Source organism: Lathamus discolor, chromosome 2 (genome assembly GCF_037157495.1).
Source record: "Lathamus discolor isolate bLatDis1 chromosome 2, bLatDis1.hap1, whole genome shotgun sequence".
Taxonomy (NCBI): Eukaryota; Metazoa; Chordata; class Aves; order Psittaciformes; family Psittacidae; genus Lathamus; species Lathamus discolor.
This window is the reverse complement of record NC_088885.1, coordinates 139,412,761-139,555,616: the sequence shown is the minus strand read 5'-3', so window position 1 is coordinate 139,555,616 and position 142,856 is coordinate 139,412,761. Positions and strand designations below refer to the sequence as shown.

The following is a 142,856-nucleotide window of genomic DNA, read 5'->3' as shown; positions in this document are numbered from 1 at the left end:
ATAGCAGAACTTACCTTTTTGCAAGGAGAACAGGGCAGTGGGCAGGCGGCATTGGTTCTCTGCCTGCTGCTGCCTCTGCTGGGCACTGGGTGCTGTTCCTGCTGCTCGGCTCCTGCCTGCGGGGATCCCAAGTTTTGCAATCGCTGTCTGCTGACTCCAGCCCTTCCCACAGGGTGTTTGGGACAGGGGCATTCCTTACCTTGCCCTGCAGTGCCCTGTGGAGGGAAAACTTGAGTCACTGCCCTTTCTCCTTGTCCCAGGTAATACACCACTGCAGCCTGTGCGAGAGAGACACTTCCCCAGGAGTGAGAATCCTGCTGTGCCATCTTGCTTCAAGGGATTTTGTATTTCACAGGCACATGATGAAGTAGTGAACAGCTCTGGGTCTGAAGCTCTTCCACATCCACAACTAGCCAATGGCTAAGGATCCAGGTCCCCTCACCAGCCCTGCCTGGCACACTGAGCCTTGAATCAGGCTCTCCTGCAGTGCATGCAGGGGCTTTGAACCTTTCCACCTCAGCAGGGAGCTGAGCTTCAATCTACTCAGGCGCACACCCTTATGCTGCCGTACAAGAAAAGGGGAATAAAAGGGTGTTCCCATGGTGTTTCTGTCCTGCTGCCCACGTTTCCTGAAGGAGCAGCAGCTGCCAGTGCTGATGGTGTAGGACCCATGTGCTCAGACCCTGTCCTGCCAGCACCTGCCAGGGCACTCGGGGGAAGCTGTGGGGGAAGCCTTGCTGTTGGCCTTGCTGTGAGCCAGGTAAAAGAGGGGCTCACTCCAAGTACAGGGTTTAGCAGTAAGAAGTGTGCTTCCCACTAGTTCCAGCCCAAGGTGGAGCTGTAATTGTGAATTTATTTCACATGCCATTTTTTAAAGCTTAACCATGGAGCCGACTGGAAATGAAACCATCTAGTTGGGGGCGTTAACCCAAGTCTACTCTGCAAAAGGTAGCTGGAAGGGCATTGTTAGACACCTTTTCAATGCTGACCTATCATGCAGGCAAATTTGGTTCCATAGCAGGAAACTTTACAGATTTTCCAGAGATTTCTGTTAGCAATTAGGATTTCCTTACTCCTGTAGGCAAACCACACACACACCTCCTGCTTGGGTTTAGTCATGAAGCAGAAATGCAAACCAAAACGCCCTCAGCAAACCCCCATGATCGGTACTTTAATGCCAACATTGGTGGTGCTGGCTGTGGTCAGCCTGTTGTTGCTGTGCAGATACCCAGCTCTGGGAAGCTGATCCAAAGGGTTCCAAAAGATCAGCATATATTCTTGGAAGCAGATTTTGGAAGGATCTATAAACCATCTTGCTGCTTAGCCTTTATCTCCAAGGCCATGTGTGCACACAAAACTTGATGCTGCAGTGGTGACACGCATTGCATGAGTTGGGGTGAGAGACGTTCCCCATCCCAGTCTCACAAGTTGTCCTGAGAAAGGGGAGATGTGTCCAAAGCAAAGCAACGTGTATGCCCCACAGTTGGTGCTTTCCTTGCTGATGGGTGCTGGGGGAGATGGGATCCTTTTGGGGGGGCAAAAAGTGCCTGCCTGCCCGAGGGGCTTGGGGTCTGCATATCCCACCCCCTGCCCAAACCAGGATGGACCAGTGATGGGGACCTCTGATGCCGGGGTACCCTGCATGTGCCCTGAGCGTGCCTTTGCCAGTGCTCAGGGATTTGGATCTCTTCAGAGAAAAGGCTGGAAAAATCAAGCATTTTCCCTTGTGGTTTGGAGAAGAATTATTTCCATTACAGCAGGAGTATCTGTGGGAGGCTTGAATGCTCTGTGAGTGAACTAATATGTATTTTAAAAGAAGAGGGGTCCTGCACAGGGGCAGCTTGTCCAGAGCCACAGGCGCAGCTCAGACACGATCCAGGGCAGCCTGTCCACCCAACCCGCCTGGAGAGCCTGGCTTTCTGAGGTTTTTCCTCCTGAGCTTTAGCACGCAGCAGTGCTTTTTCAAGCTACCCTCAACCAACTGGTCCTGTGATCCTGACAGGGGACCTGTACAGCCTTGGTGTTGGGGTGGGTGCCACAACACCCCCCAGTGCCAGGGTGGTGAGCACAGGTCGCCCAGAGAAGCTGTGGCTGCCCCATCCCTGGCAGTGTTCAGGGAAAGGTTGGACGGGGCTTTGAGCAACCTGGCCTGGTGGAAGGTGTCCCTGCCCGTAACAGGGGGGTGGAACTTTATGATCTTTAAGGTCCCTTCCAACCTAAACCGTTCTGTGATGCTATGAGCACAGATGCTGCGCATGCCTAAAGGGCCAGGAGGAAGGGCTTTATTGTCGGTTGGCCCCAGGCTTGTGCATAGTATGCAGAGGCATCAGGTATTCCCCTGGCAACTCCCCACTTTTACTGTAAATAGATGATTCATTTGTCTGCTTTGGCAACAAACTTGGGTCACCAAGGAAACACTTGCAGGCTGCCGGAAAAGTTAGAGCACAAAATCAGGTCAAGAGGAGTGATGAATGAATGAGTACGTGCACTGCAGCCTCAGGCTCCCTGTTCTGTACCACCGGTTTTCTGCAGAAACCTTTGCTGCTCCTGGAGCATGTGGTCAGGGGGTGATATTCAGCTAGAACAAATGCTTCTGGAATTTGTCTTATGACGTAATTGAGCGTGTCACATGGAGATTCCATGTCTTTTCTAGGAAAATGGGGATCTTGAACACTTTCTGTTGTCACCAAAAGAAAATACAATACTTTAGCAGTAAGAGAACAAGAGCAAAACACATCTTTAGTCATCTCATTATGCTTGTGAGCAGACAGGGGCTACACTTGCCAATGCCCTTCCTGTGCTGGGATATGAATCAGGTAATAATCATATGAAATACATTAAATGATGCAGAAGCTTTGTTAGGAGAGCACAGTTAGGATGAAACTTTGTACTTGCTTGTGTGTTCTGCTCTGGAAGTCAAGGTAGTTGTCTGCTGGACAGATGCCTGCTGTGACCACTACTTCAACTGCTTGGAAGGTTTCGGTAGGTGTCAAGGTACCCACGTGGCAACAACTGCCCTCGTAACCGGACGCAGCCAAGCCAGGGCTGCCTGTGCACTCACTGCTGCGGTGTGGCACGAGCACACCCTGCTTGGCTAAACATTCCCCAGGGACCCGGCAAGACCCAAGTCGTTTGAACAGTTCTTCTGTTTGCTGACCGCCTCCAGCACACACAGGAGGAACTGACATTCGTCAAGTCTATTTCATTTTAAACCTTCACAAACTTCTTGTTTCATTAATGCCATCTGGGCTGAACTCCATGCCGTTGTCATCGTGTAATTGTGAGGGCTGGGATCTCCGCAGCAATAGCTGGAGGACTGGCGCAGGGCGCTTAGTGTGAGCAGTAACCTCAGGCAGTTTCAATACTTCTTGGGAAACAGCTTTTAATGTGTAATTGCCTAGTGGGTGGCTGGAAAGTACAACTCGCACCTCCCCAGGATGAAAACAGAAAGAGAGTATCACATGCAGCCTGAGTGGAACTAAAGAAAATCTAGGGTACAGAGAGTACATCAACGGCCTAAAATGCAGGGTGGTTGAAACATTAATGAAATCCTCATCAGGCAAAGAATAAGACAGGTTCTCCTGACCACCCACCAGCCACAACACAGTGCCACCAGTCATTGCATACCAGAGGAGCAAAAAGCCATTTAGAAGCCACAGCACACAGCGTGGCAAGAGGACAGAGCAGCCATCTGCAAACAAGCGAGACAACCAGCTTAATGAAGACATAGCTCTTAATAGATGTAGTCAGTATTCCGAAGGTCGGGGAGGAGTATTCCTAAGGAGGGAGTGCAAAGGCAGCACCAAGGGACAGGTCAGCCAAAGGGGTTCTGTTTGCAGGGGCAGCACAGAGCATGGACCCAGGAGTGGGGCAGGGATGGCCAGGAAAGCTCCTCCTGCCCCTGGTGCTCTGCAGCCTGTGAGCAGGGATGGCCAGAACTCCTTCTGCCCCTGGGTCTCTACAGCCTGCAAGAATGTGTATGGTGTGGTGCTGCTGCTGGGGTCTGATTGCTATGCAGGTTTAGGGAGCCATTACCTTTGATGCTCTTGGTTGAGCATAATTATTTCCTTTTCTTCTCCTTTTCAGGGTGCCATGCGGGTGCTCTGGGGCTCTTTTTGGGCTGTCCAGAGCTGGCAGGCTCCATGCCCCCCTGGGGATGAGAGCACCCATCCCTGCCTGCCAGCAACTGCATGCTGTCCTCGGGAGATGGGCTGTCCCCATGTCCCTGGCCTGTAGGGCAGGCTATGGGCAACTCCTACCACTGGGAATTAGGCCATGTGCTTCCCACCAGCACTACAGTCCTTCCACCTGGCAGGTGATGGTCACCCCAGCACCCCACTGCTCCTGATCTGCACTGGCTTCTGCAGCCCAGAGCAGAGTGTGGGACGTGGAAAACCAGCAGAAGCCCTGCTGGGGGCACTGGAGCAGCTTGAACCCCGTGTTGGAGCCATGGCACTGCCCAGCCATGTCCCTCACTGGCCACAGCCCATGGGCCCTACTTCCCCACCAGCACTGGCACTCACCAGGCCCCCGGCCCTGCTCAGCACACCATGGCCGAAGCAGCCTGTGGGCTTCCCACACTGCCAGGAAAGCTGGTGGGGGTTGAGGAGGGCAGTGTGATCACCTGCATCTCCTCTCGCTAGCAAACCACACTGGCAGAAGAGTCTTGCCACTGTCTGAAATAGAGAGGAAACTGTGACATCCCTGTGGAATTCCCAGCGCAGGACGCGGGTCAGAAGCACCCGTCACTGAATTAGAAGGAGAAAGAAATTGTTACCATCTGGAAGTACTCAGAGGGAAGCAGAGCGGGTGGAAAGGACAAGTACTCACAGACTAACTGGCCTACATAGCATCACTTGTGTCTCGCACCCGCTCAGTCATGGGACAGCAGGAATTGCTCCAGGTCTGTCCATAGGAGGACATCCCAAGTGGTTAACTGCTAATCTGCAGCTGCGGGGGGGATCTTTTTATTGGATTTTTTCCACTTGTATAAGAGACTTTTCAATTCCCTATTCAAACGAAGCAATGGGTCTGATGAGTCAATGCTGAGTCACCAGGCCAGGGAAAAAGCTGCAGGAAGGCTGGGCTATTTATCAGATACAAAAGAAAGAAAGGAAATATATTCTAGATGCAGATAGGTCTGGAAGGTGACTCCAGCTTTTGTGGGATCGTGTATTCCCAGGCGCCAGGCAGCAAACCTCCCAGGAGGGAGGGGGGAGCGCAGTGGGATGTATATGCTCTTTTGGGAAGGATCTATTGGCGCTGCACGGAGCAGCATACACCACAGAGACTGCTGCAGGAGAGCTCTGCGGGTCTCCTCGGAGGGCAACGGCTATGCAGCCAGGCTCCCCCCATTTACCACCTCTGCACTGGGAGGGAGGTAAGCCAGCCGAGCTTCCACTGCTGCGGCTCCAGTGCTGGCTGGTGTGCCAAGGCACAGGAAGTTCAGGCACTGCACTGTGAGTCACTGCTGGTGCTGGAGGCAGCTGCAGGGGCTCCCTCCACCTCGCTTTCTGCTGGTTCCTTTGCTATGAGCAGCAAACCTCTCCATGCTCCCTGCTCATCCAGCTCACACCACCCTACTGCCAGGTGGGATGTGGAGGTGCCACTGGGAAATGAACAAGCAAACGATCTGTCTGGCACTAATTGTGAAGCCTTGGCATGGCTGGCAAGGGCATTAGGGAGTGTGCAAGATGGGCTAGGTGGTCCCACTGTCTGGAGATACCACTGCATGACTCGGGCAGCAGAAAGCAGCGAAAGCTTCACCTCCACCAAGTGCTGCCAGAGCTGCCTCCAAGAGCACATGCAAGCGACGTGGTGTGGCCTCCCCGCACAGCAGATGTTCACACATCTCCCTGCTGTTTGGCAGTTAAATTCCAGATAACTGTAGCTGCTCTGGGATGTGGCTGGTCAGGAGCAGAGGGAAGCACCTAATGCCAAGAAGGCAAAGAGCGCCTGAGGTCCTGAGAGACCCACCTGCAAAACACAGTCGGTGTCTGTTGGATGGGGTTAGACTGCACCAGCACCAGGTGCTTTCAGTGCAGAGGGGTCTGCAGCCTGAGTCATTTGGGTGGCTGATGCAGCTTTGCTCTCGCACCCCTGGCCTGTGCTCACATAGTCTCTGCTTCCAACATTGGGTCAAAATCCAAACGCCTGTCACAAACCTGTGTCACAGCATGGTTAAACAGATGCTTAAACAGAGCGCGTGGGCTGGAAGGTGATGAGCTTGCTGTATCACTTTAGACATGGATTATGTGCTGGTGGCTTGATTCAGCGCTCACAGTTCTCATCCAAGACATGGTTTGGTGCTGATGGTAAGCACACATCCCAGTTTGTGGGATACCTGCACACCTAGTGAGATTTAATATGTTTAGGAGTTTATTTAGATGCTGGTTTCATAAAGCACTGGGTCTGGGGTAGGAGGGGGATGGATCTTTAGTGTTTAAGTGATAATTTCTCTTGTCTAAGTGTACACAAGGTGCAAAATAGTACTATTTGCACACCATTTCAGGCTTTTCAGTGAGATGGGTGACGGCTTCTCAATTAGTGCATCTTTAAAGAAACCAGCCAAATCAGCATGTTTCTGAGGGGAAATCAAAGTGATGCCCCATTTGGGGAAAGTTCTGTTTGCTAAAGGTAAGAGAGTTGGCTGCCTTGGTTACCCACAGCCTTGAAGAAAAAAAAGCATCACCCAAATTGCATGAGCTTAAAGTATTGTTGGTGTTTGTAGGTAACAAGAAAAAGAAATGTGTTCTGCGAGGGTATTTCAATGGCTTTTACCAGCACCATCAGTGAAATCTTTGCAATGAAGTATGGATGAATCTAGTTTTGCAACACTGCTGCTGGGGAGGAGGAGAACTCCTCAGCAGCATGACACAGTGCTGTCTTTGCTGCCTTGGCTTCATCACATCCTGCCCAAGAAATACAGACTCTGCCTCCTGAAAGCACTTAAGCTGATGCTGAAAGCCATTCCTACACTAAAGGAAACTTTTAATTGCCCTGAAAGGTGTTGTTTGCCTGAATCACTTACTTAAAAATAATCCCTGCAATAAGGAATCTATCTGCTTCATTTCCCTCTGTGCTAATGTCGTTGGTTGGCTTAACCAGGCTATAAAATAAACCTTTTCTTTTAGTTGCGTAGTGCCACTGCAGTACACCGTCCGTGGCGGCTGGGAGCTCTTGGGGAGGTGCTGCCTCATTCCACATAGACTTAGCAGGGTTTGCTGGATCCGGCATCTTCACACTGGGTTTCAGAGGTTTTGATACCCACTTTTTGGTGCCAGCAGGACAGCCTGCAGCGGTTGAGTCTGCAGTTTGGAGACGTCCCTCAGTGTCAGTATCTGGCTGGTGATGATTTAGGGTTTCTTTCTCCTGGGACTCTCACCTGCCTGTCTTGAGCTCTGAGCCTGTGCTATATAGTTACTCCATGAAAGCTCTGGTTCTTATCTTACTGACAACTAGGCTTGACTTGGCAGAACTATCTGTGCTGCTTTGGAGGAGAGTCAGGAGGACCAAGCATCACTTGGGTTCAAGGGCACAGGAGGCTTTTCACTTCCTCCCGTTCTCCCTCTCCTGGGTGTTGATCAGCTGGAGAGGAGGGAGCCACGCTTTGTCCTCCCCATGCTGAGCCTCTGCGCTGGTAATACCTCAGAAGCAGGGCTTGGGAAGGAGAAACCAGGCAGAAAGAACTGAGTTATGGGGCCACCTCTGGCCAAGGCACAGCCTTGCCACGAATAAGTGTAATTAATACCCATGTAACAGAAACCCTTTAAATCCTGAGCACTGATTTCAATGTAATTTCAGTACTGGGTTTGAAGCCACAGGACTCTCTTTCAGCGCCACTGAAGTCAAATAAAATGTTGCTATTAATTAACTCCTTTGCCTTTTGGTCTATTTTTTCCCTGGCACCTTTTGCTTGCACGCTGATACCTCTCCTCTCTGGTTTCTCTCATCTGTGCTTATGGAGCAAATTTAATTCCCCATCCTCTCTGCAGTCATTTTGTCAGCTTCCTAACTTGTTCCCAGCTTAGTGGGTGAGCTGCACAAGAGGAAGCGGGATGCTGTAATCCGCTGGTTTGGATTTTAGAGTCTTGACAAACACTGATATTCCCCATGGCAACAACCCCTGTATGGTGCAGCACCCAGCACAAACCTTGCTCTTGCAGAAACAAATGTCGCTCTGCAGCATCGACTGCTTTCTAAGCAGATGTTTATTTGCAGGAATGGGGGCCTGGGCTGGCTGGGGGGAGCGCCAGGGGTACGTTGGATACAGCAAAATTAACCACCCAAAGTTAGTGGATGTGACCTGCAACTCTGCTAAAAGAAGTTTGTGGCTTTTGCTAGGGCAGTAGTTGATGCAATAAAACTACTGGAGAAAATGCTTCTTGCTGTGGTACCCTTCTGGGTATCGGTGGTACCCTTCTGGGTATCGGTGGTACCCTTTTGTATCTCAGTGTTTTAGAGAAAAACCCAGTCATGTCCCTCCACACTTTTGGTTTTGGTTTGTTTGGGTTTTCTTTAAGGAATGTCCAAAATAATTTATTCCCGATATTTTGTTCTAGATAAGCACTTACACAACTGCTTGCTGAGATGTTCCTGCAAGGGTCCCTGGGGAGTGCAAGGGGTGGGGTAGAGAGGGAAGTTTGCAGGCATGCTGGTATCTTGGAGTGGTGGCTGCTCAGGTTTGAAAATGTGGTTCCATAGGACTGTGCAGAGCATAAAAACTGTAGAAATGATGAATTCAGCTGTAATCTATCTCTAATTGTAGCTTTTTTAGTGAACTTTATGCAAAAAATGAGCCCAAATACTGTTTTCTCTTTGCTGTTTTCTTCCTCTTCTCTACTTCAGGGTGTTGGCATTCCCCACACATTCCTCCAGTTGACTCAGACCCTGGGGAGAGAGCCGGAGAGGGATGGGCCAGGGCGAGAGCTGCACTGAGGTCTCAGCTGCTTTGCTGTCCGTGTTCAGCTGAGGCCAAGGCTGTCACCTTGGTGCAGGGCTGCAGTTCAGTGCCATCCCTGCTCCTGCCCATCATGCACCCTGGAAAGTAGCATAGCAAAGAATCGTTGTTCAGAGATTGTTTTTCTTGCAACTGCTCTTCCTTTTTACGCTGTCAGAGTTATGAAATCGGGGGCATGAACTCTTCCAATGGGGATCTAAACCCTTTTGACGGGAACATCTGCACGTCCTCGGCACAGGGAGTGATGGGGAAGAAGGGCTGAAGACACCAGTCAAGAAGGAAACAGAGAATAGCAAAGGCAAGAGAAGCTGCTTCTCTTCTGCTGTTGCTGAGCTGGGAAACTGCTGCCTGGGGCTTCTCTAACATTACCTGCATGCTGCTGCCTCCCAGCTTTGAGGCAGGTCCTGCAGAACCTGCAACTGGGACTTGGATCTTGGCCCTATCTTTGATTTTCTCCTTCCTCCCCTCCTTACCCCTGGTAATCCCAATTCATTTCTCCCCTCCCCAGATAATCCTAAAATTAAGCAAAAGGGGGCTGAGAGGGGCTTTTGTAACACACAGCATCTGAGCCAAGCAGGTAACAGCACTTCCCAAGGCTTCGCTCGCCATCCTTGCTGCAACTGCCTCTGCTTGCCTGTTAGTCCCCATGAGGTGCTGTGGTGAGACAAGGCAGTGTTTGTCATGTACTGCTGAGGAAGGCCCCCCCCAGCACTCAGACCTCCTCCTGCAGCTCTGAGCATGATGCCTGGATGCAGGGCAGCCTCCCTCCTCCCCTTTGCATTGCCTGTGACGGCCCATTTTGCAATTCAAAAGAAAACCAGAAAAAACCTGCTTGTATTAATTCTTACTTTGGCATTAGAAAGGCAAACTGCGATCTGACTGATCTGATTGAATTCTGAGCGGTTCTGTGCTGGTGGCAGTACTTGAGGCGACTCTGCCAAGCTGGAAGGCTTATTTTTCAGTCCCTGTAGCTGCCCTGAGAATTTCTTCTTCTTTATTAACCCCCAAACCCAATGCTTTTCTGACTCTGAATATACTGATTTGAAAATGAAGCCGTAAACTACGAACTCACCCATCCTTAGGCCTTGGTGTCCGGGACACAGCCATGGTATTTTGGAAAGAAGGTCATTCCGTTTCAGAAAGCGGGTTTTCCATTAGTCAAAGCTGACAAAAAGCCTCCAGCCTGATTCTTATCATTCTCCTGGTGTTTCCAAGGGCATTTCGGGAATCATAAATACAAGAGCCTTTAGGAACGTTTGCTACAAAGGAAGTTTTTCAGCTATGGTTGACCCCCAAAGGCATGAAGACCACTGATAATTATATAGATGCCTGAGTTTATGGAGCTAATTCTCTGGTAAAGTCTATGAGAGTGAAAGATGAAAAGGCAAACCTTCACACACCCCAGCGACACGTACTGCCCTGCTACTGCTCTGCTGGAACACATTTAAGCCAGCACATAAGCAGCAGAAGGGCTGTTCAGGGGTGGTGCAGCCTATGGGGGACGTGAGTACCTCCAGGGCAATCCAGAGACTCACAGCCAGGGCTGCACCTCTCTTGCTGTGCATCTCAGGTCACCCCACTTGCTGTTTGCAGCTCCTGTGCTGAGCCTGGGAATGGTGAGGCTCTGGCACAGGGTGGCCAAAGGAACTGTGGCTGCCCCATCCCTGGCAGTGTCCAAGGCCAGGTTGGATGGGGCTTGGATCAACCTGGTCTAGTGGAAGATGTCCCTGCCCGCGGCAGGGGGGCAGAACTGGATCAGCTTTAAGGTCCTTTCCAACCCAGGCTGCTCTATCATTTTGTGATGCTATGATGTCTCTCCGTCAGGAACTGGTGCAGGGACACACTGGCCCCAGCACCAGGCGCCTGGGATTGGAGACGGCCTGGCTGGGTCAGCAGTGAGCTGCATGGGGACAGCTGCAGCCTGCCCAGGGACAGAGCCCGGCACGTCTCCGCACATGCCTGGACCGCAGCCCACGACCGCACTGCCTGGATAAAGGCTGGGGCTGCTGGAGCAGCAGCGGGGAAGACGTGCTTGTTCTCTCCCGTGCACATCGGTCATCGCATACCTAGAGAGGCCAGCTCTGGAGGGTGGAGGGAGCCTGACGTGTCAGCCATGACACACTCCTGATGACAGCTCTGCAGCTGCTGTCAATGGCAAACACAGGAGGGATCCTCACCCCATGGCTGCAGTCAGGAGTTCTCTGTTCCCTGCTGCAGGGCTTCACTTTCCCAGCTCTGCCCTTCCTGCCATGGAGAAGAATTGCTGTAGGCTGGCCCACTGCCAGTTATTGCTGATGGGCTTCCCTGAGAAGCACGGGCTGCAAGGCAGGTCCTCTGGGGCAGAATCTGGCCTAGGTGACACAATCTGCAACCTCCTCCCCGTTTGCTGACCGAGGCGTTGCTGTGGAAAAAGCCCTGCCAGCACCTACAGGAGAACTTTGGAGGGAAGATGGCTCTGGCTCGCTGCGGTCAGGGCATCTCTGGCATCATCAGCTCTGTTCCAGACATCCTCGAATCCGAGAGGAGCTGAGCTTGGAGCAGAGCACCACAAACCACGGTGCTTCCTAGTAAACACCGGAGCTCGTGATGAAGCTCCTGGTGAACTTGATGCTCTCTGACACCCCCTCAGTGTGCTGAGCTAGCGTTTCCCTGCGTCATGGACAGCCGCGTTCAGCCTGCTGCAGCATCTGGCTCTTCCCAATGCAGACACAGGGGTCAGGCGGAGCAGAGGCCCAAGGAAAGGATAAGTATGTTTTCTATTTGGGCCGTAGGCTGAACAGAAAATTACGTGCTGCAGAGATTTTTGTGTGCTCCTTCTCAGCAAATATATCTGTATCCAGGATCTGAGCTGTGGCTTCTGTGCCAAGAGTACTGCACAAACGGCACCTGCTGCCCTTCTGTAGGTGTGAATGCCCTAACATAAATAAGAAAAGATAGGGGAAGAGAAAAAGGAGAAGCTTGATGCGAAGGAATGTCAGCTGACAAAGTAACAAACCCATTTCCTAATGTGACTTTTACAACCCCTGAGAACCTCAGCCAAAAATTAAGCAATTTCCTTGCTTTGCTTTGGCGCCAAGTGACTTCCAATCTGCACCGTCTATATGAGCTCATAGGAGACTCTCCTACTACTGCTTTGTTGATAGAAGAATTTTAAATGCCAGCTATCTTGGTGTTTTAAATTTGAATTACTGTGGCATTTGCCGGTGTAGCACAAGCCTGTGCAGCTTGCTTTCATCCTTTACTTGTCTTTAGATGTTTTAAGATTACTGCTTTGCCCAATCAGTGACACTGGTGATGGTCACCTTTATTTCAGCTGAAACGTGGGTGTCTTAAGCCCTACTGTAGACCCTGCTGACAGGCTGGGCTGCTGCTCCTCTCGTGTCCTCTGTGTGCTGCCTGCGACGCGAGTCAGGTCTTCTCTGGTCACAAGTTACCAGCCTGACGCGGTCGCACGGACGGATTCGTAACCATCCTTTGCTCCTCAGGACTTCATGGAGCTGAACCGTCCCACTGCAGCTGATGTGAAAGCCGGTGAGGCCTGCTGCATCCCACTGGAGACCCTCCCAGCTGGCTTTGGCTCTTTCGTATGGTGCTGGGCACGTATTTGCAAGCATTTATGTTGCTTTGATAAACATCCCTAGGAACAAAAGTACAGGGATGTACTGTAGTAGGGTATGTGCAAAAGGGTACCCAGCGCTTCCTATAAAAATGTTAACAAAGCTCCAGGCCTCTAGGGGGGTGTTCGGTGATGTGCAATAGATTTCTTTGATATGGCTTTGCGAGCAGTTGTGAATTTAACACTGTTTTCAAAGAGCAAGAAGTGTCTCTATAATCACAGTCAAGGAGATGGAATTAAAACCATTCCCACCAGCAAACATAAAAATATCTGGCCTTTACCTTTTGAGTCCTCCTGATAATGCCTGAAATTCAGTTAAACCTCTATACCGAGGACAAAACTAGCACAAATAAGGTCAGAGAGATTGATGTTAATGCTAGGCAAGGGCGAGAGCCTCTGTCTCTTCAAACACATTTAGTAACCCTTCCTTCTGTCATAATCGAAGGCAGATTCTAAGAATGTTAGATTACTGGAGGTAAGCTCATCTCCCTGCTTGTTATTTGTGGTACTCTGTTCCAGAGTAATGAATGTAAGTGATGAGCTGCTGTTTCTGCCAGATCTCATGGGTCTGGCATGAAGCGTTGGCAGCAAACTGCTCTTCATTTGTAAATTGGAGGAGGTCGATGGATACAAAGCTGTTAACAGGTCAGAAGGGATAAGATGAGGTCTAGAAAAGTGGAAAGCCTGAGTCCCCCTGAGGTGGAACACAACAGACGAGAAGGAAAGGTGCTAACGAGTGCTTCTCTTCCAAGCCAGACCCATCCATCCCTTTCATGGTTTTTCTTCCTTAGATGAAACATAGATTCGAGGATGCTCTGTACCATGCCATGCTGGGTCTCAGACAGGTAAGCCTTCTGCCAAAACAATTAGGTACTGAACTTGTGCTCAGGCAGTCTGGGGATGCAGCATATCCCAGCATGAGAACTGCAATGTCCTCAAGCCTGTGTTTGGCTTTTCTGTGGGATTTCTGATCTGAAACTGGGTTGGTCACCTTGTCTTTGTTCTGTCATTAAAGCATTCCCAAAGGGATGGTCAGAAGGACAAGAAGGTCCCAGCACTGTGCTGTGGTTGTGCATAGCCTCGCTGTCACCGGTCCTCATCCCAGGTGACTCCCGCATCCAGCTGCTGGGATGTGGCACAGTGCAAGCCCGGGGTGTTACCTGGTATGGGGCAGGGGCCACCATAATCTGGCTGCAAACAAGGCGCAGCTTTTGTTTCAGGGTCAGCAGTAGCCTCAGGCAGGCTGTGACCGACAGATTCCTTTCACATAGGCTGTTGGAGGGCAAGTTTTGGTTGTGCTGCCTGCAGAGCTGCCCGCTGCTGACACACCGACAGCAGTGCATCCCTCTGCCCCCTGGCTGCGCAGCCCCCCACGAGCTCACTTTTACATCTCTTTTAAGCCGTATTTTACCTCATACGTAAATCTTGGCAGAGTGAGCCTCTGGCCAAAGCCAAGCTCTGCTGCACTGGCTTTCGTGCTCGCTGGCAGCACATGGCACCCGAGGGCACCCGGCCAGGCCTCAGCAGTCCTGGTGAGCTGTGGGTGTGTTTTCTCCCAGACCACCCATGCAACTCAAGGGTTTAGGCACAATGAAGCAAGTGTGACAAAACGTCTGGCTGCATCCCATACGTGGTGCTCTGCGGTTCCCAGAAGCGCAGGCTGGCACTGAGGACTGTGTTGGCTTCTGCCTCAGTCCTCTGTTTGCTGCCAGGGTGATGCAAATCCCTGCACCTCTTCAGGGATTTGCCCGTGGTTTGGAAACCCCCCCAGGCATGGGGAGCATGTTTGCTCCTCCATGTGCCCTAGGTGAGCACGCTGGGATTGAGGTAGTTTATCCCACTTCCATGGCAGGCTGCCGGCATCCTGGGAAAAGAAGGTAAGTGGGCTCCCAGTGTGGTAGCCAACCCTGCAGCCACACAAAGCCAGCTCCCAGGAGGAGGAAACTTGTCCTTCTCATCACTATCATCCCTGGGTGGACCGGCACTGAAGGAGCTTGGCAATGCTGTGGGTGCAAAGCCTGGAAACCACTGGAGGAGCATCCCTGCTCTGTCCCTGCCCGGGAGCCAGGAGGATGAGTGCCAGCTTCCAGGAGCTCCTGCGGAGGCAGGGCTCAATCTGCAGGCAGCAGGACCCCAGCAGCCTGTAGTAAGCTGTTAGGAGCGGGCAGGACACCCAGCCCTGGGGCCCCAGTCTGGCCAGTGTTTACCAGCATGTTCACTGCTTGTTCCTTTGTGTGTGCAGTAATTCCCTGCAATGTCATGGCTTGCTTTACCTGTTTTCTGGGGAAAGTAAGCACTTTCAATACAATACAGTCATTGCTCCTCGTCCTTTAGTAGCTGCTTTGGGGAGTAAACAATGAGTGCTTCTTCAGTTTGTTTTGGTGCTTTAATGTGAAGCATCATTCTTTGTGCACACTTTGCATCCCCCGCCTAGAAGAAACCCCAATATTATCATGAAGTCATCGTGCTAACTGGGCACCTAATCTAGACTGGAAGGTCTGGAGTTTCCATGGGTCAGTCCCTTGGGCTATTTTTAAGTCTGGGGGTGAGATCATTTTATACTAGTGCATTAACATCCATAAATCCTTGTGGGTGACAGCCTGGATTTTGAGGTAAGTGTGGATCTGAGTGTGCTGTGGCCAAAACCCCTGGCCCAGCCTCATAGACACTGATGCTCACAGTGCTGCAGGCATGGGCCTCAATGCATCGTGTGCTTGGCTTTGAGTGGTAACACTCCTGGGTCTATAAATATCACTGTTTCTCCAAGGGGATTAATTTTGCAGGTGTTCACAGCAACAGTGCAGTTCTGCTGGTGCAGTGATTGTCCGGGGACTGTAATGGGAATAGAAAGTGCCCAGGACCTGCTGTGAGCGGACCCCAAGTGCTGTCATTTTTATTTATTCCTCTCTTCTTAATGTCCTGCAGCCTTTGTGTATTCTGCAGTCAGCAAGACCTCAACAAGGCTGTGCGGCTGGTAGGTGCTACATTCTGCTTTTAGTGCCTGCTACATAGCATGCTGTTTTCAGTCATTCTCTTCTGCTGCCTCTCCACCAAAGGACGCTCTGGTTTTAATGATTTATCTCCTTAATCCCAGCCTGTTCTCAAACTTCACATCCGCTGCACCAGTCACCTCTACTGCATCCTGCCATTCTGCTGATATTTAAACATTCTGGCAGGTAACCAAGACAGGGAGAACCCAAGACACAGGCACAGCAGTGGGAGTTGCTGCTCAGTGTGGATGTTGCTGCCGGCCTGCACAGGAGGCAACGGACTCTGCAGCACCCTGGAGATGCTCTGATGGGGATTGTGCTCAGCTCGAGTGTCTTCAGCACACCTGCTTGGCCTCACTCCCTCCTCCATCCCTTTCCTATTCCCGTGCAGGAGGAGGGAGCCTTCGCTGGCTCTGGCAGGGCTCTGTGCAGTGGCAGCCCAAAGCACTGGGTCCCGCATGGCTCTAGCACGCTGCCCCGTGTGACCCTGCACTCACTGGGCTGTAGCATGCTGGCAGGCTCTCTGGTCTCCGCTGCCTCACTGACATAGCTGCTGGCTCAAACACTCCTTGAAAGGCTCACCAGGACACGGCCGGATGCTCTGGTGTTGTTCCCAGCTCTGTGCCTGCAGGCACACAGCTCTGCGCCCCGCAGGCACAGGGCTGGTGACCCCCAGGTGGCAACCCCAGGACAGTGGGGGCATGAGGGATGGGGTGAGCGCTGTCACCACCTGGTTGTGTGCTGTGGCTGCTGCGGCCCCTCTTGGCTCAGCGCGGATCCTGGACCCACCAGGGCTTCGGAGGCCAGCAGGGAGCAGATTCTGTTCTCTCTCTTGGCCTGTTTGAATTGCCACAGCCCCTCGTGAGGCACAGCCCTGGCAGCTCTCCCTTTTGCAGGTTTTCCCATACACACAGGCACAGATGCACAGAGCTATGTCAGAAAACAACAAACAAAAAAGAGGCTGGCAAGTAAAAGTCTGCGCTAGTGAGGTGCAGGGGGTGAGGGTTTTCCGTGTAGTTTGATCAGTGGGTTACAGGGGTTTTAATTATAGCATTGTTTTCACTTGCAGGCCTTTAAAGAGGCAATGCCCCAAGTTACGGACCAGCACAAGGGACCAAAGAGCTGAGAGACCTTCTATTATTTGTAATCAGTGTTGACACTGAGAAAAACAATCACATAGGTATGCATTCACACCACCTACATATAGTAGAGATACCAATAGGATAACATTAGGGACAGCCTGGACTGGGATTTCAGCCCTAGCAAGGGGCTCCATCTTTCAAGGTAAGAAATCCCCTACATTACTTACCAAAAGAAAGGCCTGGCCTACACAACTGAAGTGGAGGGGGACAAATGGGATGGCAGGGGAATTAGACAGAGATGGGAAAATTACTTTTTATTCACAAGACCAGGGAAGGGACCTGCAGGTGAAAGAACAGATTGAAGGGACAATGTCGCATGCTCATGGAGGTGGCAGCTCCTTGACGGTCACACGAATGCAGGGAAGGATCAGCTTACCCCTAAATTCAGTGCAGGATTATTAATAAGGTGACAAGTGTTGTCCGGAATGACAACAAATCCACCCAGTCTTTGGTACAGAGGCAGGCTCGAAGCTGTGGGTCCTGCTCTGTCTTCTAAACATTTAGTGCTTTCTCCAGGAGAGAGGACAGAAAACAGGTTTGGAAAGTTTATCTGTGGGATGGCAGTGCCAAATGTCTTGGCAGGGACAATGGCTAAATTGAACCCTAAGCACAAATCAAGCGGATGGATGAAGTTTCTCACTCCTGTGGAGGGGCAGTGGAGCCCCCCATGGCCAGGGTGATCCCAACAGCTTCAGGACAAGGACCGGAGGTGTGCAGAGCGGGGCGGCCCTTGTGACAGGCAACACCTCGCTCCTTGGCAGGAACAGTCCGGCCGTGCCCAGGCAGTGCCATGCTCGGCAGCAGCAGCTCACGGGGGCACTGGGAGAGGAAAGCTGGGATCACGTCGCCCCTTCCCACTAAGGTACCAGTCTCCCAGTTTTGCGATAGCTGGGAGAGAAGCAACATTACTACACACCCTGAGCCTGCAGAGCACTGCCTGGCTGCAGGAAACCCCTAGAACTGAGACCTGGAGCTACCATCCTCAGAGGACCTCCTGTTACAAATTCCTGGGACTCCAGCTATTTATAAATGTCCCGATAAGGCTAGAGTTCAAGAACACACTAAGGTTTGTAACTGCAGAGCCAAGTCACCCTCCTGGGCATCCTCCTCATGCCAGGGAATTCAGAAAGGGCGTCTGCTGTATGATGATGGTCAAAATTGGCCCCCAAGGTAATTTGTTGCAATATGCTGAAGAATTATCAGCCCCTGGGAGCTCCTATTGGGATAATACCTGTGACAGAGCTGGGCTGCTGGAGCACTTGAAACTTGCCTTATCCAGGAGCTGTACTCCAGGGGGAAGTACTGCTGGACCAGAGGTCAATATATGCAGTGTAGAAACATAATGTGCTGGTGGTCTGTCACGAGGGCTCCTGCGTGCCCAGGGTCACAAATCACAGCTCTGTCTCTGGCCCTCCTCTTTGCTGTTAGCATTGCAAGGCAAATACCAGCTGCGGTGTGTGCTGACCTTATTGCTTTGTAACACCAGTCTCACAGGTTTGCTTTTAAAGAACTAGTTACAGAGGTATATGAATTAATAAAGTAATTAAATAATAAAATCTGCCACCTAGTGGCAAAGGAATTTATTTGGTGGCAGGTACCGGTGTGAGCATGGCTTCTGCTGTCAATGGTGGTTTTCCAAAGGTATTTTCACTTAGCAAATTCACAGCTAAGCAGTATTTGGAGCATACAGGTTTAAAGAATGCTTTGGAGCGTGTCCCGAGGCATTTACAGCATGTAGGTGTTCACCAAACCCAGTCACTACTTGAGTGATTTGCTTCTATGATCTTAATGTCCTTTCCAACCCTAACTATTCCATGATTCTATTACACAAAAGGTCCTAAAGATGCTCCTGCCAGCCCAGCCCAGCATCCCACAGGATATAAAATGAATTAGGAATTTTCTTCAGAATGCCCCTTAAGATGTGTCCCTCATCCTGCAAGTCCTCTTTGGATGTAAACACTGGGAGTCCTGATCAGTAGGGAAAAAAAGGCTATTTGTGGCTCATCTCTGCAAGAAAAATACACATCAAGCAGTTTTTCCTTCAGTAACTGAAGTGTACTTCCCCCCAGATGTTTCCTCGTGTACCCTGGAGTGCCACACCAACCTTCTCCACATCTGCAGCATGAGGAGGTGGGAGAGAGGGAATTACTGCAGCCAGTCCTGGTGGCCACCTTTGCCATAGGCACTGGAAACTTGAAAAGGGGCAAGAATGAGCTAAAAATATTGGAGTTGGACACCAGGTCCTGCAGTGAAAAACTTCAGGATTTCAGGACTGAAAAGTGACTTGCTTACAGTGTAGGAGATGTACATAGCTGCTGCTGAGTTACTACAAAGTGAGCTTCAGAGGGCTTCTGTTACCTGGCAGAGAAAAAAAGGACAGATGATGCCAGATGATTTTGTGTTGGTAACAAGGCCTGGCGTTTAATTGCAAGGAAATTGCCAGCTGGAACAAAATACAAAGAAACGTGCTGGAGTTTGTCTCCTGAAGTCTTCATATAAAGGCTACATACCTTCCTGGAAGTTAGACTGTGGGCAGTTTAATTGCGGTATAGGATAATACAACAGATTAGGGCAGATGATCTGACAGTGCCTTCTGGACTTGAAATCTGGGAATAAAGTCATATCTGTCAATAAAGTCTTGCTGCTTGGGAGTGTAATTTGGTGCTAGGAGCCTAATTTAGGAACAAAGTGTGAAAAGCATGTGTTAAAGGATGAGCAATAAGGATAGGAGCAGCCATAGCCAGCCCTTCGATTGCTGAGGGACTTGATATATTCTGTAAGCCTGAAGTCACAGGTAGATGGGAGGTGTTGAAATCTGCTTCTCTTCTGCACACCTTGACAGCTTCTGTAGAAAGAGTTACTAACTGCAAAGACTTCATCCCTACGGGGCACCAGTTTTATTACTTGATGGGTTGCTTTGTAAGATGGTCTTTGCTGAGGGTTTGTAGCATCCCCAGTCCCTATCCCTGACGCTGCTCTCACAGAAGGCTCCCTTGCAGCCTCCTAGTTGAGGTGTGGCTTATTTCTAAACATCCTCAACCAGCATCAGCAGAACCAGGCTACTTGTGGCATAGGTATATAAAGGAGACTTGTAACAAAGACGGAGAGAGACTTTTTACCAAGGACGAGGGGTTTTAAGCTGCAAGAGGGTAGATTTAGATTGGATGCAATAAAGAACTTTTTTATGATGAGGGTGGTGAGCGCTGGAACTGAGGCCAGGGCAGCAAGTGCAATCCCCTGGCATCACCCCCATCCCACTGGTCCTGTTGCTCCCTGCGCTCAGGGACAGCAGGGGCTGCAGCTATGTGAGGTCCCACTTCGGACCTTGAATTTTTCATTAATCTTACCTTGAAGAAATTACACTGACAATTCTCCAACATAAGAAATGTTTTTATATTAACTTGGAGCTATCGATTCCTACAGCAGGAAATGCTTTAGTCATCTCTTCCTCAGCTGGTAAGTGCCCTACCCTAGTCCTAATCTTTTAAGGAGAAGCTCTCTGTCCTTCACCCACGGCTCTTCCCTCCTGGGCAGCCTCTGCAAGAACCAAACTGAGGGAACAAACAGCACAGCTTGTTTTGGGGGAGGAGGCTCCTCCCCTCGAGGTGTTTATTATTAGTGTTTTCTCCCTAGAAATATCCTACAGCTCAAAAGGAAGTGGTGGGATTGAGAGAAATGTGAGTGAGGGTTAACAGTGCCTTTCAGCCTTTGAAATCCATGAGGTCGTATGCAACAGCAGCACCTGCCCTGAACCACGCTACCTCCAGCCATGCCTTCGGTACCCAGCAAATGACTGCAAAGTATGCCCAAAGGCATCTTTTCATCTTCTTGCTGGCACCCACTTTTTGCCCACCAAACCCCTTCAAGATGAGGCTCACACACACATCTGCTCAGAGTTCTGCCTTTTATTTAGGAAGAGGCCCAGGGAGCTGCTGGTGCATGATTAAGGGAACAGACCTAAAGCTGATGGAGAGATGTGGCAGAGGAATGACTGTGCCTGGGTGCTGCTCCCTGCTGTGGCTCAGGTGCTTGGAAGACAATGGCAGCACCTTACTGCTTCGATCTTCAGAACATTATTGGGGCACAATGAGTAGGTCACCTCGTCCTCACTCACCCCCGATGGCAGGCTGATTTCCTGAGAGATGTTTTTGTAGTTATACTCCTTCCCTCTTGAGGTGGTGAACTCCTCCTCGTGCTCCGCTACCACCTCCACCTTCCCATCTTTCACTGTTACAGAGACTTCCTTAGGGTCAAAACCCTTCATGTCTATCAAAGCTAAAAGTCTGTGATCATGGAAAGAATGTACCATCTTGTTAAGTCTTCTTTGCATGCTGGAATAAAAACAAGAGGACAGCCTTTCAGTCCAACTCACAGAGGAATGTGTGGACCAACTTCAGGACAAGAGAAATAAATAGGAAACTACTGGATCCCTATTCATGCTGATGCACAGCACTTGGGGGGGTGTCTGCACCATCAGAAGGAGCTCCCACCTGCATGCCACAGGAGTCAGGAGTACTGTACTGTCCTCTCTTGGGATGGGGCAATTGAGGAGCTGAAAAGCTCTTTCACCTAATACAGAGAAGCCAGCACTCCTCTTTTACACGTACATACCACCATGAAGTCGTGTGTGTCCATCCTACACCTTGTCCTACATTTTGAACAGTTACAATAGATCACATTTTCTAGTGAGGAGTTTTGTTTAAAGAAATCAGTGGATAGGAGACACACTGGCAAAAAAAAAAACCCAAACCCAAATGACCCTGCAGAGCTGGGCTGGAGGCTCACTGAGCCATTAAAATGGTTTTGAATACTGTCAAACAGTGATTCTGCTCAACCAGAGGGCTGGCTGTTATTGAAACCATTGGAAAGTGGGCAATGGAAGGGTCACCTCAGATACAATAGCTAGATTGGACCCAAGGCAACAAAGTAATGTCACGGTGTTATGGAAGAGGAAATAGGGCGAGCAATGAGGGAACCATGACCACTAAGATGAGAAATCCCTAACAAGTAGTTCATTAGCCAGGTACCCCCATTTCAGCAATCCTACTTAAAGCCTGCAGTGATTCAACCTGGTGTGGTGATTTTGGGATGTGTTTTCTGTGCTCTCTGAGAGCTGGCTCCTCCACCTGTTCCTTTGGTCTTTATATTGCTGGTCAGAGGAGAACAAATGTGCTGAGGAGAACTGGAGCTTCCCAGCATTTTTTGGGAACAGGGATAGCTGAATTCCCCAGCGCGATGGGCTGAAATCCTGCTGTAGTGTGTTTTCAGATAGCAGTGGTATGGATTTGCATTCAAACCAGCAAGGTGTCCCAAGCGTGGCAGGGCTGGGGGGAGCCTGGCACTCAGGGAGAGCACGCCCCAGCATCCCATGGCCCATTCTGAGCCACCCCCAGCTTCCATTCAGACTGACTTTCTATTTCTTTATTGGGATTTTGGTGTGCAATGATTCTGCAAGGGGATGCTTCACCTGCCCAGCTCTGGTACCCAATGTACAGGTGAAAACCTGGACACAGGCACCAGTGCTGTAACACCTGGGTTTTGAAATCTGCCGCTCGACAGAGCAGCATGTGGGCTGCGGCTACCAGCTAAGTTTAAACAGACCCCACAGCAACTTTCAGTTTTGCTGAAGTCAAAGTAAAATTAACCCAGAAGTCAGGCTTTTTCCTCTACCTTCCCTCTAACACATGTGGCAGACTGTGGGATGGTACCTGCTGCACCATGAGTAACAAAAATGTCACACTTTTAATTGCCAAGATGAAGGTCGCATCATCTCCAGGTCCAATGTAAGTGAACTCAAACCGAGGCTTGAGTCTGGGGAGAAAATGCCAATGCATCAAGAGACTCCCACTGCTGAACAATGGATGACCAAGGGACTTCTTAATCCTTGAGGTCTCTCAATGTTTGGCGGTGCCTTCACCCATATGTTTCATCCTTCAACAACTCCCTGTAGGGCTACCTTTGGATTTTATCCCTATTAGAGTCAATCTTGAACTCCATTAACAAAACAAAATCATCACACCAGTGGTCAAAATGGAGATGTAGAAGTCCTGACACTTATTCCTACTGTATGAGATGGGAAAATACGGACATGTCTGTGGTGTGGTGCACCCCACAGGCAGTCACATTTTGGCTAATTATGAAGATAATTACGTTTTACCATATTTAAACTAATTTTATGTTGAAGATGGACTTTGTTCCACAGCTGAACAGCTTTGGATCTTGTGTACCGTACTTCAGGTGCAGTTTGTGACATGGTTGATACCACAGCGCCATGGTCCAAATCCTTTTTGGCACAGGTGCTGCCTGCATGGCTCCTCTCAGGCTGCCTGGCCATGCCTTCCCATTCCCCTTTCAACTAACTTCTCTGAAGGTGGCTATTTCTCTCCTGTCCTGCTTATCTGTTTACACCTCTGCTCCTGGTTCTGATAACAAGCCTCCCTTCATCCCATCTTAAAGGGTGCAGGTGCCTGCCAAAAGCAGGGAAATCACTGTTACCTCTTGAGCTCCCGCTCCATGTCCATCCTTGCTGTGACGGCCCTTCTCTCCCAGGGGCAGGCATCAGGCTGGTGCAGGCAGCAGGGCCGCACGTGGTGCGGGCAGCATGTAGGCAGATCCTCGCGGAGCTGCCGCAGGTACAGGTCCAGCAGCCTCATCTCGCTCTGCATCTCTCTCTCCACCTGCCTCAGATCCTGCCTGGCTTCTTCCAAAAGGCGATTGTGCCACGACATCGTGCTGCAAAGTGCATCGGGGCTGCAGCTGCAGCAGCTTGCACTTGCCAAGGGGAAAAATTGCCTCGAGCTGTGTCGGAGGTGAGCGTATGGGCAGCGCTGGCGGTGCTCCTGCAGCCTTGCACCAGGCTCATTGTGACATCGTGGAAGCACCGACACATCACAGCTCCACAGTTGCCATGGGAAGCGCAGCCCAGCTCCATGCACAACTGCACCTTCCTCCTGCTGCAGCTCCCACCATGGACCAGGGGAGCTTGAGGCACGGCAGGGATGTGTTTGCAATGGCCGGGCAGTGGAGCCATGGGCCATAGGGAGTGTGACTCGGGTGAGGTTTCACACACAGCGCTGCTTCAGCATGGCTGTCCATGCTGTTCCCCTCTCCTGCCCCGGCACACCAGCGCAGACAGAATGCAAGATGCCCATTTCCACTCCAGACAGAAACCACCATGAATACAGCCCAGGTCTCCACTCAGGCTTTTAACCTCGGTCTCCTCTTTAAACTTGTGGGGATTCCCATTCCCAGGTCCCGACCACCACTGCCTTGGGAGAAGGGAAATAAATGCACACTCAGCAGCAGGCTGCTGCCAACCTGCTGAAAAACCGCATCCCCCTGCAGCCTTCCCCTCCTCTCTGCTTTTGCTGCTCTTTACCACAGCCTCAAACAAAAGGTATAAATTAAAGAAAGCTGCAATTGCTCTTTATGGCTTTCCCCTACGTGAAAGTGCTCTGCACAAGGTGTTGGATACGTGAAGCCTATGTGTGTTTTGCTGGCACGCAGCATGGCCTGCCGTGGTGCTAGGCAAAGGCAACCAGAAGCATCGGGATGGTCTGTGGGGTGCTGGCAGCCCCGGGGAGCACCAGCAGCTCCCCCAGTGAGTACCAGGGAAAGGTGAGGTGCTCACAGTGTGGTCCAAGAAGTCTCTTTGTGCCTGGTGTGCAGTAAACCATCCACACGCTGTTTATTCAGGCCTGGGTGCTCGGTTGGACTTTCCACACATCATGGACACCCAGTACTGGCTTTCCCATTGCTTTTGTACACAGAATTACACGGTGGTACACTGCCCATTACAATGATTGGTTGTACTCTACATAGAATTATATTTACTGTCGCATTCCTTCTAATCACTACGCTTGTTCAGAGGAGGGGACTTCAGCCCTGGGGGTCTTTTTGACCTGCGGGTGTGAGTTTTAGTATTATAATGAAGGCACTTTTACTTCAGGACACCTTAGAAAGTTAGTTTCATTGCCAAGTTGGTTAATTGAATGGTCACTTTGCCTGGAGCAGACCACTCCAACCAAGCATTGGGCTAGGTCATCCTGTCAGAGTCCTGGGGTACAGACCACAGGAGCCATTGCAAAGCAAAGGCACCAAACAGCAGGCTGTGTCAAATACAGCTTCTGCAGGAAAAGCAGCAGCTTGAAACCGATTTCAAGTTAAACCTCCCTGGTGCAGGAAATGAGGGGGATTGAGGATTCACCATGCACCCCGCAGGAGAGCAGGGAGGCTGCAGGCAGAGGTGCCTGCGGGGTGCGTCTTTATCTAATGATAAAGTTTGTCACCAACAACCCTTCTGAGCATAAATGTGCGATTTGATGGTGATACCACAACAGCAACAGGTTGCATGGAGCATGTTTTCCCTTACAGATGCCAAGCCAATGGTGTGGGATTCTGTGATGAAAGGAGATACTAGCAAGTCCTTCTGAGGCCAGGCTTGATATCTCCATAGTCTGGGGAGAGGTACATAGGTGACCCCTAAACTGACTTTAGTTTTTGGCTAAATGCTCTAAACCATCCAGAACGTAGGCCTTGCCTCCCTCTACCTTCTCTCTGCCTTACCTCCCAGCCTTCCCTCATGGCCTTGCTTCTCTCTGAAAAGATGGCGGTGCAGCTGGCATCTTCTGCAGCCTCACCAGGAGTAGGTGACTGGTGAGGCAGCTGAGGACATCTTAAACAACTCAGTGCTCTGTCAAATTCCCACAGCCCCAAAAAGCCTGTTGGGCCCATGCATCAGGCTTGCTGTTTAGTGGGCATCAGCTCACAGGGTTTTCCATGAGCCTCCAGGGTGACAATGGGCTATGGGCCACTCCACTCACTGTGGTGTTTGTTTGCTGTGCTAAATACCCAAACAAAAACAGCCTGCATGGTGGCTTGTGAGAGAGATGGTGGCCACAGAGTCCATCGGATGAGGGTGTTTCACCTCTTCCCACAACGCAGGGCTAGAGGCAGGTGAAGGATGAAGGTCCTACTCCCCAGCTTCCTCCAGCCCACCTGGGCTGGGGTGAGCAGCTGTGTCCCACCACCACATACCACCAGCCAAGGACAACACACAAGCTCCCTGTCTGCCAAGGCTGTGAGGTCAGGCTCCTGAAGGCAGGCACTGTGTCTTAAGGCATCACCATAAACAGGTAAGACTTTCTGAGGCCACTGGGTCTCCACCAGAGACATGCATCTGCTCCTGCAGGGCAATGAGGAAGACTCAAGGAATCCCCAGGTTAGGAGAAAAAAGAGTAGTGCAGGTGGAGCCGTTAAGAAGACATCTCTTCAGCAAAGCTGGAATGAGAGATCACCGGCCTTCCCCTTTCACTCCGTTTCTCCAGCTGGTGAGCTGCAGAGGTGGCACAGGAGCCAGCCAAGTAAACGGGAAGTGGGGCCACAGCTGTGTGGAACAGCTTCTCCAAAATGCCTGCTCCTTCTCCAGCCACTTCCGAAGACACACAGCCCTGGAACAAAGGGCTGGGCTCCTGACTCATGAGGAGCCGTCCAATTCACAGAAGCTGCTCACTCCAGAGACAAGTTAATGTGCCATGTGTTAAACAGGCATTTCTTGATGGGCTGCTTCCCTTAGCCAGAGCCACGTCCGCTCTTTCCCTTCCTCCTCAGCTTCCCAGCACTGATGTATCGTCCCGGGCTTGACCAGCCCCAGATGGGAGCAGGCTGATGGCCGAGCCAGGCGTGACAATCATGTTGGGAAGCATCACACACCATGAGTAATGCTGCTGGTGCCTCTGGGATGTATCAGGAAGAGCTTTGTGCTGCAGGAAGGCGAGCTGCTCTGTAATTATTTCCTGTGAGCTGCGGGAGAGCTTGCCTGCCCTTCTGGGCATGGATGAGTAATTACAAGCAGAGTAACCACCCATGTGCAGGTGACTTGGCCAACATCACTGCTGAGCTAGTGACTCCTCAGGCACGGGGAAGTGGCACCCACATTTACGTGGGTCTGCCTAGCTGGCCACACTTGAAAAGGGCACCAAACATGGCTGAGAAGGTATGTGGAAGGATGGGAATTGCTTTGATCACAGGTCAGCTCCACCTTGAAGGTGTGCTGTCATTTCATGAATTAGTTCAGCTCCATTTCCATAGGGAAAGGAGGGACTTCTGCCATGCGGTGTGTTACTCCAGCTGCTGGGGGGGTAGTCCCAGTACTCCCTCTAGCAAAGAGGGTCTTTTAGCGGTTCTCCTTCACTGCAAGTCACCCATTGCTGTAAATGCAGTGAGCACATTGCCGGCAACATGCTGATATGTGGATGCAGCTGCAACATGAAGAATTACGAGGGTAAAAGTGCTCTGGTATGATGCAGGCTTCAGCTTATTCAGGCTCCTGCCCAGTAAAGTCAAGGTGACTTCTGCTAAGATCTGGCAATGAAACATTTGGAGCTGTCAAGGAAATGAGTTCCCTATCAAGCCTAACTTGCACATACTGTTTTGAAATGGTCTTTTCTTATCTGTGGAATAGGACATTCTCCAGCTTTGAGTCTGCTGCACTCCCAGGGAGCCTGCACGGTCACATCAAACCCAGTGTGAGGAGGAGGATGATGAAGGACTGCAGAGACCACAGCATCCATCTCTGATCTGACCCTTGTCAGTCTCACAGATTGTCTTCAACTCACTCCCATGATGATCTTAGAGGCAAAATTATCCCAACACAGCTAAGCCAAACACAGCGGAGGTTCTTTGGCTCATTGTTTCTGAGCCCTTTAGCATCCCTGGCTGTCAAGATCTTCCTGACACCATGAAGCCAAGAACCTTTTATTAAAATGTGAAAGCAGAGTAGAGGGACGGAAACTGGAAGATGTCCTTCAGACCACTGCCAGGTGTGACTGCCTTCCCCTGTCCTCACTGTGGAGCCAGGGACCTCCCCACTCAGGGTCAGGGGCGTCTATGGAGATGGACCTTAGGATTCTCCAAATGACATGAAACTTGCAAAAAAAAAACAAACCAACAAAAAAAAAAAACCAACCCTAAACCCACCGAACCCAAAATATAACCCTAAGGACTGGAAGCACTGCTGCCTTCATTGCCCTGCCAAATATAATGCCTGAAAAAAACGGTTATTTCAAAGCCTCTCTTGGTCTCTTTTAAGCAAGAACAGATCAAGTACAGCAAGTACTGATCAATTCAAACAGAGTTTGCCCAATGCTTTTTCAGACCTAGCAGGTTTCAACAGTGTCTGACATCCTGATTTACAGATATCAGCCAGGATCTCTTAACACCCCAACCACATTCTTAAGCACGCTGTAAGGATATCACTTTAAGCCCAGACTGGACTAACCCTCGTACAGAAAGCCAGCCATAGCTTAACTGTGAATGCATACAGCATACAGAGCCCTGCAACTGAAAACAGGTAACCATGTGCTCAAATGGCTAATAATGATCGTTTTCCCCTCTCCTAATTTCCATATGGAACAGAAGCAGCTAGCCATGTAACTGTGCACCCATGTGTCCAGCCAAGCGCTGCTGAAAGGCTTGGAGAAGACCCAGGGTTTCAGGCTCCAGCTCAGCCTCCTGCTCTTCAGAGTGCCATTGGCTTCTCATACAAACCTGCAGAATTAACTCCTGGGGATGGGATTTCTGGATTCCCAACACACTATTAATGTAAATGATATCCTTTATTTATGTAAAGGATATCCTTTGATATCCTCTTGGTTTTACCAACAGATTTAACACTCTTTAACCTTCATGGGGAAAAAAAAAATCATGTTATATCAGCAACTGCTTATTACATCTTTCCTCAAGGAATTCTTTCTCCACTTGAAACTCATAATGGAGCGATTGAATTCCTTCAATTCAAATTTAAATGATTTGTTGAATATTTTACACTGACTCACTTCTCACTCTGCTGCTGCGACACTGACGTTTAGTCAGCTTTAAAGGAGTTTTCTTTTCCTTTTTTTCCTAGTGCTATCCTGTCCTGGGTTCAGCAGCAGCAGTCATTTTTCTCCTTCTTAGTAGCTAGTGCAGTGCTATGTTTTCATTTTTTGGCCTGGGAAGAGAGCTGATAACGCCGATGTTTTTTGCTGCTGCTCAAATGTTTGGTCTGGCCAAGGACTCATGCTCTGCCAGAGAGGAGGGGAGGCCGGGAGGAAGCAGAGACAGGACACCTGACCCAAACTGACCAAAGAGGTATTCCATACCACAGCATGTCACACCCAGGATGTAACGACAGTTCTTTTTGGCGCCCAACGTGGGGCACGAAGGGTTGAGATTAACAACAGAGATGCTCGGATTAATAGTCGTCACAATGCTGATTTATTGGCTCTCAAAGTTGTTCTTCTTGATCTCACAGTTTCAGAATGCTGTACATTACTTAGAGCCGGTATTTGCTGTGTTAGTCTTTATCAAGTGTGGGGCTTGGGCTAAGGTTCTTGTTTCACTGTACTTTATGGCAAAGACTTGTAATACGAGTGGGCTCCGGCAGCAGGGCGGGATGAACATGGCCATGGACTTGTACCCGGCCGTCCCGCTGCTCTTCACCGCCCTGGCCCTTGTCCTCGCCTCTGTCCTTGTGAGGCTGCGGGGAGCCGAGGGGGAGCGGCCCCGGGAGCCGGCGGCGGCCGAAGCGGCCCGGGAGAGCGGCCCCGGGGACCAGGCGGCGGCGGGAGCGGGGCCCGAGGCCTGGAGGAAGGCGGCTGCTGAGCAGCGGGGGGAGGCGGCCGAGGAGCCGAGCCCCGCGGAGGAGCCGAGCCCCGTGGAGGAGCCGAGCCCCGCGGAGGAGCCGAGCCCCGCGGAGGAGCCGAGCCCAGCCCCGCGGCGGCCGAGAGCGTCCCCCGGCAGCCGCCCGCCGAGCCCCAGGAGGATGCAGGAGCGCAGGCAGCATTTCCCAGCACGGCAGAGGAGGAAGAGCTGCACCCGGGAAAAGAGAAGCTGGTGGTGGGAGAGCCGGCAGGCACAGCAGCTGCACCAGCCCAGGGACAAGCACAGCAGCGTCATTGGAGAGTTCTGAAGGGTTTGAATGGCCTGTGGGTACCCTTGGGACCTGCCTGCTGATTGTGATGGGGATCAGCATGTTGGCACACACACAGAGGGTGTTCTATCTACGACCATTTTGTATGATCTTAAAAGTTAAGCAGAGTCAGGTTTGGGTCTTGTCTAGGGTTAGACAAAGATATAGGAGGACCAGGAGATTTATCCCAAGGCTGGACAGTCATGAGTGGCAGGGTGTGTGGGGACAGTATGGACAAGTATCCAGGCCACTGGGCCGCTCCAGTGCTTTGGAAGCATCGGAGATGGAAGGCAGCTCTATGGAGTGCCCAGCAACAAGCTGCAGAAACTGCTGAAGGGGAGGGTGAATTATTTTGAGCCTGGTGGGCCCATGGCACTTGAGGCCATCGGGGCAGAGATGCAACATAGAGATGGACTCATGATCGAGGGGTGGACTTAGCAATGGACACTATTGCCCAGGTTATTCACGAGTGTGAACACTGCACACAGCCTCTCCTGCTCTGGGAGACTGTTACAAGAGATGGAGCCTGCCATCATGGATCAGATGGACTCAGCAGCTTTATAGGGACTGGTCCATGCACTAAGAGTGTACTGAGATAAGAGTGATGGTATATTGAAAATGTGGGATCTGAGCATGACGTGAATGGTGTGGAATAAGGGGTGGATAACGCAGTAGTGATTTGTGTTATACCTTAGTTACTAAACTGTTCTTATCTCAACCTGTGGGAGTTGCATTCTTTTCGATTCTCCTCTCATCCCTCCAGGAGGAGGGGAAGGGCAAGAAAGGGGGGAAGTGAGCGAACGAGGTTTGTGGTTGGGTTTAAACCATGACATATCCTAAGGTGTCTTCCTTTCAAATAATGCTTCCCACATCATCCCAAGCTCTTTTCCACTTCTGTTCTCCCACTGGCACACAGCAGCAAAGATCTGAGAGCTAGGCCATGCTTTCTTACACCTAAATGAATAAATGTCACAACCAGAGTCATTTCCAGATGCCCACACCACATTTCTGTAGCATGAACAGGAGGACTGCAGTAGCCTTCAGGCCCTAAAGCTGCTCTGAAAATCCCCTCACCTCAGTTTCTGTTTTCAGCCAACATTACTGTATTCCTACTGCTCCCATTTAGTTCAAATAGCTCAGCAAATGGCCAGTCTGGTGCCCAGAAGAGATGTAAACTGTGGGGCAGCTGAAGGCAGTGTGCTATCTGTGTTTTCCAGCTCCCTGGTGAAGGAATGAGTGAGGTTTGCATTACCTGGCAGTGCACAGCTCATCCGGGGGGTGCAAACTCCCACTGAAAACAAGTGCCAAGAGCCATCGGTGCCTGTGCAGTTTAGTATGTAGGGTATTTGCTGGGTCTTGTTCTTCCATTTTAGGTCTTGTCTACCTGAATGTAAATAAGGAACAAAATGTTATTTGCTTTGAAAAACTGCATCTTATGTTGTTAGTCAATAGTTGGACATCTGCTTCTGTTCAGGGCAGCCCTCTACAAATGAAACTCAGCTTTGCTGCCGGAGTAGAAATCAATGTGCTAATGCAATGTAAGAGAGAACTCTTCGTGAGAATTCCCCTCATTTCTCCAACATCCATGTTCACTTCCACAGAAAATAGCCTGTATGTGCCAAGGCCACTTTTTGTTTTCTCCTCTGCAGGGTGAAGGCAATGCCTAGCCCCTTGTCAGAGATGCGCCCAGGTTACTCAAATGCCAGTGCACCTCTGCATATCCAGTATACTTAAGAAAGTACTTCCCCAAAAGATGGTGTTGCTGCCCTGGAAGACAACCCTGAGCATCTGACAAGATGTGAATGAGAATTCCCCGTATGGCAGGCAGCACCTCTGAGCACAGGAGGAGACCTGCCTGTCAGAAGGGATCACTGGGGTCTCTGAGGATTATGCAAGGATGAATAGAGCTGTGTGAGTCTCAGAAGTCACGTTTTCTTGGGAAAGCTGATAATTTCAAATCTCTTTTTATGCCAAATTGTAACATGATAATATCAAAACCAAGCTTATTTAGGTCCTTTGTTTAGAAACTGGTGTTTTGATATTTTATAGGATTCATATCAAGAACAAAATTATTTAAAGTGCTTGATAATTCTGTGTATTTCCACTTGCATCTGTTCTGCTAGGAAAGAAAAAATCTGTCAGTTTTAACAAGAAATGAGCTGCCAAATATATTTGTACCTGTCACCAACATGGGCTGGACACTCCAGACTAGTAACGATGTCTACGATTCCATGTCTTTCTCTGGCACTCCTCACCACCAACCTCCCATCACTTCTGTGACAGCTTCACTCTGCATGGATGGAAAAAGGCATGGGCTCTGGATGACAAGAAAACCTCAGCCCTAACTTTGCCTTGCTTTTCTCAAGCTTTTCTTCCTTGTTTAAGGAAGGATGAGCAGTTCTTGTTTGCAATGAGAATCTCCTTGGCAGTGTGTAGCAACTGCAATGGGCCAGAAGGATGAGCTGTGCAGCTGTACAGGTCCTACCTCCTGACACTGAGCATGGGCCACCTTTTGCAGTGGTGAAACAGCAGCTGGGTTAGCCTTACTTTCTCCAGTGAGTCTATCTCAGGGCCTTAGAGGTTTTATCTACAGCATCCTCAAAGCTGATACAGATAATCAGATGGTTAAAACTGAAAAGCTTCGGGTACTTTGTTTCTGCAGTGCTACAAACAGTGGTGAGCATAAAGAAAGGCTGGTTTAGGGATGGTCCCAGGGATCTGAACCTCTACCTGGAAATACCTGTAGGCATCAGGTACGTCCTGACATGCCACTCTAAGAGAGACGCTTTCACCACTTCAGTATTGTGAAATACGAAGTTCCTCAGTTAATGGATTTTCCTTTCATTCTATTTTCCTTTCATTCTTTTCCATGGCTGGCTTCCAATCTGGGGAACACCTGGATACAAAAACTGAATCAATCCCAACAGAAGCCAGTTGTAGTCTTCTCCAGGCTACATGAAGCCACAGTGTCTCTTTCCAAAAGGGGCTGGAGCTTCAGAGCAGCACTGGTAGCACAGGTAAACATGTCACTGACCTGCAGCTGCACACGGAGTGCAGGATGTCTCTGTGAAGTGCTGTTACCCAAGAGCTGTTTGAACTGGTTTTCGTCCTCTGTGGGTAATTATCAAGTTAAATGGTTTAAGAATGCAAATTGGAAAATATCCTCTTTGAGAGGAAAAAGAAGTTGGAATTGGCGCTTAATGTCCTCTCCCAGGAAACTTGTATCTCTGACGATGTGCGAATAGTAATTTGATTCCATTATAAAACAGACTGGGAAAATGCACATATCGAACTGACTTCCAGTCAGTGGCAATTACAAAACCCCAACTCACTGCATGAGACCCATGAAACCACATCCGGGGGTTGTATTTGTGAAAGGGATCAAAGACCAGACAAAGCCATTCTTCTCATCATCTTCATTTTAGATGAATTCTGAATCCCTCCATATGCCATTGTGCAACATTTCAAGTCTTTCCCTCCTTCTTAGGCTGCACTGTTAGGGTGTGAGACAGGGTCAGACAGCAGCTTCTTGTGTTACTGGGGAGTTTAAAAATAAACCTGTACTTTAATGAACCATAACAATCACACCCTATTTTAGAAACATTGATTCCCGAATGGCCCACATGCATCAGGCAGTGTGACATGCTGAGATGCTCTGCACCTCCTAGGCTCTGTGAGGGCTGCTGCTTTAGAAGAGGTAATTCCCTACGCACATGGATGTTGTGGTGAGGAGCAGGGGTTAGGTTTGCTCTGGCACCTTGCCTCTAACAGTCCTGCTCATGTTGGGTGCTTTGGAGGAGATGGAGATCCTTTCTCATTTCCAAGTGGAGACAGTGCTGCTGCAGCACGTCCTGGTGTGAGGGGTCCAGTGGACACCAGCAGGTTGCATGGGACTGTGCCTGCCACGTGCAGCAGCTGTTGGTGTAATCACCGTCACCTTTTCCTTTGTGTCACGCCTGCCTTTGAACTTGCCTTTCCTGTTTCTCCTCACTACTCGGCAGCTCTGCATCCGAGTGGGACCTGCCCGGGTCCTGCTCTGCTCTGCACTGGCGCCAGGCACGTGGCTGCGGTGAACGTGGGATCCAACAGACAAGTAGTGCCACACTAATGTCTGTGGTTAAGGAGATCCACGGGAGGAGCACATCCTCGCCTCAGGGCAACTGTGCCTACCAAAGGGGCAGGATGAACAGCTGCCAGAAGTAACAGCTACAGCCGTGACACCAAGCAGGACCTGACAGTGGCCCAGCACCCTCGCCTTCAGAGCGGAGACAGGCAGGCAGCTCCCTGGCTGCAGTCACCAGGCATCTTGATGGGGTTCACTCACTTCCAACCCCTACAACAAACACTTCCATTCCCCTCTAAATTTCTTCTGCGAAAGTGAAGAAGAAAGGTGTTCCTAGAGCATGGTTAATCCCACCAGCAGCTCTACAGCTGAGTCTGTCAGGTCCCTATTTCTCCTCACTGGTCGTAAAGAAGGTGCAGGGAACTAGTTCAGGTGTGGGCATCACCACTGTAAGAGCATGTGAGGTGGGTACTGCTTTCTGAGTCCCAAAGTGGGGGAACTGACAGTCTTCAGATACAACCTTGCTTCAGTAACATCACTGGAAAGTATGCACCGCTATGCATGTATGTAATCCTTTCTCAAATGCAGAAAACCTGCTCTGAACCAGGAAAGTCACAGATGTTGCTATAGCTCTCGCAGTTTTCTTGCTCCAAAATGCTTTGGGGCCCTTCCTCCCACAGAATCACACAGGGACACAGCTAACAAACACTGCTACACCACTGAGTACAGAGCTAGTCTAAACCTGTCAGGAATAGCCAGGGCTGATTCCATACGTTAATTGTATGTTGTGTAAAAATGGATTTCCTAAGAGCTTTTTTCTTAAGTTAAAATGAAGATCTGGATCTTTCCTTTTTTATGTGTCAATGACTAGATAAGCCAGAATGGAAAATCCTGTCACAGCCACACTTCATGTAAGAGCATAGCATATCAGCATCATGTCTTCTCCAGAGTGCCTCCTTTGCCATGTAATTAATACCTGTGCTTTAAAACTAATTTTTCTTCAAAGAAGCATCCTCAGGCTTAACATGTGTTCCTGGTTTCCTTAATTTATTGCTGTTTCTGAAGGAGTGGAGATCCCAAGGTCCACCTGCTGAGCGCTGGTGGCTTTTAGCCGGGATGGGTCACCTTCAGAGGTGGGAGGAGTGGGGAATGTGCTGGGCAGGCTTTTTCCACGCAGTGAGGATGGGTGGTGGCAGGCAGGAATTTGCCGGTGCTGCACCCCTGGGGGTTCTCACACATAGGGAATTCCATGGAGACTCTTTAAGCGTGGCTGCCTTGCTCTGTTCATTGTGCTCACAGCAGTCATGTCTGGGAAAAGCTACCGAGAAATCTCCAGACAAGCAATCCTAGCAATACCTGATGTCTTCACCTTTCTTATCCCTGTCACAAGCTACACTGAGAGATGGCTTCATGATGAATAAAAAGTGTGTCCTTGATGATTCTCCAATCTTTCAGCTACCAGTTTCCTCATAGAAACAGGTTTAAATGGACATGTTCAGCTATGGAGTAGCCATGGGAAAGAAATCAAGCATTACAAGGATTAAGATATCTTAAGTACAACTACTTGGTACAAAACAGGGGGCTTTAACGTGTGCACCCTGACATTGTGGACCTGCAGCTCTAACATTCTCAATTGATTCACATCAACTTTCTGGAGTAACCCCATGCATAAAAATCACCTGAGACAGCAGCATGCCTCCATGAACTCTGCTGGCAAAACCCACCCTGAGACTAACTGCAAAAGAGGCTTGGTGGCCCTTCCTCCAGAGGGTTAGTCTGCCCTAAAGTCACTGTACTGAAATCTCAGCTCAGACAAGGGTAGAGCCCACAGAAACAAAGGTCTGTGCTAAGAACCTAGTTAAGATGACTGCAGGCATGTGATAGCAAAGCAACCTGGCCAAACCAAGTCAGGGCTTCAGCGCTGGTGTGGACAGGACCTTAGTGTCAAGTCTTCAGGGGAGGCTCTGGGAATGGCTTCCCCTGAAGCTGCACTGGTTTAAAATGAGCCCTGAGGCATTTCCTTACGCTTCATTTATGGAAATGAGTGTGGACTACAGCCCTGCACTGCAGTTTTGGGGAGATAGCAGGCTGGCAGGCAGTGCCAACTCTCATACAGGTGCCTGTGCTGCACAACTTCTCCAGCACACTGCAGAGGTTTCCTAGCGACTTCCTTCCACAGGCTTTGTGCTCACATTTGTTTTGAGATGTGGGCTGACATAAAACAGTAGTTCTGCCTATTTAAACTAGTTTAGTTCTTTTAAGCTGGCAAGGCAAGCACAGTACAGCAGCAGCGTCTGATTTATATCCTTTCCAGCTGTTCCCTCCAGAACTAACAAAACCCTGAACCAATGTAGGTGGGCTTGTTGCTTGTTTTCTTTCACTAACCAGATCACCAGCCCATCACTCACATTGCTGAGCAACAGGAAAACTCCAAGCCCATGTTGGAAATAAAAATACACAGAGCAATGTTTTCTCTGATCTCTGCATCTATTACATTCTTGCGAGCTCCTCTGGCGTATCTGAAACCAACAGATGCTGGTCATGTGCTTTGGACAACTCTTTCCAAATACATGAGAGACATCACTTTTTTGAGCCAGAAATGCTCTTAAACCCCAGCAAAACCAAAGTAGTCAAACTGTGCTGGATATGCTGGATACATGCTGGATACATGCATGTGTATCCAGTTTAAAATTGGCCATAGGTTTTAAGTCTGTAAATTCCCTGACAGCATCCAGGTTTGAATATGTTGAGGCATTTATTCAGTATTTGGTACTGGCTCAGACAGTCAGCTTGAAATGACACCCTCAGCTAGAAAGGAAGGGAGGGAGCAATTTGGTGAGCAGAGCAAACTTGTGAGAGTTTGGGTGTAGGGGACGCAGGAGATAAACCCAAATTACCTCCATCTCCTACAGCAGCACTGAGATTTGTTAACTGAAGTAATTCACCACACAAATACGTATTTCTTAAAAGACAGTAGAGGGGAAAGTCTTACTCCCCCCTTCCTATTTAGCAACTGGAAAGTGAATGCCAAGTGCCTCGGTGTTTTCCTTGGCACCTGCGCTGCTCTGTGAGCTCTCTCAGAGAGCCACAAGCAACTGAAGTGCGAGAGGAAATGTGGAGTCAAGTCTTCCCATGCTGCAGCCAGATTCCTTTCTGCCCTCAGCAGGATCTGTCCCTGCCTGACACCGAACAAGCCCCATATTCACGGGCATGCCACTGGTCACAGCTGAGGCACAAACCCAGTCCTTCCAAAACTACCCTACGCAAACTCTCCCTTTCTCTTCAGGCTTGGCTGCCACCACGACTATTTTAACCGAACATCTGGCACCTCCATGAGACATTAGCTGCACTTATACCTTTCTGTGTTTTGGGGATTTGCCAGCTGCTGCCATTTGCCATACTTCACTGCTGTAAACCTTTGGATTTCCTGCTCACCACTAGTGTTTGCACTGATGCAGCTAAGTCAGCTGTTGGCGTTGGTCATGAGATCAGGACAAACTTCCAGAGCAGATCTGGCCTTGGATTTCTATCAGAACCCATCTCTTCCTGGCTGAGAGTCATCCCTACCACCTTTACAGCTGGGTGGGATAATGACCTATCAAACCCACAAATTAGCACTACATGGAGCTTTTTTAACATCATTCCTCTCCAGAAAGTCAAGGCTGCAACTACATCTTGTGTACACCAGCCAGCCCAGCGGGTGATGAGGATTTCTAGCTGACAGTGTCAATTGTTTTTAAAGTGTTACTGCACTGCTGACATTTGAAAAGCAATGTAATATTTCTCCCATGACAGTCACTTCAAATACTCTGGAAACAATCTGTATGAAGGAGCGGATGGCAGATGCAGTGCTTGTCTGCTCTGAGATGCCCAGGCTGGATTTGGGTACAGCTTGTGTCAGGCAGGATGGCAAGGTGAACATTGCAGCAAGCACACCTCCTCCATCAAGCCAAACCCAGCTGGCAATGTGTTTGTGTACAGGGTTAGCCTCACACCTCAGGCCCTGCCACAAGAGTGTGGTTATTAAAGAGTGTGAGGGCTGAAGGGAATTGTCACGGAGCTGCTGTGGCTGCGCTCCCTCCGCAGTGAGGAGCGTTAACCAAGGGTTAACGCTGCTCACTGCTCCTGCCTCCACAAATCTGCATAATGCCTGCGTTTGGAAGCTCATTTGCATAATTCTAAATTACTCTTTTGTCTCGAAAATAAAATCTAAACCACAGCTTCAGAACTACGTGGTAGATCCGAACGCTGCACGTACTGAGCAGGCTCGGCTCAGTCTTTGTCTGAACTTGTCAGTTGAGGTTGTAAAAATAATTTTAACAGAGCGCTGTCATTTCTTCACTGTAGGGGCTTGGGTGCTCTTTCCTGGTGCCATTCTGACTACCCTAAATAATGTTTAATGTGCTCACGCACCCCACACAAAGGTCAGACCATCATCGGGGCTCTACAGCTCCAGCCCACCCCTCATTAAACTGGAGAAACAATGCCAGCAGCTGGAGACTGAAGTCTGTCATCAGCACTTCATCCTTATTGGGGATGGGCTTACCTCCAGGCTGTGGATGTGTATGCAGAGGTGTGACACACCGGTATGAGCTGTGTCCCAACTCCCACTGCCACGAGAGGCTCAGCTCACCAGAGGATGGTCAGCTGAATCACACTCCCATTCCACTGACTGCTGTAACTAACACCTAAATTCAGGGACCTGTCTAGATCTGATTCCTACTCGATGTTCAGTTGGCAGCCCGTGTGTCAGTCTTTGCTGGCTGAGTCCCATACCTCTCAGCTCTTCTCTTCCTCATTTTGGGAGATAGATGGGAAGCACAGTGTCTAATAATGCAGGGATGTGTTTCAGTGTAGAAGGGGCTATTAGACTGAACTGACGCTTCAGTGCATTTTAAATCATAGTTTATCAGAGCAGCAGAATAAATCCTAGGAAACAGGAAGCCAAATAGGATAAGATATACATTTAATCATAAAGTCATTTGTTATTATGACTGAAGCCTATCTGAACTCCTACCCCACTGCCTTATATACTATAACTTGTACATTCCTCAGGCAAACCCCTGCAATTTCTGCATTAAAAATTTACAGCATTTCTAAATCAGACATCCCAAACAATGCACTGTGCTCTGGACTTTCCATTCCCAAAAGCTAAGCAACACCAGAAGACACTTCCCACTCGATGCTGGCTCACCCCGGCAGTGTGCCCGTGGGCGCTCTGCCCAGAGGAGCAGCCAAGGGGCAGGAGGGCTCAAGGCCTCCTCCCCTGCCAGCTGGAAGGCACCACGTCTGGGAAAGCTTTAGGCAAATCTAGCTGAGTCTAGGTAGTTAGTACAGGCTGTATGGGGAAAAGGAGAAGGTACGTAACCCTGAGTGAACAGATCTGTCAAACGCTAACAAGTTCCTACCTGGCATGTTTAGTTCAGTTTTTCTTTCACCCAGTGCTCATCACACAAATTCAGGTGAACTCTGAAGTTAGAATCATAGAATAGAATCATAGAATAGTTAGGGTTGGAAAGGACCTCAAGATCATCCAGTTCCAACCCCCCCAACCATGGGCAGGGACACCTCACACTAAACCATCCCACCCAAGGCTTCGTCCAACCTGGCCTTGAACACTGCCAGAAGTAATAATATTGCAGGAAACTGCCCTCCTTCAGACTCCAATGGCATTACAGTTTTCAACAAAATGTTTCAAAGATGATTTAGGGCCTCTTTTTCTACCTTTGCCTTTTGCCATAGCTAAGCCTTTTATTTGACATTCCTGCTAGAAATTAGACAAAGGCAGATATGCAGTATTAAACATTTTAGCCCAAATAATTAAAGCCTGATGAATTTACAAACGTCCCAGTTCACCTTGGCTTATAGCAGCAGGCAACAATCATTGCAAGTGAAACTACCTGTATATTCAGTCAGCAGCAGGTAATTCTGTATTTGCAAATCTGCCTGCAGTTCTATGTTAACTACTACCTATCTCTATAAATACATGCATCAGCACATATGCAGGGATATACAACAGAAAAGTGTTGCAGTTGCTGTTACTCACAATAAAATGTTCATTCATCAGTTACCTGTGTCCCTTTCCTCCTACACTGCAATGGAGAAAAACCTTTCAAACTGCTTGCATTTTCTTTCCTCCCTTAGTTTCACTGAAGCTAATTTTTAACTACTGAAGCAGTTCTCAGCACAGGTCTCCATCTACTGCATCTCCCACTGAACACTGCCCCCACTGCACCCTTCTTTTCTCTTTTATAGCACTTAAGCTCCATCACCATAAAACTCCTAAAACTTTCTATCATGGGAGTCCCGTATGTTAGTGCTCCCTCTCCTTACATGAAGCCAACATCTATTTTTTTTGACATTTAATCACTTCTGAGACTGGCCGTGATGACCCACTGCAATTATGTTCCCAGCTACAGGGACATGCAGGAACAGTTAAAACAGCCATCCTGTTTCATGTCAATGTCCTTAGTGACTTAAGGAGAGAAAAGCAAAGCAGAAGAAAGCTCACAAGACTTTTAGCAGAATGCTGAGATCTTTCCTGAATGCAAAGCCCATCATTTATAGGGAACGGTGTGGTCCAAGAGATGAGAATGTTTTCACCCCTGGAAAGCTGTGCTTGATACCATGTCAGCACAACTGTGATGGGAGCCTGCTGCTGCTGAAAAGTGGAAGAGCTATTTCAGAAGGAATGGTGAATTTGCAGCCCCTGTGTACACTCTGCACTGGGCACATTTCTCCTGAATGCTTTATTACTTTGCAAATGAAACAGCCTCTGGTTTGATTAAAATGCCAGCTGTAAACAGAGGCTGCTTCAGAGCTGTTTCACAAGCAGCTCAGTCTTCTCTCTGTGTACCTGTGGTACTGTTCAAAACAGCTGTTTGGGCTAGAAACTCGTCTCCTGAGTGCTTGGGCACTCAGCAACCACTGACTTCTGCTACATTTGACTCCTCTTGAATTTTTTTTTTTTTAATTCTAATAATTTTTCAAGTGGAATTAAAACCAAATGCAAGAACTACCTACTATTTATTTCTATATTATAAATAGCTGTTCATGACAGGAGGCTATTGAATGGCAGAGGAACAGTGGCTAAAAAGTAAGTTACTCCATAGGAATGTAAATCCTGGTCGCATTGGTGTCCATGGAATAATTCACTTGCTTTTGCCTTGGAAAGTCTCTACTCTTTTCCCTGTCAGAAACAAGTTTATTCTGCAATGATTTCAGAAGGTAGTACATGAATCAAGGCCATACAGAACTATTGCTGTGAATGCAGCTCACCCTCACAATTCATACTGGCAGCATTTTTTTCCCAAACTGCCACTTTGGAAGGTAAATATGGTTAAGACAAGAGTAACTAACCCATCAAATGGAACTAACAGAGAAAGAAAAACCTTTTTCTTGTCCCAGTTAATAATCCAGACTCCCTTGGCAGTCTGCAGGCAGATGAGCCAGAGAAGGCAATTCCACAGGGAAGGAGAAAGCAATTCCACGGGAAGCCCAGACAACCTGCTAGGGCCTCACACCCGCCTTCTAGGATGCTGAAGTTCAAAGAATTATTTCAAACTTTACCAGGAGTTTACAGGAAGCTGTTCTCGTGAAAATGGGCACAACTCTGCTTTTCAGCTGCCTGCACAGGAACACCTGCCCAGGTGACAGAGTGGACTCAAAGCTTCACAGATACGCCCACCACTTACACTCTGCATGCAAGCTCTGCCCACACTGCCTTCAGGGACGGTTGCACAAGGTGGCTGCCCATAGCCTCGGTTTCTAGGACATTCAGTTCCTGCACAGTGCCTAGGAACATCTCCTCGTGCTCAGCTGCATTTGTCAGCAGACAGGTCTGGTCCACACATACGTGAGGCATAACACAAACTTTGTGGTTGGGCCTCGGCAAGAAGAGATGTCCAGGATGCTTAGTCAGAGGAAGAGGTGTTTAGAAGTGTCTCAGCGGGAGCTGGAAGAGAAGGATGCTAGCTAGGGGCTACAACAAGGGTGAGGAGCAATGTTCAGTGAAGCATCAGCCAAAACAAAATCTCAGTCTGCCAGATACCGGTGGATCTACAAACTCCACTGAGTACTTGGCAGAGATCTCACCTCGATCACAAGTATACTGTGCCAACTCCCCTAAACAGAATCAAGTATGTATCCTGTATACTGAAGAAAGCAGAAACAGATGCAGAATCCTAATTTCTAGCCCAGGAGTCCTTCACTGCAAAGCAGGGGAGAGGAAATTTGAGCAGCTCAGACAAGAAAGGGGAAAGGAGATCAGGTACTTGCAGTATTGCCTGAGTTTAAACAGATAGATTTCAGTTCATGTGTAGCAGCAAGCGTTGTATCAGCAGGCTCTGTGTCAAAGTGTCTAGCTCACCATATTAACTTCCAACCATCTGAGTCTATTTTTGGACAAATTTTGACATGAGGTTCTGGTCTCAGGGGTATCTGTTAACTGACCCAAGCATCAGAGAGGGGGCAGGAGAACCGAGCAGTACTGCAGCTAAGGGGAAGACTGCAGCAGAGCTCGACCTCTTCTAGCCACTGGAGAACCACAGGGTAGAGAGAAAATGTGCGCACCATCAGACACCAAAGAACCCACTGTAAGAAAAAATCCATGGGAAACAAGTTTTCATCAGTTCTGAACTTCACTAAGCTACCTGCTTTTTCATGGCCTCAAACAACACATCTTGAAGATCAGCACCATTTTGTACACAAGACAAATGATTTTTCTATTACAACAACCTATTCACTTGACAGCCAGGTACAAGTTAGAAAATAAGAGATAATAAAAACTTCATACCTGGCATCAAGATGAAGTTTCAGCTATCATAAACAGGCAACATATAAAACAAAATCAGGCTATAACAACGTGGGACCTGAGCATGATAAAACATAACTCAGGACAGCAGAAAGCAAATGGAAGGCAGAGCAGTCCTCCTCAGATGGAATTGTCCAATATCTAGTGTTAACTTGCAAACTGTGCAGGTACTTGTGTTGCAAAACACAGGACATGGTTTTAAAGCCCCAAACAATTGAGTCTTATGCCCTACCTAAATAGAGGGAGAGCAAGAGACAGTGAGGAACCTGCTTTGATTCAGTTTGCTGCACAAGGCGCTGGAAACAAAATTTCTCTCTTTGCAGTGCAGTTTGTTGCTTGCTATAGGGAAGTTCCATGGGAATCATAGAGAAGCTGCAGTTTTCTGCACAGCATTCTTGTTGACATTTCCAGGAATGCTGGCCTCATTTATTCCACAACAAAACACAATCTTATGCTGCCAGCCTGATGTCATCTCTGTTGACATCTGGAGTTAACAGCCAGGAAAGCTCTCTTCAGCCGCCCGAAGCCTTTGCCTCTGCTCAGGGCCTCATCCCTGACTTCAGCATACCCCACCAGCCTCAGGCACCGCTGCCTGTGGTGTACCCACCAGCATCTGCTTGGGCTGTTTACAGAGCAAAGTCCCTTGCAGTCCTCCTACCCTAATCCTCACATCTCCAGCACATCTCCTCCCTGTTGGACTAACAGACTTCTGTGCGAAGCACCAGGCCTGCAGCTGTCTGGTGGGTTTAGTGAGTGGTCAGGAGTAGGTCTGCACAGGTGCACATTATTCACAAGCCATTTCTGATGGGAACGTTCCTGATCTGCTTTAACTGGGCATGTGTGGAACACGAAGCTGGATATGACGACCTCCAGAAGTCCCTTCCAACCCATCTGCTTCTACCAGCCTGATAACTTCAGGAAATGCTGACTCTCATCAAAATTCAATCTATCTCAGACAGGACAGCAATGATCCCACAGGAGTTATTTTCTATGGTGTTTTCAAGCTGGCAAAAACTCTCGCACAGTCAAGTATACCAGCAAGGAACTTGTTCTGCTGGTTGGGTGTTGATGTATTTATAGCTGCACCTTCATAAGGAAGCTGCTGCTTTATCAGTAGGCCTGAAAATAGCACCATCTGCACACTGAGGAGTTGTGCAACACAGGGAACTAAAGCTCTTAAGCCAGGACAGAAGTCCTCTCTTAAAGACACATCTTGTAAAGAAAGAAAATTGCATTCTGTTCTTGGTTTTTTTCATGACTTGGCAAATATGAATTTTTAAATACTATTTCAGTGCTGGATGTTGCCACCCAACAGACTCCAACAATCCAGAGCACTTGGGAAAAGTCTTTTATTTGGAAGTTCTTAAAACCCAGAAGTTGCAAGAATGAGCAGTTCTAGTATCAGAAAGGAATTCTATATGGAGCAATTTCAGATAATTAAAGGACCATCACACTGTGTTACCTATGTGATTATCTTCTAAGAAATGCATCAGTGGACAAGAGAGGCATTCAGTGCGTTACCACTTACTGGTGCTGGAAAGTCAGACACAGCCTTGCAGCCTGCTAGTGCAGTGTGGGTGCTCTTGAAAGCTGCTGGAACTACCACCCTGCTACAACCTCCTGTCGGAATAACAACATCGCCAGCTGAACATTTGTGTTGGTGTCCTCTCATCCACGCTTAGGATAAGTTGCCATCTTAAAGAGCAGTAGAAGCTCTCAGTGTGAACAAAAGCTGACATTTGCACTACTCAAGTTTATTCTGGCTCCAAGTTCCAGTGGAGTCAATTTTAATTTTTCTTTCATTTTTGCTTATGACAACTGTTTGTATTGGCACAGCCATAGGCAGTGGCTAAAACTGGGGTTCAGTCACAATGTAACTAAAGCTACAGAAAAGGGTTACTTGGAAATATCATCAGCTGACTGCTGAGCTCTTAACAGAGGTGTGCCCCCTTTGGGCTTTCCTGTCTTTTACCTAGTATGTTTCCATAACCCTTGTGAAAGGTGGAATGAAAAGAGTAATGGAAATCTCTTCCTTGTACCCAGCCCCTAAGATAACACCACTGAACAGGTCATGTTATTTGGAAATGCAAATGCTTTGGGCAAGTACATCTCGATACCAAGAACAAACATAGATGTCTGAAGCTCCTGAACCATATCCAGTATTTTCCAAAGCATTCCCAAGGGTGCAACCAGACCTATGGCAGAAGTTCATGTGGCACATCTTCCCAAGTTCAGTGGAAAAGAGGAACGGCCATCAAACACAAACATTCATTTTTTTTAACCAAATTAAGATGCAAGGTCTTTCAGGTGAGTATCGAAACAAGCAAGTGCTTCTGATAAAATGACTGAAGTCAAGCCAGCTTAGAAGAATCAATCACTGCAAAAACCAACAAAAATGTTTTCAAGAAAAGCATTACGACCGATGCTAAAAAGAAAAAGCAGGACAAAACTTACAAACTTTGGTATAATCGAATGCAGAATTCCGGCCTAACAGGAGAAAAAAGGCACCTCACGGATGTACTTATTTTTCAGAGCACAGCTGCTGCACTGGTTTGTGACTGAACAGAATGAGTCCCATTCCATGCCTTGTGCACTTCCAGAAACCTGTTAGGATCTTCCTTCTAGGAAAAGCTAAATTACTTATTCGTATTTTGAATCCATTTGAATATCACTGACACTTGAGAACAGAACATAGGGGGAACAGTGTCTGAGAACAAGAAACTTGGAACACATCAGCTGAGTATTTTTTCTCTTTACCGTGTTCCCTCATGTTGAAGAGAGTTGTACTGAGAAAAACTTCACAACTCTCCAGATCTTTGTGGGGTAAGCAGCTACATGAGCCGACTCTTGGACTAGCGCCTTTGGGCTGTATTGGAGAAGGAGCTAGGGAAGAAAGGGGAATGGAAGATGGGAAGCTGCAGAATTCCTTAGGTTTGATAGTGAAGGAACAGACAGAAGGTTTCCAGGGTTTGTTACACAGGCTTAGAAATGGATTACAACTTGCTGAACTAAGTTCTAGATTTTTTTTGTACCATTATCATATGACTACCAGCATTCTTCACATGCTATAAAATTCCAAGCTGGTTTTCTACATTTCCGATTACACGAAAGCAGTCTGCAAAAGCTGCAAATTCCAGTAAAAAGCATCTTTAAAACCCAAATCTTGGTACAATCCTAGACGAAGTGTTAGTTTCTATAGAAACAAATGGCTTTTCATTGACTTTGTTACTCAACTTTCAGCAAATTGAGATGTTAATTTGCTAAGAACAGCTCCATTTGTAAAGTATGCTCTTTAAGAATGCCAATTAAACCCTGTCCGAAGGGAGCGTGCACAGCAAGAGCAGCACTGAGTACTTCTTCGGCTTGAGAGGTAACTTTTCATCCTGATACACCACCAGTGTCCCGGGAGAAGGGTGGCTGCTGAGGCAGGACTGCCTGCCTTCCTCGCCAACTAAGAGTTGCAAATCGAGCGGCCGACTCTGGCACGCAGCCGACCAAAGGCAGTGGGTCTGAACCACCTGTGCGGCTGCCCGTACTCCCGGAGGGGGAAGCCCAGCCGCAACCCCGCACCGGAGATTTCCGGGACGGCCTCACGCACCCGCTCCACTTCCACCCCGGAGCCATTCCGACAGGCCGAGGGGCCGGCCACAACAGGAGCCAGCGAGCCGCAGCCGGCGCCGCTCACGGAACGCCGAGACCAGCCCGGGCCCCCGGGCCGGGGCGCGCTGCCCGCGGTGCGCGCACCAGCGCCTCAGCGTCCGCCCCGCCGCGGGTGCGCGTGCGGGAGGAGGGGAAGCCCCGCCCGGCGGCTCGGGGCACCGCCCGCGCGCCGCCCCCCCCCCCGCTGGGGAGCTGTTCTTCAGGGCACGTGGTCATTTTACGCCGCTCGCGCATGACGTCACCGCGCTCCGCCGGGCCTCCCCAGCCAATCCGCGGCGCGCTTAGTGAGGGGGCGCAGCGCGGTGGCGTGCGCGCCAGTCAGCGCGAGGCTTGCACGGTGGCCGCGCGCTGCCGCCCCGCCCTCCCCGTCGCGGCGCACGGAGGGAGGGAGGGGAAGGAGGGAGAAGCGCCCGCTGGAGCCAAGATGGCGGCGCGTGTGTGAGCGGGGTGCGGGCTGAGCCTCCTCCCGGCGCCGTTGCGGCGGGCTCCTTCCTCCTCGCGCTTCGCACGGCGGCGGGTGAGCCCCGGGACTCCGCCAGCGGCCACAAGGGGCCCCAGGGGAGGGACGGAGGCAGAGCGCCCCCTCCCCCGCCACCCCCCCGCCCCCATTGTGTGCCCGGCCCCCGCCCGCCCGCCTCCCTCCGCCGGGGGGGGTGGGCAGCGGCGGCGCGGAACATGACCTCGATCCACTTCGTGGTGCACCCGCTGCCGGGCACCGAGGACCAGCTCAATGACCGGTGAGGGGCAGGCCGTGCGGCGGGGAAAGGAGGGGAGGGGCCGGCCTGGCGGGGCTCGGCCCCCTGTGGGTGAGGGGAGGGGCCGGTGGCGGCCGGCCGGAGCGCGGCGTGGCGGGGGCACCTCGGGGGAGCGGGCAGCGCCGACCGCGGGGGACGCTCCGGCACCTCCCTTCCCCACCGACCTGCTGCCGTCCTACAGCCGCGCCGCAGGGCCCCGGCGCTTTCCTCTCGTAGGAGCGGAGCGGGCCGCGCCGTACGCACCCGGTCTCTCCGGGCGGCCGCCGCCGTAAACTTTGCCCCTGGAGGGCGCGGGGGTGGGAGGCCGTGACCTTCGCCGAGGGCCTGCCGCCCCTTGGCGGCTTCGGCGGTGATCCGGCCTGCTGGGGGATCTCGGAGTCTGCCTGGGGAAGTGGGCTTCAGAGGATGCCTGGCCCAGCACGATGAGGAAGGAGCGAGAGTGGCTGTGTCCATATTAATCAGAGATGGAGCAAGGCAGACAATGCAGATGGGGGGATCGCGGTGTGTGTGAGCGAGTGATGGCAGCGAGGATAAAGGAGACGTACGCTGGGGATGTTACAGGCGCAGGTCCCCCCAGTGTTCTGTGCGTTCCCTCTCACACGTACCTCTTTTAAAATAAGCCCAGTCTCCAGATTACTGGCTGTGTGTGCCTTGACTGAGGTGGGAATGACAGCTAGAACAGAAGCACAGCCTGCTTGGAAACTGTGCAGCTAACTTCTGTGTTGGATTGGGGGACAGAAATTGCAGTCTGGGGAGAAACTTGAATGTTTGGGAGAAAATAAATCCGTGCACCAATTTTCTTTGCTGCTTGATGTGTATTTGACAGCATTCTGTGTGGCTGTCAAATATTTCTTGGGTAGCAGTTACTACTGGTATGTGTTAAAGCTTTTACATTTTTCTTGTATTCTTTTATGTAGAAATCCTTAAGAAGTGTGACTGCTCATCTTTAAATTTTTATAAATTTATGTGAATAAATAGGGATCTTTAATCATCACTGGATAGAAACATACTCTTTTTTGCACTGTAGAAAAATGTTATTTAATTTTTATAAATAGTTTTTAAATATTTATAAACCTTAAAGTATGGGCTCTTGGTTATATTCTTTTGGTTTTGATCTTGCCAGGTTTCATGGTAGGTCAGGGCCCACCTCATTTCACTCTTGTTTGTAGTTAGGTCACTTTTCCTAGACTGGTCTTTGCTGAGATGCCCCTATTAAAACACATCTGAGGTTTGAGGGCTTATGATGAGGAAAATAGGTTATTGTAAAGATAAAATCTCTGCTGAGCTACATCTATCATCCATGTCCTTAAACAGGGAAGAGAAGCTTCTAGTGATAAAATAGGTCCAAACCCTGAAGTGTGTTAGTGTGGAGTGTATTTTTTTTTTCTTAACCTAATAATACGTTTTACAGGATCCTGCTTCCTAGGAGGCCTACCCATTCCTAAGGGGTTGATTGGCTTTCTCCACAGTAATACATTCAAATTTGACATGCATCATCTTCCTTTAGCGTGACAAACTGAGAGGTGATGCTGTACTAGGAATTTTTCCGCCTCTTTGGGCTGTTTTGATTTAGGGCAAGAGCTGGACTTTGAACTTGAAAAGACCCCAGTGGGTTTTCTTTTTTTTCTTTTTTTTTTCTTTCCATTTTTTAAAATCTTGTTTGAACGTTGGTAGGCCTTTAGAAAACATTTAACATGTAATTATCACACTTTACACAGAGTGAGAGAGCTCATCTGTTTTTTCTTTAATGTCACCTGTTTTATTGACTTATTGATGTTAAATATGATGCCCCTTCAGTCTTCATAATGCTTCCTTTTCTTTTTTATTTTTTTTCCTTCTTACCACAGCAGCAGCTCTCACAACTTCTATTTGATACAGGAAGCTTCATAATATGTGGTAATTAATATATGGAGAAAGCTGCAGAAGTGCTATTAAGTAGGGACTGATTTTGAAAAATCAAGTGGCTCCTTGATCTGAGCTGCAAGTCATGAATTTCCACTTCATAATTTCAGTAGAAGTGCGGTAGCTGTGTATCAGAACTTGCAATGCAGTGAAATCAGAATGATTCATTAGTAAGGTTCAGGCACACACGTGTTGGAAATGCCAGTTCAGTTTTATCAGTAGCATTGCTGCTTATTACTGTTCTGTCAATATAGATCAGGATCTAGATAGCTTAATACATTCTCATATATGTGCTCATAGAACTAAGGATCTTGGAACATCTCGTGTCTCCATGATTTTTCTTCTCTCTCATGCTTTATAGACTTTTTTGAGTCTGTGCTGCAGCGACTGGTCAGTAGCCCAAGTGAGGTTTTTTCTGTCTGCATCCTGAATGATAATTGTTTCTCAGAATGTGATTTTGGGACCGTAATTCTGCATTGTATGCTTTCACTTGTGGTGTATATTGAACATGATGAATTGTGTTTTTTCAGTAATGGATTTGTGTTCTACATCTAAGGAATAATCAGATTTTAAACCACAAGGGATTTAACGCTGCAGTGCCTGTGTGTTCAGGATACATGGCAGTTTTGAATTTTTATAATAAAATATTGGAAGCATTATGCTTAATCATCAGCAGAGATGTATGAAGGGGTGAAGTGTGTTTGGAAAGCATCCTTCTCCTGAAGTATTGCTCTGCATTTAGCCTCCAAAATGTGAGGAAGTAGGGTTGGTTTTCTTTTATTTTCTTTTTTTTTTTTTTTTTCAGTTTGGTCTAGTTTGTGTCATTGTGTTTTACAGTTTTTATTATATTTTTCTGTGTAATTTGTTGTCCCTCTTATTCATGCAGCAATGTGGAGAACGGTAAAACACCTGGAAAAAGAAGGGAAAAGTAACTGTAGTACCACAAATAATTAGGAAGACTCCCAAGCATGCCTACTCATCATCTGAAAGTACTTCTAAACTAGTGCTTTTGGAAACAATAGCTAGTATTGTACCTTGATGGTAGGTATTAGACCTCTCTCAAATAAGTTGAAGCAGTGTAGGCTTGTTCGTTGTATTCACTCAGATGTCTGGAAGGTAGTTGCACTGAAGAAACTTTAGTGTGAGGTGTCCCTGACCATGGCAGGGGGGTTGGAACTAGATGATCTTGAGGTCCTTTCCAACCCTAACTATTCTATGATTCTATGGTTCTAAGAAATCTCATAGACAATAGGGTTATATTTAGTTTTGCAGTTCTATTAGGACTCATTTTTTTAAATGGATAGTAGGCTAAACTTCTGTTTAGGATGAACTGAGGTAGTTAAACTTGTTCTGGTAAGTTTATTTAGGAAGATAGGGAACTTGGAATTTCCCCCCAAGCAATTCGTTCTCTGCAAACTGGGTATGAGAAATCTAACTGGGGAAAAATTGCGTAGGACTTGCAGTTTGAGAAACAACTCCATAAAGTATTGGGGTTGTAAATAATTAATGGCTTTAATCTTTGAAAAAGTGATGCATAGTTTCAGTTGCAGTGGGTGTTAGATATATTTTGTGGTTCCATGTATGTTTCAGGGTTGGTGTGCTTTGGGAAAGAAGTTTGCCAGAGTTTCATAGATAAGTCAATCTTGGTAAATTCTTCTTAGTGTATTTCTTAATTTTCTGTTGGGTTAGGAAGTGGGTGTAACTGAGACAGGTACCTTTTCCTGGCTGTTATGAAACCTCACAGGAGCAGTTTAACTTGCTACTTTGCAGAATGAGGAGTCTTTCACTGTACATGAACTAACCTTCAGGGACAGGATTTGTCTCAAGGCTTTGCCTTTGCTTTTGCTTTACACTAAGAAAATTCTAGTCAGCTAAGTCATTTAAGTCCTAGCATAGGGTAAGGTGTTGTTTTTGAAGTGGTCATTGATGCAATGTTAATATGTTTTTTTTTCTCTTCTCTTGAAGATGAGATGTAATGAATTTGGTTAAATAGAGAGTATTCTGAATTGGAGTGTTAAGAAGTGGCAACTAGTAAGTTTTCTTGCGTTAAGTTCTTTGAAACAAATAATGTGATTGAGAAAAGATCATTTGAAGCTACAGTGAGTATTTGTGGACAGTCAGCTTTGCGGGAAGAAGGCATTATCTCACTCTTGTGTGAGTTTGTTTTTTCTTGATAATATATTCAATGCCTTTCTCTATTATTCAGATATTACTTACTTTAGGCCATGCCTGAACTGAAAGTGTACTTTACCTTGCCTGCATTGTTTACACCCTCTGATAATCAATTTCCATGGAAAAAATACCTAGCAAGAACATACCCTTTGAGCCTGTGCCTGTGTATCATGTAGTTTATGTATATGGAAACATCATTTCAAGGTAATAGGGAAGTGATCAGTGGATATGTGTGCTGCTGCTCTGGCAGATTTTCTTAACACCTCCTGCCCTGCTTTGCGTTCACTGATGAGCAAATGTATTAAAAATCCCAAGCAGATGTTGCTGGAAGGAGCTGGTGTAGGGTGTGGTGTGATTCTGTTCAGGGAGCTAGTGGTGATGTGGAACTGATGTCCTGGCCCCACATGTTTGTGGGAGCCATACATGGAGAGGGAGAGATGGCTCCTGATAAGCAAGTGTTTGTTTAGCCCTAAACTCCCCCTTCTGCTGTCATAGGCACACTGGGAGAATACCTGTCCTCTTTGTGGACAGGAAGTTGGGGGAAAGAAGGAATTGACTGAATTGTTCTTAAATAGAAAACCCACAAGTTGTGAGCAGATAATACAGTACTTTTTTTAGCTCCAGTGATTTTATTTTGGTGCACTTTAAACCGTTTCCTAATCTACTTTAGCAAAAGTGAAGTTAGCCTGCCTGGGACAGGAATAGATGATTTAATTACAGGAGAACCATTGCTGATGGAGTACTTTAATTTTGCGGCTTACAGTTGCTTGATGAGACTTCAGTAATGCAGAAATGTTGACTTTGTTTTTATGATTTATTTCTTGAAAGCATAGCAAAATTTAAATTGACTTCTTTTAGAAGAGAGTGAGGGAATGGCATGACTGTCATAGAATCATAGAAAGGGTTGGAAAGGACCTTAAGATCATCTAGTTCCAGCCCCCTGCTATCATGGCATTATTATTATCATCACACTCTTAGTTAGAAACACTTTTTTGAAAGGAAAATGTTTTAGCTGCATCAAAAGGTTTGCACCACCAGTGTGGTTATACCAAGTGTTACAGGATTCGTACACTGAGAATCTGCATTAAGTTTTGGTCTTATTTCAGTATTGCTATTTAAGGATGACAATTTGGGAAGTTAAGCATCAGAACTTCACGTGAGCACCATTTCATATCTGGTTGAATGTGAAAGGTTACACAGGCCAGAAGTCTGGGCCTTTTTGGACTTTGCTCTGCCAGGGTTGTCTTTTGGTTACAATTGTTTGCTAAGCCCTAGACACTGCTTTTAGAGAATGTGTATGTAATTGTCTGTGAATGTTCTTGCTGAAACTTTCCTGAGATGTTGCAATTAAAAGTAATTGCTCTCTTCTGAAGGGGGAAGGTTTCTTTTCCCCACTTCTTACCTTGCACTAACTTTTAAGTGTCTGATCTCACAGTAAACTGACTTAATTTGTTAAAATGATACAAAACTAACCCTGGTAAAATGAAGTAAATAAATATGCTGGGAAGTTGAGCTGGTGTATCTCCTGGCTGGGTGACCATCAGAATAGCTGGATAAAAAAGGGAGGGTTTTGAAAAGTGCTGCAGGAGAAAGAGTTGGGAGTGAAGAACAGAGAAGAGGAAGCAGGTTTGAGTTCCTTCCATTTTGAAAGCAGCAAGTTTATTTTGGCTACTGTAATGTGAAACTGTTCCTGTGAGTGTGATCTGGACTGAGAGTAGTTGTGACTTGTCACAAGGAATTTAGTAAACTGGTAATTGGGGCACAAATGTTGCCTCTTTTTTCCTCCTCAAATTATCTATGAGGCTTGAGCGTATTTCTTGTTAGACCAGTGATAAAGCAAGATTAATGGAGTATCATATTAAGAACAATGCTTTAAGCATGGCAGTGCAAGTCAGAGCTGTCAGAAAACAATGCTTTTAATTCTAAGAACAGTAAGGTTCAGTGACATTTATGTGCTAATTCTTGGTAAAAGTTATAATCTATAATCAATAGCATGCTTCTGAGGTAATTTTGATGTAGCATGTATTTATTAAATATTCTAGTTGCCATGTAGGATACTTCTGTAAAATGATGTGTGTCAAAAATTTGTAATTAAGCTGTAAAATAGGTAAAAAGGACATGGCACTTTTTTCCCCTTAAACTATCCAAAGTTTAAGTAAATAACTGTTCAGTACACAGTTATATTTACGTGAAAAATTACTTAACACTTGAGGGAAAACAACCAAGGATGTACCATGGCAAGCTCTGCAGTGTGTTGTAGCTGCCCTTTTACTGTTAATGGCAGAGTTAATTGTTCCTGGCTTAACTGAAATAGATGGTGGTATGTATTTGAAAATCAGATAAAGGAGCAGGGGTTTCAAGGTAGATTTTACTGCAGTGATTACACTAGGTTCAAGGTAGCTTTTATTGTAGTGGTTATGCTAACAGCAATTAGGTAGTTAAATTTGCAAGATTCTTCCTTTCAGAGCTGCTGTTTTCTCTTTCCCTGCATCAACTCAACAGCCACGTACCGGAAGAAAGCCATATGCAAAAACTACTTAGTCTTTTCAGTTACATAAACATTTTTTAAGCTTGAATTCAGTGAAGTCTGGGGCAGATTTGGCTCTTAGTAGCAACATCACATAGAAGACTGCAATAGTTGGCATCTGTATATGTGCCAGAGAAAGCATGGGGGCAAAGCTTAGTTGTAGTGGCTAGAGGATTTTAAATTGGGAGAAACAAGTGGGAGAAAAAAATACTGAAATAAGCGTGCAAATGTAGTTTTCAAGGTGTATGTGTATTTCGTCCAAGCTATAAGCCTATCAGCTTAAATGAGGATGGTCACAGTACTAGTTAGTCCACTACAGCAACTATTATTCAGGTTTCAGATCTTAATTTTTTCCTCTTTCTTGCATAGAGCTGTTTTGACAATAAACTCTGTGCTCTACTTTTTGGAGTCTTTCTGTGCTTAAAAAACCCTTCAGTCAACCAGTGCTGCTTCCTTTTTTCTTACCCTTCTCCTCCAACCAAGATGAAGTATTTTGTTTCAGTTTAAAGAGCTTTTTGTTACATTTCAGAGAGAAAATACCACCACACTGGCACAAAGGTATGAAATTTGCCTATTCTAAACTTCAAATATACGGTAAAACTGAGTAGAAAGGCATAAGCTGGGTGCACTGGTCATCTGTGTTTATGTAAAACTGCCGGTTTGGTTCCAGTTGAGTGATGTAACTCTTGAATTTGCTATCTTTGAAAAATGTTATCTTCGTCTCACAAGGCTCCTGCCAGCACTTGTCAGGCGGAATTTCTCGTGGTAAATACGCTTCACCCTGTCTTTCAGCAAATCAGTGTGTTTTACAGTGCCAATCCACGTTGGTATAGAAAGGTTCTGAATATTGCCACCTTTTTGTAACACCCCAGCATGATTATTTGTGGCTGTTCTAAAAATGATTTTTAACATAGCATCTTCTGGTTTGCCTCATTGGCTGGTTTTTGCAATCCCAAGCCTGTTGGTGGTGTGCCATAAGATGTCTCTTAGCAATTCCTCAAATTGTTTACATCCACCATGGAGATGAAATGTGTGCTTTCTGCAGTTCTGTTTTGGACAGCTTTTTTTTTGTTAAACTGGTTACTACCTTTTAGCTGAAAGATGCCTCAAAATAGCCTTGCTCCCTTATGTTTCTTAATTAGTGTTATATGATGATGTTTTATTAAAGAATGCAGGATGAAAAAAGTTTCGAAACGTTCACATGACTAGTACTATTTTGAACATGGACTGTGTTGGAACTTCCCACTGTCGTCATTTTATTGCCAGCCGTGAGATAAGCTAATGTAATTTGTGACAACGGTAGTGTAACTTAACAGATGAAAGCATGAAGGCTACTGCAGATTGCCGTGATCTTATGAAATTTGTCTTCAGAAAAAAACCCCAAACCAAAACAACACAAACCCCAAAACATTCTAGAGGGTGTGGTTTTTGTTTGTTTGTGTTTCTTGCTTTTTACTCAAAGTAATCACTATTGTGAACGGTTGGAATATCTTGAGTAATGGAGGATGGTACCCATGCAGCTGTAGTTCGCCTGTTCATTAGAAAATAGTGCAGACAGAAACTGTGTTCTGTACGCAGGGCTTGGCGGTGTTATTTTCTGCCTTCGTCTCTAGTTAGGCAGGATGCTAATTTTTGCCCTTTTTTTTTTTTTTTTTAATGTGTAGAATAGTAGTTGGCTAGCTTAAGCTAAGCCTGTGTTAAAGCAGCATTTAACAAATTTGCTTAGTCTTTCATAATGCTTCATTCGCTGGTCTGCATTAGGTTTCCTCTAACTTACTTTTTTCACCTTTGGGATATACAAAGGTAGGTCAAATAAAAGGAGATGGATCTTGATTCAGGTCTCTCAATTCTCCAAAAAATTGTGATGTCACTATATAGTTTCCAGTGTGGAGTCTGGCATTGACTTAATATGGAAAAATGTTTGTGCTACAGCGTTTTTACAAAAAACCTAACTGGTAAATAAATACCCACGTGAATGCAGTTGGCTGAGAGCTATGGGCCTTACTCTGTTGTCACTTGAAGTCATTGGGTTTGTCTTTTCCTTCAGTAAGTGTGGTATCCTTTTATTTTTTTAATTTCACAAGTTAATTTTCTTAAATGTGGCTGTCAGTGTTTATTCTTTCATTTATGGTATGAAGTTTTGCTGTTCTCTGTCCAGCCTGACAATGATCTGGGCTGCTTTTTTTCTTTCTGGTAAACATCAAGAAGTGCTCTTCTGAGGAGGATTTATGGCTTTCAATCCATTCTGTATTGTTTCTCCTTTTAATATAACTGAGTTACTGTTGTCTGACCTTTACTAAGGATTTCTCTCTTAGGTTGTCGAAACTCCTTTTTTCAGCTCTAACCATACTTTGTACATTAGTAACAGAAGTTTTCCTTCTCCTTTTTCTTTTCTCTTTCCTTTATTTTTCTCTCTTTTTTTTTTTTTTTTGGCATTATTTACACAATTTGCTGAGTTTGGCAGAATATACCTGTCTCTAGAGCAAGGATTTAAAGGTACTTAATAAAACATTCCAGCATCATGTTGTAGGCCAGATCCATTGGGTAGGCAGGATGTAAGCTGGCCAGGCTTGCCATGCTCTTGATGGGAGGGCATGGGGGGTAACAGGCTGTTTGCTGCAAGGGTCAAAGCTTGCTTTCTCTTGTGGTGCAGAATCTGTATTTGGTAAGATTGTTACCTAAAATAGTATGGCCATAGGCAAAAAGTGGAGCAGGAGGTACACAGTGTGCTGCTTCATGAGTTCTTGTAGAGGAACCAAAACACTAGTTATGCTGAGGGGAAGCACCTGGAGTTTTGTCGCTGTGGTACAGACAGATGGAAAAGAGAATCTGTTTTCGGCAGTGCAGAGGAGTATTGTGGTGAGCTGCGCACCTCAAAACCTGGGGTTGCTTTTGAGTTATTTTGCCTGCAGTGTGCATCTGATAAAGTGATTTGGCTGCTTGTTTTTCTGGCATGGTGCTTGCTTTCTGCTCTGCTCCCTGTGCCAGGCCTTGTTCCGTTCCTATCTGAATCAAAGATGCAGTGTCTGAAAGGAAGGTTTTTGAAGTTGTATGGTTAGTAGAAGACAGTGCAGAGTGTGGAAAGGAGCACTTGATATTTAAAAGACATTTGTTAACAAGTTTGAAAAAGTTACATGTAGATAATACTGTGACATTAGAGGTTTTGTTAAAGGCTTTGAGCCCTGGAAATGGAAGAATTGGCAAGTAAAGGACTGGATATGCTAAACAATCTTTCCCTATTGCTAAAAGTGAATAAGCATGCTGGATTTTCTTGCAAAGCAGTTAGAGTTCAGTGTCTTGTTTGTGCTTTGTTTTTAATAAAATCACTTGTATAAAATATACTGTTGCTTTTCTCCAGCCAAGACACAAAGAATTTAATAACATGACAGTTCCTTCTTCTTAAAATATTTTGATAGCCTTTGAATGTTCTAATCAAAGGCCATTTTCAACTTTGCACATAGCGGTAACAGCTTCCAAAAGCTTAGAGCAAGAATAAAGGGGAAAATGATGCCGAGATTATGATTTGGGTTCCCGCAGTAGCCTCAGCTGTGACCAGAAGCTGGCTCTCTTGTCTTCAGGTTGGTGTGCTGGTACGTACAGAGCCTTCCTGGTGGCTCGTAATTAACTTTCGAAGAAGCTTCCACAATGTGTCACAATGGAACACAAAAGGGTTTTAAGGTTTTACAATGACTGGATTTTTATTTTCATAGCTTTATTTTTTTAAATTTTTTATTTTCCTAGTGGAATCACTACAGTAATGCTCTGTCAGTAAAACAGGATTCCCCCTTACCCCCTCTTTTGTCTAAATGTGGTCTTTTAAGTTTCATGTGTTCTGGTCAGACCACTGTACAGCTTCCCAGCTGCATTTTAGTAGTTAGCATTTGTGCTGCTCAACATAGTAATACTGGCTTGTGCTATTTTGTGTGAGTGTTTTTAAAGTATCCTTGAAGACAACCATGGTGTTGTAAATTCCTATTATCTACATCTTACTCTCATGGAGGGATATACTTATTGAAATAATGGATAGCTAAATAGCTTACAATTTCCATTGTTTTAAAATTCAGAACTTCCATCCAGCTGAGTAGGTTGATCCAGTCGTTTAGCTTTTAGTGGTTTCCTGGCTGAAGGAATAGCCTTCTGTTAAATGCTAAACAGAAACTTTTTGCAGCTACAAGAACTTAATGCAGTTGAACAGAATCTGGGAACACAGAATGATGGTTTGATGCATTCTATACCAGGAAACAGATTTCTGTCTTGTATTGCCTGAATCTGCGACTCATATTTTTGGAAGTCCGCTATCAGATAACATCAGATTGAGGCTGACTTATTCTCCTGTGGGGTATTTTTCTTTTTTCCATAGAAGTGCCACTAGGCATTTAGGTGACCTGGAGCTGTAGGATTTACTACCAGATCCTCTGGATATTGTGTTAAATAACATATGTAGGTGTGCTGTAACTGCTATGAACTATGTCAGGATAGTGCCATTTGTGCCATCTGTGATTTCTTTGTTTATATTCAGACTCTTTGTTGCAACTCTTTTTTTCTCAGACACTTGCCTGGCCCCTTGGTGTAACAGTCTCAGCACTCAGGCTTTCCTCATTTGAGAGGTGCTCCAGTCCCTTAATCATCTTTGTGGCCTTTTGCTGGACTCTCCAGAATGTCCTTGTCTCTCTTGAACTGGGGAGCTCAGAACTGGATGCAGAACTGCAGGTGTGGCCTCACCAGTGCTGAGTAAAGGCAAGCATCACCTCCCTCAGCCTGCTGTCAATGCTTTGCCTTAAGGCAAGCCCAGGATACCATTCCCTGTCTTTGCTGCAGGGCATGCTAGCTCATGCTAGTTCAACCTGGTGTCCAGCAGGATTCCCAGGTCCTGTTCTTGAAGAGCTGCTTTCTAGCTGGGCAGCCCACCAGCATGTGTTGTTGCATAGTGTTCCTCCTTATACTCAGAACTTTTTGCTTCTCCTTGGTGGAAGTCAGGAGATTGCTGTGCTGTGGATGGCAGCATGATCCTCTGGCATGCCAGCTGTTCCTCCCAGTTTGGTGGGTGTCTCAGCAGTACCTTGCTGAGGGTACGCTCTGCCCCATCATCCAGATGGTTAATGAAAATACTGAACCACAGGACTGGACCTTGTATTGACCCCTGGGGTACACTGCTAGTCATTGGCCTTCAATTAGACTTCATGCTGCTGATCACCACCATCTGGGCTCAGGTGTTCAGTCAGTTTTCAGTTTATCTCATTGGCTGCACATGCATCCATACTTCAGGAGCTTCTCCGTGAGGATCTTGCAGGAGGTGGTTTCAAAAGCCGTACTAAAGTCCAGGAAGACAGTATCTACTGCTTTTCGCTCATTCTCCTACCCAGGGATATAAAATCTGCCTTGCTTTCTTAAAACTAAAACTGTTGATTATCTTCTCTGTATGGTGAAGAAGATGGGTAAGTCATTTTACCTGCTTCTGCAGTGTGTCTTTAATTCTCAGGATTAGATATTGGTGGGTATCTTATCTTTAACCTTCTGATGTTGCCACTGTCATATCTTTGCCATTTTTTCTTGCCCTGGTTTAACCTTGTTGTGGGCTGTCTTATACCTAACTTTAGATATAGGTCATTATCTATATCAGTGTTGTTATATCATGAAATAATAATGGTCTGCTGTAAGGGAATTTACTTCCTGCTGTTATTGTATTACCTGAAGACTTTTCAGTGGTATTGCAGAAAATTGTTTTCAGGAGATTACTTTGTTTGATGTTTGCCATATTAGCTTTCTGCTATAGCTTACTGATTCAGCACAGTGTGTTAATATTGTTCAAGAGAGAACTATTAAATGGTCAGAACCACATTTATCAAACAAACTGACAGTCTTATGAGATAGAAAATAAAGTTTGGGAGCCATATTCTGTAATCCCATGTGGGTTAATACCGTGCAATGTAAGAGTAGCTGCTACAGTCAGACAAGGGTCTGTCTTGTTTTCCTTCCATTCATGGCAGTGGCCAGAGCTAGATGACAGGAGAAGAGTGTTAGAATAGGGCAAACATACAGTGATGCTTTTCCAGCTTCTAAGAATTTTCAGCTCAGGGATTTCCTGGGCAGTAGGTGTTGGTTTACTGTGTAATAACCCAATAGTTCTATTTTATATTTCTTGGAATGAGGAGAGGATGTGGTGAAGCCATGGTACATTTGATTACTGAGTGGAGCAGTGACTTTCTTTGTCCTCTTGTTTCAGTCATCTGTGTATTACAGTCTAAGCACATCATCCCAACCTGCTGCTGGGTAGCACTGTTTTCCTCAGAGGCTGTCGGTTTATACCTGTGTGTGGGATTTTTTGTTTGTTTGTTTGTTTTTGGTTTAATGTGCATTACTTTATATTTTCTTCAGGAAATCTTATCATCTGCTTTTATGTGGTGCTTAAGCATTGTTTTACATGGATGCCCCCCCCCTTACTACCCAGAATGACTTAAAGCACACTCTAATCTTCTCCTCTTCCCCCCCACCCCCTGCATTTTCCTCCTACTCACTGTGGGTAAAGAGGTTTATTTCTTCATTTATTCAATTAGGAGAAAGGTGCCTGGTACAGGACCTGTGGAATTCTGCTTCTTTGGAAACTGCTTTCTGATGTTTGACATGGCAGTTGGGGTTGGGGTCCTTTTTTATGCTGTATTATGGCATGGAAAATAGCTGGATGTGACTATGTATTGGTGACAGCGTCCAGTGTCCAAGATATCCTGGGACTGGGAAACAAAGATATTTTCTTAAGCTTCTCATTGGAGTCCATTCTCTGCATTTCTGAGATTCTGTTTACATACACCAGTAGACAGGCACAGGCATTCATTTCCATGTGAAACATTCAAGATAGGCAGGTGTGGTAGGGCTTTGAGCTGGAGGCTGTGCAGCACTGCTGGGCTGAACTTATTCATGGCCACAAAGCTGCCTTCTTGGTCTGGCTCCCTATGCTTGTAGCACTTCAGTGGCTCATCTGAGGGGTGGAGATGAAGGTTATATCAGTTCTTGTACTTCTTTCTGCTCTGTAGTGAAAGTCTCTTAAGTTTGTTGACTTACAGACTTCATTGATGTATTAAGTTCACTTAGAAAAATGTACCAGGGTGAAATTAGTTTTAATTTCCCTACTCAGTTGTTCATCATACCAAGCTGGTCGTTTTTTAAATGCACTTTCCCTTTTCCTTTTCCTCTTGTGCAACTCTTACCATCACCATGTAGTGACAAGGTGAGGAAAGCTCCTGTGGTGGGGCCCCTGCCCAATAGTTTAAAGCATACAAATAACTCTTTAAGGTTATAAAGGAGCAACTTGAGGAAAAATCCAAGAGACTTCTGAATATTGTGTCAGGGACTCTAGTGTTCCTGGCTGTGTACAGAAAAGCTTCCTTCCTTCTGGAGACTTGCAGCATGCAAACACTCAATTTTACATCTCTGCAGTTAAATCCTTTGTTTGGATTGCTTAACTTCAGTGATTTTTTTACTGTGTGCTCTTCAAAGACCTAGCTGACATTTAGAAATATAGTCTGAAGTTGCAGAGAAAAATGAAAAATAGCTTCCTTTATATTGTTACAGAAATTAATCTCTGAGATGGCAGAAATTGTTTTAGTACCTGTGAATAAATGTGCAAGATGTACTGTCATTTGACCAAAGCTGCAAAATGTCAGATTAGATATTAGCACCTGTAAATACTGCTTCTATTCAACAGCGAATAGGTTGTTGGTAGGAAAATTATGTAAATCTTGCTGCATGAGATTTCTATTTACAGTTCACTCTGCTTTTCATGTTAGTTGCCTGCTTGAAAAGGTCTTTCTGGTGTTCACTGCCTGGAGATGATGTGGGTATGGGTTTTTTTCTTATTTTTTTTAACTTGGTTTCCTAGTACAGGAGAAGGATGCACATACATTTGCTGAACTATTCTAAAACCTTATAGCAGTAAGAGTTCTGCTTATGTCTTATGTCTTGATTGTTGGTGTGTGAGTGGTTGCTGGCATGATGGAAGTACTTGAGAAGGATGAATATTCTTGCAGGATGACTGGCAAGGTAGGACTGCTGCTGCTGGACCGCCACAGGGAACTGAGCATAGGGAAGGTGCTATAGAAGTCTGTAACGTCTTAAATCTCACGACAGCCTGCCAACTTCAAAGCAGATTTTTATTCTCACAAATTGGGTAAAAGCACAAATTGTAAACTAGAATTTTGCTTACAGGGGTTTAGGCACTTGTTAAAATAGAGGAAATTTACTTGAAAATGTACTGAAGTCCAGTTTTTTAATAAATACATGGTATTTTGAAATGAAGTTTCTTTGTAGCTCTCTTGCACTTCTGATCCTAACTTGGTTTTATAAAGCAAGATGTGGTAGAATGATGGGTCCTCAGATAAACTTCTCTGGAAATAGAAATGTTCTTTGAGACAGTATCTTGCGATGAATAAAAGTGTCACTTGTAAAGTTGAGCTCTTGCAGTCCTGAACTGGAGCCTTTTCAGCTGCTTAGTGTGAGCAATTCCCTTCTAGCCTAATCAGTTTGGAGAGGCTAGAAACTGTTGCTGCGAAACTTCAAATCGAAGCAATCCCTGCATGGCATGGACAGATAGACTTTGTTTTCCTCACAACTGTTTCTGGATGAGTTTTTGGAAGGATATTTAAAGAATGTGTGTCTTAACACAGGAGCTGTCATGGCTAAGCTCTGTGTGTACAAGTGTGGCAAGTTAGTGCATTTCTTCAAAAATCTGTGAGCAAAATACATGTTGCTTCTTTGTCCTTTGAAATGGTTTAATGGCTTTAATGGACATTTTTCAAAGCTTAGCCCACCCAGACATTAATATTGGAGATTTGCTTGCTCCAGAAGGGTCTCAGTAGACTTGTTGACCTTCCTTATTGCAAGAATTGATTGAATTGTCTCTGGCTGTATCTCTTCAGTTGAAATTACTGAATTGTGCTGTTAAAATTAATGTGATCTTAAATATGCATTTCATGTTTTCTGTTCAGAGGGTTGGTCGTTCAGTACCATGCGATTGTGCAAGTAGAAAGGCTCAGACTGCTGAAGAAAATGTTTCCAGAATTTTTATTAGCACACACATACTCTCCATGCAGAATACACAAATACATCTTTCTGCTTTACTCTGCTTTTCTGTTGGTTTAGTTTTGTGCCTGGTGTTCACATGGATGGTGGTGGCAGCAGCAGGCAGTGGGAGGAGTGGGGCTCAAACCAGCAGCCCTGCAGGGATGGTGCTGGGGAGCTACACTTTTCACCCAGGGGTGTTCTGCATCAAATTCAAGTCCTCTTGGATCTCCAAGGTTGTTAGGCAGTACTTGATAATTCTGCTATTATAGCAGTTGCATATGAGATGGTTAACTTTTTTTTTTTCTTTCCTTCCTATAGGAGAGGTTAGTATTTTCAGCATCATTGCTTGTATCCTTCTCTGCTCCCTCCCCTTAAATGCTGACAGCAGCCTCTTCTCAGTACTGTTAAGAGCTCTTGACCCAAGCTTGTTTCGGGTAGACCTACTCTCTTGAGGTTGGTGTTAGTAATAGATGCACTGAGTATGCAAGTCTTAGCAGCTTTCTGTGCGTATTTCTTTGCTATCACTTCTGGTTTTTTTTTTTTTTTTTACAAATAAAAAAGGATTATGATGAATTTTTAAAATTGAAAAATGTCCATTTTCTGTATGCTCAGGTTTTGTGATGCAAAGCTTGGATAAGGAAGCTTTAAATGTTGCTCATAGACTAGTCTAGTAACCATCTCCAAGAAAGGGCTAGTTTATTTGCTGTTAGCTTTTCGCATATGCAGTGCAGTGAACTTAAAGGTAGGTTTTCCTACTTTATTATTACTCATGCTTGCCAAGAGGAGAAATGTTGATGGGAAATGGCTCAGGATTCCTACAGGAAACTGTTAGGCGGTATAGTTAAGACATGCAACTTCAGGGATGTTTAACTTGTCATATATTGTGCAGCAGACCCCTGCTTGCTTTATAAAACCAAACTGGTAAGCTGTGGAAGGTATGCCATTTGTCTTCCAGGGTCATTCCACATTCTCCCACATTAGTTCACTCTTGTGGAATACGTTGTATCTGAGGTTTATGTTCTCTCTTTCCCTTTTCTGGGCTGTCTTCACAAACCTTACCTATGTATGTACTCTTGGCCTGTGCAAAGCAGTTGTGGCTGGAAACTGGGAGTGTGAAATTGCCGGCTGGCAAGCCAGCAGCTTGGCTTGGATAGCAAAAGGCAATTCTAAGCATGTTCACTTCCTTCCTGCTCTCCTTTCACTGTGGTCCTTTCCTTTTGTACTTGAAAGTTATTTCTATCAGTATAAATTATCTTGTTTCTCAAACAGACATGTATCTTTTCCCTTTTTCCCTCAGGACAAGCACTTTAGAGTTACGACAGTTGAGAATGTTAAGGCTTGGTTGTTTGGACCTCAAATCTGTATTCTTTCTCGTGCTCAGGGCTTGCAAGTAACTGAAGTCTGTTGTCCGTAGCGGTCTGTGTGCAGGAATTGAAGTGGTGAAGCAAGTGAAAAGAATGGGTTTAAAGACAAATAACCCCAAAACTTTCTTCCATTTTTTGAGAGTGCTCCATCCCTGGCGGTGTTCAAGGCCAGGTTGGATGAAGCCTTGTGTGGGATGGTTTAGTGAGAGGTGTCCCTGTCCATGGCAGGGGGGTTGGATCTTGAGGTCCTTTCCAACCCTAACTATTCTATGATTCTCTATGACATGGGTTCAGACAGAGGAAGACAGTGCTGGTGAGCATGTCTCTTAGGTTTGGATAGGTATTGCTGGTTAAGGAGGTGTGTGGAATGCTAAGATGAATGTGGTACCAAAGGTGGTATTTTTTTTTTTTTCTTAATTAGGAAGACCTTGCATTATTTTTACAGGATTCACCTCAGTTTTATAACTTAATATCCTGCAGATAGTCTAACTAAAATTGAAGCTGCTTAGGGGCTTTTCAGGTTTGCTTGTTATCTTTGGGAAGAAAGGAGCTCGAGTTTTACCTGAAACACCCAGTATTACAAGAATATCCTTGCTGCCTGGATCTTTTCTGAGTGTATTAGAAATTCCTTTGTTGGTTTCCACTTTTGGATACCATACCTACTGAGCTGGAATGGTCTGTGGGTTGGCCCCTTTTTTTGGTTCTGATCTTGCATTTGGTGAGCTGCCATGAAAGTGAGATGGAAGAATGTTTGGAAACATTCTTTCCCTTTTAGTAAAGGTGATGTTTTACATGACGCTATATATAGTTAATTTGCTCTTGATTATTCCTTCTACTAGTTGAAGTTTGTTGTTTGACCCTTTTGATGCTGGCTTTTGTGCATTTGTTCCCCTGTCTTTTCAGTTTTGGGGAACTTACTGACATATTTTTGGCTCTGATGTGCCACGTACTTGGATTTCCTAGAAAATGATAATCCTGTCTGCTCTGGGATACTGTATTCAAGCTTATACAAGGAACCACAAGTGTATCTACAGTTAATGCTCATTGCTTCATCTGCTTATTTTGTGTGTAAAGGTGTAAATGGTGGTAACAAGGCAATAGTAGTGCTTTTTGATAGTGACCTGCAAAACACATAGAAATGCAAGAAAGAATGGGGTTTTGTGGCAAGATAGTGGGTGGAAGGGTAAAACTCTAAAGCAAAACCTGTTTTGAAGCTGAACACCAGCCAGTTCTTACGCAGACTCCCAGCACCATGTCACATTTATATCAAGCTTCAGTAAATGTGATGGTAAGTTGTTCCTATAATGTTGTAAATATGCTGCTTAAGTGGATTTTGTGTACTGTGGGGAATGTCTTTCAAACAACAGCTTCATTTCTTTTTGTTTCAGGTTAAGGGAAGTTTCAGAGAAGCTGAACAAATATAATTTAAACAGGTAAGACATACCACATGCTGCTGTAAACCACAAGTACAATAAGTAAAGTCCAATATTTCAGCAACAGCAACAAGAAGCAAATGATTGTGCTGTGGATATACTCTTAGCCTCAATTCTGCTAATACTGAAGCTCAAAAATGCTTCAGGTTCCTGTATTAGTAAGAAAATGTTAGATTTTCATTTATGATAAACAGTATTATTAAATAGCCTCCCTATGATGCCTTAATTTGAAGAATAATCCCTGTTGTCAATTGCTGATCGCATTACATGAGAACTCTACATCCTTTAAGGCTTTGTTCTGTATTTTCTGTATTTAATGACCAAAACCGCATCATTATTGCTTCAACTAATATACATATTTATTCATTCTTGAATGGTTTTGTATCGTTAACTGTCACTGTATATTGTTCCTTCCATATACCACTTGTTATTTATATATTTTATTTTTTTTCAGAATTTTAAAGTTTAGAAATGTTATTACATATTCTCACTTCTTGTTTTCAGCCACCCCCCTTTGAATGTATTGGAACAGGCCACTATTAAACAGTGTGTGGTGGGACCAAATCATGCTGCATTTCTTCTTGAGGTAAATTACTTAAATCTGCTCACATAACAAACTTGAAATCATACAGTTAAAATTAATTCCTCTAACATCAAATTTATCAACATTCTTCAGTAACTGAAGCCTTGGTTTTGTTTGTATTTTTTTCTGTCACTTGTCTTACATTTCAGCTTTGGACACTTGGTTTTCTTGTTTTAAATGCAGGATGGTAGAGTCTGCAGGATTGGTTTTTCAGTTCAACCAGACAGATTGGAATTGGGTAAACCTGATAATAATGATGGGTAAGAAACTCTTTTCTTCATATTAAATCATTCTTCTGAACTGGATAAGCAGCGTAGCTGCTTTTTTGGTTTGGTTTTTATTTACTTTTAAACTAGAGTTCCTTTGGAATGGGTACTTCGAGTGGATACATAATGGTTATGGTGATGCAGCCAAACAGCCTAGCTTGACAAGTTGGTATAGGAATAAATAGTGGATGTGATTCGAAAAGAAGTGAGACAGGATCTCTTTAACTTCAAGAGACAAGCCCCTCCAAAAAAAAAAAAAAAAAAAAAGAAACTTTGTGAAATTGTTAAAGTTCACGTAGAATCCACTCTGAAAGTGGTCCCATCTGGAGAGGCTCACTTTCTAGACCTGTTGTCTTCAATCCAGGTAAGTCCCCCTTAATAGGACTGTTAAATGGTTCATGTTTGAATGTAAGTCACTTCTTAATGTCTAAGTAGCGTACTCAGGCTCAGGTTTATGGAAAGAACACCTGGTGATTACAGTTTGTACATATGTGCTAACTGAAAATTTAGTGCAGTCGCTAACTCAAATCATAATTAGTTTAATATGTATTTGCGACTGTGCTATTATGGATTGCTGATGTACATAAGATCTGTTAGGCATGCTTTCCACTTTCTCTTTCAGTGTACCTCTTAATATACAGTTAGATTAGTTTGGAATATTCCCCAAGGGTGTTGCTTAAGCTGGTATGTTACCAGACTAAGTCCCTGAGAATTTAGACCTGGGATTCCAGGTTTTGTTCTTAACCCATTTGGGATTGTTTTGTGACTGATTTACCATCTTTTACTTTCAGTTCAAAGTTGAGCAGTGGCTCAGGGGCAGGAAGGACATCCAGGCCAGGCAGGACTAGTGACTCCCCATGGTTTCTGTCTGGTTCTGAAACTCTGGGCAGACTGGCAGGCAACACCCTTGGGTAAGTTTTGATAGGATTGAGGCTGCAATCTGTTTGTTCCATATTTGAGTATATGTGTATACACATATATAAATTGTATGCAGTATGTATAAGGGAACGTATAATTACGGTAGTCGTGTAGGTAGGGTGCAACAAGAAAAACTTTATTGACTTGGTCAAAATAACAGATACACAAGTGACCCTTCAGTACCTAGGACATGGAGCATTCTTCATATATGTGTGAAGAATAGCTTGGTTTTGGCTGTGCTGTCTTTTTTTTTTTTTTTTTTTTTTTTTGGAACATTTTTTAGTTCCTTGATTTTGACAAGCAGTTTTTTAGAGGGACACTGTCAATTTAAACCCGATTAGGCTAGCAGCATAAAGTAAAATGAGTGCATTTATGCAGGAAGAATCTTCATTATCTATGTTTGCAGACATTTGTGTGCTCAGTTCTGTTGTGTCTTCCCTTCCCTGCCCCAGGTAATGAGCAGTGCTTTGTTAGTTGGGCCTTATACATAGTAATAGGAAGGGAACATTTGGAAAAGGTTGTCACTCAGAATCTTTAAAATTGTACTGTATACTAAATATACTATACAGGTTCAGGTTTTTTATTATTAGCTTTAAAATTGATGGTGTCCCTTTATATAGTAGTGTAAATTAATCTCCGTTACATAATCACAGTGAACCCTCTGATAATATATTTTTATAAGACGTGTTGAATATTGCTGCTTCCTAAGGTTACTGACCATAGTGAGGAGAATTGCATTTCCAGACTGGTTTCTGCATGTGAATGATTTAAGAGGGAGAAGCTACAGCTTTTCCACCAAAGTGAATGTTATTTATGTTGCCAAATAAGCTAATATCATCTGGGGCTTTGTTGCATGAAAGATAACCCAGTCTTTTACCCTTCCCTCTCCTCCCCCCAGCTTTTTGTGGAATCTTTGTGAATCTGAACCTGAAAGCCATGTATTAAACTGTAAAGGCAAATTGGTATTGGCATGTTGAAAAACTTCCTGGGGAAAGTGAAAAATTATTTTCCTTGTTATTTTTACCTGAGCATAACCAGTTAAACCCTGACGAGTGCCTCATCTCTCCCCTTGCGTGTTTCAGAATTGGGTGTTTGAAAGTCACCAAACTAGTAGAGTAGTGGTATAGTAGACACTGTAACTGCTCTGTTCAATGAAGGGACTACTTAATTTAATAATCTGAGTCTTAAAAACTTTTAAATTGTCAAATCCTGTTCTAATCACTGGATCTGGAAAATCGCTAGCATGCTAGTGGGCAGTAAAGAGATGTGGAAAACCAGTAAGTAAGCAAAAATGAGCAGAAAGGTTTCTATTCTATATTAATATTTATTCCAGGTTTAGTTAGCTTTAATAGGAATAGCTGTGTCCTTATGATTATATTTTTCCCCCGTAACAGGACCAAGTTAGGACACACTTGGAATATTTGACTTACGTAAATGTACATGCTTTTAACTGTTAGATGTCTTAATTCCGTCATTGATAGGTTATAAATGTAGAAAATACATCTGTAATACGTATTAAAATCAATACACAACCATTACTTTAAACCCACATCTTCCCTGCTGAGAGTTGAATTAAGAATTGTTGTGTAGGAAGATTTTGACTTCCTCTTATTTTCCCTTCAGCCCCCTTCCCATTTTTAGAAACTGATTGTCTGGCGAAGGGTATTAATAATCACCTTCAGCCATAACGTGTAAGAAAGACAAGTATTCTTAATTAATTGGCTTTCCTAGCTGCATGTGGTATACTTTCAGTGTGAATTTCTTACTGTTTCAGAGAACATCCTTTTTTTTTCTTGTCTTTTTTTTTTTTTTTTTTTTTTTTTTTGTTGTTGGAAGGAGATTGAGGGTCAGGGTGGTTGAGAGCAGGAAAGTTCTGCTGATGACGGTTATTAAATAATAATAATACCATATCGAGTATCTTTTGAGCTAGATTTGTGCAACAAAGTTTAGATAACCTTGAAGAGCAAACTAGAGTGTTTTACTCTTTCATGACAATGGTGTGTTTAGTCTTGCATCCAGAACAGATTCAGTTGATTCAGTTCTGTGGTGTTAAGATTAGTGAAAAGCTGTAGATGGCAAGTTGTCTTATTTCTACAGATCACTGCCTTTTTACTCCCTTGTTTTGATACTGACTCATAGAGATGAAAAACTCTTCAAACATGTTTTTGCAATGTATATTGTTGATGTTGATTTATCCGACAAAAATAGGTTGAAAAACATCCATAAGGATCAGCAAACTATTGAGTATAAGATTTCTATTGCAGTAAATAAGATTACTTTATTTTCCAGTGCACTCTTAAGCAATTTCTTAACATAAATAAAGTCTCAGAAATTTTAGAAGACCAATCTGAGTGTAGTGACTTTCTCTCAAAAAGTCCACTGACCATGAAGCTTCTGCTTATGTGCTTTTATAGTAGGAAGTTAACCAGCTGAGTGTTGGATGTTATGCTGCTGATACCATTGCTTTTAGAAACTGGGAGTTGGTGTGTGCATGTATTTCTGTATGTACACATCCACACAACTCTATCAGTAGGAAAGAGCACAACTTCCATTTGGAGTCTTGCTCTGTGTTTCTTCTGTGTATTTCAGGACTTACCAATTGCCCGGTGCTCTTGTTCTTACTAGTTTTGGGAGATAACTTTCATAGTGTTTGTCTATGAAGTCAATCTGCAGTATTTTTTAGAGACTGTCTAAAAGTTGTTAACATATAAAGACTCGCTTTCTGAAGTAGTCCCTGAAGTATGCTGCTGTATTAAAAAAAAAAATTAAAATGTCACCTAATCTTCTAGAAGTCGCTGGAGTTCAGGGGTTGGTGGAAGTGGAGGAGGATCTTCTGGTAGATCATCTGCTGGAGCTCGAGATTCTCGAAGGCAGACCAGAGTTATACGCACAGGACGTGATAGAGGATCTGGACTGCTGGGAAGTCAACCACAACCAGTGATTCCAGCATCAGTCATTCCAGAGGAACTCATTTCACAGGTATGTGAACTAGAGACTGCTTGTTGCCGAAAACTGGAGAGCTTCTCATAGCATGTTAACAGCAAGGTGGTGTAATAGTCGTGCAATTTCTCTGAGGAGTAATGGCATATAATTGGAAAGATTGTCTTTCTCTAGCTGAATTGCTTTTATTCTTAAATGCATAGTATGAGTGATAGACTTTATTTTGGATTCTAGCATTTTCATTTCCTAAACATTCACTAAGACAAAGTATGGGTTTAATCTAGATGAGGAATGTCATGTATTGTTCATTTCAGATGGAAGATGTAAGAAAGATGTAAGAAAATATTTGAGAATCGTTTCAAGCATATGGCCAATAAAGTGAAGGAGAATAAGGAACAGGGGCAGGTTGACTTTTTTTTCTTGTTTGATAAAAGAAGTGATCCATTTTAGATTTGAAAGAAAGACATTAAACATCTGATTTCCTTAAAATACTAATATTTTTTCTTCATGGACACGTCTATTTAATTTTTTTATATATGTAACTGATTAATGTATGAATTGCTCTGATTATGCCTCATAATGCATTAAAGCTTGAGTAAGCTGTTGGACTTTGCATTGTGTGATGAAGTGCCATTTGTTAAAACAACATAGAAGAAGAAAATAATACATTCAAAATATGACTTGTCAAGGCATTGTATTTCTCAGTTCCAAACAAGTTGCTAGTCTACATTTAGAATACAGATGTTAGTTGCTAAGGCCACAGATACCTTGCCTGCTACCTCATACCTTGTGCCAGTCATGCTACAGGCCATGCAAGCAGGTTATCCGCAGACCCACCAGTGACAGGCTGGCTTCTAGTTCCTTTCTCTTTTTGAATTCAAAACCAGCAAAAGCTGTGAGCTTCTGCCTTCACAGAGGCAAAATACTAGACATATTGGTTACTCTGAAGTGAGGTTAGCCCTGCTTTCTGGAGGTGGTTTGCGTAGGTGACCTCCAGTGGTCTCTTTCAACTGTGGACTGGTGGGGTTGACTTCATTGTTCACCTTCAGGTTTTGGGTTGTTTTTTGTTGTGGTTTTTTTTGAGAGTGTTTATTGATGTGCTAGATACTTTACAAGAAATAGAAAACAGACTAATACCCCCTGCTCCAGTCAGTTCAGTTCTATAATCTAATGTATTGTTTGTTGGTTAAGTTGTAACTTTGCTTTCCTTGCTGTGATCTTTGTTTGTTTCATTTTTTTTAATAGCATATTTTGTCTACCTTTAAAGCAGAAAGTGTCTAGAACATTTTTGGGTAACTCTAAAGCAGACCAATGAGAAAATCTTCACATCTGATCTGTGTAATAGATTCTGCCATGTCTCAAAAACCTGTAAACTTCTGGCATAGAATGATATGTCAAAAAAAGTTTATCTTTGTGTGCTGTTAAAATGTCCTTTCTTTTTTTTGCTTTTTGGTACCTCATTGTTACTGCATTATGAAAACATTCCGTGCTGGTTTCTTACCTTCTTCACACAGTTTGTGATCTTCCAGAACTCTGACATCTTCTCTGGCATTCAGTAGAGGCTAGTCTGTCTGGAAAAACAAAATGCTTTGGGTTCTCAGTTTAGTGGAGTAGACCAGAATGCTTGTTTTTTTTTTTTTTTTTAAATTCATTGCATGTCTTTAACATATGGAAGGCATTTTCTGCATTTGCACTTTGCTAATAAAATCTTAAGTGTTAAAGAAACTGCTGAAGATGAGCTGTTAGAAACAGAATGATGGGAAAAACAGGTGAAGTAAGGTGGTTACATATTGAAGGGCAATGGAAAGAGAAACTGGTGTCAAAGACAGGGATTGAGGTGTAGTTTTTGGACAACAGTTGATTGCAAAAGTGTTAATTGACATAGGAAGTTTAATCACTTTCATAGGAACATACAGAACATTCTCAAAACCAGGTTTTGCTTATTCTTCAGCTACAGCATTAAGCATTTCAAGAAGCAGATTGTAAGATTCCATTAAGAAATTCAGTACCCAAGTTGGAATTCAGCTCAATTACTTGAGCTGACAGAAGGTTGACTATCTAGTTTAAGAAACTGTAAAAAAATCTGTGTGAATTTATTGTATGTACTGTAGTTGACTCTTGGGTTTAATTAGGTTACTTTTAGAATTAAGCATTTGTTTCTTATGGCTGGTGGTTGGTGAGCTGACAGTGACCAGTAACCAATTATGCTCTGCTCTTACAGGCGCAAGTTGTTTTACAAGGAAAGTCCAGAAGTATTATTATTCGGGAACTCCAGCGAACAAATCTTGATGTAAACCTTGCTGTAAATAATTTGTTGAGTCGTGATGATGAAGATGGAGATGATGGGGATGACACAGCAAGTGAATCATATCTTCCTGGAGGTTTGTATCCTGCAACTTTTGATAAGAAAATGCCAGTGTGTTCTGTTTTTTCTATATTTAAGTGATGACAGCGTGCTCCATGCTGTGCAAGGTATGCAGCGAAGACAGTTCTTGCTTATAGGAGCAAAATCTAAAGATGCACAAACCAAAAGATGTACTGGGATGTCTTGAAGGATTAGGTCAGGCACTGTAGAACAACTATTGACCCTATTTGTGGGTGGCATGAAGGTTTTTGTTTGTTTGTTTGTGGTTTTTGTTTGTTTGTTTGGTTTTTTGAATCCCAGGCTTTGTAACATCAGCATTGCTTACATCTGTATTTTGCTGCTCAATGAGATGCTGAGACTGCTGTGTGGCTTGCTTATAAAAGCTAATTTTAAAACCTTCTAGCAACTTGCATGTTTTTCACTACTAACATAAGTTCTTAAGATACAGCAGTTTTAGAGCAAAAATAACACAGCTCTTTTTTTAGTCAAAATGCCTCAAGTGAGGGCAGAAGAGCTTATAGTTGTTACAATTTGAAGATTTTATTCATCATCTCATGTTCCCCTCATAAATGCTGGAATACTGGGGCTATACCAGTAAAACACTGGTATTACTAAAATCCAGCTATTTTTGAAATATTGTCCATCCCATACAATTGCTTTTAATACAACACTGAGTTGTCTTTTGCATTGGCTAAATAATTTAGGTATTTTTTCTTGCTGAGTAACCATATTTGAAAACATAGCAGCCAAATCTAATGTCTCTGTTAGGTGCACTGCATGAAAAGATCACATCTAAACTCTTGACTACATACTAGCTTTTCTTTCTGTGTGTCAAAATGACCTTTTGATATTTTTCTAGTAAGTATTTTTTTTTTCTGCTCATCTGGTTCACCAGGAAGGTTCATGGGCTTCCTCCATCCTTATCTTGTCAATCATATGATTAGACAAAGTTTGTTTTTCTTTCTTTTGTTTTTCTTTGGTTTTCGTTTTGCAGCAGAGGCTTCGTATTTCATTTTGCCTCTCTAGTTTTAATTGCATCTGTCAAGCTGCTTTATTTTGCTGTAGAATCAAGAGTCATATGGTGAAAGGAGTGAAAAACCTTTAATTTGACTCTTGATTTTTAGTGATCAGCTTAATAGCATTAGACAGATACCCTGGAGGAAGTAAATTCTCTGAAGTCTTTCCAAGTATTCAGAACAGGAGTTCTTACTTTAAGCATGCTCCAGAACCAGTCTTCAGAAGATAAATCATTGTTAGTAATCATTTATAGTAGAAGTTCCTTTTAACCATACTAACCAGCTTTGTACGGCATTAACTATTCTCTTAGTACTGCTTGAGATCATAAGGATCAGTTGATAGGGACTGACAACCTGTGGCTGGTAACTTTTATTTGGAGGTGCCCGCATTACAGTCTGTGAATCTTTTGTATTTGAGATATACATTAAAGTAGTATGCAGAGTTTCACTGTCCTCATTAGCTGTCCAGAAAGCCATTTTGTTCTTGGCTTAATTTTTAAAGGTTCTGCCTTGTTTAGACTAGTCCTTCCTATAAGGGGTTGCAGCCTTCTAATGTTAATATTTTTTGCCCTTTTTTCTTTTACCATGAAGAGAAACTGGGATAACTTTCCCAGTTCTTGTGGGAAAAGATGTGGAAATGACAACTGAAATCTTGTTTTAACTTCAGTCTTCAAAGATGTAATTCATGATGTCGTAGAATTATATAGGTTGGAAGAGACTAAGGTGTCTCTTGTTCTTTGTCTAAGATCATCAGGTGTCTTAAGATCATCAAGTAATGATATTTGTCCGAGATCATCAAGTCCAACCTTTACCCCAGGACTGGCAAGTCCACCAGTAAACCATGTCACTAAGGACATCATCTACATGGTTTTTGAACACTTTGAGGGACAGTGATTCCACATCCTATGCCTTCTCTGTTTTAAGTTATTTCAGTTTAATTGGCAAAAATAAGTTCGTTGCACAGAAATTAATTTATTATCTAAATGTGATAAGAACAGTAGGAGAGGTCTAGCTGAACACAAGTCAGTGCTGCCATGACTGTTGTTGGTATGTTAAATAGTACAAACTGCCAGCCCTTGCTTGTGTCACATAACCATGCATGCTAGTTTTCAGGAAAACCTGATGGCTGGAGAAACTTGCCTATAGCTCTCTGGAAAAATCAGCATCCTGACCTTCAGAACTATGTAGAACCTTTTTTCAAGTCTTTAGCTCTAGAAACTTTGCACTTGTTTTGCTTTCATTTGTCACCTTGCTTCTGGGTGCTCTTCTTTAACATCAAAGTTCATTAAAGAAAACTGTAGATAACTGATAAAAGCTATATGCATTCAATTCTTAGTTTTTTTAAGAATGATTCAGAAAGATAAAGAACTTCTACTTCTCTCCTTCCCCTCCCCTTTTTTTTAATTTTATTTCAAATTGTGCTTTAAAGTCTCTTGATTTTTGTCCCTTCCAAGCACAAAAAAAAAGCGAATTACCAGACTGCTTTTATCTCAGGACTTTTGAGGCTCTTGCATTTTGATTAAAAGCATATGCTAATTTTTACTTTCTGCATGTCTGGTGCTTTGTGACCCTTAAATTTAGGGGTTACTCCTCTAAGCCTTCCAAGACAGAGAAGCTTTTTGTTTGTTTTTTAAACCTTAAGAATAATTTACATACGGTTTAAAAAATAAATAAAAAAAAGCTGAAGTACTTTACAGCAACTGTGACCTTAATAAATTTTTTTTTTATTGCAAACCAGGACACATTCATAAGTCGGTTGTGATAATTGCAGTGAGTATTTTGAAGGTTGTTATCTGATTTTTTTATTTGTTTAGGGTAACAAGAAACTTGTCTGAGTCTTACCTAAATTCTTCCAAAGTGTGAAGTGCAGTGAAGAGCAGAACTTTACTTTTCTGTACAGACTGTCTCTTAGATATTTACTGTTGGACTCTTGCATACTTTGACTTCTCTAGTCCTCTTTCTTTTATGATGGTTAGCAGAGGGGAATGTGGGTTCATTTGATGTAACAAGTACATAAAGAAAATAATCAAGGTAAAAACTACAGAGAACAAGATCATTTAGCATAGAAAAGACTTGAAGTCTCTAGATTATTTTTCCAGCTCACATCAAATTGTATTAGAGGCTTCTGAGCTTTATGTTCTGTTAATCTTCTATATAGAGATTCTGTAGAAGTTAAAATATTTTATTGTTTGCATATTTCAGATGTGTGTGTGTTTGCTCAGTAACTTCCGCATGATATAGTGAGTTCTTGCTAGTGGGACTTGTGGAGCATAGGCTTGGCAAAATGCAGGCTACTTTTGATTTTGGAATTGAGATGAGCTGTTTAAAAAGCTTTTTTTATTATTACAGAGAAGAGAGATGGGCTGGTGTTGCAGCAGTGCTTACTGTATTGACTTGCAGTGAAAGGAGATGAGAACCAGGGCACAGCGCAGGATTAGCTCAGTGGCTTGCCTTTGGGGAAAACGATTAGGTGTGTGGTTTTTCTGTGGTTTTGGTGGTGTTGTTTGTGTTTTTTAGTTGTGGTTTTCTCTCTTTTTTGTTAAGATGGAGTTCAAGTTGGGTAATGTTTTGAAGAAATATATCTTATTGAGAAATGGGTTGTGGAGTTCTGTTTGAGTTTGGTTTCCTAGGAAACAAAAATACATGTTTCTCTTACTGTCAGGTTTGCCAATTTAATCCAGACTTGAAAGAGGAGGAGATGCTCAAGGCATTGAATTCTTGAACAGTTCGTAAAAAATCTGCAGCTGAGAAGAAGGTAGAGAACTTACAATTGCCCCTTTATGGGAAAAGGTTTAGTGTGAGCTCAATCTAGGCAATGCTTTCAAAAGGTTATTGAATCCAGTGATAATGCTACACATGAAGCTGTTGAAACTAAATTTTTTCTCAGTATTTGAATTGCTGTTTACATGCTACTAAAACTTGGCTTTTTAATTGGGGCAGGGGTTGTGGTTTTTTTGTGGGGTTTCTTTTGGTTTGGTTTTTTCCCCCTTCTGCGCTGGATATCCTTTTCCTTCCAATTTTCAGTGGTGTTTACTAGGAAATCATAGGTACTTCCTTACCTAAATAGGTTAGTCAGAGTTACTACATCTAAATGCAAAGGGTGCTGACTGATTCTGGTCTAGCACAGCACAAGAGGTAAATGATGTCATCCCATGGGAATTTTCTGAAGAGCAGGAAAATCAAGTCATTGAGAATGTTGTTGTGGTTTTTTTTTGTTTTTTGTGGTTTTTTTTTGTTTTTTTTTTTGTTTTCTGTTTTTTCTTTTTTGTTTTTTTTTCCCTGGATTCTTAAGCTGGATGTAGCCTTGCAGTATCTATGTTTTCATAACACAAGAAAGATTTCAGTGATGTTTGAAGGGGAGTGTGGAGTGAATTTGGCTCCTATTCCTACTGGTTGTAGCAGCTTTTAGTGTGTATAGAAAATGGAAGAAAGTGGATCTCTTGCAGAAATATTGGAAGAAAATTAAAATCTGATTTGAAGTTGAAATAAGAGGGAAGGAAGAGGCTTAATTTCCTCACTTGTCTTAATGCAAATTTAGCAAAAAAACCTCACATGGTTTTGGTTCTTAATTCTGGCTTTAATTTTTTCTTTTGGAAACACAGCTGAACTCTAGATGCCTGACATGGTGGAAGGTTGTGTGAGTGTCACAAGTTAGTGCCTATTTTCTGTCAAGAGGATTTCTGGCTTAGCTTACCTTCAAAAACCTCAACATACTGTCTTTTAATGAGGCTGCAGAGTTCTTTTCTGCACAGGCCACTCCATTCCTAAACAGAGATAAAAGTGTTTTGTAGTTCTTGGTTGGATAGTGATCAAAACCAAATGAGAATGAGTTGCCAGCCTGTGGAGAGGCTGGAGCTTGCCTAGAAAGAGGTGGTCATGGTAGGTGTGGGAGGAGGGAAGAGGAGCAGCATGTGGATTTTGGGAGATACCACAGAGTCTCAGCTTTGTTTTCAGCTCTTAAAGTCTGGTGCTTACAAGTTGACGCATTAAGGTGAGGTGTACCGGTGCTTTATCACTGTGAAAAGCCAGTGGAAAATAGGTATAGTAGAGGCAGAGTAAGGTCATTCTGAGTGATCTGAAGTGTTTTAATAAGACAGAGCCTGTTTGCCAAATCCAGTGCTAGGATTTCCAAGCACTCTGTCAAGGATGACTGCTTAAAATGTACTGGATGAACCACCAAGTCCCAAATGGTATGCTTTTAGAAGCACAGGCTGTACTTGAGTGGCTTACTTATTTAATGCAGAAAGCATTTGTGCAGGTCTTGCTTGCTTTGAGATCCACAGCACTCACTGATTACAGCGCAGTTTTTTTTGGGGCAGCTGGTTGTAGTTGGTAGGTGTTTCCTAGAGATGAGACTTCAGAAATTTAAGGATGAATATTCTGATGTGCAGGGATGTGAAAGTCTTAACACTTTTAATATTGATAAGTGGAACAGGTAAGTAAATTAATACTGGCTGTAAGTGCAGACTTCTGGCTCCTTTTTCAGTTTTTGGATACCCACTCCTTTGTGTTTCACACACCATCCCAACTACCCACCGCTCCCATTCCAGACACTGAGAAAAAGACCTATAATAATCAGTTCTTACTGTGTCCTGGTTTCAATTGTAACAGTTATTTTTCTCCTTCATAGTAGCTGGTACAGTGCTGTGTTTTGGCTTTAGTCTGGGAATAATGCTGATAACACATCAATGTTTTAGTTGTTGCTCAGTAGTGCTTACCCTAGTCAGGGACTTTTTCCTCTCTCATGCTCTGTCAGTGAGGAGGGGCATGGGAAGCCAGGGGGAAGCAGAGACAGGACACCTGACCCAAATGAGCCAAAGGGGTATTCCATACCAGGGCACATCATACCCAGTGTATAAACTGGGAGGGAGTTACCCAGAAAGGCAGATTACTGCTTGAGTCAGGCTGGATATCGGTTGATGGGTGGTGAGCAATTGTGTTGTGCATCCCTTGTGTTTATTGGGTTTTTTCTTTTTCCTTGCCTTTTTAGGTTTTACGTTTTCTCCGCTTGTTATTTCCGTTATAATTATCATTATTATGATTAGTAGTAGTAGTAGTATATTGTGCCTTAGTTATTGGACTGTTCTTAACCCATGGGGTTTACATTCTTTTGTTTTTCTTTCCCATCCCGCCCGGAGTGGGGAAAGGAAGAGTGGTGTGAGTGAATGGCTGCATGGTGCTAAGCTACTGGCTGGGCTTAAACCATGAAATACTGTTAAGAATGCTTTAACTTCAAACCTTGATTTCTAGCCACTCTTGTTTTATGCTTGCAGTGAGGTACAGGCTGAGAACTAGATGTGTTTAGATTACATGTGCTCCTTCTGTGTTTGTTGAAGGGACTCTGTATAGCGTCATTTTAGCTTCACGAGTGGGTTAAGCAGATAAGGCTGTCCTGTTGCCAGAAGGAGCTATCCTGAGATTCCCTTGCATCTTGGTGAGGTTTGTGTGCCTGTATGGGTTAGCTGAAACCTAATTTGGGGAGCCTGAGCTTTTAGTCACATTTGCTTGAAAGTCCAGGATGGGGCAGAACTGTCACATTTGGCAGCAGTAGGGTCTAGTCAGCATTGCTGTGTGTGGAGAGGCATCACCCTTGGGAATCTGCCGGACTACCCGGTTAAGTCAGTCTGAAGATTGCTTCCCACCTTACTTCTGTACCCTGTGAAGTATTGTTTGAAGCCAGGTGAATATGCCAGTTGTGGGTTTAGAAATTCCACTTTGCCTGATTTGGTGCCTGCCACAGGGATGAAGGAGGGAAGTTGGGCTGTCCTTTCTTTAGCAGCAAGATGGTAGTCAGGTTTACTTGTCTTATAAGACATATTGCTGAATTTCAGTAAATTATATGAATTTTTGGTAGGCTCTTTTGCGTGTAGATAATAGCTGTGGTCTGGTGAATGGAAGGGCATTGTTTTGTACTTTAAGGATTATCAGTATTTCAGATAAACTGAACAAAGCTCTCTAACATAGAAGCTAGGGCAGTCACAGTAATGAAGTTCATCTTTCTTGTTTTGGTTGTGTTTTTGTTTTTAACTGCATGGTATTTAAAAATTGTGCTTTTTTTCCAGATAACTGTTGTTATAACATAGCTCAATGTAAAGATTTATACCGGAAGCTGCAAGCTACTGGCCTGTGTATTAAACAACTTTGTCATTCTGTGGAAGAAACGTTCCGTGAAGGAATGTATGGTCTTTGACATCAAAGACGTGGCTTTGTGAAGGCCAGCTTTCACCATCAATTCTGTCCTCCCTTAATTCTAGGTTATCTTTGGAGTCCTGCATTATGTGCATGAGTGTGTGTGCAGATGTATGTACATATGTCTCTTATCCTGGTGCCTTGTTCTTTCAAGTGACAGGCTGAAGTTTGAATTTCTGGGTTACAGAAAAATGTGTGTTGGGCAAGTCTTGTTTGGGAAATGTGGTTAGGTAAGTGACAGAGCAGTTCTTGTAGGGAAACTGGTTTTGTTCACTAGTCTGCCAAGCTTGATAGTAAATGTGGTTGCATAGGAGGCACATGAGTTTGCACTGGTGAATCTGAAGAGCAGAAATTCAATTAATAGATAGGATTTTTTTGTTTTGATATTTGTTTAGTTGATGGTCTCTCTAGCTGATGTTTTAAGTAGCTGATTATTCACTTAAGACCCTTGTCTCCTCTTATAGAGGATCTTATGTCTCTTCTGGATGCTGACATACATTCTGCTCACCCAAGTGTCATTATTGATGCTGATGCTATGTTTTCAGAAGATATTAGTTACTTTGGTTATCCATCCTTTCGGCGCTCATCACTTTCCAGGCTAGGCTCATCCAGAGGTAATTTTGCACCTTTTTTCTTTGTAATAAGTAGTTTGCTGTGGAAAAAGCTAGTGGTAGTACACACTGGTGGTGTAGATTCTGATGTAATGCGAAAGTAGACTGTGATATGTTGTGAAATATAGAGTAGACAAATAGACTGCTACTCATTATCAAAATTATTAATGAATTATGAGTATTAGCAGGTAAGTTCTGCAAGAACCTTGATAGTCATGTATTTTAAATCTGTGGTCTTTGGTGTTGCAAGGTGTTATACAATTTTTGCATGTTAAGTTTAAAATGAACTGTAGTGTAAGTAGCTACTAATACATAGATTGCATTACAAATCTGTAATTCGCCTCAAAAATGAGCAACGATGACATGCAGCATTCTTTTTTTTCTTTCTTTCTTTTGGGTTGCTCTTTGTTCACCGTTCTTCCCATTTCCTTAATTGTTCCATGACAGAAGTTACCTTTATGGAATGAGGAACTTTAGCTACTATGGAGGGAGAAAAAACCCTAAATTTTACTTTTTGGAAGCATTCTTATAGTTGGATATGGAGAACTATTGGCAGCTGATAAAAAAACCTCCTTGAGCAGTGTTAAGGCATTTTACTTTTTTCCTTTTTTTTTTTTTTTTTTTAAAGCATATTACACCTGAAAGATTTATAACAGACCATGCAGCAATTTCCTGTCTTTTTGAAGCTGTTGCGCAAATGCGTAGAGTATTTCCAAACTGTTAATCCAACCTCTGCTGTAATTGTTCAGTACAGTTTTGTTGCCTTTCATAAGCGCGTTTTAGTATATTAATTGCTAAACACTTAAGTTCCTGTTACAAAATTATTAGTCAGGGGTCAGTGTGATGTTTGCTAGAAAAAAAGTACAGTACTTTATAGTATCTGTAAGACAAGCTGTTGTGTTTGGCTGATATGAAAACTCCCATTTGTCTACTACATCAAAAGACCCAAGAAGTGGCGTAATTTGTTGAAACAACGATATAATAATGTGGTCATCTAATACATGTCATTCAGTTGATTTTTATGAGCATAAGTGAAGTACTTAATAGGTTTAAATGCATTATGTGCATGTACGAATATTCAGCATCTGACATAACTCCTTCTAAATTCCTCCTTTTTTTTTTTCCTTTCCTAAGGTTTTTCTATATAAGATGTTATCACCAATTTTCTAATAACTTATTTTCCATGCATAGTTGACTCTTGGAAAGTTAGTTTGATTACCTGATTTTAAAAACTTATCTGCATGAGTGAACTGCAGAGTGTACTGGCTTTAGACAGTTTGTAGGCCAATTGGAGGGGAAGCGTTTTGGTAAGGAACATTTTCCTACAAGGATCCTTTTTAAAACTTGTCTGACTCTTGAAAAGTTTACATTTGATCTACTCAAAACAGATACACTTTAATTTATTAAATCCAGTCCTATGGAATATTGCTTTAAACAAAAGGGGTTGGATTATCAAACATTATATGAGAGCTTTTTTTAATGCTTGCTTTCTTTAACCTTTTCAAACTACTGGGTTGGGGTTTTTTTGGTTTTTTTTTTGGAAGTTATGAAACTCTGTAAGAAATACTCTTTTTTGGTTTGCATAAAGATCTCTAGCAGACTATATAGACTTAGACTTTCTTTGTTGTTGTTAATTATGTTGATAAAACAGTGCTACAAACCTACATATTGTACTATAAAACTTTAAATTGCAGTGTTAAATGTATTTGGCCTCTTACGATGTAAGTGAAAATGCTTTAGCATTTTTTTTTTATACTGCACAAAACTGTAAGAGTTCATTTCTAATTTATTTTTATGTTCAGTAATTCTAAAATACATACACTTGAAAGGGTTAATGTATTGAATGTTGCATGTCAGGACTTTATTTTTAATCTGTGTGAGTAGATTTAACTGCTGTTAGTTGCATCCTGAAGGGTCTTTACTAGAGAGTGGCTTACTTTTATCCCACTGGTGTGACCCAATTGCATACCAGTTCTCCTTCTTCCCTTAGAGAGAGACTCTGAGCTGTTGCGTGAACGTGAGTCCGTTTTACGTTTGCGTGAACGAAGGTGGCTTGATGGAGCCTCATTTGATAATGAAAGAGGCTCTACAAGTAAGGAAGGGGAACCAAACCTGGACAAGAAGAATACACCTGTTCAAAGTCCTGTTTCCTTGGGAGAAGACTTGCAGTGGTGGCCAGATAAGGTACTGAATTTTTTAAATTGTTTTATTTGCATGCTTTGCATTTCCTTTTTGAATATCAAAGTTTATGTGCGATAATGTAATAAGGCAGATTCTTTATTATGCACTTAGGAAAATGATAAATAACTTACAGCTGTGCTTCTGTTAATACTGTTTCAATTTTCTTTTCCATGTGTTTCAAAGGCACTGCTGTAGATCATAAGGTCTGAGGTTTTTCTTCCTTTCTTCTTGTTTTTACTTAGGTGGTCAAAGCATTTAATAGGCAGTAGGACACTCGTGAAACAATCTAAACTATTCTTTATCAAGGAATCATCTTTTTTTTATTAGCATTGTTATTCCCAGAGATACTTTCTGTTTGAGTGGATTAGGCTTTTAAGCAGCAATGGTGAAAGGTGACATTTATTTGCAGTGTGTTTTGAGTTGGCCAATAATTTAAATGAGTACTGTTGGCTTCTTCAGAATCCCTTTGGTTTTTATTAGCTTGTTTTCTTTGTAACCCTGATTCCATTTTCAAGGCAAGAAGTAACTCCCATGTGAGATACAAGAATAATAGGAACACCAGCTATATGTTGCTGAGTATCTGTAGTAATTTTCTTTATAAATTACCTAAATGCTTGAGGAAATGACTTTAAAAAACAAAGCATGACAAACCCAAACCAACCAACCAGCCAAACAAAAAAACTTCCGAGGAATGGAAGTGATAACCTATGTTTATTAGACCAAATTTGATGGACTTGGGGTGTATTTCTAGTGTTCCCGTTTCTGTCTGTAGCATCTCTGAGGCTGCTATTTTGAAATGTCATGCTTCCTTTTTCTGCCTCTGTTTTTTCCTTTCGGACTAAGTATAGATAAAGAAGCTTGAAGAGGGGTGGTGGCTTCAGAGGCTTATTTCTGTTTGCAGCAGCTCACATTTAGGTTCTGTCATCTTTATTTTGGCGATACCTAAAGAGAATGCTTGTCTCAATGTTGTTCTCCCAACCAGACCTTTTAGGTCTAAAGTATGAATTCATATTTTTTTCAGCCAGTAATGGTGAACCTCAGTTGGTGAGAATTGGCAGCTTTTGTCCCGCTTGCTTTATCATGATGGTAGAAGGGCAGAGTCAACTAGCTTGTGCAGAGGGAGATTTCAGGGGTTTTAGCATAAAAGAATAAATGTAGGTTAGATTTGAAGTACTAACTTAGCTTTTTGGTTTTCACTGGTGTGTTTTGGTAACATCAGTATGCCCATTATTGTGGTTTTACTTTTGTTGTGGGTTTTGGTGTTGTTTTTTCCTACTTGGGGAATGGTTTCCCTGTTAACCCAATTCTTTCCTCTAGTCCTGAAACATACTTATGAAATTACTGTTTTGTTTGCTTGGGGTTTTTTTTCCCTGGATGGGGTTTTTTGTTACTTGCGAACTCAGCAGATTCTGCCCAAGGACAACTACTGCAGTCTTTTATTGGGCATTTTTTATGGAATTAACTTGATGTGATACTAATTGCATGCTTGTTCAATTTAAATATATTGAACTTCTTCCAAGATACCTGTTTGCATGTGCACTGAGACAAAGCCTAGCTTCCAGTTAAATAAAGGTGTCTTTCTGGAAAGGCCTTTCATCTTTATCCAAAAGTAGTTAAACTTTTCATCCTTCAGTCCATCAGCGGAACATGCATAAGAAACTGTTTGGCTTTTTTCTTGCTATAGCCTCACTCTGAAGGTTTTTCCAACAGAAATTCTTCAAGGTGAATCCTGAGGGAGATGATTTCTGTGAGAGGCCAGTTCAGATGTTTCTTCCTATTTGAAAATTGGAAAGGAGATATTGAAATGTTAATGGAAAAGACAGTGAGCTAGGGGAGGGATTAAAGTACCTGAGGAATTACTGCAAAATAAGCAGTCTTGTTTGCAAACATTTTTCCTTAATTTTTCATCATTTTAATGTTAGCGTTTGAAGCAGAACTGTAGTATTCCACAATGAGGGTGGTTAACTTGTGTTTATGGGAGTTCCTGTAGCACTTAGATCACAACTGCTAATATTTTCATGGAAGGGAGGGAAAAATTGGGAATGGCTGGTCTCTTTAGTGTTGAGCTTGAGGTATAAAACTGTGTGTTTATAAAAAGTTGCGAAACACATTAGCAAGATTAAATGTCATAACGATACTGTCTTGGAGCAAAAATTAATTGCTTTACTTAGACCATTAGGCCAGATATCTTCTGAGGATTCAGTTATTCAGATGAAGTAGAGATGCATCTTACTAGACTACAGTAGGTTCTGATGACAGTTCTTCCTCAGAATATACAATATTTATGTGATAGCAAGTATTAATCATGACACACATTAGCATTTGTGCTGCTTCTGCGCTGTGTGGGTAGATGCCCTCCAGAGCAAAGTAAGTCTCTTATGATTTAATTAATTCTAGATCCTGTTATCAGGGTATAAAAAAGACTTGCTTGTGATTGCTCTGTCCTTCCCTGCTGCCTTCTTTCTCTTCTTTCCCAAAGTATCAGCAAACATTTTGAGCTGTTGGTACGGGATGTACTGAATCCCATGTTATTCAAGGGCAGGCACCTTTTCAAAAGTGCACTTTTGGACATGAAAAAAGTAAAAAAAAAAAAAAAAAGTAGCGTGAAGCCAGATTTATGGAACTAAAATATTTCCACTTGTAAACTTCTATAGCTGAAAGAAAAGCCCCTTTATTTAGGGGACAGATAAATGTACTGGATAGTGTGGTGTTTTTTTTAATGGTCTGGTAGAGTTCAGTTTTCCCTCAGATGGTTGAATTGCTTAAATGTGGTATGTTGTAATCTGAGAGGCCGCTAAAGATGGGAAATAACTACAGAGAAGACGAGTTATCATGTACCTGTCTTTCAGATTTATATCTGTAGAAGACAGCATTTGATTTTACACTAGTTTGTTTTTTCACTTTCTTAAAAGCTGTATTCTCCCTTAAGTGGAAGGAAAGTTTTAATTGTTACAGTAAAAAATTTAGAAAGAATGTGATTGTCCTGTAGCTGCTCATGCTGAGAAGCAGCAAATAGACAGACCTTATAAATGTTTCTCTGTAAACAGAGGTAAATGTTTTATGAAATCACTCAAATTTACAGCTTTGTAGTTTGACTTTGGTTTCAGTACAGTGGGGAGCAGGAACTTGAAAAAGGTGAGCTTCTAACTGTTACGTAATTGCTTGCATGGTGGGTATACAAGCAAATGTGAGAGGGGCGCAAAATAGGCTTGTGAGAGATTCAGGTAAGGGACAGAATGAAGCAGTTGAGCAAAGTGGAACTGTTTAAGTAGTAGAAAGATGCTGTATGAGTTGTGGTAAGATGTTAAGCAGGAGAAAAGGGGGAGGAGGGGGAAATAACCCATTAATTTGGAACTTTTCCAGTGTATCAGGTCATAACGGTACAAAAATCAGTGTGTTATATGTCACTTTTTAAGATGTCACTTTTTGTTTTAAAGAAGGTTCATCTGTTTGTAGTTATTTACCTTCAGAAGTGAAAGATGAGAATTGTTTAGCTGATGAGGCAGGGAATTTGGTAGGGTTTTTTTTTGGGTAGTTGAAGATGTCTTCATGAGAATGCTTGGGAATGAAATAATGGAATTACATTGTTTTTTCATTCGTTTCGGAAAGCGAGAATTTTGGAGGGAAGCTTTTTTTTATCAGAACTCTAGAGATATTCTCATCTTTAATGGGCAGTGTTGTCTTCCTCAACAATTGTGGAAGCTCTTAAGAAACTTAACGGCCATGTATGTGTTATTGCTAAGCTTCAGGAAAAGAATATCTGTCTCTTTATTCCCTCACTCTGTCAGAAGCAGTAATGTTTTGTGTGTGTGTGTATTTGTTTGAGGGCATGCTGAGCTTGAGACAAGCTGGATGTATCTTTACTTTCAAGTATGACATTCATGGAAACTGAAAAAAAACCCAGATTCAAGTTTGGGTTTTTTTTTTTTTTTCTTTTTTTTTTCTCATTTATGTATTTATATGTGTGCATTTATAATTTTGTTATCTTACACTTTGTATTTCTGTATTTGTAGGATGGAACAAAGTTTATTTCTATTGGAGCTCTGTATTCTGAGCTCGTGGCTGTTAGCAGTAAAGGAGAACTCTATCAGTGGAAGTGGAGTGAATCAGAGCCTTACAGAAATGCACAGGTACTGTGTACCTTTAAATGCTTATCTTCAGAATTATTTATATGCTTGAATATCTAAAATATTTTTCTATTTCCAAAGAATCCTTCACTGCATCATCCACGAGCCATGTTCTTGGGATTAACCAATGAAAAGATTGTGCTGCTTTCTGCAAATAGTATTAGAGCAACTGTTGCCACTGAAAATAACAAGGTAGGAGATGTGTTATGGTTGCTGAATTTGACAGAGTTGGGGTTTTTGATTTTGCAGTTACTTGCAATGTATTACAGAGAAATTGATTCTTAAGCTTCATCAGTAATTGAAAGTACTTCATTCATTCATTCATTCTACTTACTTTCCTCTGTAGAGATGTAAAACCAACACAGAAACTCAACTAGTGTTTTCTAAAAGATGCAAAAGGTTTTTGAAAAAAATAATATCCGGCAGATTTACAGCTGAAACTGAGAAGATACCTGTTCTACCTGATTATCTGATTATCTGAAATACTTGGCCGTTTGCTGTTACGGTAGAAACAAACACTAGTTTAAGAATAGAGAAGCTTGGTAATCTTCAGTATATATTTACCATAAACTTAAGGGCATTCAAACTTTAGTGCTGTAAAGTTAGCTTTTTCTGCCCAATTATGAGTGAGCTTGAAACTGATTTAATAAAGTATATGTACCTGTTGAAGTTTTTTTTGACACCTCTATGGTCTTTGGGGGTGAGGTGTTTTTTGTGGTGGGTTTTTGTGTTTTGTTGTTGTTTTGGGGTTTTTTTGGTGGTGGTTTTTTTGGCGGTGTTTTTTTTTTTTTTTAATTTTTTTAGGGGTTTGGAAATAGAGGAATTAAGAAAAATCCTGAAAAGAGAGAAAGAAAGAGAAGGGTGTAGTGAACAAAATCCCAAAGGGAATAATTGTTTTCCATTTTGTGGTTTGCTTCACCACCACTCCTCCCCCCCTTCAAAACCAGTAAATAGTACATTAAATTGTAAATTTTCTTTTTTTCCTTTCTTCCCTTCTCACTTAGGTTGCTACGTGGGTAGATGAAACTTTAAGCTCTGTAGCATCTAAATTAGAACACACTGCACAGACATACTCAGAGCTTCAGGGAGAACGGATTGTTTCTTTACATTGTTGTGCTCTTTATACGTGTGCCCAACTAGAGAACAACTTGTATTGGTGGTAAGTAAATGCTGCATTTATGTATAGCAGTGTAGATCCACTGGATGTCTTCATGTTATTCTCTGAGCAGCATTGCAAAACTACTGAACTACAGTTGTTCTGATTTTTACAACTCTGTGCTTGAGCTTAGTTTCCCTTTTTAAAGCATATTTATTTTCTTCTTTAATGCTGAAAGATTTTTTGGATCCAGTTATCACAACTCTAAAAAGACAAGGTTATTCTTTCAGGAGATGCGTATAAATGCTTCAGTATTCAGATAGCTCAGTACTACACAGGATCAGAGAATAACATTCTTTATGCCTTTCAGGCCTTTTCAGATTATGAGTATGGAATAAACTTACCCACGTAGGAGGTACACAATCTTCTGTCAGGTTCTGTTAGAAAATTTTGTCTATTAGTTTGTGATTCAGATCTTAAAGAAGGGAGCAATAGCACCAGATGTTCCCTCTGGAGCTTGTTAAAATTTAACTCTTTTAAAATCGTAAAATATGAAATGTTAGTTAAAATATTTTAACTAACAATTTGATAATTGAGACGCCTATGTTTAAAAAAACCCAACAAACAACAAGAAAAACCACAACAGAAATCCCCCCCAAGCCCTCAAAAATACCATTCCCAAAAGCACTCTGAAATGGATTTCTCTTTTGAGTGAATTCATTGAATAGTACTAGTGCTTTGTCAGTATGCATTATTTTTGTCAGTGCGTAAAAAGTCATTGCATTACGCATCATGCCCAAAGCTCAAGTAACTTTTAGGCATGTATGAGTTAAATACTTGGTTATGAGTTGGAAATCAAAGCATTGAAAATTAATTCAATGAAACAGTTTTCTCATTAAATTTGAATAACTCTTTGGAATATATGTAAGTAGAATTGTAGCTAGGCTTGTAAACTTAAACGCAGATGTATTTTATTCTAACTTCCAGTCCCAAATCTCAAAATTGCAGCGCTCTGATTCTTGGCTCTTATGTTATGACATACCTCACTTAGAATAATTACTCGTAGTATAGAAACGAGCTGTAACAAAGTAAGCTATAACATTGGAGGTACCTGGCTATTAGTACCTGCCATCTCTACTGCTTTTAGAATAATTGGTGCAATATATAAAAAGACTTATTAGCATATATGTAATCTTTGAAAGCAATTTATTTATTAACCAACTTGTCCTTTCTGGGAGGGATTAAATGTCAGCAGTGGTGAATTTGTGTTAATCAGGTTGATGAAGACAGTCTGTTACTATTGATATCCATAGTTACAATGGTCTGTAGTACACTAGACAGGATTTTGGTTTCCAGTGTTACGCAGGACTGATGCTTTTCATGTTTTATTTAACATGAAGGAGAATTTTAAATAAAAGTGTCTGACTAAAACCTACTGACTAAAACATGAAGTATCACAATAATAGGCATGCTTAACTGTGTATGTGGGAGTTTTCAGCTAAACTGAGTGGATCCAATTACAAAAGAAGTGTCCTATTTTCCCCCTTCTTGCAGCTTAAGTCTGTCGTAAGAGTCTTAGACTCCTTCAGCCATGTCCCCAGAGAGAAAGTGAAGCTTTTAGAATACAAAACCAAAAGGCCTCATCCTCTTCTCCTGTGACTGCAAGTTCTGGAGATTATCACTATTCATGAGAAGGATGTCCTCAAGTTCTTTGGGGACAACCTGCAACTCGAAAGCTGTGACTGGAGTGTACCAGCTGTGACTGGAGTTTACCATCTGTGACAGAGGTCTTGCAGCATTTTGGACTAGAAGAAAAGCCATTTGGCAATGACATATCTTATGTGCTTCTCCTCCTAATAAATTGGCCAGCTGAGATGAATTTGGAAAGTGGGGGTGAATATAGGAAAAGTCATTTCTACAGTCCTTTGACATTTTAGGGGTGGTGGCACAGAGGCCTGTACGTTGAATCATGACTACATAAAGCAGAAGGAATAAATATTCAAAGTTATAAAATAAGCATTTATTACAAAGCCTTTTTAAAATAATATGCCTTTTTCCACAGGGGTGTAGTTCCTTTCAGCCAAAGGAAGAAAATGCTAGAAAAGGCCAGAGCGAAAAACAAAAAGCCGAAGTCTAGTGCTGGTATCTCCTCTATGCCAAACATAACTGTTGGAACCCAGGCAAGTGCAGCTGTCCCATGTGGCACTTTTATCATGATGTATGATGAGTTTACAGCCTGCTATTGAAAACAAAATGAAGGTTGTATTCTTGTTAGGCACAAAAGTTGTATCAATAGTGTGGAATTAAAATAGTATGTTTTAATTATATGACTGTAAATTGGTGTATTCTGTTCAGGTGTTGTCACCGTTACACGTATGACTAATGAGAGAAAATATGTGAGAGAAAATACGTATTGAAATATGATTCTCAGTACGGCAAATAGCTTTGTAAATTATTTGACGTTTAAGTGCCTAATGTATTAGAGTCTGGGTTTGATTTGTTTATGCAGTGGGATAGGCCTTTGGTTTGAAGCCGTTACCAGAAAGGTTAATAGCTGACACAGAGGGTTGGGATTCTTTGTGATTAGTATTAGAACTAGTATGAGACAAAACAGTTTCTTCCAAGGGAGCACATTTCTTTCTGTTCCCAATCTGTTATAATCAACTCTGGGATGAGTCTTTGTTATTACATAAATTGTTCCTTTTGTGATTGAGCGTCAAAATACTATTTATTAAGCAATTGCACTGCTGAAGTGGTTGCTTTCAGCTGTGAATTGCACAACAGTCTCTTTTTTTCCAGAAGAGCGCATAGTACGTCATGGTGACTTCCCTCCTCATCTAGTTCCATAAGCTTTATTTTTTGAATACTGCATATGTCACCAAGAAAATGGCATGCATATATGATTTCCCTCAGTATAACCCATTGTTCTCATAGAAAAAATATTTCTGTCTGTAGGTGTGTTTAAGAAATAATCCCCTCTATCATGCTGGAGCAGTTGCTTTTTCAATCAGTGCTGGAATTCCTAAAGTGGGTGTGTTAATGGAATCTGTTTGGAACATGAATGACAGCTGTCGATTTCAGCTTCGATCACCTGAGAGCTTGAAAAACATGGAGAAAGCTAGTAAAACTACTGAGGCAAAGTAAGTATTGAGAACACACATGCTCGCACACAGGACGTTTACGTGGTATTCTCTTTAATTGATTGATTAAAAAATGAAAAGAAAGGTTTTCGTCGGTTTGAACTTCCTGCTGCCTTTGTAAGATTCTTTCTTGTTAACTCTGCTAAATGTGCAGAGATGCTCAGTGCCAGAAGGGTGTCTCAGTTGTGTGAAGCGGCTATGCAAATATGTAATGCCGAAGGAATATTAGATTTAAGATTTTCCTGCAGTGTTGCACAAAGTTTCCAAGATTTTGTATTTTAGTAACAAAGTGGTTTTGTTATAGAACTATTTTCAGGCCCTTCATGGCATTGAGAGACCTATTTCAGTCCCTCCATAGTCTGGGGGTAGGGAGAGGAAATCAGGCTGACAGTTGCCATTTTAATGTTTCTTAAAATGGGATTTAAACCATTTCAAGAAAAGCTTAAAAAAGTTCAGCAGTTCTAACTAGTGTTTCAGCTGTCTCTACAAAGCTAATAATTATTCTTGTCTTCAAATGAGGCACATCTAAGGGTGTTTATTTTCTGTAATATTGTATCTATGCTCAGTTAATATTATAAAGCTAATATCTGATAAAGCAGGATAACACCATTTCCAACATCAGATGTATAGTCTTGTCAGTTAGGATGGAGTATGGAGTTACTTCATTAAAGTGTTATTAAAGAAATGTGGCTGGGATGTCATTCTCATGGAAAAAATATCACCTTTTTCCTTCATGCTAAGTTATGTCATTTATTCCAGACCTGAAAGCAAACAGGAGCCAGTGAAAACTGAGATGGGTCCTCCACCATCCCCAGCTTCCACTTGTAGTGATGCATCTTCAATAGCAAGCAGTGCATCTATGCCATATAGTAAGTAATGAGTAGCTCATAGTAACATAAAGTATTTGTGTAGATAGAAGTTTTTGTAAAAGGCAGTTCTACAAAGATTCTGGACTAATTTCAGAATCCCTTTTGGTCTTCAGTCTGAACTGCAGTATATGTGAAAGCTTTGTAATAGACATTAGATAACCTGTGAATTGTCAGTGTTAAATTCAAGAATATTCATGTAAGCAGTGACTACTTGATGTAAAGTATATCTAAGCAAGCATAACAGTTCTCAGAATCAAAATTATCTTTCTGGAGGTGATAAAGAGGAAGTTTGAAGATAAAGTTGTTTATGTGTAATTGCAATATCAGAGTGAGTTTCTTTACAGCTGAGAAGTTGAACTTCTTTTGGAAAGTTCCCTTTAAGCTGTTATTACACAGTTTGCCTCTCAGGTGAACTTCAGTGCATAAAGCAGTAATTCATATTCTATTACATAAAATGCTTAAAACTAGACTTTCTTTACTAATGCACAAAAGCAGGGAGAGAAGTCTTACAGTGCAAGTTGTACTTAAAAACCTAGAAGGCTACGTTATACTTTATGCAACTTATCTCTTAAGCATTTTTTTCCGCTGTTTAAACCATACTTTTATAAACAGTTGATTACAATGCTATCATTTGAAGAAATCTCTTTGCTCCTGTTTCTTCTAATTGTTCATATACTGGAGTTCTAAAAAGCATTCATCTGGAGGATCAAATGGCCTCATTCAGTGGCCAAGAATCTCGTATGCTCAGATCTGTAGTACTAATTAATTTTTGCTGCCGATTTCTTCTCTTTTGCAGTTCTTTCAGCTGTGATTTTTCACTGACTGTAACTTTGCTTGGGATTTTATACTAGTGTTAGAAGTTAACTTCACAGTCAGCTTAGAAGTTTTCTGCTTCTGACTTTAAATATATTGATAATTATGCTATATACTCAATTCAGGAGATTGAAAGTTCTTGTCAGTGTTAAGTTAGCCATGTTTAAATTTGATCCCAAGTGTCAATACAGCTATTGTTCAGATAATATTTTGCAGCAAATCTAACTATTGCAATTACTGCTAGCCCAAGTAGCTATTTTTCCGCCTCATTTGCTACTCTTCTAGATGTTTACCAAAAATCCATATGTAGAGGACAAAGTTTATTTGTAAAGGTGATAAAAAGCACTGAGCAGGGCTGAATGGTGTCACGATGTCAGCCTTTTTCCTTACAGCTTACGTATTTGAACCCTGATGAAGCACCTTATTGTATTCTAATTATTTTGCTTAAATGTCCTGAAAAATCACTTTTTATCAGGTGGGCTTTATTAGTGCTAATTTTACAGAAAAACATGGAAGTGGCAAGGTGTACTGTTAGGTACCTCTGACTTTTAAAATCAGATTCTTGTTAACCTCATGTAAATTTCTGGATTGGACTGTTGATAATCTTTTTTGCGGGAAAGGTTTGATGTTTGAACATTGCATTTTGATGCTTTGATTAAATATTTCAAGTCTGTCTTTTTGGTAATAACTTTTTTGTCTCAGAGCGACGACGATCTACTCCTGCCCCAAAAGAGGAGGAGAAAGTAAATGAAGAACAGTGGTCTCTGAGGGAAGTTGTGTTTGTGGAAGACGTTAAGAATGTTCCTGTTGGCAAGGTTTGTCTAAAATACACTGTCCCACTATCTTTGGGGAGGGAAAGAAGAAGTTCTCCTTCTTAAATAAGCTGTTAAAAGAATCATAGCTTTGTGGATGTTGCAGAATGTTATGACTAGACTTTTGTCACATCTTTGCGTGTCCATAACACAGTGAACACATAAAAGACGGAATGTGTTGTGAATCAAAAGTGATGAATCTTAAAAAGTAAGATCCTGGTACTCTAAGTTGAACCACTATTAAGAAAAGCAGCTGTGGTTTTTATCCAGAAGATTATTTTTGGTGACTTACGCAATAGTTTCTACTTGTCCAGTTGAGATTGTGGAGAGTTAAATGTATTGTGACTGACTTTCGCATATACAGCAACTGAATATTCAGGTGAATCTCATGTTGTTGTAACATACTAACAGATTTATTTTTTATTTTATTAATTAGAAATGCCATGCTTCATTAGTATGACTGTAAAGTTATTTGGTGTATTACTTTATTTCGTCCTTGTAATTTTTTCATTTTCTCTCTAGTAAACCTTTGCTCTTAGTGCTGTAGAGGGAAATTCTGTTTCTCCTTCGGCATCGTTGTGCGATGTTAGGAGGGATCAGGTCATCTAGACAGTTCTCTGTTTCACGTTTCAAAAATCAGAGCAACAGGAAAGCCAATAAAGGTTTTGCACAAAATGAAGAGGTTGGGTTGCTTTCTGCTGGATTCAGAGAAGATATAAAAAAAATGTTACCAGAAGGGAAAATAACTGTCCACAGCAGGCATGTGGATTTAGTCCTTCTACTTACATCCTTAGTGGTTTACTTGTGCAGGAGTGGAACATTTGCCTTGAGCAGTATCTTTGGAAGGAGAAGGTCCACAATGAATTTTCGTTATCAATTTTAGGTCATTTCTGGAAAAGGGAGTGTGGAGCAACTTAAGTCATTGAAATACTCAAGTTTCTATAAATGAAGTTTTGAGATCTAATTGAAGTTGCTTAAACTATTGTTTGCCTCATATCAGCTTTGGGAAAGCCCTGTTGTCTCTATCTGTCCTTCGTGTTTTGGATCCTAAGATCTTCAGGACAGAGACAGTTTTACTGTTTCTGTATATGGTTGTAAAGGTGTCTGTGTGCTGTGTAAAGAGCTACTATAAGAAAGAAATGAGTAAAGCATAAGTCTGCTACATACACTCTTGGATTTAGTAATCTTTCTCCTTGGAATATATTCCAGTCTCATTACCATTTAAATCCTTCATGGGCTTGGAGCAAAACTAAGCCTTTGCTCCTTTAAGTATGTCATTACATGGAGGAGACAATGATTATAAGATTATCCACCTAATGGAAGACTGATATAATGAAAAATCTTGGCACTTGTTTTTTCTGTTGTCTGCAGTGGGAAGAAATATGATGGAGTCATCTTTCCCTGTCATTTAGAAAAGATACAGACAGAAATAAGCCTTAGTTACTGCTCACTGGTATCAGAGGAATAGCAGTTGGTTTTGTCCATCCCATGCACTTTGGGATACTCTGGAATACCCTACCTGCCTGCATTAGCTTCTGGATCTCCTCTACTGGAATGGCTTAAGTGGTGTTTGGAACCACAGCTAGAACAAAAGGGTAGAGAACCTGGGTTGGAGCTGCCTTTTCTTCTTTGGTGTTTTGTTTTGGTCTGGGGCTTTCCATTGGCAGTGTCCAAGGCCTCCCCAAACTACTTCTGTTCATCAAAGTTATCTTTAATCCGGCGAGACTTCCACATATTACCAGTTTTGCAGATCCTATGCCCCGAAAGTTTATAAAGTCGTAGGGACTTTGTGAAACATAAATTTTGATAGAGTAGTTGTTTAACTTGTACTTTGTATTGTATTATTTCAGTCAGTCACTTGAACTTTGTATTTTTTGTTTGATTTCTGTCCAAGATTAAAGTCTTTCATTGAGAAAGTTAAATTGAAAGAGCTCAGGCTGGATAGAATCCCAGAAGAGTTATCTAATCCCTATTAGGAAATTTTTAAATCTGTCTAATCTTTAAACTTTTAATCTTAATTTTAAAGAAATGTGTCAGTATTTCTTTGGAAGTGCTTATTCTACTTTGAGGGTAGAGGGAGGAGCCTTTTCTGTGATGTTAAAATTTCTTCCATTCCAACAAAGAGATAAGAAATAAAAATTATATTTACCTGGTTTTCTGCTGCTGTGTCTTTAGAGGAAGTATGGTGATTCTGGAGAGAGAACGAATCTACAGATGACTGGTGTGTCCAGACAGGTTTACTGCTGAAAGGCTCAAGTGCTGGTGGTCAACTTAGGCTGAGTAGCCTCTAAATATACCAATCTTTAATTTGATTTTTAGTGAACAACCGTAAGAGAGAACAGGGGAGGAGAAGTGGGGCTCAGGATCTGCTTCCACTTCTTTTTGAGCAAGGGACTTCAGAGGAATGTTTTCTGCCAGTCAGCGTGCTTTGGCATTGTGGCTTAAAGGAGTGTGCTGGTGGCTTGATAGTAAGGGTAAAGGAGACAACAATGTATGTTCATCTTTCAGCTTATCAGTTCCTTTTTCTTTTCCGTTAAAAGGAAGGATCAGATCTCATTATCCTGTAGCTGAAAATGCTCTAAAATGGATCTTGGTTTGGGAAGAAAACCTTTACACTTCAATTTTTGTTGCTTAATTTTCATTTATTTGATTCTGTTTTTAGTTTAGTCCTCATAAGGCAAACATTGTGTATAGAGCTCTGTAAAGTGCTTGTTTCTAATTGATTAAAGTTTTGCATTAGCAATATGAATAAGTACACTAGTTCTGTAAGCTAAAGTGTTGAACTCTTTTAGACTCTTGTATTTTATTTTTGTTAATGTATATTTCAATGAATTGAGACTTACATAATTTCAGTTAAAGAAGCAACTTACCTATCTTGTTCAGTGCCAACCCATTATACCACATCTCTGCTTTGGAGCTTGTTATGTACAATTGCTATCAAATGTTTCACTCAGGCTCCTAGTTGCTTGCTGCATCAATGGATAGTTTTGTTTTCTTTCTGTGCAACAGCCAATAGCCATAATAGTAACTATTTAGTTAAAGAACTTCATTTTAGTTACCTTTTGAAGAGGTGAAGTTCTTCTCAGCCAAATCTAAATAAATGTATTTTCTGCTTTTTAAAGCTACATGATTTTTTTTCTTGAACCATAAAATGGGAAAGAAAAAATATTTGGCATGTGGACTTTAAAAGAGTCACCACAGAGTTCCAGCACTTTAAAAACTGTCAGCATTTCTTTGAACACATGAAAAGTGATGCAAGTGATAACATTAAGAGCAGACAAAAAGCATGTAGAACAAAACTTATAATTATGGAGATTGTGCCTTTTCTTAATGTGCGTTTCTTCCCCTCACCCCAGCCCCTGATTGTAAATTTGAAACTTAGTAAATGAGATTTCATACATCCTGCTAGAGGTTGACCATTTACAATCTTCTGTTTGCAGAAGCAGCCCAAATTTGTAAAGCATTTTTAGCAACATTTAGTCATTAAAAGAACAATCTCTACATGTCAGACTAGAAGCTGTGGCTGAGTCATTGATTTCAGACTTACGAGTTAGTCTGATTACCGTGAAAACATCTAAATGTACCTTGATCAGATTTTTTTACAAAAACTTTTTTTGTGTGTTGTCTGACAGGTCTCGATAGAACTCTGCCCTTGTAGTATCTAGATCACAGTTAATGTTCATGGGTCTTTCAAGTAGGTCTGAATTTTGGAACTTCTGGATAGTATTCTTACAGCCATCGGTGATTCTCTACTACTTGTACTAGGGTCTGTGCTCTTAAGAGTGAATTTTCACTATATGGGGAGCAAGTGCTTTCGCTCTGTCTACAATAAACTTTGTTACTAATACTTCTATGTTTGTTTTTTCCTTTCCTGATAAAGGTCTAGTTTATTTTGAAGTAAATCAACCTAAACTGTTTCTGTTCAAACCTTTTGGTAAAACTATAATGTGTTCTGCTTGTAGGTGCTAAAAGTGGATGGTGCTTATGTCGCTGTGAAATTTCCAGGCACGTCCAGTAGTGCGAACTGTCAGAGCAGTTCTAATTCAGATTCTGATCCTTCTTCTCTTCTCCAAGACTGTAGGCTGCTCAGAATAGATGAACTACAGGTATGTCTTTGTGAAACACTGGAAAAAATGGTTTGGGTATTCTGAAATGCCAGCACTCTGAGTTTAATTACATCTTAAAATGTAATGCATGTTTTCAGGTTGTAAAAACTGGTGGAACTCCCAAAGTTCCTGACTGTTTTCAAAGGACACCTAAAAAGCTGTGTATTCCTGAAAAAACAGAGATCCTAGCAGTAAATGTAGATTCAAAAGGTAAGTAGGACTTACCCTGTAAGATACTCTTGTCAGAGCCTTTGTTAGCTGTTTCTCTTCCTTAGTGGAAACCAGCTACTGTCAAACTAACATAAAGCTGCTGTTTCCATTGATACTGGTAATTCCTTAAAAGTGCTTTAGTTAGGAGTTCTTTTACTGGATGCCATCAGTAAAAGACATTAACTTTTTTTCTTCGTGTATCTTTGAAGGAGTGCATGCTGTTCTGAAAACTGGGAACTGGGTTCGATACTGCATATTTGACCTTGCCACAGGAAAGGCTGAACAGGAAAATAATTTCCCTACTAGCAGCATTGCATTCCTGGGTCAGAATGAGAGAAGTGTTGCTATTTTTACAGCTGGACAGGTTTGTGGTTTTGTATCTCAATCATTTAACCTCACTGCACTTCACTTGGGTCACCTTTGAATAGGATGGTACAGCCTTTTGTAAGGCTTTTCCAAAGACTGGGAAAGAAATAGCTTTTCAAATGAGTTATGAAAGACTTGCTGCTACCATAAGTATTTTGAAGGCGGTATGGGAATAGCAGTCTAACTCACTTAAGCACTTTTAATCTCACTCAAATTCTACCTTGAGTACAAAGTAAAAAATGGGGAAAGCTTGACAGTAGTTCCTGGGTTAGTGTAAACTTATCATATAGTTATATTTTGGAGTTGGGTCAGATGAAAATCCACTCCTTCAGAATAAATGGAAATATTAACAAGAAAAAAACAACTGTATTTGATATTAAAAATTATATACTGAGGTTTTGTGCAACTCTTTCTACTGTCTGGTGTAAAGTATCTTATCTGATTATACAACTTGATTACGCTGTGCAGGCCTTCATGAGGAGGCCTGATTAAAAAATACTAGAACTGTTCTAGTAACTTCTGCAGATGTGATATATTTTGCTTAGGATAGTCAAAGGAAATACTTTTGGCAAAAGAACTGAAATAGAATGTTTCATTTTAATATATTCAACTTTTTCTGAAGTATTTAAGTAAACTAAAAATATAGGTACTATGTGTTTCATTGGTAATGAATATAAAGCATAAGGAAATACTTTTAATAGTATTTAGTACGTTAAGCACATTTCAGGCATTTGAGAAAGGAAGTGTGTTATCTTATTCTGCCACTTGTGTTAGGAGACTATCTAGATGAGAATTTGGGGTAAACTTGTCATTACTGGCAGTCAAGCAGAACTGGACCTTTTGGGAAGGATAATATTCATAAATTGTAGATACTTAATGATAAAACTCATTTTTCCAAATGTAGGAATCTCCTATTATTCTTAGAGATGGAAATGGTACAATCTATCCAATGGCAAAAGATTGTATGGGTGGGATACGAGACCCTGACTGGCTTGATCTTCCACCTATTAGTAGTCTTGGAATGGGTGTTCATTCCTTAACAAATCTTCCTGCTAACTCGACCATCAAAAAGAAAGCTGCTATTATCATTATGGCTGTTGAGGTAAAGTATTTTCTTTACTACAGAACTATGTACTTTTTTTCCCCTTGCATTAATAAAGTTATGTGTAAAGCAACTTTGTGTTTAGATACTGATTTGTAATTTCACTATTTCAAAGAAACTGATTTCAACAGAAGAGTCTCTTAGAAACAAAAAAGTACAAATATGTTTCTATAGTAGAGTGAAAGATCCATTTTGGGGGTGCATGGCTTCTGTATCAGGCTTTTAAGTAGTAATATTTTTTTAGGCATTACTTTTAAAACTGTTATCTTTTTATGTTTACTGCCAGTGTACAATTTTATTTGTTTTGTGAGTGTGTAGTTTTTTTCTGATGGATCCAACAACTTCTTTTCTTGTGTATCATATATTTGGACCATACATTAGGAAATTAAGTCAAGCAGAGATATTCTATCCTTTTCCCCCCTTCAGTCATCTGTAGAATTCTGTACTCATCTGTGCTACTGTATGAATAGGTCTGTTGTGAATTTATTTATCAAACTTGTATAAAACCACAAGTAATTTGTTGCAGTTAGGTCTGCTGTGTGCTGTGCTGCCACCAGGAGGTACTGTGTACCTGTTAGACTATGATTCATTTCACAGTGGAGTATTCCATCGCTGTAAAAAAACTTGTTGTATATGGAGTGAGCCTCCCAGACCTTCAGCAACTTCTGTTCGTTCGCTTTTCAGCATGTATATCACTTGTTTAAAGCAAATAGGTAGGAGCTAATTGATGTAGACCCCTTAGTTTTTCAGTTGTACCACTTTTCCTGTTACATATAGCCATGAAGTAGAAGTAATCTATTTTAAGAACCCAGCTCTGAAGCCATAGTTTTGTGAGCTTCTCCTTTCCTTTCATTTGTCTGTGCCTGAATGCTTGCCGATTTCTGTTTTTTTATCAGTGCTACAATTGAGATGATGCGTATTCTCAGCAGTTCCTGTACTAACTTCCAGCCAATGTCCTAGATTTAGGCCTTTCTGTTAATTCCAGAACCAGAAAACTGGAAGTTAGGAAGCTTGTATGTCTGCCTTTTGTATTTTAAATTGTTAAAATACTTTATTCTTTTGAGTACAGAAACAAACTTTAATGCAGCACATTCTTCGATGTGACTATGAGGCTTGCAGACAATACCTGATGAATCTTGAACAAGCAGTTGTCTTGGATCAGAATCCACAAATGCTGCAGACATTCCTTGGCCATAGATGTGATGGAAACCGCAATATTCTGCATGCTTGTGTGTCTGTATGCTTTCCAACCAGCAACAAAGAAACAAAAGAGGAAGAGGGTGAGCTCAAAGATATAATGAAAATACTTTGAAAATAAACTTCTTATACATTTTCAAGAACATTTGAAATAAAGGCTGTATTCTTCCTATACAGGTGTCTTAAGATTTAGGACCTGAAATGTGTCCTAGCCTTTCAAAGGTGCTGTGACAACATTGTTACTACTCTCATAAGGATTTGTAAGAATTGACTAGTTAAGAATACTGAACATTTTTTATTGATTCTAAAAGATGAACTTTTCACATCCACATGTTGATTGTAGATGAAAACAAGTGTTTTTCTACCTTTCTATCACTAGTATCCCTGTTATTTCACTAACAAGCTTTTAAGAGAAACAGTATTCAATATTTTTCAAGTTTTATAGTGTATGTTAATGCCTTCAGTAAGAAATGCTACTTGCAGTTGACATGTATTAAGAGATGTGAAAGAATGGCCTTCTGTTAATGCCACTTACTGACACAGTTAAATACTGTTAAGTAAGAAGTATGCTAACAGAACAAGGTTGCTAAGTCAAGCACTCAAAAATTAGGAAATGCCAGAATGAAGTTTACCCCTGTGCTATGCATGGGTGTGCATTGTGAAATGGTCTTTAATTACACCGTCATACTATTTTTTCCACAGGACTACCTCATTCAGTGCACAAGATCGACGGTGCTCACCGAATGGGTAGCTATTCAATATTTCTTTTTATCCTCATCATTCAGTGTGTGGCCCCATTCCTTATTTATTGCACACCATACAAACCCTGCACTGAATAATGAATGAACTTCCTTGTGGGATTTTTGTATGGTGCTGTCATTGAATTTTAGTCATTTATAGACCTTAATTGTTCCTCATAACCCTGTTTATAAAATGGGGGTAATGCTGCAGCTTTCTCATCTCTTGCTTGAAGTTTTATTATAGCTTGAAGTTTTTATGTATTCAAAGCTATTAACTAATTTTGAAGGTTCTGTTTGAGAAGCCTAGGGCCTGATCTAATTTTTTTTTTGAGTAGGTATTATTTCAAAGCACTTTATTCTACAGTTGGATTACTGGTAGTTTTAGTTGTTCTCTGAATGTTAATTATTTCTGTGAGTTGGGCACCTTTCAGGTGTCTAGAAATGAGTAAAATGTATCATGATCATCTGCTGTAAAAACCTGTTTCACAAAGTACTGTGTGCTGTTAGATGTGGCAGAAATAGGTTCCAGTTCTTCAGTGTTGTTCAGTGGCATTAAACAGAAGACAATGCTTCCCACTCTCCTTGCCAAGCTGTCACTGCCTTACTACATGCCTTTCAAATGTTGCAGCAAACAAGGCATAAACAGCTTGCTCATTGTACAACCCTTCATCTCTAGTGTGTCGTCCATCCTGTGCACTGATTGAGGCAGGGGTCTTGTTTTGGGGGCAAACAGCTCCCCCTTTCCCTCCAAAAAAAACCCCAACCAAACAAAACCTAACCAAGAAAGATTATTTTACTGTAAGCATGCAAGGAAGCAGAAATAAGGATGCATGGGCAAACTTAATCTGACTTTTCCTAATTTGAGTGCTTGTCTTTGCAACCTTGATGTTTTTTCAGTAACTTCATTTGGATGTAATTTAACTTTCTGAAAAATGAAAAACGTGAACCTGATAGACTTCTAACACCCCTCTGCCTCTCTCTTTCCCATCATAAAAATTCTTTTAAAAGGGGATTCATATCTTTAAGAGTCAAGTCACATCCACCTCCCGCTGTAACTGTTAGCAATGGATATTAAGACAAGCTTATTTTCTGTGCATCATCTGGAGGGCAGTTCTGATTAATGTTACTGTCTGTAAGTTGTACAGCCATCTGGTAAACTGAAAAGAAGTTTGATTTAGGAGTTAAGGCTTCAATTGCAGACTCTGGATATGGTGTTCCTTAACAATTACAAAACATACTGCTCCTTCCTAGCTAGTACCTGCCTGAGATTCTTCACTCTTCTTCATATAGATTCCTCCTTAAGTGCCAGAAAGGGAATATTATGGGCAGGGATAAGCTTTTTCATTCTTGGATCCTGTGCCTAGTTTTGCAGTAGCTCTTGCAGTGCTGGATTAAAGAACTGCAGGAAAAGTGGCCCCAGACCTGCAAAGCTGCTCTGTTTCTCTGTGATTTAGTATATCCTCAGTCTTGCCAGTAGAGAGGATCTTGGAAAAGACACATTTAAAAGAAAGGTTCAAAGCATGTGAAATCATTAAAAGAGTTATGGTACTAAATTTCAGATAATTTTACTGAACACATACAAACTTCAGAGCATTTTCTAGAGAACTGGGTTAAGGTTCATTGAACAACAGAACAGCGAATTACCCTTAAAGCCAGGGCATTTGCAGTAGGTGGGTCTCCAAAAATGAATAGTGACTTCATGGATGGAGCAGTGAAAATTCAGCTGCAGTTTACTGCTGGACCAAGGTGAAATCTGTTGCAGAGAACAGTTGTATTGCTTTGTATTGCTAGAGGGATCACTCTCAAGAGCCATGACCCCCTTTGTGAGGGCTCCAGAAGTACTGTGGTATAACAGTAAGTGGCTGCTTCAAGTTGTACTTTAACTGTGCACTCGGCAACTTTTTACATTCTGTATAGCACTTGGCACAATTCAGCCATGTTATGACAAGGACTTTTAGACGTCATGGTACTTAAGGGTTTAGATGTTGGAAGAAATGCTCGTTTTGTCTGATGTAAACTGATAGTGCTACCTTATTATACTCGTAACACAGTTTTCCTAAGCATGCTTTTAAGTAGAGTACCTTAGAAGCTCACGACTTTGCATTGTTGTCCATAGCTGCTCATTGTGAAGTGTGGTGAGGGCATTTTTATGGTGTTCTGGTTATTTTTTTGATTGACAATACTTTTGAAGCCTTGACTCAGGAAGTGTCTGGAATCAGCTATGTGAGATATCTTTATCTCTTGCTGATACTGAAAACTGAAAGGTTATTCTGCAATTTGAATGCCTTCAATTTCCTTCCTTGATGGCCTTTTAGAAACCAAACCCAGTCAGAATCATGGTTAAGCTTGTCAAAAATAAAAATCTATATATGAATCTGTATGTATATGATATATATATGTCCAAAATAAAATATGTATATGAATATGTCTCTCTAAAAAAATAAATTAATAAAAATAATGCAGGGAAGGTTTTATGATTAGTGATGTTTCATACTTTATAGTCCTTCATTATAATTTTCCCAAATGAAATGTTGGCACTAATGCTTTTTCTCATCTTTCAGAAGCAGAGCGCTCTGAAAGGAACACATTTGCGGAAAGGCTCTCAGCTGTGGAAGCTATTGCAAATGCCATCTCTGTGGTGTCAAGCAATGGGCCAGGAAATCGGGCAGGATCATCAAGCAGCAGAAGGTAAACTGACTAATGCTTTATTTTTGTTTTCTCTATGCTAATTTCCATATTAATTACCAATCTCAGTAATTCTTTCCTTCAGTCTGGTTAAACAGTGGGCTCTATTGCTAGTTGCAAGTAAGATTTCACTTCTTCAAGTAGCAAACTAGAGTCCTAGTGGGTTTTTTGAAGCAGTTTCTGGTGTGAAAACTAGTGGTGTGGGATATTTCTAAACTAATTCTATTTTCTGCAGTTGAGGCATTGTCTCCTCAGTTGTGAAGTGGAAATGCTCCTCCCTGTGGGGAAAGGGAATTTGAGGATAAGCTCTAGTCCTCTTTACTAAGGAGAAGTAAATTTTATTGCAGAAGTACTGTGATAGTGTCCAGGCTTTTGCTTTTAAGAGAATTTTGAGGGAGGTGGTCTCTTACACAGATAAAGAATACTGCAATCAACATGACACCAGTGGGAAAGAACTTCAGGTGATTCTTTTTACCCTAAGAATTTATATTATAGTGGGGATCCTTTGTATCTAGGTGGCTCTAAAGGATAGGTTTCTGACCATGACAGAATCCTAATTTCTGATGAAATTTATGTTCTTCTTCTTTCCATGATGGTAATAGAGTGGTGCTCTCTGTGAGGGAATTTGATGGTTATCTGTACTGAGTTCTAGTTAGTTCAGAGAACTCTGGAGGAGGGCATAGTACATTTTTTTTCCCTTAGCTCTGTAGTCAAATCAACTGAAATGAAATGGTGTCATTATCCTTCCCAAGCTGCAGTTCTCATCCCCATTATATGTTTGATATGGGAGATAAGGGTGAGGATTGAAACTTCCTCTTCAGGTTCTGTTGGAGACATTACTCTTGAGAGGTAGTGCATTAAAAAATACAACAGAAAACAAAACTACCTTCATGTTTGTACCTCTTTGTATCATACTGGGTTCTTTGGCTTCTACTTCACTCCTACCACCTTTCCCTCTAGGAAGATGATACAGCATTTCTCGAAACTGTTTATTGACTGTTCTCAGTAAAGTAGTGTTTCACATTAAGTACCCTTAAACAAATTACTCCTTTCAGAATTTACTTTTTTTTTTTTTTTCCAAGACCCATTTTTATTCTTTCATTAACCTCTTCTTGCAGTGAGATCAAAAAAACCCAGCAGCAGCAAGAGCCAGTCCTTTGCACAGTAACACCCTAACAATGAGTTTAGGGTAAAACCGATGTAAAATAAAAGTAATAATGCCCCTCAGCCTCTGCTTTTTATTCTCATTATTCTTTATGCTGAAGAAAAATGGAGATGAGAAGAGTTTTTGGTTTCCTTTTTCAATGTGCAATTCTGTGTTTAAAATGTTCTAATTAAAAATACAGTCTCATTTTCATTTATACCTCTGTTCTGTATTTAGTTTGAGATTAAGGGAAATGATGAGAAGATCTTTGAGAGCTGCTGGATTGGGCAGACATGAAGCTGGTGCTTCATCAAGTGATCACCAGGACCCAGTTTCTCCACCAATAGCTCCTCCCAGCTGGGTTCCAGATCCTCCTGCAATGGATCCGGGTAAGTGTGCTCACATATCACATTAAGACTGTAGAATGAAAGATTTAATAAAGGCAACTATGACTTTTAAGATGAATCACTTAATTTCAGCTTGAGACTGAAATATCTTATGTCATTGAGGTAGCAAGCCGTCATTGAGGTAGCTTTTGAGAGTTTACTTAGACTTAACAGCTGGTTTTTAGTCCAATATGTGTCTTTCTAATGCTGGTGTCAAACTTCTGCGAAGTGTGTTTTGTAACACTGAGTTACATTACTAATCTAGGAATGTGGCCATCTGTAGGAAGTGCCAGTTAAATACAGAAGCCTGCAGTGTGCTAGACATTGCAGAAAGAGCATGTTGTTAGGGATGTTTTTATGTATTGATATACATCCTGCTGTTCTGTTTACTGAAAGATGGTGACATTGATTTTATCCTGGCCCCCGCTGTGGGATCTCTTACCACAGCAGCGACTGGCACCGGCCAAGGACCTAGCACCTCCACGATACCAGGTGAGGACATACTGCTTCTCTGACTATGCTTTGGAAGGAAAATGATCTCAAAAGCTGTTTTTGCCTGCACAGACTTCCTGCATATGAAAATGCCTCATATCAGAGCAAGATTGGATTGAAGCAGAATTTCACAAGTGTGCAGAAAGTAAATGAAGCACCATACTGTGTTTTATGTAAAAATTATTTTTACCTTGGGAATGGCAAACATGCAAAAATATGGTAATCAGTATGGAATTGGGATTCCTGTCTGTATTTCAGAATGTGATTTGGAACTGAAATTCACTTCAGTGAAATGTTGCTGAAACTGGCAAACCATTGACTAGTCAGGCTACTGATTAGTTACCCCAGTGAAACATTGAATTGTTGTTTTTTAATAAGTAGTCATTTTTTGAGGAAAAACTGTTTCTCTGCAATTTTTCTTTTTTCTCATTACAGGTCCTTCTACTGAGCCATCTGTAGTGGAATCAAAGGATCGGAAGGCAAATGCTCATTTCATACTGAAATTACTATGTGATAGTGTTGTTTTACAACCTTATCTTCGAGAATTGCTGTCAGCTAAGTAAGGATTTTCGTATGAATTCTCACTATCCTTTGTAATGTTATACCACCTGGAATTTATTACATAGAATCCTTTTAGAAAAGGTTATTTAAAGGTGCATTAGTTAAATTGGAGAATGTTAGACTATTGGCTGTCTTTGTGGCCTACCATCCCTTAACAATAGGTCTGTTTCACCAAAAAAAAACATATAAAAGAGTGCTTATTCACTCTGTGTTTTTTCTGTTTGCACAAGATAAGCATTGCTAATTTTTCATGGTTTATTTCCTACCTTTCTTGTTAGAACAAAAAATTTCAGTGTGTTTTAACTTGTCTGCTGTTCTTATCCCTAGGGATGCAAGAGGCATGACACCGTTTATGTCAGCAGTTAGTGGCCGGGCATATCCTGCCGCAATTACAATTCTAGAAACTGCACAGAAAATTGCTAAAGGTACACCAGTTTCAGTAATTACTAGCCTGTGGTTTCCTTCTAAAGTTCGGCATGTGTGCAGATTCATTATTAACAGTGCTTTCTTGAGTGTGAAATTACATGTGTTTGAGCAGCGGGTAATGGTGATGAACATCTTTTTCCAAAACGCTGTATATTGCTTTATGTTTTGGAAATATGCCTCTTAAGGAGTATCTTCCTCTTTTGCTGTGTGTATATTACAATAGATTTCTACAAATATTACTGCTTTTGTGCTCTTGCTAGTTCATTGATTTACAGACATCATTATGGTACTGCTTTTCAGTAGCTCAAAGTTATCACCTGGAACTTCTCTTTGAATTGGAAAAAAATGATATGATAAAGCACTGTGCCAAGCTAGATCCTATTCGTGAGAAGACTTCTGTATAAACACGTTTTGTGACTCTCTTTAAGTGTTGGTATCTAATTGTTTAAGAGAAATATGTGCAGTTGAACTTAACGAGAAACTTCAGCAGATTAGAACTGCATTGTGACAAGGTCTTATAGGACTGTGGGTGTTCCATATAAGAATATTGCTCATGAATTACTTTTTAATCCTTCAAAATAGTGTTCCACTGACTTGATTAGAATGTCACTGAATTTAAAAGCGGGGAAGAGTTGGTGATTGTATTTTTCAGTCAGGAATTTGAAGCAGCATCTATAAGAAATACCTGTAACGTGACGAGCAGAAAGCTTTTTCAAGCAATTGTGACAGAGACTTTATTAAAAATTCTAATTCTGTAGGGGATTTTGTAGTGGCAGATGTTTGTACAGCATGGGTTCTGTTGGTGGGGTGTTGTTGTTATTTTGGGGGTAGTTTTTAACACTGGCATTCTATTGTTCTTTTAGCTGAAGCAACTTCCAGTGAAAAGGAAGATGATGTGTTTATGGGAATGGTTTGTCCTTCTGGTACAAATCCAGATGACTCTCCTTTGTATGTTTTGTGTTGTAATGACACATGCAGTTTTACATGGACTGGTGCAGAGCATATTAACCAGGTAAGGCTTTTTGTTGTTTTTTTTTTTCCTTAAGTAAATAGGAAGGTGTTTCAGCCATTGATTGTGTTAGTCTACTAATCTAATCTTCAAATTACTGAAGTTGCATTGTTTAGTCTGGTATGATCATTGCCTCTTCTCATTGCTTTGTACTCTTAAAGCTGGCTGTGTTGGTCAGAGTATGGCTCTTTGTGAGTGTGGGTTTTTCCCCTCTGGCTAACTTTGGCAAAAATTTTCATGGAAACAGCTTTTTGAAAGCACTGAATATTCAAACTAACGCCAAAGTTTCACTTTCTGGAATTAACTTAATTCTAAGTGAAGGCATGAGCTTGAACAAGTGTTTTTTTCACTGTAAGCTGGAATGCTGTGAGATTGCAAGTGCTGCAGGGAGAAAACTCTGTAATGTTTTTGGTAATACTTTTTTTAGGATATATTTGAATGCCGGACATGTGGCCTATTGGAATCGCTTTGTTGTTGCACAGAATGTGCAAGGGTCTGTCACAAAGGCCATGACTGCAAGTAAGTATTGTATTCCCTTTCTTATAATGAAATCAATATTTTGTGGGTTTGTTTGTTTACTGATAGTTAATTTTTTTCCTTGCTTGAAGTGTTCAGATATTTGAGAACAGAAGATTAATAAAATATTAAAAATACCTTCCTTCTGCTCTGCAAGATTTGTTTTATGAGTTAGAATGGAAAGAGTAATCTGAAGCTGTCTTCTACTTTTCACTTTGTAGAATGTAGAGTAAGTGTGTAATTCTAATTCTCAAGGTGCTTTATATTCTGAGAATAATACATCTAAATAATACAGTGTTTTAATTTTGGATGTCTCTAGCAGTTTTCTGAAGGCAGTGAATCCTGATGACAGGTCATTTTTGTAAACGTTTAATATGCTACACTTTTCTAAACTCCTAGATCAACTGTAATAAAAGGAAAAGTGAGTAGGCAGTCAAAGGAAGAGTCAAGAAGTCTCTGATCAACCCGGCGAAAGCTTTGAAGCTGCAGAGGTTCTGTGGCACTGTTAGAGGGTGTAGATGTTACAGCATTAATATCCTAGCTATAATAAGCTACCAGATACAGTTATAACAGTGTTGTTACAATTCTCAGTGTTGTAACAGTTACTGAGCTTTTACTGCATGTCAAGATTGGCAGCTTCCTTGGCTGGATGGCTATTTTGGGGAAGGATAAATGGTCTTGGATGAGTTTCAGTAAGGTACTATGAGAAGCTCTGTAGTGAAACTGCCCTCTTAAAATGGGTGTAGGAAAGAAGAACAGCAAATATCAGGTGTTGCCACATACAAACTGCATTTCTCTTTTTAGCTAGGTTTTGGCATCTTGCTACTGCAATAAACAAACTCTTAGCAGGAATCTTAATGTGCACACTAAGACCCTTTGCCTGTGTAGAAAATGTTTGGTACATTACTGCGCAGTGTTGCAGCTCACCTTTTCTATTTCTTGTAGACTCAAACGAACATCTCCGACAGCCTACTGTGATTGCTGGGAAAAGTGCAAGTGTAAAACACTAATTGCTGGACAGAAGTCTGCTCGCCTTGATCTCCTTTACCGCCTGCTTACTACCACAAATCTTGTTACCATGCCAAATAGCAGGCAAGTTCATATTTGCAATGATCAGGGCAGAATAATTATTATTTTTAAATATGTGGTATATCATATCTACACTAATCAATTTTTCATTACAGGGGAGAACATCTGCTGCTGTTTTTAGTACAGACAGTTGCCAGGCAAACTGTGGAACACTGTCAGTACAGACCACCTAGAATTAGGGAAGACCGTAATCGTAAAACTGCAAATCCTGAAGGTAAGAGCTGTTTCAGTGTAATAAATGGCAAATCTCATGTTTCAGTACCTCTTTCTTAAGCTGCTTTTTTGTCTCCTTAGATTCTGATATGCCTGATCATGATTTAGAACCTCCTCGCTTTGCTCAGCTTGCTTTGGAACGTGTTTTGCAGGACTGGAATGCACTGAAGTCCATGATCATGTTTGGCTCCCAGGAAAACAAAGACCCGTGTGTATTTAGATACAGTTGTCAATGTAAAGTTTAATGTGATATTTGAGACCTGCTGACTTATATAAAATTTATTTCCTTTCTTTTTGTTCTTTCCAAGTCTTAGTGCAAGCAGTAGGATAGGTCATCTTCTGCCTGAAGAACAAGTTTACCTTAACCAGCAAAGTGGAACTATACGCTTGGACTGTTTTACTCACTGCCTCATTGTCAAATGCACAGCAGACATTTTGGTAAGCACTTTTAGCCATGTTTTACATAAATTTTCTGAATATGAAACTATAGATTATCTCTGGTGATATTTTTGGAAAAGAATTTGAAAATAACTTCATTTGTTGTATTTTTGTAGATCTGTAGTGCTACAACTGTGATCTCTCTTTAAATCTTAATGTGTCTTGTTTTATGCTTCTAAATTACATGTCACTATGTTGGGTTGTAATGACCTGTTTCTGCAGCTCTTAGATACTTTACTGGGTACTCTGGTAAAGGAATTACAAAACAAGTATACGCCAGGGCGCAGAGAAGAAGCTATTGCTGTAACAATGAGATTCCTACGTTCTGTGGCAAGAGTGTTTGTCATTCTTAGCGTGGAAATGGCTTCCTCCAAAAAGAAAAAGTAAGTGAAGTGGTGGGATGCCTGTGAGCGTTGGCTGTGGTGGGTTTATTTTTTAAACATTTATTCTTTTATTAAATTAGTTGATAAAAATCAACAGTAGGCAAAAACAATTTGTGGTCTGTAGGCAGCATAATGTGGAAAACTGCAAACCTCAAGACTGCATGATAGCTGATGTTATGTCATGTAGCTTTTTAATACAATACTTGTTAAACTTACATGTTCATACTTGAACCTTTCTGTTTAAAATGTTAGGATTTTTGGAAGGAGGGAGTTTTAACGTAGAACTCCAGTCTGTGGTTGTCAGTAATAGATTTTGGTGTTCAGCCTTAGTCTTGAATTGTTGAATGATGGTTTTAGCTGACTGGAATAGCTGTGCATAGCTGCTATACATGCAAATTTATGTATCTGTTAAAAATAATTGTCTTGACTTTCTGGAGGAAAAAAAATAAAATTGATATTACCATCAAATTTTTTTGGGGGGGGGTGGTGGTGGTGGGGTGTTGTTAACAAGTTATTTAACCTTTATTTTTCTGTATTTTTTTTTTTCCCCTAGCAATTTTATTCCACAGCCAATTGGAAAATGTAAGCGTGTATTCCAGGCATTATTGCCCTATGCTGTTGAAGAGTTGTGCAATGTAGCAGAATCTCTAATTATTCCAGTTAGGATGGGAATTGCACGTCCTACAGCACCCTTTACACTTGCTAGCACTAGTATAGATGCCATGCAGGGAAGTGAAGAACTCTTTTCTGTGGAGCCTCTGCCACCCAGACCGTCATCTGACCAGTCTAGCAGGTAAAAATCACTAAAGCTCGCTATTTGTTCTTTTTAAAGACTTGCTGAAGGTGGTTTTGTTCTGGGGCTTCTTATTCTGGCTAAGCATTTTGGAAGTATTTTTCTACTGACACATTTCTACAGTAATTTTAGGTACATAGTGACAGCCAAAGGTCCAACCTACTTTTGTTTTTAAAGTTCTAGTCAATCTCAGTCATCCTACATCATAAGGAATCCCCAGCAAAGACGAATCAGCCAGTCACAGCCAGTTCGTGGCAGGGATGAAGAACAAGATGATATTGTTTCAGCAGATGTGGAAGAGGTTGGTTTTCTTTTGTATTTTTTTTTCTCAGCACGCATCTAATGCATTAGCACATACTTTAACGTCTGAACCAGAAACACATGCATCAGGAACCCCGATTTGCAAAAAATAGAGTAGCACTTGAAATAGTCCTACCGTGCGGTAAGCATATTGTTTTAGTAGAGGTTTGTAGCTGTTGTTTTGTATTCATCAATATTTAGTCATTTCAGAGTATACTGTGTCTTGCATTTGACAGTTACAGTATGATTTAGAATGCTAATTAATACATCTGTTATTTCCTTTTGTATATAAACTGGTGCCATATTATAACTCCCTGTTAAAAACTTTTAAGTCTTTCATGCATGATTGCTATTACTTAGGTTCTATAAAGAGAACTACAGGGTCTTTTATGAAGATGGTAGCTCTTCAATATTTAGAAACTAATTCTAGGTTTTACAGTCAGTTTTACCCTTTCACAATTAAAATCTAATGTCCAATGCTGTGCTTTATTTATGTGCCTGATTATTTTTTTTTGCACAAGACTGTGGCCTGCACAAACGTAGACAAGTTCTGTGTGGCTGTAAGTTCATTTTCTGTTCATGTCAATTCAGTTGTGAGCTCATCTTTCTTAGATGTGAGGTTTTTCTGTTTTCTTTAGTTTTTAATAAAATTTTGCTCGGAGTTTTTGAAAATATGTAGATTATCTCTGATATGGAAGATATTCTAGTATAAAATTGCAATGGTCTTTCCAGGTTGAGGTGGTTGAGGGGGTTGCTGGTGAAGAAGACCATCATGATGAACAGGAAGAACATGGTGAAGAAAATGCTGAAGCAGAAGGACAGCATGACGAGCATGATGAAGATGGTATGTATAATGTACATCATGCACATTACTGCTTGGATAAGCAAGCTATGCATCATAAATAAAAGGTATCTTCAAAGTCACCAGCGATAATGATATGGGAGACTTGCACAAGTAGAGAGAATCCAAAGGTTTTAGATTACGCGTTATATAATCATAGAATGGTTTGGGTTGGAAAGGACCTTAAGATCATCTAGTTCCAACTCCCTGCCACGAGCAGAGATACCACATTCTAGACCACGTCACTCAAGGCTCTGTTCCAGTATCTAGTCACTCTCACAGTAAAGAACTTCTTCCTTATATCTATACTGAACTTTCTCTGTTTGTGTAAACCTGTTACCTCTTGTCCTGTTGCTACAGTCCCTGATGAAGAGTCCCTCTCCAGCATCCCTGTAGGCCCCCTTCAGCTATTGGAAGATTGCTTTGAGGTCTCCATGCAGCTTCTCTTCTCCAGACTGAACAGCCCCAGCCCTCTCAGTCTGTCTTCTTACAGGAGGTGTTTCAGCCTCCATATCATTCTCAAGGCCCTCCTCTGGACTTGCTCCAGCAGCTCCATGTCCTTCTTATGTTGAGGACACCAAAATTGCACACAGTGTTCCAAGTGCGGTCTCAAAACATCTTACAAAAGGAGATAAGGAGAGTGGCAGATAGCTTGTAGTAGGCACATTAATACTTTTATTTTTCTCTTTCTGCTGGAGGAGAAAATGCTAAGGTGCCAAAGGATTAAAAAAAAAAAAACCAAAACAAATGTTATGTTCTTGGTTAACAATATTTATTTTGCGTTTTGTAGTTGCTACTGTAAAATACAGACATAACCTAATTGAAGGATTAAAAAAATAGCCCAGCTCTTGCATGGTCAAAGATAGAATAGTGGTTATGGTAGATGTGTTTTCAAAAGGGATCTGAATTATGGTGAGCTAGTTCACAAACCAATCGGAAAATAATAAATTATGGTTCAGTATTTTGAATAAAATTAATCCCCTGTGTATGAAAGTTCTTGCAATTAGTATCATCATCATAAAAAATTATCATCTCTTTCTGACTGTGCTTTGTGTTTTCAATACTTTTACAGTACAGAAGATCTGTCTATTCACTTGCTGAATATTCAGAACATTTAATTCTCAAAAGTTAAACTTGAATAGAACCTGTGTTTTTTAATTACGTTTTTTTTTAAGTTTTCAGGTATTCCTTAGATATTAATTTGCAACCTTATATGGTTAATTGTGCTAATACATGTTCATGAAGAGTTGCAGAGTCTTTGGCTGGAGTGACTAGTTCTGACTCTTTAAAGTCTTAATTTTCAGTGTGTGTGTTGAATGTGTATGTGCAGTATGGTGTGAGAGGGCCAGGGGCTGCTAACTGCTAGAAAATAAGAAAATATACTCCATGTATTGCTGCATTTTTGCATTGCTTTTATGACATATCCCTAGGTATCTGTTAACTTCGGCTATAGTAAGAGGCTCTGGGTGTTTAAGATGTCTTATATGAATCACTAAAGTCATGCTATTTTTTTACCATATTCTAAATATGAGATGTTTTGTGTATTGTCTTTATAGGCAGTGATATGGAGTTGGATTTGCTAGCTGCTGCTGAAACAGAAAGTGACAGTGAGAGTAACCACAGTAATCAGGACAATGCTAGTGGGCGCAGAAGTGTTGTCACTGCAGCTACTGCTGGGTCAGAAGCAGGTACACCACATCATCTTGTGTATGATCTAGCTCTTTAAATTTAGGTATCAAGTTGTACAGAAAAAAATAAATGTGTTAGTGATTGAATATGGCTTTAACAAGGGCAGAATATTTCCCTTTGGATCTGGACTGCATCCAGCATTCCAGAAGTATACTAGAGAAATTACTTCACAGCTAGACTGGACAGGGTGAGAATTACCTGGTTATGACATTTTCACATGTACCTTTCCTTTATAATCTTATTTTTGCCCTTTCTTGCATTTTTTTTTGCTCTTTATCCAGCTTCTTCCCCACCCCCTAGCACCTCTAGCACCCACCCCTGCCAACCCACCCCCCCATTTCCTCACATACACTGCTTTTCCATTGCTTTTCCTTTGCCTGTAGATTTGGACAAGGAGATGCACCAAGATGCATCCTAATTTTGTTTGCTCTTACAGAGCTTCTTAATGTGTTACAAGAGATTACCCTGCATTCTCATGAAATGAAATGTTTTCACTCGTTTTCTGGTATAGAAGTTAGATACAGTTTAAAACAAAACATAAAACCTGACCAATCATTTTAAGCCATTTTGAATGCCAGTGCTCTACTGTCCAGTTTGGAAGCGTATTTTTAGAGTTCGTTGGCTGGGGGCACAGTCAGTGAAGAACTTTTGAATTAAATTATTTCTTAATTTATCTTCTGAAATGTAACTAATTTTGCTGCTTTTTCATGAAACTTGTGGAAAATTAGCAGTGTGTTGCAAGGATAATTTAGTAAAGATTTTCAATAGTGGTAATTGAACTGTATGTGTAATTTCTTCTCTTGGAAAAGTTTTACAGCACTGACATCATACAGGCACAAATGTACAGTTGTCAATTAACATTTATTGCTTGTTTTCCTCACAGGAGCTAGCAGTGTTCCAGCATTTTTTTCTGAAGATGACTCTCAATCTAATGATTCCAGCGACTCTGATAGCAGCAGCAGTCAGAGTGATGACATAGAACAGGAGACCTTCATGCTTGATGAGCCTCTGGAACGAACCACAAATAGCTCACATGCCAATGGTGCTGCCCAGGCTCCCCGTTCCATGCAGTGGGCTGTACGTAATACCCAAAACCAGAGGACTACTAGTACTGCTCCTTCTAGTACGTCAGCCCCAGCAGGCAAGTCTGAGTAAAATGCATGTCAGTTGTCTCTGGCCTTGCCCCTTCCTCTGTGTTCATTTGTTCTCTTAAGGATGAAGTCTTATCTGTTTGTCATAGAAGGACAGTGCTGACCTATCTTGACTGTTACAGTTCGGTTTTGAATGTAAAAAAAGGAATTACCTGTTGTAGTTCTTAAGATACGAGTATGCTTACTGTAGCTAGTAATTTTGTGCTAGTTACAGTTGTGATGTCAGTAATATTTACCAGTTTATTTCTAGAAATGTTCATGATAAAAGTCAATACAGAAAATATGTAGCAAAGGTTAGATAAATTCATTAATGTCATACCTTCTTTTCTGTTTAGCAAGTTCAGCGGGCTTGATTTACATTGATCCATCAAACCTACGTCGAAGTGGTACCATCAGTACGAGTGCTGCAGCAGCAGCTGCAGCCCTTGAAGCCAGCAATGCAAGCAGCTATTTAACATCTGCAAGCAGCTTAGCAAGAGCATACAGTATTGTGATACGCCAGATATCTGACCTGATGGGTCTGATTCCCAAGTACAATCATTTAGTGTACTCCCAGATCCCAGCTGCAGTGAAGCTGACTTACCAAGATGCAGTTAACTTGCAGGTAAGAACATCCAGATCTCTGTAGAGAAACAATTCCAATACAGCTGACTTTTTTTTTTGGTAAAATCATAGCGTTTTGTTGAGTGTGACAGTCGTCTCTGAAGATAGCCTAGTCGAAATTCCCTGCAGGGTCAACAGAAGGCTGCTCAGGAACTATGTTCAGTTAGGTTTTGAATACCTCCCAGGATGGAGGCTCCACAAGTGCTCTGAGCAGCCTGTTGTTTGACAGCTCTTAAAGTTTTTTTCTGAAGTTTAAATAGACATTTCAGGTATTTAAGTTTGTGCTTATTGCCTCTTGCCCATTCACTGGGGAAGAGGTTGTCTCTGTATACTTCATGCCTTTTTATGAGCTATTTACACACACTGGTAAGATCCTTCTGAGTTTGTTTCTTGAGTCTAAACTATCCCAGCTCTATCAGCCTCTCTTATTATGCCCCTCTAATATATTACCTCTATATTACTACCTCTCTGTTATGTGAGAGGTAGTGTATGCTGCAGTAGCTGTAGTTACTAATTCCATTAAATTGTTCATATTTCCTATACATATATTCTTTTTTTCTCAACTTAGTCTGACTGGTATCTGAGTGTTAATAAAGTCAGGATTGACTGTTCTGGAAAATATTGATCTCTACTTGAAAACCTTTGCCCTATTCTTTTTAATATGAACTGTTGAGTTTATAAAAGAAGAAAGTTAGTAAGGGCCAAATAATTAAATGAGATAAAAGATTTGTCCAGATAAATGTCTGTTTGCTGTCCCTGATGTTGGATTAAAAAAAAAATCCAGCAGGTCAATGCAGTTAGACTCTGGAGCCTGCTTTTCTCCCTGTATTGGGAACAGGGGAAGAAGGACTGGACCAGGAGAGGTCTGTACACAGACATAGTTCTCTGTACAGGTTTTAACTTTGTTGTCTTCACTGAGTAAGTTGTGAGGGGTGAAGAATGGTGAAAGATCTGGCTAGTGAATGCCATAGCAGGATGAGGGCTGTTAAAGCTACTAGAAAGTCAGGAATTGGACCAAAATCCCCAAGATGTGCACACCTGGAAGATGCTTGGTGGTCATAAGTTGAGGAGGAGATGTCTGAAAGAGAGAGAGGGGTGGTGAGAAAGCTTTACAAACACCAGGGAATAAAGTATTGAGGGCTGCATACCACTACAGTAAATCAGCAGTCGCAGCAGAGCTTTCTGAAATTGTTCTTTGGTCATTCTTGAATTGTGTTTTACAGCCTCTTTGTAAGGAATCAGGTGTAACTGTAAAAGCCATGGTGGAGGCTTATGTTGAGACTGCATTCTCATCATCTAGTTCTGTTTGCAAAACTCATTACATCTCGTTTTCTATAGAATTACGTAGAAGAAAAGCTTATTCCTACTTGGAATTGGATGGTTAGTATCATGGACTCTACTGAAGCTCAGCTGCGTTATGGTTCTGCATTAGCATCTGCTGGTGATCCTGGGCATCCAAATCATCCTCTCCATGCTTCTCAGAATTCAGCCAGAAGGGAAAGAATGACAGCCCGTGAGGAAGCCAGCTTAAGAACACTTGAGGGAAGAAGGTATGAAAATAGCTTGATTATGTGATATGAATTAGCAGTCTTGGAGACAAATCTAATCTTGTTCACTGACATTTTGTAATGCAACAGTTTAGTTATTGTTTTAAGTTGGCTTCCTATATTGTTCATACTATTTAATTTATTTTATGTGCTACATTCATCTTGAGTATTAATTATTTGTAATATGCAGCACCTGAGCTGCTTATAGTAAAGCATGGAATATGGTTGTTACTCTTACCACACTGGGTTTCTGTTTTTTAGTTTTCACATCCATCTTTCAGAAATAAAGACTAATAGGTGAATTCTGCATTCTGCTGTGGTGCCTGATCTCTCTGTATTCAATCCTTTTCTTTCACTAGACGAGCTACTTTACTCAGTGCCCGTCAGGGAATGATGTCAGCACGTGGTGACTTCCTGAACTACGCACTGTCTCTGATGCGTTCTCACAATGATGAGCACTCAGATGTTCTTCCTGTTCTGGATGTCTGTTCACTAAAGCACGTTGCGTATGTTTTTCAAGCCCTTATTTACTGGATTAAAGCAATGAATCAACAGACAACATTGGATACTCCTCAGCTGGAACGGAAAAGGTACTGAGCCTGACTCACAGAAACAAACACTTTTGCACAAGTGGTGCATGCCCTTTTTGTTTTAGTCGTTTGTGTTACTCAGCAACTCAAATATATACTTACATCTACATCTCTGTCTGTATACATGCGTATTATAAAAAATACATATATGATGGTGTATAATGTATGTTTGATTGATAAACTTGCTGCAGTATCCTGTTCAAATCTTTTTACGCTGATTGCTAAAGAATTTCTTACTGCTGGAACTTTAATTTGATTTTTAACTCCATGGCAATTCCTCTAAAAGATGTACTCAGGGCAATTTTTCATCTGAAAAGTGCAGTCTGCTGTTCACATTTAACATGATAACAAACTTACTTAGAGTTTTGTCAAACATGTTAAGAATAATGTGGAAGAAAATAAAAAAGTTCAGTATGATAGGCTTAGCTGTTTTCCATTTGGTTTTGGATATTTGAGACTTACTTGGTAGGAAAATCAAAGAGCTGAAAATGTCCTTAAGTTGAAAACTCAAAATCCCTGCCACTTCAACTCTAGCATTTTACAAGATGCATTTATTACTTTTTTAATATATTGTAAGATTTTAGTTTTTTTTTTTTTTTTTTTTTTTAGAAATGTTGTTTGATTTTGAAATGTCAGTTAATGGTCATAGAATTACCTATGTGTTGGTAGTCTGCACTGTCCCCATTTCTTACTAAGTTTTGAGGTAACATACCTGAATAGTCATAGTCAGTAGTTAAATAAACTCACATCTTCGCCACTTCCTGGCCTGAATTGTCAGTATCACAGGTTAAACATAAGTTTTGCTTTTCTCTGTAAATTTAGTAACTGTAAAATAAGAGGTATTGATACTTTAAATATGTATTGGGCTGCTGCTTTAGTTCCAGTGTCATGTTCAATATGTCTTTGCTTGTATATAATATTATTATATCTAATGTAAGGCTTATTATGATCTCAGAATGCATACCAGAGGATGTTAATGTTAACAGTAGTTTCCTTACAAGTAGGGGTGATTTAATACAATAAGTGATTGAGATTTTGTACCGGCTGACTTGAATAGTTGGAGCTGTGGCTTTAAGTCTTTTCCAGGCAATAACATACTCCTGGAATCTGCTTGTCCCCCCAGAATTCACATATTGAAATCTGGCAAATAAGTGTTTATCAGGGAATTGCAAAATTCACACAAAATGCTTATAAAGCTATGAAGACACAGACTTTTTCAATTAAAGATGAGTGGTTCAAATTCAAACAGTCAGTTGTGTCTGTTAGATAACGCTTTAGTAGCCTGTATGAAATGAGATCTTATTGGTCATCATCTAGTTTTGGAACATATTTCATAATGCTCAAACTGCCAGAAATGAATACAAGTCAAAGTTCTTGATCCTTGTTTTTTTAATGCAGTGAAATCCATTTCTTTAATACGCAGCTTGCAGGCTTAACTTTCTGAAGTGTGATCGGTGACATTTTTGTAAGACTGGGCATATTTATTCTACACCAGTGAATTTTAGACTAGTATTCACTTAAATATTTCTTACACTAATGTAGGGTTCCTAGGTTTTATATATAGACAAGGTCCTTAAAAACAAGCATACCAGTCACTGTCTGAAGCTGCAGCTTTTTAGATCGAACTTGGTAGGTGGCTAAATGGGTAGGAGAGTAACTGTGCGAGTAAAGTAGGTGAGTACGTAATGAGAAGTACTCTACAGTACTTTGATTTTAGAGTGTGTTCATTCTTATTTTGTATATCTCTCAAGTGCACTTACAGACTATACTCTTGCTGTTACTGATTGCTTACAGATGTGTCTTGCCTAATGTTTTCTTCATGAGGATTGACTATTTTTTCTTCCTTTTTTTTAAGAACTCGGGAACTTTTGGAACTGGGTCTTGACAATGAAGATTCAGAACATGAAAATGATGATGACACCAATCAAAGTGAGTGTACAGATACACTTCTGTAGTATGCAAAAATACCACTTATGCTTTCTTAGCTTTTTTTTCCCCTTTAGCTAGTTGAGAATTTGAATAAATTTTGCTACTTGTATATTACACTAAAGTTGGGTTTTTTGAAAGGTTTTCTTCCCATTATTCCTTGCCAAATTTGTTCTGCCATTGCCTGTTCTCATTTCTGGCCCTTCTCTTTGTCATCTCTTACTTACTCTATACTATGACAGGATTTAAAATTTGGTTTGGAGTTAAACTGATTTTTTTGATGTGATGAAACTGCTGCTGAAAATGGTGGAATATGTACTCTGTGCCAAGTGTATATAGATTAGGAGTGCGTGTTCAGTAAAATTAGTTACAGTAAAAAGAATAAAAGTCATAACTGCATCTTAATAAAAATATGGAATTTGTGGAAGCATCCTGTAGAAGTATTAAAGCTCCTCCAGCCAAGTAGCTGAGAGGGAAGCGTAGTAATATTTTGGTATTTTAAATCCTTTGCTTTTATAACTGTGAAAATTGCATTGTAATCTTCTCTGATATTTAGGTGCTACACTCAACGACAAAGATGATGACTCCCTCCCAGCAGAGACTGGCCAAAACCATCCGTTTTTCAGACGATCAGACTCTATGACGTTCCTCGGCTGCATTCCACCCAATCCTTTTGAGGTTCCTCTGGCAGAAGCCATCCCATTGGCAGACCAGCCTCATCTATTACAGGTGACATCAGAGATGATGTTCTGGAAGAAAACTGCAGTTTGTTTTTCCACTTCTAACTGAAGTATATTATTTACCCAGAATGCTTCTGTTAATTTTCAGCCAAATGCTCGCAAAGAAGATCTGTTTGGCCGACCAAGTCAGGGTCTGTATTCATCTTCTGCCAACAGCGGGAAGTGCTTAATGGAAGTCACAGTGGATAGAAACTGCCTTGAGGTAGATTTAAAGGTTTTATTACTTTAAACATTTGAATCTACTACCTTCATTCCTTAAAAAGACGCTTCAGTATTTTCAGTGAGAATTTTAAGTGGCTTTCAGAATAATTTCAAATTAAGTAAGTGTGAAAGTACATGCGAAAACTTGGACCTTTTATTGAAAGTATGGGTTTGGGTTTTTTTGTAAATGTAGGAACTTTTATAATTACTGATTTATAGCAGATTTCAGGCATTATTTTCAAAGGCTGCAGTACGGTCCCAAGTTAATTTTAAAATGCCAATTATATCATTATTTGTGATAAAAAGACTTTAATATTCCTATATCCCAGTAAACTGACTTGCCTACAGACTGAGCATTAAATGGCAAGCATGAAGGGGGAAAATGTGTGGGTTTGTAGTTGAAATGATTGAGGTTATTGTGTTTAACAGGTCCATTACAGTGCTCACGCTTATGAGGCTTAAAAATTACATGTATCCTGAAAAAGGCTTATAGACTACTTTGAAAGTGCAATTAAATTTTACTTCTCCTCTTTAGGTTCTTCCAACTAAAATGTCTTACGCAGCCAACTTAAAAAATGTTATGAGCATGCAAAATCGGCAAAAGAAGGAAGGGGAGGAACAAAACGTGCCTACAGAAGAATCTGAGAGTTCAAAGCCAGGGCCTTCAGCTCATGATCTTGCAGCACAACTGAAGAGCAGCTTGTTGGCAGAGATAGGATTGACAGAAAGTGAAGGGCCACCTCTCACATCTTTCAGGTAGTTTGAGTTAAAAATCACTCTATGAAATATTACTGAGCTGACAAAAGAATATTTGGGACTCTGAAAAGTCTTTTGAACTTTAAATGGGCAGCTTTAGTTTGAATTTGGAGTTTAATAGTTTTAAAATGAGCAGTCAAACAGTCTTCAAGGAGGTCTGGGCAAACTATAGTAAAAGTCCTTTACTGCCTGGCTTCCTGCTACAGACCTACTATGCTGCCCTGGGTAGCTGATTTTAAAAACTAGAATTGACAGCTTGCCATGTGTGCAGGGTGATGCTGCCAGTGAGGGGCTGAACTGCCCGCACTTTGAATTACAGCTCTTATAAAAAAATATTGAGGTTTTGATTGAAGGGGGACCAATAACAGTAAATTCCATGGAGCAGTAAAGTTACGTGCTTTGAGAGTAATTTCTCTTTGGAAGGAAGATGTGTGTTTCAGCCGAAACTAAACCATTTCGTATGCTTTTGTCCACAAACTTACTGTACCGTGGTGGTGTTTATCAGAAATAAAGAGCTTATTTGAAGGCAGAGGGTGAGAAAAAGCCGAAGTACACAAACTGTGTCTGAAATTTAAGCTGATTTTGCTTCTCTGCTGTTTTTCCTGCCTTCTGTCAGGCCACAGTGTAGCTTCATGGGCATGGTTATATCTCATGACATGTTGCTGGGACGTTGGCGCCTTTCCTTAGAGCTGTTTGGTAGAGTATTCATGGAAGATGTTGGAGCAGAGCCTGGATCGGTATGTATTTTCGAGTGTAAGGGCAGTTCCTCTTAAAATTAAGTCGTGCATCTCCCTCATTCTGATTTTGGTTTTTTGTTTTTTAAGATCCTGACTGAATTAGGTGGCTTTGAAGTAAAAGAATCAAAGTTCCGCAGAGAGATGGAAAAGCTTAGAAACCAGCAATCCAGGGATTTAACGTTGGAGGTAAAAAATGTTAGTTTATCTTCTGAATTGTTTTCGTTAATTGAATTATTGCACATAGGGTAACTTGATAATATAACTTGCTAGGAGAAATTGTATTTCAGAGTCTGCAAGCAGGTGTCTTAAACTTTACTTTGTGAGCTGTGTTGCACTTTGTAGTTTTTTTTCACAGTCTAATTGGTGTTTTCTCAGTCTATGCAGAAGTGTCCAGAAACTTCTTGTGAAGCTAAAACTTTTTTGTGTTTTTATTTAGGTTGATCGAGACAGAGATCTTCTAATTCAGCAGACCATGAGGCAGCTCAACAATCATTTTGGTCGCAGGTGTGCTACTACTCCGATGGCTGTACACAGAGTAAAAGTTACTTTTAAGGATGAGCCTGGAGAAGGCAGCGGTGTAGCACGAAGCTTTTATACTGCTATTGCACAAGCTTTTCTGTCAAACGAGAAACTGCCAAATCTAGATTGCATTCAGAATGCCAACAAAGGTACCCATACAAGTAAGTGATGCATAGCAGTTAATCTACAGATAGCATTCGTAAAAGCCTTGGATTTGTTTTTTTACACTGAAGTACTTGGCATTGTCTCAGAGCTTTGTTAGCACAGGAACTGTGAAAATTGTGCATGTTACTTCTCTGGGGCAAGGAAATGGCATTCTTTCTGCTTCTAGGAAGCTCTTGTTTTTCTAGAAACAAGAGTCTGCTTTACATGCTTTCAATTCTTTTGAGCATCTTTCTCTCCAGTAGGTAATAATTGTCAAGATTTTAGCTAGTAGGAGCTTGAACATTTTAATATAACTGCTCCGTCTGGCTTGTCATGAATACATTGTAATGTTTTTGAAAGTATATATAACTCTTGAAGTACTTCAGCATTTGTAAGTTGGTACAAACACTTCAGGTTCCTTTCTTAAGTTTGACTGAACCCCAGTCACTACTTTTAAGTGAAGTGGTTCTTTGTCATTTACATCTTTCAAGCTGTCTTCTGAAGCTGTGTCCTCTTTACGCTGAAACTTAAGTAGGAGAAAGAAATACAAAGATGTTTATGAGGCTTTTTCCCCTTCAGGTCTGATGCAGAGATTGCGAAATAGGGGAGAGAGAGATCGGGAAAGGGAGCGAGAGAGAGAAATGCGGAGAAGTAGTGGCTTACGAGCTGGTTCTCGGAGAGATAGGGATAGGTAAGTGATATATTTTCAATTTGTTGGAGATACTTTGTCAAACAGAAGTATTGCCTTGGTTATGTTCAGGAAAGATACCTTTACTTCCTCAAATTAAAGGTGTCTGGCTTTCTTTACTTTCAGGAGCAATTTTCAGGGTAATTTTTTTTAAATTCAATATATACTTCAATTCTTTAAAAAATAATTATGCTTACTTTAGCATTGATAGATTATGTCTCAGCTATTTGCCATCCATCTGTCCTGCTAAAACAATAATAAAAAATTGTCTACTAGAATAAAACCGTGAGGTGGTTCACAAACAACATTTCCATTGCTGGCTTGTCTGACTGCTGTATCCAGAATACTAGTAGGACTAAAAGTCTCTGGTTCATTTATCTGCTTCTGTATCATTCTCTCCAAGCAGCTATGAGCAACACTACTATTCCAGCATAAAAGCTAATGCTTTTTTGCATCTGTGTGCAAATGATACTGTTCTAGATTTTTGTGTATTTCTTCTGAAATGAGTACAGAGTGCTCCAATTTTCTTAAGGGACTTTAGAAGACAACTCTCCATTGACACACGGCCTTTTAGACCGGCATCAGAGGGAAATCCTAGCGATGACCCTGACCCTCTTCCAGCACACAGACAAGCCCTTGGAGAAAGGCTCTACCCTCGAGTGCAAGCAATGCAACCAGTAAGCCTTACCAATTTCATATACTTGATATGTTGTTCTTGTCCTTTTTAAATAAAAAATAAATTTTCTTGTCCATTATTGTTTAACATAAATTATTAGAACAAGTAGGACTGTTCCTATATTATTTGGCATTTTCTTAAGATTTTGTTTCTGTAATATATCATTTAGCTTAGGAAGTGTCTTGCAATGAATTCTATATTAAAAATACTAAAACTTTCATAAAACCATATTTGAAAATGAGAGAACTGGAGGAGAATAGCAAGTCATATAATTCCTTATCCCCAGGCATTTGCAAGTAAAATCACAGGAATGTTGCTGGAACTGTCCCCTGCTCAGCTGCTTCTGTTACTAGCTAGTGAAGATTCACTTAGAGCAAGAGTTGATGAAGCAATGGAACTCATTATTGCACATGGCAGGTAAAGTATCAAGGATTTAGGTAAGAAATGAGAACTGATTTTGTGACCAAAGCACTTTGTGCTACAGCTAACTCTGATACACACAACTTATTCCTTGCTTTGTTGTATGTATTTTTCTTTGGATGAAAAACTTGTTGACTTTGGTTTAATATAATCTGTCTCATTTCAGAATATCCCAGTACCTTACTATGAAATTAAATCTGCCTTTATCTTTTTTTCCCTTGTCAAGGGAGAATGGTGCTGACAGTATATTGGATCTTGGATTGCTAGACTCTTCAGATAAAGTGCAGGTAATGAATTGTTGCACAAATTAACTGATACAACTGGATATTAAGTAAGTTTTATTTGAAAAACTTGAGCAACTGTAGCTCTCCTTTAGCATGCAAGACAAGAAGTATAAAATGTTACCATTAGGAAATATAATGGAAATTCTTAAGCAGCGGAACTTGAACCTTTGGGTGTAGTAGCAAATAACTTCTTGATGTGTGTCAGTAACTAGAATTAAGTATGTTCATTGCTATTCTGACTTTCAAAACAGGAAAATAGAAAGCGACATGGTTCCAGCCGCAGTGTTGTAGATATGGAATTAGATGATACAGATGATGGGGATGACAATGCACCACTTTTCTACCAACCTGGAAAACGAGGTTTTTATACACCAAGACCTGGTAAAAACACAGAAGCAAGGCTGAATTGTTTCAGAAACATTGGCAGGTATGCTACTATTAACTAGTGTAGTCTGAAACATGTAAAAGATGAATATACAAAATACCAGGGAGAGTACCAATGATCCTAGCTGCAAAATTTATATTACTTTTATGCTTTGTATTTCTCACTTGGAGCTAAACAGTGGGGAATTTGCACTGTGTGAAAACAATGTGAAGTTTCTTTTCCTGTTATTTTTATCTTTTTTTAACAATGTGGAAGTTTTATATTGCAGGAAATGCTTTGTTGAAATCATATATGTCTATGATTTTCTTTTGGGGATAGACAGGGCTGGAAAGCCACCTGCAGATTGAGTCTTAGAATATTTCGACTTTCCTAATGTGAGTTTGCTGAATGATCTCCAGTGTAATTTCTTTTGTGCTGAATCAACTCATATGCTTGTTTTCAGAATCCTAGGATTGTGCTTGTTGCAGAATGAACTATGTCCCATCACGTTAAATAGACACGTAATCAAAGTTCTTCTCGGCAGAAAGGTAAATTGACACAGAAATGTTAATTTTCTTCAATTAATGAAACTTCGTCTTGAAAACCTGGTTTTTTCTTTCGTGCACACATTGAGTAGCAGAGTTGATACTGGAACTGTAAGGCTGCCTTTAAATTTAATTTGAGGAATATTAGTTTTATAATTTCCTAGAGTTTGAACTGAGTGTGTGTACCAGGAGTCAGGTATTTGACTAAGATGGAATAATTGATAGTGGGTTAGCCCTTTACTGTCTTCAGAAACAGCTTACTTTCTCCTCTTTTTCTCTGCCTGAGACTGAAGACTTGAAGACGTAGTGTTCAACAGTACTAGGCAACAGCATGTCAGCTTTCTAAAAAATGTTTTCCTCAGTATTGGAGAGAACTCCTTGAATTTAATTGTAATTTTGTCTCAGGTGTAGGTATAACTTAATTCAGAGAATAATTACCTAAACTTTCAGCAAAAATGCTTCCCCACCTCAGAAACCCCTTACTGTATATTGCACTTTTCATGCATTAGTCGGTAGCATTGTGAGTTCTGTGCGATGCAGCAAACTTAAACCAAGGTTTGTTACTGCTGTTTTGTCTTTAAAAACTGTTGATCACATAATCAGTTATCCAAGATACATACAATCTTTGATGAAAAAGGGTTAATGGTATGCCTCCAAGTATCCCCTGATATCTTCCAAGAAGTATTCCCTTCTAATTATTTTCTTCAGCTTTTTCTTCAATTTGTATTCCTTTCATTTAAATGTCAGATACATTAAAGAGTATTTTAGGTTTAATTTAGTTTGTAGATGACTTCTCTCCAGGCTGATAAAGAACAAAGAAGCAAGGAATTACATAAACCAGCAAGAGTTAGACATTGGTATTTTAATTGTTGGAAACTGTGGTATGCAGTTGGGCCATGGGTTGCTTAAATGTGTCTATGTATCAGCAGTATGTATGTGTTTTAAGTGGAGGGGAGCTTTCAGCATTTTGGAGCAGCGATGCAAATTGTTTACAATTTCAGTCAGCCTCCATCCATCATATCTCTGTTATTTAGTTAATATGTAGAAGAATTTGTTTAAAAAAAACGCTATAAATTTTCTTTATAACCTCTATGCCTTTAATGGCAGGAAAGGCTTTAGAGGTCTGTCTTTACGTTCTGGTAATGCACCTCAGTTGAGTATTCCAGTGTACCTTCAGAGATGGCCGAATATATCAGTTTGACTGCCTTCATTTCCAAGCATTTGTATGCTTTTTACATGGGTGATGCAGTGGTTTATGCCAGTGCATAGATTAGGCACAGATCACATAATTTTGAGTATATTCTTGAACAACAGGAGTGCTTCAAATACTACTTTTAAGCATCTACTTTTTTTTTATAGGTGAACTGGCATGACTTTGCTTTTTTTGATCCGGTTATGTATGAAAGCCTTCGGCAACTTATCCTCGCTTCCCAGAGTACAGATGCTGATGCAGTGTTTGCAGCAATGGACTTAGCCTTTGCAATAGACCTGTGTAAGGAGGAGGGTGGAGGGCAGGTAAGCACAGAAAAGCCTGTATCTCTGTAGCTTCAGAACTGGACAGCTTCTGCATGCAGTAATGTTCACATAACCCATGTACTTGCCCGATGGGAGAGATAATGTTTTACGATTCCTAGATTCAAATACAGGGTGGTTCTTGGACACTGAAGTGTGGCTTTTCTCCTTGAAGCTGTTGTAGAGCCTACCATGAAGTCTGGATAGCATAGTCAGTCCTAGGGTATCTTTAAAGCTAACCTGTAATAGGAAATTTTGCTTGGTTTTAGAGGCATATTAAGTAATAAATCACTGTGCAGCATACTGTGTCTGTTGTAATAATCTTTTTTCCTTTTTTTCTTCTTTTTAAATGGGGCTTGTTACTTTGCCATAGGTTGAACTTATTTCCAATGGTGTAAATATACCAGTCACTCCTCAGAATGTATATGAATATGTCCGGAAATACGCAGAACACCGGATGTTGGTAGTAGCAGAACAACCTCTACATGTAAGTCTTTGGTGCAGTATTTTTAAGAACAGAAGAACAAAAAAATCTGTGAGTTTTCAGTGAGATAATTCTGGTATCATTAATAACAGTATTGCTACTCAGGTTTCATTTGAAGTCTTGACAGCTTGGTTAAAAATATTTAATGTCCTAATGTTTTGTAATGATACAGCTGTTTGTGCAGTACTGTGCAGACCAAATACTTTTGTAGAATGAAAAGTAATTTCTTTTAAACTTGATCTCATTGGTCTAAGCTTGTATATTCATTTCTTGAGCTCAAATGGCACATACTCTCCTGGAATTCTTGCTTTGTATTTAGCAGTGACTTTGTTACAATCATCTGTCACCTTTGATTTGTTTAGCCTTATAAACAGAGATTAAAAAGAAATTTCAAAATACTTACATAAATCACCTTGAACTTGTGACTTGTGTCCTTGTTTGAAAAGGAAAAATCAGTTACAAACCATACAGCTTTGCTTTTATTTTACTACCCTGGCAAGAGCCCTAGCAATTGGCTATAAAACTGAATTAAAAATAATTTGGATTTTGAAGGAAGAACTTTTTAAATAAAAGTTATGGAATTGTATATTTTTGTTACCAGTTAATGAAGGTCCAGTACTGAGAACTACTTACTGTCTGTCATATGATACTACCTCTAATCTTAGTAATTTCTGCTGACGGTGGTTTCCTGCTATACTTCTGAGATAGGCTAGCAGACTGCTTGATTACCTCTGTGAAGGTCAGCTCCACAGTTCTCACAGAAAGAACATGTTGCTGGAAATAGGCTACTTGATCTCAATGCGTGGCTGTATTAATAATTTGACTCTTGTTTATTTTAAGAGTTGAAAGCCATAATGTTTGTATTCACTTGGGAATTTCCTAAGACAAATTTATTCATACTTTCATTTTGAAAATGAAATTTCTAATCTTTTCAGGATTTTATTCATATATATGTATGTATAACATTTTAAAAGCAGAGTTGGCATGTGAGGATCTGTGGAAGCAAAGAAAAAGTAACATGCAGGATGTTTTTTGTAATGCTCAGTAGATTCATTGTAGCTCAGCAAAATACCTGAACTTTTTAGCATTAGAGAGTGTATTTGCTTCTGCTCCTGGTCAAAATACTAGTTCAAATCATTACTGCTTTCTTTGCAACAGTAGGTGTAGGGTTTCACAGATTGGTGCAGTTCTTTGTTTCAGAATATTTGAATCTCAGATGGCAAAGGTTTGAAAGAAAAGAACAGCTAGGAGACTAAGAATAAGGAATTCTGAGATAATGGGGGATTTCACATGGAATGTTTTGGTAATGCATTTATAGTCAGTCTGAAAATGATCATGACTGTAATGTGAACCTTGTGGTTTTTTACTTAAGGCAATGAGGAAGGGTCTCCTGGATGTACTTCCAAAGAATTCATTAGAAGATTTGACAGCAGAAGATTTCAGACTTTTAGTAAATGGCTGTGGTGAAGTAAATGTGCAAATGCTAATCAGCTTTACCTCTTTCAATGATGAGTCAGGTATGAAAGAACTTCCTCATTCAGAAACTCAGTTGCAGGGATAACTTAACACTGTCTGTTCTGCGTGGAGTAAAGTTACCAGCGTTAAACTACCTCTTCAAATTTGACATCACTTAAGAAGTCACTGAAAGTCCTAATACAGTTATTATTGGTTTTTACATACCTTTGAAAATGTTTACCTTCAACAGGGGTGTGGGGAGAAGCTTTCCCAGCTTTCCTGTCACTAGGTCTTAAATAAAAGGATTGTATTATTGGTAGCCTGTCTTTCCTTCTGAAAGTTCTGAGCTAACTTCAGAACTATAAATGTGATGGATACAGTCTGATACTTCTTGCATAATTTTTAAACTATATTTAGCTGTTGTTAGGCTTTTTGGGAGGGAGGGGTGAGGGTTATATTGAGGTATTTCAGAGTTAGCTTTTACATTCAGAAGTATGTGTATTAGTTTTGAAGTTACTAGTGTCTCCAATATCAGGATTTTATGAATGAGACTGTAGGTGAGATCCAACTTGCAGTACAGGTAAAACAGATTTCTTAATATTTACTGTCCAGTGCACCAGCTGAATTATATATCTTTTTTTATTTCATACAGGAGAAAATGCTGAGAAGCTTTTGCAATTCAAGCGTTGGTTTTGGTCCATAGTTGAGAAGATGAGTATGACAGAAAGACAAGATCTTGTAAGTTGTCTGTTCCCAGGGGAAATGTACAGAGGAACTGGAATAACTTTGGCATCATTACTGTTTTTAACTGTGTCTACCTGTATGTGAAAAGTTAAGGTAGCAAAGCAGCGTAGTAGGGTTTGATTAGACTCTCAGTTCTAGAAACATCAGATGTGAATCCTAGACCTTCCTTGCAGCTGAAAGTAAGTGCAGTGTGTCCTTATCCGTATTCACAGGTCTCTCATGGAAACAGAGTCTCTGCACAGTCATTCTTAAACTGTGTAACTGTGGTTTGGCAGCTGTGCTGTGGGCTAGTGGGGTCTTGAGGTTGAGTTCTCCTCCTGGATAATCTGTGTATCCCAAAGGCAATAGCTGTGTCCTCGCTTAAAGATGTCAGTAATGGCACTCTCTCAGAGCCCTTTATGAATAGCTGATGAAAAGCATGAAAGAACAAGATGCTGTTCAGCAGGGTTCATTTTGTAAAAGTTGTCTATAAATTGTGTTCATTGTATGCTTCCTAAAAACTTGTACTACTTAAGGTACTCTCTTTCCTTTACAGTTTGCTAAAAGGAAACAAGGACTAATCTGAAAAGTGGAAAATCTAGAACACATTTGTTAAGGCATATCTGTGGTTACAATTTGGTAGTGACTCTGCCCTGCAAGTCATTATATCACACTTCAGACAATAAACCAGATATTCTCTGTTGCTGCCTTTTTGTCTGTGCAGCTGTTACATTCTGTAGCCACTAACTTGTGAGATCTTTCTGATGCGTTTTGTATTGATGGCAGTTGCCATCTCCCCAGATCCATCTGGGGGCATGTGATTTACTGAAGATTTGTTGATGCAGTATCATTTTGAATGCTGCTTTTATCAGTTTTAACAGAAAAACATAAAATGAGCAGTCAAAGGAAGGAAGTGAAGGAAGCCACTACAAAACCATGTAGCATGACCATTGAGTTAGCTGGAATATTGAACATAGTATGATCAAACTTGCTGTGACTGTGCAGTTCTTTAACCTATCCTTACACAACATACAGGCAATACAAATTTTAGCCGTGTGCAGCAACATTTTAAATGCTGTCTTCTTTTTTCAGGTTTACTTTTGGACCTCAAGTCCATCATTGCCTGCCAGCGAGGAGGGATTCCAGCCTATGCCATCAATTACAATAAGACCTCCAGATGACCAACATCTTCCTACAGCAAACACTTGCATTTCTCGCCTTTATGTCCCACTCTATTCCTCTAAGCAGATTTTGAAACAGAAATTGTTACTCGCCATTAAGACCAAGAATTTTGGTTTTGTGTAGAGTATAAAAAGTGTGTATTGCTGTGTAATATTACTAGCTAAGTTTTGTAGATTTTTCCATTTGTCTATAAAAGTTTATGAAAGTTAATGCTGTCATACCCCTGGTGGTACTTTAAAGATTTAAATGCAAACATTCCTGTACTAAATTTGTAACATGAAGGCCTAAGGAGCACTGGCAAGATCTGATTGCAGCAGTTTGCTAGTCAGTAACTCCTTTGCCTAACCCCAGCCAAAGATGACAGCAGAACAATATAATTTACACTGTGATTTATCTTTTTGCTGAGGGAAAATATGTAAAATGTTCTGAAAATTCACTGCTGCCTTTGTGGAAAGTGTTTCAGCAAAGGTTCTTGTATAGAGGGAGTAGGGAATTTCGAAATAAAAAATTAAGTATGTTCTGTGTTTTATTTTAACTTTTTTTATTTTTAAATGGTGTTTAATTTGTGGTTGGCTGCAGTTGTGTATCATGTATATTGAACTTGTAAAAAGTTCCTGACAGCTCAGATCCCGGAGTTGGGATCGTTCACTTATGAAACCACTTTCATCGCAATTTTTGTTCTGATTGCATTGAACTCTGGCACATCAGATACCATCACTAATATTTTGCATGTAATCTGTAACCTTAGTGGCTTTTGTTTTGGTTTGGGTTTTTTTTTCCTGTACATATGATGAGGCCAATGCACAGTATTTCATAGTTCACAATCAACATTTTTGTATCCCTGTTTCAGTGAACAGACAGTCAGGAGATTGTTCCACTACCAGTTCTAACCTGACACTTGTACTACGTTATCTTAACTATGTAAACTCAGCCTGGGCACTTTCTGGTAACTGTAAAATGTTTATAAGATCATGATTATTGAAGATACATTTTGGAAAACTTTAATGTTCGTGAGCAGCTTAACTTCTTTTGTATCTAGCCTTTTTTTAAGTATCTTGTTACAGTTTTTTAATAAAGAAATTACAGACAAAATACCAAGTCATATTGAAGAAACAATAGTTTTTATTTATTTAGCCATTTATACTTTAGCTAACTGCATACACTAAACATAGTTGTTCATTAAAAATCTGGATTTTGTAACTGAAAAATTGACCTGCAGAAGATACTCAGCCCACATTTTACAGTTAGCAGAGAATCCTGAATGAAACGGGCCAGGCAACCCCTTCTTTTCACAGAATTGGTTTGAAGGGAAAGTGGCTTGTTCTGAAAACTCTCAAGGTAATTAGGTTAGAATAAAATTCCCAAAGTGCGTTGTAGTGGGTTCTGCTGTATGTTCACTTTTGAAGTGGTTGGTTGCTTTTGGGGAGGGCAGTCTTTGACCATAACCTAGGACTTGTTTTCCCTAATGCTTGAGAGATTTTTGAGAGTTAGGAAGTGATTAATAAAGGAAGGAGCTACTTTTTCTGTGTCAAAACAAGTATCTGAAAGCTTAGCAGGCTGAAGTACTGAAGGTTAAGAGCTTTGTGGTGGTGATGTTCTCCCTCTTTCTTGCTTCTCCAACACCATGAGTCCATGTTTGCGATTTTTCTTCCTTTTGTTGGGGAGAGATAAATTATCGTTCTGTTAAAACCCAAGTGGAATTCACCTTTGCCAGAGCTCCACTGGGTTTTCCTTTCTGTCAGCTAGTTGAGGATGACCAGAAGTTACCTGCAGCTGTGATTTTAAAAAAGCCTCTGTTTTCATCATTTATTTAGTTGCTAGAGGTCTGGAGGACAGCTGACATCAGAAATTCTGATCACCAGTTGCCAAATTGATGTTGAAAGTCCTGTTTTCTAAATAAGGCTGAGTGATTCAGACTTGTGTAGTTAAGCTGCAGATAACTGAGGAAACAAATGTAGAATTATTTCTGCATGTACTAATACCTCTTAATTATCTTAGAAAAGGGTAGTTTCAGTGTTTGAGGATTGGAGTCTAGTCGGGATTTCCTGTTGTGACCTCCAGTGTATCTTAAGTTCAAAACTGTATCAGATTTTACTGTGCTAATATCAATTAAAAATGAAAAGCAGTACAGCTACACAAGTTTAGCTGTAGTTGTATTAGTATAGAGAAAATTTATGCTGGTGTGGCTGTTCTCATATACTAAGGAGGATAGTTACAAGGGTACGAAGCAACATATGCCTGGATTTCTAACCGGTGTCATTATTTCCATTACCAAAAATGCCTCTAACTGAAATGTGTAAAGTAAGTAGAAGGCAACAAGACAAACTGTTTAGAATAGGCATCAAATCTACAGTCTGTAAAATAAAGCTCCCTCCCTCACAAAGCTTTGTGAGACTTGATGTATTAAAAAGTATCCAAGGCCCTTGAATGAAAGGCCATATATAAATGTAAAGTACTATGCGTGTATATATATATGTATTGTGTGTATATGTATATAAGTGTATGTGTATGTATAACATATAAATATATGTTATATGTATATATATTTGTATATAGCTTAAACATTTTTTTAAGTCCTGTAATGTATAGCTAGACAGAAATTATACAGATAACTCAGTAGCTCTCCATATATACACACACAAGGCATTCTGATAAGTGAAGAGGGACTCTAGAATGATTTATGCTGTCATCATTGACTTGAAATGTGTATGTAGCTTTATAAATAGCTTTTTTCCTCTGTATGGTATATTTAAACTATATCAAGATTTTAATAAGAAAAATGTTTATTAAAATCATACACCTCATCTCCCTTTGGCTTAAGCCCTTCTGTTAGTTCACTTCTAAGATGCAGAGAAACTAGTTAAAAGAAAATCCTGTAATGTTTACATTTTCAATAGTCCTAAATCTGTAGCTGTTCATAACTGATGAAAAAGGAGATAAAGGTAGCTCCTAATAAAACATTATCACCAACTACTAGACTAGTTTCTATTCTGAACTAGGGAGAGCTGACACCTTAGTGCTAACTACCAGGGCTAATTCTTGTTGGTTTCTGTTCTCAGCTGACTATATCCAATGCAGAAACAAATTTGCTTGTTCCAGCTTTGTTAGTTTTCCAGCAGTGAAAAACTGGATGGACTTGCCATCAAGTGGCCTTTCCCATCTGTTTGGTCTGGGAGTAAGTTTTCTTTCCTGCAAGTTAGTCATCTGGTCATTAGGTAACATGCAGTGAAAAAGCTGTAAAGTGGCAAGTCTGTGAATCGAAAGCAATACGCTTCTTGTGCAGCCGCAGTTGTTCAGGGAGCCAGAGGAAGGGAAATTTTCCTAATCTCTTAAACTATCTTTGTATAACTTGCACAATTGTATACAGAGCTGCTGTTTTTCGGAAGTTTACTTCTTCCACATATACACCCAAGGAGAAGTGCACAGAGGGCAGGGAGTGAGCCTTCCCTGGGCAGCTGGAGTGCAGGCCTAAAATGTGCCCAGTCCCCAGCACCCACCTCCCCTACAGTCCTGCTTCTCCCAGGGCGCCCTAATTCAGCACACCTCTTAGTCATGCTTAACACCGCATGAGAGAGTGTGCAGTGGGTTAGTTGCAACCTCCTCAGAGGAAGCTTGCTGCTGTTCTCCTTTAACTCCCTTTTATAGTGTCCTTATAATCTGTGGATCTTGTCTTGTGTGTGACTCTGTAAATGCCGTTTTGAGCTTTTCCTGTGTCTGTAATTTTTGCTTCAGTGACACTTGCTTTTCTCTGGCTTCCTCTCTCTAGGGCAAACTACGGCTGTCTATCTTAGTAGCTTTTATTCCCTTTTTCTTTTCAAGCTTTGTGTCATTTGATCTGAACTCTTCATATTGCCTTTTTAATAACAGGTCTGCCAAAACAGAACAGAAAATTATGCAAGCCTGGATTAACTGGATCTGAGTGTGTGTGGCATTTGCTTATCCAGAGGTCTGAATGTCCACACACAGATTGAAGTGTGTAGGTGAACGGGTCTAGCAAAAGCTCCAGAGACTCTTGAACTCACAGTGCTGGAAGTTCCCACATGGTCTGTATGGGGAGGACATAGAACAGGCATCACAACTGGAAGCTGGCCTCCATGTACTCATTGCCCAGCAGGACTTCTAGCATCACCAGGAGCACCGATGGGTCCTTTCCTAGTTGGAAACTCCTTTCATGGTTTTTATTTGGAACTCTTTGAGTAGCTTATGATTGAACAGATTTGCTGAATTGAACAGCATGGAGAGTTTTTAATTTTTCATATACCTGTTAAGGATTTTCTGTGGAGTTGTCTTTAAGAGGATAACTTTATATCTTGCTTGAAACACAAGCCTGTAGGACTTCTTTTGCTCCCATTTATCAATGGCGTTCTTAATATACAGGTATTTTTTGTTGTTAAGTATCACAAGTTACTATTATAGTAATATACCATTTAGTATAGCAAGAAACAGTTGCTCCTGTGGTAAAACATTTTGATATCCCTTGTCCAGTGACAATGGCAGCTAACACAAATGTGTGTGTTTGAGTACTGTAATCATGTGAGCCTATTGGAAAATAGGTTGCTGCCACAGCCTGTAGTTAGTTTTCTTTGCGAGGACTCTCCAAAGAAAACAGTTTTAAGTGAATTTCGCTTTAATTTATATATGAAAATTCTTCAATTTACCTGAAATGGCATTCATATAGAAAATGATATTTATAAAGCATTTTTAAAAGGCATCTAAACACTCCTAAAATAGTATCTTTTGGGGGAAGGGGAGGGAAGAGCAATTATAGTTTAAGCTGTGATGACTGTGTTTTGGATGCTTTAGAACATAAAATTTTGGGACATACTCTGTATCAGTAACTGACTTTGCCTTGCTGTGAAAGAATACGTTGCTGATACAGACTACATTTTTTTTAATTGTTTTTATTATTTTCAGGACTGCTAAATGCAGTTGTGGTGTTTTGGTTTTAGTGGATCATAATTACTCTGTTGGACAGAGCAAGTTTTAGGAATGCAAAGCTCTGCTGTAGTCCCATGAGCTCTGGGTCTGTCCAGAGGTGCACTAAAGGTGTGTGCTGCTGCTGCACCTCCATTAATTGCAGCTAGCAGAGCGAGAGCTGTTGTGAAGCCACAGGCCACCCTGCAGGAACGCCCGTTCTGGCAGTGTGCTGCCTCAGGACATGACAGTGGATGTGATCCTGCACATCAGAGTCCCTCCCCATGCAGAAACACAGCTCCTAGCACCCATGTTTGTTGTGAGCGAGTGCAGGAAGAGGCTGGTAGACCAGGACAGGGAGCTGGGTCATCTAGCCTAGGTCAGGCTTGCCTAGAAAGGTTGGACCAGATGATTCCTGAAGTCCTTCCCAACCTGGTATTCTGTAGTTCTGTGCTGCACCATTGGGCAGTTAGGAGCTAAGGAACGAATACAGCTTCTACCTCCTGCTGGAGAGCTTCTGAATACAACATCGTAGGTAGATCTGAGTAACCTGACATCATGTGAAATCATGCATAATGCTGTATTTGATGTGTATGATTATTCTGCTTGTAAACTGTTTCACAGTTCCACATGTGCTTTTCCATATTTCAGTGTCATGTACATGTTGTAACTAATTAGTGTAAACAAAGCTAACCAGTTGGTGGATTTCTGTGGAGGTGCAAGAGCAGCCAACTGCTGTTTTGTTAATCCTTGTGGTATACTTCCTTTGCAGTACTTTTCCTTTGTATATTAATCTAGGCATTATGTAAATAGCTGCTTGCTGTGCATCTCTTAGAGGGCAGGTGTGACTTTAAGGAGTCATCCCCAAATACTAGAACTCCTTTCTATTGCTAAAGATACTTATTTGTGATAGTTCTTAAACCTTGTCAAATACTCAGCAGGACAATCCCTTGTTTGGGGAGTTGTGCAAGAGCAGCCAGGATAATCAGGTTAGGGGGCTAAGACAACTGATAGGCAGGTCAGTGTTATTTGACAGGATTAGCATGCCTGAGTTTTGCTGCTTAGTGTTTTTTGCCCAGAAACTCACATCTCCCTCATACGCCATCAGCGCACACTGCATTATGACACACCAGTGTAATTTGTCAGTGTTAATGGGTCAGTTGGGTTTGCTCTACATCAATCAATATTTCTTTAATCATTTGCTCTGGACAAAAAATTGGAATCCCTGGTACTTTGTATGCCAGTGCATGGAGCTGTTGTTGAATATGAATATTAAGCAACTTGTATGGGTACCTGGGTAATAACACTGAAAGGCTGACTTGGTGTGCTGAAACCAGGATGCTCAGAAAGAGCAGTAGACAGGTAACAGCAGATGTTGGTGTACACCCACCTTTTCTCATTTACTGTTTGCATGTTTCTGGTGCACTGCTGAGTAACTTGTTGCTTAGGCCAGTGTTTTTGCTCCTCAGAAAAACTCAATGTACAAAAACCAAAGCCGTTCTTGAGCTTCAGATGAGCATGGTCACCATGCTGCGTGGATCTCGCTGCTGAACTTTCCTCACACCCTGTCCTGGGGAGGCTTGAGCTCCTCTCACAAAATGTATAAAAGCAAGAGGAGGTCTGGAGGAGCCCAGCTGGCCCAGCTCCCACTTCCCATGCTTGGGAAGCAGGGAGAGGGAAGGTCTCAGTCACTCTGTGGCAGCCTGGTGCCTTGAAGAAAATAATCTGAAATTCTTGATGGCAGAGAACTAACAAAACTGAAGGTTACCTTTCTGGAAGAGGATACCAGAATGCGCTGCAGCCCTGCCTGTGCACTGTGCCTCCCCTGGCTGGGGCGGGGTGGGGACGTTTGGTTGGCACTTGGACTGGGAGCACCTGGCACCGGTCATGAGGATAACACACGGTGTCTATGGATTCATCTCTACTGAGAACACCAGGCCTCCATGCCCTCCTCCTCCTGAAGGGACGACCCTGGGCTCCAGGCGTTTCTCCCGGACTCTTAAGTACAGCTCAGTCTTGCTTGTGTGCTCCCCGCCTGTCTTGCTGCTCGTTGTCGCTCACCGGTGTTCGCTTTAAGATTTGTCTTTGATGTCAGGTCTTCATGACCCACCCCCTGGGTGGGACTTCTCTTTTTCTTACGGACTATTTCAGTGTTTCAGTAAATGACCCACATCCCTACAGGAACAGGGCCCGAGGACCTGCCCAGCTTTGGGATGAGGAAAGAAGAGAAGACCACTGAGCTCAGCTGGGTTCCAGCTCTGGATGCAATCTCTGTGCTTGCAAGAAGTGACAGAAACAAACGGCAGTGGGACTTTCACTGACCCTGTTTGTACTCACAAGCTCCTGTAAGCATCTCCAACCACTGCAGCCATGTATGTCTCCTACACAGTTGCTGGAGGCTGTTCTGTACTAGCTCAGGATGGATTAAAGGCTTTTCCGTACATTGGTTGGTCGCTCCTGTACGCTTTTAGAATGCCTGCTTATCACTGGGTACAGGCACTTCAGGTTCTGCTACCACTGCTATCTTTAACTCTGTACACGTTCTTCAGTAAATAGTTGACCCAAGCGGTTAACTCCCTCCACTCGTTCATCTTCCATTACCATCTTCAGGAGGACTGTCCGCAGTTTTCCCCTGGTTATGTTTCGTTGTTGGTTTTGAACGCATCAGTTGGCCGCACGGTTCGGCCTCTCTCTCGGCGGCCGGGGAGGGCGCACACTCTCCTGCGCCGCCTGCCCCGAGGTCAGAGGCCGGCTGCAGGCACGGGCCGCCTCCCCCGCTCCATCCCCTGCCGTCAGCCGGGCAGCGTGGGGCGGCCCCGGCTCCGCGGCCGCTCCTCCTCCCGGCGCTCCGGCGCCCGAGCTCTGCCGCGCGGCTCGGGGCCGCGGCCGTTGTCCGCCCCGCCCCGCCCCGGGGAGGAGGAGCTGCCGCAGCCGCGGTGCTCCCCCTTCAACCACCGCCGCCCGCCCGCGGCCCAGTCGCCGCCGGCCATGGGCGAGAGCCGGGGGCGAGCGGCCCTGCAGGAGCCGGCTGGGCCGGAGCCGGTAAGGTGGGGGCGGCGAGGCTCCGCGGCAGGTGTCCCGGGCGCGCAGTCGCTGCCGCGCGGCGTGCGGCACCCACCGGCCGCCGGGGAGAGCTGCGGTGGGCGTGCGGGGGCCAGCCGAGGGCGGCGCGGCTCTGCTCGGCGCCGTCCCGTCGCCGGCCTTGCAGGCTCCGACACGGCCCATGCCCGAGCCGCCGGCTCCACCCGGGCGCCGCGGCCTCCGCACCGCCGGGCGCCGGGAGCTGCCGCCGCTTCCCCGCGGGGCCGGGCCTGTCCCCCCCGGCCGCCCGTGGCTCAGTGACGCGGCTCGGCCGCGGCCCTTGCGGTGGCCCTGGGAAGGCCACGGGGCGCCCTCGCGTCCTTGTCCCGCCCCCGAGGGTCGTACCCTGCGGCGCCGTGGCCGCGGGGAGCAGCCGGAGCTTACCTGTGGTGTCGGAACACAGCCGGGGGTCAGGCGCGGCCGCCTGGGCAGCACAGCGCTCTGCCCGCTGCGCTCGCGGGGCTGAGCCTGCCCGGGGCGGGGGGGCGCAGCCGGTCCGCTGTGCCCCGAGCTCCTGTGGGCCGGGAGGTGCTGACCCAGGGAGCTGCGTGAGCTCCTGGGCGCTGCCCAGCACCACCCTGCGAAGCCCGGCTGAGGGGTGCGGGGGGGACAGATCTCTATGGTAGAAAGTCCCTCGTGGTGTTCCCAAACCTTTGCCTCTCAGCAGTGCTCAAGTTGCCTAAACCTGTAGTTTGCTGTGTTAAATACAAGCCTGAAAAAGCCCTTAATGTTTCCCTACATGTATGTACGGTGAGGAGGTGCTCGCTCCGGCCTGCCAAGAGGCAAGCTTCAGTGCTGCGCATCCCTTCAGCAGGCAGAACCAGCAGGTGCTGTGCTACTCAGCTGCTGTGCAGTGCAAGCTGTGCCTCCCCAGAGCACTGTGATCTCCCCAGTGTCACCATTAGCAAGGCTTGTGCTACCCAGGGCCAGCCCGAAGCCCTTGGGAGCTCGTGCAATGCCCCTACTGCCTTCTTTCAGGGTGTGGAAGAGGTCATGGTCACATACTACAACACAGTATGTGCCACATCACAGTGCTGGCTCTGCCACCACCTCTAGCGTTTTCCCTGGCAACAGCTGATAACCAAGATACTTGTATACACAGCCCAACAGCTGTTGCTGTGGGGTGGTGGTTGTATGTGTACATATGTTAATTGCTTCCTAGTTTGCTGTATTGAAATTAAGGGAAAGAGCTCCAGTACCACTTGGCAGTCTTTGTTGTCTGTTGGGTTTATTGTCATCACCAGAAGGGTTGGTTGCAGTTGCAGAACAACTGGGATATGATGTACTGCAGTGTGTCCAGCAAAGGGCTGATAGTTAAGGGACTGGAACATCTGTCGTAAGAAGAGGAGCCATGAGTGCTGCGGCTGTTTAGCCTGGAGAAGAGAAGGCTCTGGGGATCTCATCAGTGTGTGGAATAAAGGTGATGGAGCTAGATTGTTCTTGGTAGTACCCCATGATGAGACCAGAGGCAATGGGCACGTGCTGAAACACAGGAGATTCCATTTGCATGTAAGAAGGCACTTTGTTGTGAAGAGGGTCAAATACTGGCACAGGTTGCTCATGGAGGTTGTGCAGTCTCCATCGTTGGAGATACCAAAACCTTGGCTGGATGTAGTCCTGTGCAGTCTGCTCTGGCTGACCCTGCTAGATCAGGGATAGGGCTGTGTCTGCCAGCTCCAGCTCTTTTGTGCATTTGGTTCATGTTGTCTGAACAGAAAGTAGAATGTTCACATTATAAGCTGGATGCTTTTCATTATTATGTTGAGTGTTGATGATTGTTTAATACACCATTGTAGGACTAAGGAAAAGGTGCTGGGTGCAGACTGAAAACGGGAGGTGTGTTGGCCTAGTGACTGTTACCTTCTCCAGCCATCCTTCTGCTTTCCTGCCATGAGGGCTCTACAGAGCACACACACTGCTTCACGGGTTTTCTCTTCTTTTGCCTTTCTGTCTCACTGTGTACTGCCACTGTTTCTAGTGTGTTGACCCCTCTGTGGTCTGCAGCTGTTAAAGGCCATTGGAAACATGACAAGTGCTCCTTGGTCTCCAGTTTTCCTGCCATACTGGAGCTTCACTCTGTATGTGCTCTGCTTCACTTCTGGACGCCAGAAGTATTTCTCAAGTTATCTCCCTGCATTGTGGGCTGGGTATGCTGGCTTTTGACAGGAGCATCAAGGCTGAGTTAGCAACTGCTTGTGAAGCTTGTGAAGCTAAAATAAATACTTGGGAATAGTCACCAGACAGTATGGAAGGGTAAAAGGCTCAGGGAAACACTGGGCTAACAAGGAAGGCTTTTGCAGTGTTTCTTTTCCAAGGATATTGCGGGTGCAGAAGCAGATGGAGGTGCCAGCTGTGTGGCAGGCCCTGAGGAGGTGTGTGCTAAGGTGGGGAGCCCTCCCCACCCAGCCCACATTCTCCCTTCTGGCACTTCCAGTGGGTTACTGCAACTGTCTATGTCCCACAGTCGTAGCCTTCAGCAGGTGCTGGGAAATCTGTCTCATGTAGTTGAGTAATATTTAAAAACATAATAAAATGGTAAAATCGTAACGCAGAATGTGCTTCCTGATGGGTTTTCTTTAGGACTCTGCGGTACGTGTGCCAGCTACGTAAGCTGTATTTGTGGTTTGTTTGGTTTTAAATGTGAGTAGAATTATTTGTTTGAGGGTATTTTCCAAACTGAAATAAAGAATCACTTTTTATTGTGTGAGTGATTACAAGCACACTGGGTAGGGAAAGAACTTTGGCACCTCCTGGGAGGGTAGAAGCAATGGTAGTCGGTTGCTCCCCTTCCCTTCTGTATTATATGTAATGCTTCATGTGGTTGGTTATCTTCTACAGCAGCGGCAGTGGGATCTCATAACTAACACATGAAGGCATCCTGCTGGCATGCAAACTTTGGTCCGTGTGAGCTGCCAGCCCTTCTCCTGACAACTCTCCAGGGTTGTCTTCAGTAGGTGCTTGGTGACGTGCCTGGCAAGGATGCTGGCTGATGTCGATCCCAGGGATGGGTCTTCCCAGCTGGAGGTGAAGTGAAGGTGTTGCTTGTGGAGTGCCCTCTCCATGCTGCTCTTCACGGGCCTGACTCCTGAACATAGCTGTGCCTGCCTCAGCCAGGCTGGTAGCTCTGTGAGGCAGAGTTGTGATCGGGTGTTTGGCAGGAGCTTGTGCAGTGGAAGTGAGGTGGGATGGGTGCGTCTGGGCAGGGCTTTTCCTGCTGCCTGCTGTTGGAAGGAGGGGCACACAGCTTCATGTCAGCACTTAAGAGCAGCCCCCAGACCCACGCTGACGTGAGCTATCTTCTGCTCCCCTCAGGATTGCATAGGCAGACCTCCGTGCAGACTTGCCGTGGCACAGGGCTGTTCCTCTACCAAAAGGGATTAGTTGCTGTGCTCTCATGGCATTTTAAAGTAAGTCAGTCCCTCCAGGCCCAAGTGGCTTGATGTACAGGAAGTGCTTTGGAGTATCCTGGGCGGTGAGCCTTGTGGAGCGGTGCTGGGTGCGGGCTGGCAGCAGCAGCAGCTTGCACACACCTCCCCTGTGCCGTACTGCAGCGGCTGATGCCATCTCCTGGGGCAGATTTCCTCCTTGCGCTGCAGAGACGCTT

The 142,856-nt window shown here is 42.3% G+C and overlaps 3 protein-coding genes across 13 annotated transcripts in view; 2 read left to right on the top strand and 1 right to left on the bottom strand.

Moving 5' to 3' along the window:
- Positions 1 to 20,665: 20,665 nt before the first annotated feature.
- ODF1 (outer dense fiber of sperm tails 1) lies at positions 20,666 to 23,435 on the bottom strand. The gene is made up of 2 exons (XM_065669150.1): positions 23,203 to 23,435; positions 20,666 to 21,038 (listed from the first exon to the last, which is right to left on the bottom strand). Exons 1-2 carry the CDS (start codon positions 23,433 to 23,435, stop codon positions 20,729 to 20,731), a joined length of 543 nt encoding a protein of 180 aa, XP_065525222.1. The 3' UTR covers positions 20,666 to 20,728.
- Positions 23,436 to 46,590: 23,155 nt separating this feature from the next.
- Positions 46,591 to 132,359, top strand: UBR5 (ubiquitin protein ligase E3 component n-recognin 5). 10 transcript variants are annotated; one of them, XM_065668723.1, is made up of 60 exons: positions 46,591 to 46,928; positions 65,354 to 65,398; positions 65,903 to 65,984; positions 66,165 to 66,241; positions 67,039 to 67,158; positions 69,958 to 70,144; positions 72,327 to 72,486; positions 80,140 to 80,289; positions 82,259 to 82,470; positions 86,481 to 86,597; positions 86,676 to 86,786; positions 87,599 to 87,753; positions 89,753 to 89,870; positions 90,646 to 90,830; positions 91,590 to 91,699; positions 93,215 to 93,327; positions 97,287 to 97,430; positions 97,529 to 97,640; positions 97,850 to 98,004; positions 98,911 to 99,108; positions 100,178 to 100,388; positions 101,008 to 101,052; positions 103,607 to 103,733; positions 105,112 to 105,263; positions 105,657 to 105,752; positions 106,188 to 106,311; positions 106,641 to 106,738; positions 107,603 to 107,751; positions 108,176 to 108,267; positions 109,210 to 109,356; positions 109,449 to 109,567; positions 109,648 to 109,774; positions 109,875 to 110,004; positions 110,227 to 110,387; positions 110,941 to 111,180; positions 111,358 to 111,481; positions 112,213 to 112,324; positions 113,878 to 114,009; positions 114,894 to 115,151; positions 115,497 to 115,765; positions 117,103 to 117,314; positions 117,671 to 117,901; positions 119,757 to 119,830; positions 120,384 to 120,556; positions 120,656 to 120,769; positions 121,304 to 121,524; positions 122,141 to 122,261; positions 122,349 to 122,447; positions 122,698 to 122,941; positions 123,504 to 123,615; positions 124,145 to 124,289; positions 124,575 to 124,705; positions 124,935 to 124,995; positions 125,244 to 125,419; positions 125,820 to 125,904; positions 127,261 to 127,416; positions 127,787 to 127,900; positions 129,270 to 129,414; positions 130,005 to 130,090; positions 131,168 to 132,359. In XM_065668723.1, exons 1-60 carry the CDS (start codon positions 46,867 to 46,869, stop codon positions 131,378 to 131,380), a joined length of 8,439 nt encoding a protein of 2,812 aa, XP_065524795.1. In that variant the 5' UTR covers positions 46,591 to 46,866; the 3' UTR covers positions 131,381 to 132,359. The 10 variants fall into 10 exon arrangements, with proteins under 10 accessions (XP_065524795.1, XP_065524796.1, XP_065524797.1 ...); XM_065668724.1 differs by having other exon boundaries at positions 69,955 to 70,144; positions 109,881 to 110,004; XM_065668725.1 differs by having other exon boundaries at positions 69,955 to 70,144; positions 124,154 to 124,289.
- A 6,650-nt stretch (positions 132,360 to 139,009) lies between these two features.
- Positions 139,010 to 142,856, top strand: part of RRM2B (ribonucleotide reductase regulatory TP53 inducible subunit M2B) — a 16,834-nt gene continuing 12,987 nt past the window's right edge. The window contains exon 1 of one of the 2 annotated variants that reach the window (XM_065668718.1): positions 139,010 to 139,213. In XM_065668718.1, the coding sequence (XP_065524790.1) occupies positions 139,160 to 139,213 (54 nt within the window). In that variant the 5' untranslated portion in view covers positions 139,010 to 139,159. Of the gene's footprint in view, positions 139,214 to 142,841 lie in introns of those variants that run through there. The other variant, XM_065668719.1, reaches the window with a different exon arrangement.

Coding starts and splice junctions, on each gene's coding strand:
- UBR5 (XM_065668722.1), top strand. CDS start 46,867: ATGACCTCGATCCACTTCGTGGTGCACCCGCTGCCGGGCACCGAGGAC. Junction 93,328..97,286: donor AGAATGTTCCTGTTGGCAAG/GTTTGTCTAAAA, acceptor TTCTGCTTGTAG/GTGCTAAAAGTGGATGGTGC. Junction 112,325..113,877: donor TGACGAGCATGATGAAGATG/GTATGTATAATG, acceptor TTGTCTTTATAG/GCAGTGATATGGAGTTGGAT.
- ODF1 (XM_065669150.1), bottom strand. CDS start 23,435: ATGTCGTGGCACAATCGCCTTTTGGAAGAAGCCAGGCAGGATCTGAGG. Junction 21,039..23,202: donor ATGGAGCGGGAGCTCAAGAG/GTAACAGTGATT, acceptor TTTTTATTCCAG/CATGCAAAGAAGACTTAACA.